Source organism: Oryctolagus cuniculus, chromosome 15, assembly GCF_051225735.1.
Source record: "Oryctolagus cuniculus isolate XC-2025 breed Fujian yellow rabbit chromosome 15, ASM5122573v1, whole genome shotgun sequence".
NCBI classification, from domain to species: domain Eukaryota; kingdom Metazoa; phylum Chordata; class Mammalia; order Lagomorpha; family Leporidae; genus Oryctolagus; species Oryctolagus cuniculus.
The window spans coordinates 32,389,997-32,530,646 of NC_142881.1; the positions used below are offsets into that span (position 1 = coordinate 32,389,997).

At 50.6% G+C, this 140,650-nt stretch overlaps 2 protein-coding genes and 1 pseudogene across 7 annotated transcripts in view; 2 read left to right on the top strand and 1 right to left on the bottom strand.

Annotated features, from left to right (window-relative positions):
* The first annotated feature begins 13,753 nt into the window (after positions 1 to 13,753).
* On the top strand, positions 13,754 to 86,292 carry ARHGAP19 (Rho GTPase activating protein 19). Of its 5 annotated transcripts, none has more exons than XM_008270293.5 (13): positions 13,781 to 13,884; positions 33,838 to 34,033; positions 43,363 to 43,628; positions 45,935 to 46,015; positions 48,806 to 49,015; positions 51,696 to 51,922; positions 53,950 to 54,036; positions 65,607 to 65,672; positions 66,057 to 66,248; positions 71,260 to 71,358; positions 74,940 to 75,050; positions 75,773 to 75,851; positions 82,809 to 86,292. In XM_008270293.5, exons 2-13 carry the CDS (start codon positions 34,005 to 34,007, stop codon positions 82,817 to 82,819), a joined length of 1,458 nt encoding a protein of 485 aa, XP_008268515.3. In that variant the 5' UTR covers positions 13,781 to 13,884; positions 33,838 to 34,004; the 3' UTR covers positions 82,820 to 86,292. The 5 variants fall into 5 exon arrangements, with proteins under 5 accessions (XP_008268514.3, XP_008268515.3, XP_089170753.1 ...); XM_089314626.1 differs by lacking the exon at positions 33,838 to 34,033 and adding an exon at positions 20,470 to 20,561 and having other exon boundaries at positions 13,810 to 13,884; XM_008270292.5 differs by lacking the exon at positions 33,838 to 34,033 and having other exon boundaries at positions 13,754 to 13,884.
* LOC138845478 (large ribosomal subunit protein uL15 pseudogene) lies at positions 62,252 to 65,205 on the bottom strand (annotated as a pseudogene).
* Positions 86,293 to 103,296: 17,004 nt separating the features above from the next.
* The window catches only part of SLIT1 (slit guidance ligand 1), a 168,341-nt gene continuing 130,987 nt past the window's right edge, over positions 103,297 to 140,650 (top strand). The window contains exons 1-4 of one of the 2 annotated variants that reach the window (XR_011382336.2): positions 103,297 to 103,895; positions 125,121 to 125,192; positions 127,130 to 127,201; positions 129,830 to 129,901. Coding sequence is in view for 1 of the 2 variants with exons in the window: in XM_051823458.3 (XP_051679418.2) it covers positions 103,711 to 103,895; positions 125,121 to 125,192; positions 127,130 to 127,201; positions 129,830 to 129,901 (401 nt within the window). In the remaining variant the exon portion in view is untranslated. The remainder of the gene's footprint in view (positions 103,896 to 125,120; positions 125,193 to 127,129; positions 127,202 to 129,829; positions 129,902 to 140,650) is intronic. The other variant, XM_051823458.3, reaches the window with a different exon arrangement.

The following is a 140,650-nucleotide window of genomic DNA, read 5'->3' on the forward strand; positions in this document are numbered from 1 at the left end:
TGAGATATTGAAGGCCTCTCAAAAGAGTAGCTGCCAGGAAACCAAGGAAGGCGGAAGTCAAGGGAGTCTTTGGGCTGCTGATCATGCAGGAGAGAAAAGCAGCCGCTGCCCAAGCAGAGTTCTGCAATGGTGGGATCCAGGAGCAGGCAGTTAGTGTGGCTTTGTGTCTTTGGGATTAATAGTGACGCTGTGGCATGCAAGACTTGCCGCTTGTGAAAGGAGAAAGGGCTCCAGGCTGGCGAGGTGGTTCAGAGGGACGCAGCCCAGAGGCAGGACCCTTGAGTAGCGCCCTGAGTTTCTGGATAGTGTTCCCTTGCCCCCAAATGCCTGCCAACCTGGAACCTGTCCACGTGACCTTTGGAAATAGAGCCTTTGCAGATATTTCAAGTTCAGATGAGGTCAGAGTGGATTAGGGAGGGCCCTGGTGCAGTGGGTACCCTTCCAGAAAGAGGAAGATTTGGACAGAAACAGAGGCAGTGACTAGACCTAAGCTGTCAAGGACAAGAGTGCAGGGACAAGGAAGCCTGGGAATGTTCTTCTGAGTGCAGCCCAGGCTGTAAGCTAAGTATTGACAGCCTCCGTGGTAGATGTTGGGTCATGCTGGGCCCAGTCAGATGTACAGTTAGAGCAGTAATTTGGAATGTAGAGATGGGACAAACGAGATCAATCAATCCCTCGTGGTTTGTTGAACATAGGTGAAAAGTGGCCACGGCGGCACCCTGTCTCAGGGACTATTAGGATGGTTCCACGTAAGCGGAATGAGTGGCTGTTCCCATTTCTGGGACTGCACTGCCCTTGCCAGATGGGGGGAGGTGGGAATGGCCAAGCAGGTGCTCAGACTTGCAGTGTACCTGGTCGCAGGTACCTAGGGGCAGGCAGATCTGCAGAGGTGAGTGTGTGCTTGGATCCTGCAACAGCTGTGGTGGCAGTGGAGCTGCAAACAAGTCAGTGAGCACATGGGCGGGGAGTGTAACTCATTTAAACATTTTTTATTTAAAAAAAGATTTTTATATTTAAAAAAATTTTTAGCTTCGTTTATTTTCAGTAGATAAAAATGAGCCACATAGTTTAACATTCAGAAGCTAAAGTACACTCTCATTTGTTGTGTGTGTGTTCTTTTCCTAAATTGTATTTATTTTCATTTGATTTGAAAGGCAGAGAGAGACAGAGAGACTGTCCATCTGTTGGTTCACTCCCTAATTGCCCCCGATAGCCAAGGGCTAGGCCAGGCCAAAGAAGTGGCCAGGAACTCAGTCTGGGTCTTCCACTTGGGCGGCAAGGGCACAAGCACTTGAATCCTCCCTGCTGCCTCGCAGGTGTGTCTTAGCAGGAGGCTGGGTTGGAGGCAGAGAAGCCAGGACTACTCAAGCCAGGCCCTGCGATATGAGATGCGGGCATTTTAACCACTTCACCCAATGCCCGCGCCTGTTGTGTGTTCTTTTCAGAGATCTTTAATAAAGTTGATTACTCTGCCTGTCAAAAAATTTAAAAATAAATAAAAAAATAACAAATAAAAAAAAAGTTGATTACTGATTAACTGTCTGACTCCCTTGTTAGTCACGAGGTAGGCGCAGCAGAGGCCCCAGGTTGCCCTCAATAACCATGCTTCCCTTTAAAAAGCCCCCCGTTGTCGCTGCACCAGAGCCACACAATTACATTTGTCAGCTTCTCTTGAAGTCAGATTAAGTTCTTCCCAATGAGATAGAAGTGGGAACTAGTTTGTGATTCTTTTGGAAAATCTCTCTAGGACCAAGGGGACAAGCCCATCTCTTATTTCAACTTGTTGCCTGGAATGTGGATGTGATAGTTAGAGCTCCAGCAGCCACATTGAATTATGAAGACCAGCGATGAAAGAGCAGTGAATGGAAAGGAATCTCAAAGACACAGTACAGTCCTGGGAGCCTGGCTGCAGGTCTGTTTTTTTTTTTTTTTTTTTTTTTTTTAATGTGAGAAAGAAGCTGCTTCTCCCTCTGTCACTCTGCCTTTCAAATAAATAAAATAAATCTTTAAAAAAAGGTAAAATGAGAATTCCATGGTTTTTAGATTACAGAGTGGTGCAGCCATTGCCATAACCTAATTTTAGAACACTGGCATCAGCCCCCAAAGGAAGCTTTGCATCCATTAGTTAAATGGAGTATTCTATTCCTGGCGCCCTGAACAGTGTTTTGTAGATATTGCTTCTTTTTAAAAAAATGTTTATTTTATTTATTTGAAAGACAGTTGCAGAGAGAGGTAGAGACAGAGAGAGAGGTCTTCCATCTGCTGGTTCATCCCCAAATGGCCGCAACGGCCAGAGCTGAGCCAATCCGAAGTCAGGAGCCAGGAGCTTCTTCTGGGTCTCCCATGTGGGTGCAGGGGCCCAAGGACTTGGGCCATGCTCCATTGCTTTCCCAGGTCATAGCAGATAGCTGGATTGGAAGAGGAGCAGCGGGACTAGAACCGGCACCCATGTGGGAAGCTGGCGCTTCAGGCCAGGGCATTAACCTGCTGCACCATAGTGCTGGCCCCAGATATTACTTCCTTTAATCTCCCAATAACCTATGAAGTTGGTATTACCATTCCCTTTTCATTAATAAGAAAGTGACGGTCCAGAGATAAGTAAAGTTGCCCAAGATCACAGAGACTCCCAGAGCCAGAGCCAGGATTCACACTCAGTTTCTTTCTTTCTTTCAATCTTTCTTTCTTTCTTTCTTTCTTTCTTTCTTTCTTTCTTTTTTTTTTTTACAGGCAGAGTTAGTGAGCGAGAGAGAGAGACAGAGAAAGGTCTTCCTTCCATTGGTTCACTCCCAATGGCCGCTAAGCTGGTGGGCTGTGCCGATCCGAAGCCAGGAGCCAGGTGCTTCCTCGTGGTCTCCCCTGCGGGTGCAGGGCCCAAGCACTTGGGCCATCCTCCACTGCCTTCCCAGGCCACAGCAGAGAGCTGGACTGGAAGAGGAGCAAGCAGGACTAGAACCCGGAGTGCCGGTGCAGCAGGTGGAGGATTAGCCAAGTAAGTCGCGGCGCCGGCCCCACACTCAGTTTCTACTGATGCCTAACCACTGCCCAGTGTGGTTACTCAGGCTCTGGGATGTGGTCTTTTAACTCTGCCCTGTTCTTAGTCCCCAAGGACTGTGGATCCTTCCCTTGGTCCCTCGGCCAGCAGCCAGACCCTGTTTCTGGTCCCATTGCCAATGTCCTTCACCCTTCCCCGGCCAGGTTTGCACAGTCAGTGTCTGGGCCTCAGCCTCTTCTCTATAATCCACTCAGCTTCCTAGTGGCCAACTCTGCTCAGGTTACTCTGCCCCATGGGTCCACGCTGCAGCTCGCAGACACAGGGCACAGCATGCAGAAGTCTCCAATGCCTGGCCGTGGTCCGCTTTTCCACCTTCTCGCCACCCAAGCTTTGCTGCAGTCACACTGCACCCTGGGCAGCCTCCAGGAGTGTCTTCCATGTTCCCGTCTCTGCGTGCTTGGCCCTGTTCTCTGTGCACAGAATGCCCTCCCCTAGTCTCCACCTATCTCACTCTCGCTCATTGCAGCCACAAACCTCCTCCAGGAAGCTGCTGCTCTCACCAACAGGCAGTGTTCCTCCCACTCTGTTTAGTTCCTCAACTTGGGCTCTTGCCACAAACTTCTTTTCTGTAGGGACTTGGGCTGCTCTAGACTAAAGGATCCTTGTGCCTCGAGGAAAGGCTCCTCTGGCCAGGCCAGAGTCGCTTGCCCACTCCTACAGCTAGAGTGGGGGTCCGCTGCACCCAATACTCATGGACTGAAGATGGGGAGCAGAGGACCCCTAAAGAGATGCTGGGTATGTCAAAACAAAACCCATGTCCAGTATAGGCAGGATAGAGTTTCTCCATCAGACCTGGGGAACCTCATTGTTTCATTTAATAATTCTTTGATTTGATTAATTTATTCCTTTCAGTCAACAAATTGTTGGGTAAGCAAAACAAAATATGGTCCTTAATGTGGAGCCACAGTCCAGTGGAAGGCGCCAGCACTAATCAGACCACTGTATAAATGAGAAATGTAGGGCCGGTGCTGTGGCGTAGTGGGTAAAGCCCCTGCCTGCGGTGCTGGCATCCCATATGGGCATCGGTTCGAGTTCTGGCTGCTCCACTTCTGATCCAGCTCTCTGCTATGGCCTGGGAAAGCAGTAGAAGATGGCCCAGGTCCTTGGGCCCCTGCACCTGCCCAGGAGGCCTGGAGGAAGCTCCTGGCTCTTGATTTGGATTGCTGCAGCTCTGGCCGTTGTGGCCTTTTGGGGAGTGAACCATTGGATGGAAGACCTCTCTCTCTCTGCCTCTCTGTAACTACCTTTCAAATAAGTAAATAAATCTTTAAAAGAGAGAGAGAGAGAGAGAGAGAGAGAGAGAGAGAGAGAGATGCGATAAATGCAAAATGGTAATCTGAGACATAGTTATTGTGTCTCCAATAGGTTTTCAGACTTCCTATTTCCTAACCCAAGAAATATTTATCTGGGTGAGCATTTGGCTCAGTGGTTGCAGCCCACTTGGGAAGCCCACGTGACATATCAGGGCTTGGCTACCCAGCTTCTGATCAGGCTTCCTGTGGTGTTGCCCTGGGAGACGGCAGGGACTCAAGTGCTTGGGTCTGTGCAAGAGACCTGGCTTTACTTCCGGGCTCCTGGCTTTGGCCTGACCCAGCCCTGGCAGTTGTAGGCATTTGGGGGGTGAGCCAGCAGAGGAAGATTCCTCTCTGTCTCTCCCTCTCTCTTTCAAATAAAATTCATTCATTCATTCATTCATTAAAAGGTTGTTAAATTCATCTATTCCACACATTTATGCTTGGATTTAATCCACCCTGAAGTGTAAAAGAATGAGCAAGGCAGCACTCGCTTCCTCTAACCTTGAAATATGAGTCCTGTGGATGGAGATGATTGTAGACCCTGTGGGTGGGGATGCATAGGCCAGGGGGCTAAGGGTCAACTTTCTTTTTTTCTTTCTAGATTTATTTATTTGAAAGGCAGAGTAACAGGGACAGAGGGAAAGACACACACACACACATACACACACACACACACACAGAGGGAGGGAGGGAGGGAGGGAGGGAGGGAGAGAGAGAGAGAGAGAGAGAGAGAGAGAGATGTCTTCCATCTGCTGGTTCACTTCCCAAATGCCTGCGATGGCCAGAGCTGTCCAGACCAAAGCCAGGAGCCAGGAACTCTACCTGAGTCTCCCATGTGAATGCAGGGGCCCAAGCACTTGGGCCATCCTCTGCTGCTTTTCCAGGTACATGAGCAGGGAGCTGGTTGGGAAGAGGAGCAGCCGGGACTCAAACCAGCACCCATATGGGATGCCAGTGTTGCAGGCAGCTGTTTTACCCATGACATCACAAATGCAGCCCCAGGATCAATTTCTTTGCTTTCTGATTTCGAAGGGGCAGTCCTGGAAGCTGGCTCTGAACCTTCCACGTAGAGCACAGAGGGGTGGGGCAAGCCAAGGGGCCATTGCTGACCTTTGTCCTGCTTCTTCGTAGCTATAGAGAGTTTACGTGCAGCATTCCTCTCTGCAGCCAAATCTGGGTTACAGTGGCAGAAAGAACAGATCCGTCATGCCTCTGCTCATGCGACTGTGGAGATAACACTCAACACGGTGGGGGCGGGCTCACCCTGTACAGGCTGCTCCTGCACGTACTACTCATGATACCGTGGGAAGCTCGCCACCGGCACCTGGGGCCTCCCCACTTGAGCCCTGGGATGCTTTTGATTACAGGAACCGCCAGTTCCCAGTTCAAGCTGATCGTTTTGTTTGCAGGTTTTCCCACCTGCTCTGCAAGATCGGGACCACCCCCGGCCTGGCTGCTGGGGGTACCTTCCAGCTTTCGGAGTTTGGTCCTCACCTGTGCTGTGGTTTGGACAGAATGGTGCCCTTGCCCTTGGGCCACAGCATGCCCTGGAGGCTAGGATCTGTGGCTCAGTCACCTCCACAGCCCAGTGCTGGGCTCGGTGCCTGGAGGAGCTTAGTGGTCCCCCTCCCCATCACAATACACCTGGACAGCCTGTTTCCCAGCTTAGTTCTCCTGCCTTTGGAAAATGACCCCAGAGTTGTTTTTTTTTTTTTTTTTTTTAAAGATTTATTTATTTGAAAGTCAGTTACACAGAGAGAGGAGAGGCAGGGTGAGAGAGAGAGGGAAAGAGAGAGAGAGAGATCTCTTCCATCCGATGGTTCACTCCCTAATTGGCTGCAACGGCAGGAGCTGCGCTGATCTGAAGCCAGGAGTCAGGAGCCTCTTCCAGGTCTCCCACGTGGGTGCAGGGGCCCAAGGACTTGGGCCATCCTCTACTGCTTTCCCAGGCCATAGCAGAGAGCTGGATCGGAAGAGGAGCAGCCAGGACTAGAACTGGCGCCCATATGGGATGCCGGTGCTTAACCCACTGTGCCACAGCGCTGGCCCCGACTCCCAGAGTTTAATCCTGGGGAGCCCTGAACTCGATCACTCTCAGCTGTACAGGATTGGTTCTCCTTCCCTTCCATTCATTCAGTTCCTTTTCCCACAGCCAATCTTTTTTGTTCCCCCATGAAAATTTATTTTGATTATTCGAAAGACAGTGAGAGAGTGAGGGAGAGGGAGAGATCTTCCAACTGCTGGTTCATTCCTCAAAAATGGCTGCAACAGCCAGGGATGGACCAGACTAAAGTCAGGTAGTCAAGAGCCCAGAACCCAGGCTGATTCTCCCATGTGGGTGCCAGGGGCCCAACTGCTTGAACCATCACCAGCTACTTCCCAGGCTGGGCATGAGCAGGAAGCTGGAGTCGGAGCTGGAACTCAGCTGGACTCAGGCACTTTGATGTGGGGTGTGGTTGTCCTGAACTGAGTCAAACGCCTACCCAGATTTTTGGATTTTAAATATAGCCATGCTCGGGGCTGGCGCCGGGGCTCACTTGGTTAATCCTCTGCCTTGCGGTGCCGGCATCCTATATGGGCGCCGTTCTAGTCCCGGCTGCTCCTCTTCCAGTCCGGCTCTCTGCTGTGGTCCGGGAAGGCAGTGGAGGATGGCCCAAGTGCTTGGGCCTTGCATGGGAAACCAGGAGGAAGAACCCGGCTCCTGGCTTTGGATCGGCGCAGTGCCGGCCGTAGCAGCCATTTGGGGAGTGAACCAACAGAAGGAAGACCTTTCTTTCTGTCTCTCTCTCACTGTCTATAACTCTACCTGTCAAAAAAAAATATATATATATAGCCATGCTCATGGTATTGCTACTAACCCCAAGTTTTTACAGATTTATTTACTTATTTCAAAGTCAGAGTTACAGAGAGAGAGAGAAAGAGAGAGAGAGAGCGCAAATGGGTCAGTGTGGGGAGCAACTCGGACTAGACTAAGTTACTGGAATTAAGACTTATTCTATGCATCTGCTCTCCCACAATATGGCGCTGAGAAGGGAAACAGCTTCTACACAGCTGCCTCCAGTTCAACCAATAAACTGTAGGACCTACTCCTGATTGGAGGAGAGCAGCGTACTCGGCGTGTGGGTAGCAGAGTTGGGATTGGTGGAAGAGGACTATAAAGGAGGAGAGAGACAACATGCACCAGGAACATCTAAGGGGAACATCTATCTGAAGGAACACCTGTGCAGCCCCCGAGAGAGCTGGCCGGCGGTGTGCCGCTCCCCCGCGGAAGTGGGGAAAGTGGCAGGGGGAACCGCCCTTCCACGGAGGTGGAAGGGACGGTAGCCAACCCGGGAAGAACCAGCAGCAAACCCGGGGAGGGCCGAGCAGACAAAAGAACAGCGCAGGGTCCTGTGTCGTTCCTCCACGAAGAGGGGGAGCGACAGGTCAGGCTGAAGCCAGGAGTCTAGAACTCCATTTGGGTCTCCCACCTGGTTAGCAGGGGCCCAAGTGTACTTGTGTCATCTTCTACTGCTTTCCCAGAGGCATCAGCAGGGAGCTGGATGGGAAGTGAAGCAGCCAGGACTCTAATGGATGCCTATATGGAATGCTGGCGTCGCAGGCTGTGCCAAGGTTCTCTGGCTCCCTTGCAAATCGAAGTTAACAAGAGACTGGAGTTTGTGCTGGAACACAAGGGAGACAGTGCAGCGGGAGGACATTCTGCTGATAGCTCCCTGACAGTTGGGAGGCCTGGCGGGGCTCCTCGGCACAGGACACTTCGGTTTGCACCCAGCTCCCGGTTCTTCTTTGCAGGCGCTGTGCGCTGCTTTGCCCACAGTACCTTCAACACGGTGGTGTGGTTCACTACCTCCACCCCAGGGAAGGTCACAGGTTGGCAGCGTTTGGCTGTTCTGCGCAGGTGCACAGTGCAGGTTGGGGAAGTCCCTAACAGGGCCACAGGGGGTCTTCTGCGTTCAGGGTCTGGAGGCTTCTTCCTCTGATTGGTTTGCAGTTGGAGCTGGTGGGTCAGGTCAGGAGGGGCTTGAGTCCTGCTCCTATCCCTTCTCATTATCCCTCAGCACACTCCACACTGACGCTCAGAAATGCTAATTGCGCACCTGAGGCCATTGACATGTTCTGCTTCAATTTAAACAGGAGGAAAAGCAAGAACAAAAAACGGGAAGCAGAAAGATGCCTGTGGGGCCTGCAAGTTCCTAGCCTCGTGGAGGATGTGGTTAGAGGCCGGTCCTGGCAGATCTTCCTCTTTCTCTCCCCTCTCCTGCCATGTTGCTTCCTTCTCAAGTCTTTTCCCCTGGAAGGCTGGCAGTAGAAAGGGATTAGAACACCACTTCGGCCCCCACCCCCAGGCTGTGGTCTAGTGGACGCAGGCAGAGTTGCAGTGACTTTTATGGCAAAGTCAAATCTGTGCCCTTGCTTTCAACAGGACAGCCCGCCTGCTTCCCTTCGCCACGCTTCGGAATTCCTAGGGCCCTGTTCTGTGCCTGCGATATGTAGCCTGTGTACCGCTCCACGTAACAGACTCCACAAGGTCTGCACCCGCTCGCTACGACCTTTAGTTCAGCTCGCTGCTGGAAACAAGATGACTTTCTGAACAGCTTTGAGTTCCTGCCCCACAGCTGTGCTTATCAGCCAGGCTGCCCGGGGCTGTGAGGACAGCCTCGGGCACCCGTGACACCCGGGAAAACATGGTGTGCAGGCTGAGCCGCTGAGTGCGCGTTTTCTCAGCACCCGGCCGTGACATTGGCTTCTAATCAGAAGTCACAGTGGAACAGGCGGTTTTGAGAAGAAACGCTCCCTTCTCCCGAGTGACTGATTAAACTGGAACTATGGTGTAACACGGTCCTTCTCCCTCAGGGGCGGGGCAGGGCAGGGGAGGTGGATGAGTGGCCTGGAGGCATCTAGCATTCCTAAGTCTGGGGCCCGACTTCCTGAACTGGCTCAGTATCCCTTGTGAGCGTGATTGTTATCCTGTCTGAAGAGGAGATGAAGTCGGAAAGCTCAGGAGCAGGTCCGTGGTCAGACAGCTACCCACCCAGGACCGAACTGGGCCTGGAATCTGGGCTCGGGACCCATGGTGCTGTATTTCCCCAAACAGGATACAAAACTGGCTTCTGCATCAAACCAGATGGAGGAGAAATGTAGACTCCTGGTGTTCTTCCTAACTGCAGGGTAATACTTCAAAGTTTTGAACATTTCTTCTGTTAAAAAAAAAAAAAGGCAACAAACCTCACTTTAATTTGATCAATCACTTGCTGGATGCCATGGGGCAAGAATAATACTTGTTCATATTTGGGGGAAGAGTGGAGTTGGAGCCTTGATTTTCCTGCTTTGTATAATATACAAATTGTTACTATAATGCAATTAATACAGCCTGGATTTTCCAGTGCTGTCTGGAGTTCCATGAACAATTTTATTGGATTTTATGCTGCTTTTCATGTATTTGCTCAATAGAGATGGTTTGTAAAACAAAAAACTAAATGTAATTTTATTTGGACACATTTATCAAACCTTTAATATGAATTGGTTAATTGAAAAAATCCATTAGCACATGTGGTTTAATTATTTATTTGGATAATACAGTCTGAGGACTTATTTAATATTAGTTCAAAAAATATTTGTGGAACTGCCACTACGAGCCAGACTCCACGGGGAACAAGCCAGATGTAGTCTGCCCGCTTGTGGTAGCAAGCCTAGCTGGGAACCCTCACATGAAACAGTCACACAAACAACTGTATAATTAAAAGCTGAGATCAGAACTATGAAGGAAGAGTAGCGTTCTCGGTGAAAATTTAGTTGGGCAGGCGCTGGCGCTGTGGTGCAGCGGGTTGATGCCCTGGCCTGAGGCACCAGCATCCCATGTGGGCGCCAGTTCTGGTCCAAGCTGCTCTTCTTCAGATCCAGCTCTCTGCTGTGGCCTGGGAGGGCAGTGGAGGATGGCCCGGGTCCTTGGGCCCCTGCACCTGCGTGGGAGACCCAGAGGAGGCTCCTGGCTTCTGGCTCCTGGCTCCTGGCTTCGGATTGGTGCAGCTCCAGCTGTTGCGGCCATCTGGGGGGTGAGCCAGCAGATGGAAGACCTCTCTCTCTCTCTCTCTCTCTCTCTCTCTCTCTCTCTCTGTCTCTCCTCTCTCTGTGTAACTCTTTCAAGTAAATAAATGAATCTTTTTTTTTTTTTTTAATTTAGTTGGGCAACTGATTTATTCAGTGGGGCTCCATGAGGCCTCTGAACCAGTGACTTTTTTTATTTTTAAGATTTATTTTACTAGGCCGGCGCCGCGGCTCACTAGGCTAATCCTCCGCCTAGCGGCGCCGGCACACCGGGTTCTAGTCCCGGTCGGGGCGCCGGATTCTGTCCCGGTTGCCCCTCTTCCAGGCCAGCTCTCTGCTGTGGCCAGGGAGTGCAGTGGAGGATGGTCCAGGTGCTTGGGCCCTGCACCCCATGGGAGACCAGGAAAAGCACCTGGCTCCTGGCTCCTGGCTCCTGCCACCGGATCAGCGCGGTGCGCCGGCCACAGCGCGCTGGCCGCGGCGGCCATTGGAGGGTGAACCAACGGCAAAGGAAGACCTTTCTCTCTGTCTCTCTCTCACTGTCCACTCTGCCTGTCAAAAAAAAAAAAAAAAAAAGATTTATTTTACTTATTTGAAAGACAAAGCTACAGAGAGTAAGAGTGAGAGAGGTCTTCCTTCTGCTGGTTCACTCCCCGAATGGCCGCAATCGCTGGGGCTGGACCAGGCTGGAGCCAGGAGCCAGGTCTTCCATGTGAGTGCAGGGGCACAAGCACTCCGGCTGTCCTCTGCACATTAGCAGGGAGCTGGATCAGAAGTGGAGCAGCTGGGATGCCAGCACCGCAGGTGGCAGCTTTACCCTGCTAAGTCACATGCCAGCCACTGAGCCAGTGACATTTAAACAGAGGCTTGAAAGACAATAAAGTGAAAAATGGGTTATCAGAAAAAGTAACACATGCAAAGGTCCTGAGGCAGGGAAGAGTTTGTCAAGAAAGTGATGGTAGAGCTTAGTGAGAGGGTGAGTGTTGGAAGGACTTCAGGATAGCAGAGTGAACAACTGAAAAAATAACCCTAGAAAACCCAGCATATAAACCAACAGGAGGGTGCTTTAAAAAGGTCAAGAAGCTGGGCAGTTGGCCTAGCAGCTATGACAGTGGAGTCCCTGTGACCCAGCTCCGGCCCCTGACCAGTTTCCTGTCCATGCAGACCCTGAGAGGCGGCAATGATCACTCAAGTGACTGAGTTCCTGCTATCCAGGTGGGGAACCTGGGTAGTGGCTCAGCTTCCGGCTCCAGCCTGGCCCAGCCCTGACCATCGCAGACATTTGGGGATTGAACCAGCAGAGGGGAGCTCTTTTTTCTTTGTTTCTCAAGTAAATAAAGTTCATGGGCAAAATATATATTGAGAAAACTATGTATGGATTTCAAAATATTTGTACACTAAAATGAAATTATAATTTAATCCCACTTTCCCACATATAACATAGCAAAAAGAGAATGCGGGGCCAGCGCTATGGCTCAGCAGGTTAACGCCCTGGCCTGAAGTGCTGGCATCCTACATGGGTGCTGGTTCGAGTCCCGGCTGCTGCTCTTCCAATCCAGCTCTCTGCTGTGGCCAGGGAAAGCAGTAGAAGATGGCCCATGTCCTTGGGCCCCTGCACCCGCATGGGAGACCCAGAGGAAGTTCCTGGCTCCTGGCTTCGGATCGGGGCAGCGCTGGCTGTAGCGGCCATTTGGGGGGTGAACCAACGGAAGGAAGACCTTTCTCTCTCTCTGTCTAACTCTGCCTGTCAAAAAAAAAAAAAATTCTGAATAACTGATTTCAAATTAGTTCTAACATACAAATGTATTTGAATAGCATCCATTACATTCCTGAAGCAAACGCATATACACGCAGAAACCTACAGGTTTTTACTTTTTTTTTTTTATTTTTTATTTTTTGACAGGCAGAGTGGACAGTGAGAGAGAGAGACAGAGAGAAAGGTCTTCCTTTTGCCGTTGGTTCACCCTCCAATGGCCGCCGCGGCCAGCGCGCTGTGGCTGGCGCACCGCGCTGATCCAATGGCAGGAGCCAGGTGCTTTTCCTGGTCTCCCATGGGGTGCAGGGCCCAAGCACCTGGACCATCCTCCACTGCACTCCCTGGCCACAGCAGAGAGCTGGCCTGGAAGAGGGGCCACCGGGACAGAATCCGGCGCCCCAACCGGGACTAGAACCCGGTGTGCCGGCGCCGCTAGGCGGAGGATTAGCCTAGTGAGCCGCGGCGCCAGCCAGGTTTTTACTTTATTAGTGTCCAGAGCAAGACTCAAAGTTAAGATTATAAAACTTTTTTTCCTTTTTTTTTTTTTTTTGACAGCAGAGTGGACAATGAGAGAGAGACAGATCTCCCTTTGCCGCTGGTTCACCCTCCGCGCTGTGGCCTGTGCACGGCGCTGACCCGAAGGCAGGAGCCAGGTACTTATCCTGGTCTCCCATGGGGTGCAGGGCCCAAGGATTTGGGCCATCCTCCACTGCACTTCCTGGCCACAGCAGAGAGCTGGCCTGGAAGAGGGGCAACCAGGACAGAATCTGGCGCCCCGCCCGGGACTAGAACCCGGTGTGCCGGCGCTGCTAGGTGGAGGATTAGCCTAGTGAGCCACGGCGCCGGCCAAGATTATAAAACTTTTATCATGTCGGCGCTGCGGCTCACTTGGCTAATCCTCCGCCTGCGGCGCCGGCACCCTGGGTTCTAGTCCCGGTCAGGGAGCCGGATTCTGTCCCGGTTGCCCCTCTTCCAGTCCAGCTCTCTGCTGTGGCCCAGGAGTGCAGTGGAGGATGGCCCAAGTGCTTGGGCCCTGCACCCGCATGGGAGACCAGGAGGAAGCACCTGGCTCCTGGCTTCGGATTGGCGAAGCGCGCCGGTTGTAGCAGCCATTTGGGGGTTGAACCAACGGAAGAAAGACCTTTCTCTCTGTCTCTCTCTCACTAACTCTGCCTGTCAAAAAAAAAAAAAAAAAAAAAAAAATCTGCTGCGTGTGTTAGCTCTCAGCCGAAGCCTGTGGGTTGGTTCCGGCTCTGGGCCAGCTCTTCCAGGCGTCTCCGTGTTCAGACCAAAAAGCAGTCTTGGATTTTACAGAGTGACTCAAAGTCACTTTCAAACCCGCCAGTTCTGTAATTCTGAGATTTACGTATCATGGAAAAAAATGTGAGCATAGCCTGGGGATTTCTGACTTGAGTCTCAAAGTCAATGGCACCCGAGGGGTTGGTCAAGTGAGAAACTCCAAGTCCCCCAGGCTCAGCCCACTCCTTTTTCCGCCGGGGCTGGGGGCGACCAATGACGGTTTCTTCTTTGAATAGACCAATAATATCATGAAACTGATCCGTGTGCGGAGGGGCGGTTGAGTTGTCCAATCGCATGAAAGACGGGGCAACATGCTAGCCAATCCAAAGGCGCGGGGCGGGACCTGAGGCGGGGACCGGGCCGAGAGGTTTGCTGACGAAGATGGCGGCCGAGGCGCAGAGTGAAGGGGAGGTGCCAGCCCGCGACTCCGGCCGGAGGTGAGCCAAGTTTTCGGTCCAGCTGCCTAGGAAACGAGGCCGTGGGCTGGTAGTGCATCCGCCCTTCCTTAGGTCACGGTGACCCGCGGCCGGGCCTTGTTCCTCCGCAGCCGCGGTGTGGCGCCTGGCCGCGCTTGTGCGGGGGCTGCGGCGCGGTGGTCCAGCCCGGCGCTGGCCCGCGGCTGCCCACTGGAGGTCCGCCCGCAGCCGTGCTGACACCCAGCAGTTGGAGATGGCAGCGCCGCCCGCCTTTGCGCCGAGCTCGTACCGACGGCGAGAAGCCGAAGCCCAGAGCTGTGTAGCTAGCCCCCGACGTCACACAGCGCTGTCAGTCTGCTCCGAGGCGGTTCGTGCGCTCGGGTCCCAGCGGCGACTAGAGATGGGTTTGCGTCTTTGGGCGGGTTTTGAAACCTCTGTCAGCTCCAGCTTCTGCAAGAGAACATGATGCCTGATTCAGGAAATGTCAGGGCTGAATTCCTTTCGGGATCCTCGTACTGAGCCTCGCGAATAACAAGCGCTCGATCTGCGACCGAGCAGAGCAGATGGGCTGGAACCTGCAGCCAGGGAGGCAGGGCCGTACGTGTACACCCACCCACCCACCCACCGCGGTGTTCAGATACCCCTCCCGGCCCCGCGTCCTGCCCCTGCCTTAAGGCGAGGTCGTCTCTACCGCTTACTGATGCTGTTCCTTCAGGGAACGTTGTCTCTGGATCAGTCAGTGCGACACTTTGGTTGGCTCCCCTTTAGGACCGTGTAGTCGGGGATTCCGAGAGTCTTGGGAAACGTGAGTTTATGAATGGGGTTCTTCCCAAGCTGAGCAGTTTTCCACTCTTAGAGTGGCTGGGGAATGCTTGGCCATTTTTGCCTGGGAACTGCAGAGAAGGGGTAAATTTGGTTAGATCATCCCTCATCCAGCCTCAGAATCCTGAGTTGTGATGAAAATTCGAAAACAAACAAAATACTATTGTACAGCCAGGGTAGTTTCAGTTCCTTTACAGCCTATTTCCAATTGAATTTGAATTTCGAATGAGTGTTGGTTACATGATCAACTGTTCACACAATCTTATCTGAGCCTGAAACCATTTCATCAAGTGTTTCATACTGTATAAGAAAAGGCTGAGATTTCTGTAAGGCCCCCCCTTTTTTTTTTTTAATTCATTTGTTTAAGAGGCAGAGAGACAGAGCTTCATCTCCTGATTCAGTCCCCAAATGCCCACAATGGCCCCACAGGAGCCAGTGTCAGGAGCAGGAAACTTAATCCAGATCTCTTATGTGGGAGGCAGGAACCGGCTTATGGGAGCCATCATCGCTGCCTCCCAGGGTCTGCATTGACAGGAAGCTGGAATCAGAAGCCCCCGTATTCCAGAACTCAAGAACTGCTAGCTCAAATGCACCCTGCCCCCCAAGGCTTTTTGAGGGCAGGACTCATGTAGGTATTGCCAGTGCTTAGGTTTGTGTTGGTGGTCAATAATGAGTAATAATCTTTGTCATTTTTTTTAATTCAAAGATTTATTTATTCATTTAAAAGGCAGAGTTAGAGAAGGAGAGACAGAGAGAGCTCTTCTGTCTGCTGGTTCATTCCCCAAATGGCCACAACTGCTAAGGTTGGACCAGGTGGAAGTCAGGAGCCAAGAGCTGCTCCCGGTCTCCCACGTGGGTGGCAGGGACTCAAGGAACCATGTGCTGGTTCACTTGCCAAATGGCCAAAACAGCCAGATCTGGGCCAGGCCAAGGCCAGGAGCCAGGAACTCCATCCAGGTCTCCCATATGGTGGCAGGGCCTAAGTACGTGGGCCATCTTCTATTGCCTTTCCAGGGATATTAACAGGAAGCTGGATCAGAAGTGGTATAGCCAGGACTCCAACTGGCACTCAGACGTGGTATGTCAGTGTTGCAGCAGCAGTGTAACCTGTTCAGGTTATTTCAGACTCTGCTTGGAAAATATGATGTAGTGGTACAGAATTGTCAGTTTTTCTTACATGACTGAATGTAAATTTCTAGATAATTCCTTCCTTAGTGCTAACATTGTTTTTCTTATTTAAAATATGACTTATTCAGGATCTGATTTCCCAGTTTCTTCCAATAAATGTATCATTTCTGGTTTGGAAACAGTACCACGAAAGAGTGAATACAACTTGGAATAAAAGTACTTTTTAAAACTTAATTTATTTGAAAAGCAGAGAGAGAGAGAGATCTTCCATTTAGTGTTCATTTTCCAGATGCCTGCAACAGCTGATGCTTGGCCAGGCTGACACCAGGAGCCAAGAACTCAATCCACATCTGTCAGGTAGATGGCAGAGACCCAGCTACTTGAGCCATCCTCTGAGGCTGCTTCCAGGAGGTGCATTAGCAGGCAACTGGAATTTTTTTTTAAATTAATTTATTTTATTTGAAAGGCAGAGTTACAAAGAGAAAGAGTGAGAGGGAGAGACCTTCCATATGCTGGTCACTCCCTGAATGGCTGTGATGACTGAAGCTGGGCCTATCCAAAGCCAGGAGCTTTTTCTTGGTCTCCCATGTGGGTGCAGGGGCCCAAGCACTTGGGCCATCCTCTGCTGCTTTCCCAGGTGCATTAGCAGGGACCTGGATAGGAAGTGGAGCAGCTGGGACTTGAACCAGAGCCCATATGGGTTGCAGGCACTGCAGGCTATGGCACCATGTCAGCCCCAGGGAACTGGAACTGTAAGTGGAGCTGGGACTTTTTGTACTCTGATATGGGATGCTGGCATCCCAAATGAGGCTTTAACTGCTGTGCCAAATGCCTGCTCCAGAAGCATTTTCTTACCTTGTCTGTACTACAGCCCCATGAAGGATTGTGATACTCACTTCTAGTAGGAAACAGGCTGGGAATGGTCATAAAGTGGTAGACTGAAGATTTAAGCCCCAAGTTATCAACCACAAAACCTGTGCTGTTTCCACTGAACTACTCTGCTTCCCCATCGGAACACTATTAGCTTTTTGTTACAGCTAAAATTCCTGAACGAAATTATGTACGAAGGAAGGTTTGTTTAGGCTCACAATTTGTTGGTTTACAGTCCGAGATTGAGTGGCCCCATTAGTGTGGTGTCTGATGAGGGTGGTGGTTAGGGAAATGTCAGGAGGGGGGATCACATGGCCAGTTAGGGGGCAGAGACAGGAAGCAAGTTATTCCATATGGGCTCTCCTTATAAAGCAGTCCTGATTTGACCACAGAACTCCACCCCAGCAGCACAGTCCAATTCATCATCTCACAAAGGCCCTACCTTCAGACACTATAACTGGATCAGGCCTCCACCCTGTCAGCAGCATCAGCCCATGGTTTGGGGACTTAAATGTCTGTATGGGTTGAGAGCCACATCCTGTTCAAACAAAGCAAGTACCTAGGTGTGTGAGAGTGAGGGAGAAGCTGCGCCACCTGTGCTGTTCTTCCAGCTGCCGAAGGAAGAAGGTAGCAGTAGATTTTGTTGAAGAGTAAGGCCTAGATAGGCCATGAATTATTGTGTAAGGGGTGGGGTGAATAGTTAATGTTTGCTGTCCTGTCTGCCCCAAACACCCTACCTTTCTTTACTGCTAATCTTTGGTTGCAGAGTTTACGAGGTTACAAATGTTAAAGATAATGGTTGCTTGTTGGTTAAGTAGAAGGTTTTCCAAGAATGGCAGTGTTTTTTCTGTTGTTATTCCAAATGCAGTATCTTATCTATTAGTTAAGTTTGGAGAGACTGACTCCAGGCTCACAAGAAGTCAAGCCAACTGATAAATGCAAATTTGGTAATTTGCATGAAGACTATACTAGATATAAATTAAGTATATGTTACTATCAAGTTGCTAATGCATTTTACCCATGGGAGAAGTACATTTGATTAGATTTTTGCATCCTTTCCTTTTTGAAATTTTATTTGTTTATTTTTAAGGGTTTATTTGAAAGGCAGAGTTACAGAGAGGCAGAGATAGAGAAAGAGAGGGAGAGAGGTCTTCCATCTGCTGGTTCACTCCCCAAATGGCCACAAGAGCTAGAGCTGTGCCAATCCGAAGCCAGGAGCCAAGAGCTTCTTCTGGGTTTCCCATGCAGGTGCAGGGGCCCAAGGACTTGAGCCATATTCTGCTTTCCCAGGCCATAGCAGATAGCTGGATCGGAAGTAGAGCAGCCAGGACTTGAACCAGCGCCCATATGGGATGCCAGCACTGCAGGCAGCAGCTTTACGTGCTATGCCACAGCGCTGGCCCCAAGAAATCTTATTTATTTATTTGAAAGTCATAGTGATAGAGAATGGATCTTTTATTCACTGGTTCATTCTCCAGATGCCTGCGGCTGGGGCTGGGCCAGGCTGAAGCCAGGAGACAGGAACTCCGTCTGGGTTTCCATGTGGGTGACAGAGACCCAGGTAGTTAAGCTGCCTGTTGCCTTTCAAGATGCTCTTTATTGGGAAGTTGGATTGGAAGTGGAGTGGGGCCTTAAACCCCTGCACTCTGATGGGGGGGGGGCATCCCAAGCCGCTTAGCCTCTGTGCTGCAACACTGTCTTTTATTAGTACTATCAATACTTCCTTCTGAGCATACCTACCCCTTGTCACTTTGAATGCACCCTCTCAGCCACAATTTTATTAACCATCTTTTAGGATGGGTTGTTTCTATAGATGCTGGAGCACATCTATTTTGTACTGATATTTTGCTAATTTTACCTGATATATCAGGATTCATCCAGGACATAGAAACCACATAGTAATTTAAACAGAAACATTAATATAAAGCTATTAACAATAACAAGGGATTAAAGAATAGCAAGGGATTGAACAGTAAGAAGTAAAGCAGTCTCTAAAGAATTCAAAAATGGGCCTGGATTGTGGTATGGCAGAAGTGTGAGTCATGGCTTCTCTTGTTTCTCATCTAGCTCTCTGCTAATGCACCTGAGAAGGCAGTGGAAGATGGTCCAAGAACCTGGGCCCCTGCCACCCATGTGGGAGACCCAGATGGAGTTCCATTCTCCTGGCTTTGGCCTGGCCCAGCCCCAGCTATTGCTGCCATGTAAACTAGTGGATGGAAGATTTCTTTCTCTCTTTGTCTCTCTCTCTCTCTCTCTGCTCTACCTTTCAAATAAATAAATCCTTAAAAAATTAAAAGACTATAGATAGAGCAGATATAAGAATCGACTAAGAGAATGTGCCAGACGTAGTGCATTAAGTTGCCACCTATAGTGCTAGCATCCCATACGAGTGCTGGGTCAAGTTCCGGCTGCTCCACTTCTGATCCAGCCCCCTACCAATGTACCTGGGAAAGCAGTGGAAGATAGCCCAAGTGCTTGGGCCCCTAGACCCATGTGGGAGACCTGAAAGACACTTACAGATCCTAGCCGGCGCCGCGGCTCAATAGGCTAATCCTCCGCCTTGCGGCACCGGCACACTGGGTTCTAGTCTCGGTCAGGGCGCCAGATTCTGTCCCGGTTGCCGCTCTTCCAGTCCAGCTCTCTGCTGTGGCCCGGGAGTGCAGTGGAGGATGGTCCAAGTGCTTGGGCCCTGCACCCCATGGGAGACCAGGAAAAGCACCTGGCTCCCGGCTTTGGATCAGCGCGGTGCACCGGCCTCAGCGTGCCGGCCGTGGCGGCCATTGGAGGGTGAACCAACGGCAAAGGAAGACCTTTCTCTCTGTCTCTCTCTCTCACTGTCCACTCTGCCTGTCAAAAAAAAAAAAAAAAAAAAAGACACTTACAGATTCTAGCTTTGTCCTGGCTCAGCCCTGACCATTGCAGCCATTTGGGAAGTGAACTTATGGAAGACCTCTCTCTCTCTCTCTCTGTCTGTCCTCTCTCTCTGTAACTATGCCTTTCCAATAAATAAAATATATCTCAAAATAAACAAAAAAACCCCCAGAATATGCTGGAAAGAAGTGCCCTACTGGCGCTGTGACGTAACGGGTAAAGCCGCTGACTTCAGTGCCAGCAGCCCAAATGGGCACCGGTTCGAGTCCTGGCTGCTCCACTTCCGATCCAGCTCTCTGCTGTGGCCTAGGAAAGCAGTAGAAGATGGGCCAAGTCCTTGGGCCCCTGCACTCGCATGGGAAACCTGGAAGAAGCACCTGGCTCCTGGCTTCGGATTGGCACAGCCACAGCCGTTGTGGCCAATTTGGGAGTGAACCAGTGGATGGAAGACCTCTCTTTCTCTCTGCCTCTCTTTCTCTGTGTAACTCTTTCAAGTAAATAAATAAATCTTTAAAAAAAAAAAAAAAGAAGAAGAAGAAGAAGAAGTGCCCTAGGGCAGAGATCAGGCCCTGGTTGGAGATGGTGTGGCCGTGGCTCACTGAATGGCAGAGGGGTTGCTGTGGCGAAACTTGACAGAAGTCACCCTTTAAAGTCCGAGTGGTGTCTCGGGAGAAGCCGCTGAGGTGGGGGTGCTGCTGATTGCTGTATACTGCAGGCACTTAGGAGAAGCTGCCCACGCTGCAGGAGGCTAGTGCCAGAGAGGCCCATCCATGCACTGTAGGAGCCGGCTGTTGGGGAAGCCACCTCTTCAGCAGCTGTGGGCGGAAGCAGCAGCAGCCACTGCAGGAGCTCGCCTGGAGGAGATGCTGGAACCAGAGGGAAAGGCCCTTCTTCCTGCAGTGTCTTTCTCCCCAGGGTCCTTTACTACGGTGCCTGACGTTGTGCCAGCTGCCGAGGAGGCGCCAGCTCCATTCGAGCAGAGCAGTGGTGATGGTGAGAGAGTACAGGTGACGAATCCTCTTATCTCAAGTGCCGCGCCTGCCTAACCCTGTTCTGTAGAACTGAGAGATCTTGTGTAAGAGATAATGTGCATGGATAAGGAGGGACAGGAACAGATCGGAAGGTCCAGGAAGTTGATTGGTAGGTACGTTTACACTGATGCACTTATTTGCTTCTAGCAAATAAGAATGACAGTTGCCTGGAATGGATAACCTGAAGCAAGACTGTTAAAATACATTTAACTTCATAGCTATTACTTATTTGTATTTTCTCTTTTTGAGACTGGCTGATGTTTAAAGTATATAGTGTTCTTGCAGTTTCCAATGTGCAAAGATCCCAGAGGGTAGGTTCTTTTATTTTTTATTTTTTTATTTTATTTTATTTTTTTGGACAGGCAGAGTGGACAGTGAGAGAGAGAGAGAGACAGAGAGAAAGGTCTTCCCTTTACCGTTGGTTCACCCTCCAATGGCTGCTGCGGCCGGTGCACCCCGCTGATCCGAAGCCAGGAGCCAGGTGCTTCTCCTGGTCTCCCATGCAGGTGCAGGGCCCAAGGACTTGGGCCATCCTCCGCTGCCTTCCTGGGCCACAGCAGAGAGCTGGACTGGAAGAGGAGCAACCGGGACACAATCTGGCGCCCCGACCGGGACTAGAACCTGGGGTGCTGGCGCCGCAAGGCGGAGGATTAGCCTATTGAGCCGCGGTGCCGGCAGGGTAGGTTCTGTATTGATGCTTTCCCTTTAACTAAGCCAGTATGTGTCTTTGAGCAAGCTACTTTAACATTTTGCATTTCCCTTGTTTTTAAAAAAGTTTTGATTTGATAAGCAGAGAGAGAGATTCTATTCTCCACCCCCACCCCCACCCCCTTTCAGAGACCAAGTGCCTGCCGTGTCCCAGGCTGCTGCACTGGATCAAACGAGGAGCTGGGAACTCAATGCAGATTACCCGCATGAGTGGCAGGAACCCAAATACTCACGCTGTCACTGCTGCCTCCAGGGTATGCATTGGTGGGAAGCTGAAATCAAGAGCTAGGGCCTGGTATCAAACCCGTGTACTTTGGTATAGGATGCCAACATTTTAACCATCTTAACCAGTAGGCTAAAAGCCTTCCGCTTCCTGTCTTTGTATATGAGGCTACTGATAGGTATTTCTGTGAGGTTTTATTATTTTATTTTTTAAAGATTTATTTATCTATTTGAAAGGCAGAGTTAGAGAGGGGGAGAGACAGAGAGAAAGGTGTTCCATCCTCTGTTTCACTCTCCAGATGGCCGCAATGGCTGGAGCTGCACCAATCTGAAGCTAGGAGCCAGGTGCTTCCTCCTGGTCTCCCACATGGGTTCAGGGGCCCAAGGATTTGGGCCATCCTCCACTGTTCTCCCAGGCCACAGCAGAGAGCTGGATCAGAAGAAGAGCAGCCGGGACCAGAACTGACACCCATATGAGATTGCCGGCACTTCAGGCCAGGGCCTTAACCCGCTGTACCACAGCGCTGGCCCCTCTGTGAGGTTTTAGAAATTGGTGTTTGTAATATCTTGAGATATTTGTAATTTTAGAGTTAACTGCAGGGGCTGGTGCTGTGCCGTAGCAGGTAAAGCTGCCGCCTGCTGTGCTGGCATCCCACATGGGCGCCGGTTCAAGTCCCAGCTGCTCCACTTCCGATCCAGCTCTCTGCTATGGCCTGGGAAGGCAGTAGAAGATGGCCCAAGTCGTTGGGCCCCTGCATCCGCGTGGGAAGACTTGGAGGAAGCTCTTGGCTCCTGGCTTCGGATTGGTACAGCTCCAGTTCTTGTGGCCAGTTGGGGAGTGAACCAGTGAATGGAAGACCTCTCTCTCTCTTTCTGCCTCTCCTCTCTCTGTGTAACTCTGATTTTCAAATAAATACATAAATAATTTTTTTAAAGTTAATTGCATATCTGCCAAGGTCTAATGTAATTTTTTGGGGAGGGTCTTATTCTAGGACTGGGTATTATACATAACTCTTTTGAGCAAGGATAGGTTTTAGTTATAAATATGAGTAATTTCCCTCCTGAATTTAATTTATGAGCAGCATCAGTTATTTGGCATAGCACAATATTAAGCTTGGAAGTTTTACTATTTATTTATTTTTAAAGAACCCTTGAATAATGAAAATAGCAGAAAAGAGCTAAACTGAAGAACCAAGGCTGCATGTATTTTTTGATTGGTAGATTTGACTGAACTGAAGTTCACATTTGTGAGGAAAACCAAGAAACCTTGGAAAGATAAAAAAAGAAAACAAATCCAGAGAAGAGGGTCTTTTTTGTTTTTTTAAAATGTGACTTTGGGACTGGCTTCCTTTTTTCCCCTTTTTTTTTTAAGATTTATTTGAAAGGTGTCAGAGAGGGAGAGGCAGGGATAGAAAGAGTTTTTTTTTTTTCCCCCTGGAGAGAAATCTTTCATCTTGTGGTTCACTCCCCAAATGGCTGCAAGAGCTGGGGCTGGGCCAGACTGAAGCCAGGAGCCAGGAGTTTTTTCTTGGTCTCACATGGAAGCAGGGGCCCGAGCACTTGGTTCATCTGCTGCTGCTTTCTGAGGCACATTAATTAACAGGGAGTTGGATCGGAAGTGGAGCAGCAGGACTTGAACTGGCGGCCATATGGCATCCGGCATCACAGGCAGTAGTTGCTGCACTGCAACACCAGCCCCTAGAGTCCAATTTCTTAGATTAAAAAATTCTAAACATCTCCACTCTCAGGTCTGCCTGAACTAATTTGAAGCTACTTACAGCAACTTGACCTAAATTAAATTGGTGAACTATTTAGAGATGAAAACTCTTTTTTTTTTTTTTTCCAACAGGCAGAGTGGACAGTGAGAGAGAGAGAAAGGTCTTCCTTTTTCCGTTGGTTCACCCCCCATTGGCCGCTGCGGCCGGCGCACTGCAGTGATCCGAAGCCAGGAGTCAGGTGCTTCTCCTGGTCTCCCATGCAAGTGCAGGGCCCAAGCACTTGGGCCATCCTCCACTGCACTCCCGGACCACAGCAGAGAGCTGGACTGGAAGAGGAGCAACCGGGACAGAATCTGACGCCCCGACCAGGACTAGAACCCGGTGTGTGGGCGCCGCAGGCAGAGGATTAGCCTAGTGAGCTGCGGTGCCGGCCAGAGATGAAAAAACTCTTAACTGCTTACTTTTTTAACCTAAATTTTTGGAAACATAACCTAAGATTTTACCCTGTGGAATGACAATGTATTGTTCTGTCAGAAAGGCTAATTATACAGTGGCACCTCCAGAAGTTCATGGGAAATGGAATTAAAAGACAACTTTATTTTGGTGCAAAAATTTTTGAAAGCCATGCATATGAGAAACATTTTTCTTATCATATGCATTTTCCATGACTTTTTTGAGGATTTCTTATACTTTCTCAGGTTATCAGTAATGGCGGTTTGCTGACTAATTTACTTACTTGGTAATTTTTATCATTTTGGATGTCACAAGAATTGATATTGGTACAGTGGGTTAAGTGCTGCCTGCTATACCTGCACTCCTTATTGGAGTGCTGGTTCAAATCCTAGCTGCTCTACTTTTTTTTTTTTTTTTTTTTGGTAAAGATTTATTTATTTGAAAGTCAGAGTTACAGAGAGGCAGAGGCAGAGACAGAGAGAAAGAGAGAGTCTTCCATCTGCTGGTTCACTCCCCAAATGGCCTCAATGGCCAGAGCTGCGCCGATCTGAAGCCAGGAGCTTCCTTCAGGTCTCCCACGTGGGTGCAGGGCTCAAGCACTTGGGCCATAGCAGAGAACTGGATTGGAAGTGGAGCAGCCAGGTCTTGAACCAGCGCCCATGTGGGATCTGGCACTGCAGGTGGCAGCTTTATCCGCTACGCCACAGCGCCGGCCCCGCTGCTCCATTTCTGATACAGCTCCCTGCTAATGCACACGGGAAGGCAGCAGAGGATAGCCCAAGTACTTGGATCCCTGCCACCCATATGGGAGATTAGATGGAGTTCTGGCTCCTTGCTTTGGTCTGGCCCAGCCTTAGCCATTGTGGCCATTTGGGGAATAAACCAGTGGATGGAAGATATCTCTCTATCTCTCTCCCCATCCCTCAATCTCTTAACTTCCTTTCAAATAAATACATCTTTTTAAAAATTGGCATTGATTCTGTTGTTGAACCTCCTTTAATTTTTCTCTCCAAAGCTGATAGAAAATGAGATGGAAGTTTCTTGTATTAGGAAAGTAACACTGAAATTCCCTATTTATTTGGAGAAAGTCATAGAGGATTCTTCACTGACAATATAATCTCCCTCTTACCGTTTATCTAAAAGCTATTTTCCCTCAAAAAAGTAAAGTCCAAGATTCATGAGCCTCTGTTTTCTTTTTTATTTATTTATTTATTTATTTATTTATTTTTGACAGGCAGAGTGGACAGTGAGAGAGAGAGACAGAGAGAAAGGTCTTCCTTTGCCGTTGGTTCACCCTCCAATGGCCGCCGCGGCCGGCGCGCTGCGGTCGGTGCACCGCGCTGATCCGATGGCAGGAGCCAGGAGCCAGGTGCTTTTCCTGGTCTTCCATGGGGTGCAGGGCCCAAGCACCTGGGCCATCCTCCACTGCACTCCCTGGCCACAGCAGAGAGCTGGCCTGGAAGAGGGGCAACCGGGACAGAATCCGGCGCCCTGACCGGGACTAGAACCCGGTGTGCCGGTGCCGCTAGGCGGAGGATTAGCCTAGTGAGCCGCAGCGCTGGCCGAGCCTCTGTTTTCTAACAGGCTTTAAACAACGTGAGTCTCAGGAAATTAAAACTAGAGCACTTCTATATATGATAAGATTGGGTTCTGAAAGATTACTTCTATACCCATTTGTTCCCATTTCCAAAGGAATGCATGTTATCCAAGAGACAGCTTCTGCTTCTGCTCTGGCGTGTGACTTACTCATCATATCTGCACAAGTTCACATATTGAACATTCTTAAGAGCTTCTATCCTTTTATCCAGAAGTACTCAGTATTCTGTGAACCTAACCATAAGTGTAGAGGTGTCTTAACTGCCATAACCAAGTGTCCACCCCACTACAAGATTTTAAACAGTAGCCAAAGACTACAACACAAAATATGATACAAGATCATTAACTGCTAAATGTATGGTACAGACAATAACGGCTCAAAGAATTTAAAAGTAGGGGCTGGTGTTTGTGACTTAGCAGGTTAAGCCACCACCTGCCACACTGACATCTCATATGTTTGGCAGTTCAGATCCCGGCTGCTCCACTTTCAATCCAGCTCTCTGCTAATGGCTTGGGAAAGCAGCAAAAGGTGGCCCAAATGATTGGGCTCCTGCCATCCATGTGGGAGATACCGATGAAGCTCCTGGCTCCTGGCTTTGGCATGGTTCAGCCTTGACTGTTGCAGCCATCTGGGAGTGAACCAACAGATGGAAGATCTGTCTATCGCAGTCTCTGTCTTTCTCTCCCTCTCTCTCTGTAACACTGCCTTAAAAATAAATAGCTTTTTAAAAAAATATTTATTTATTTATTTGAAAGGCAGTTACAGAGGCAGAGAGAGAGAGGTCTTCTATCCACTGGTTCACTCCTCCAGTGGCTGCAACAACTGGAGCTGCGCCAATCTGAAGCCAGTAGCCTGGAGCCTCTTCTAGGTCTCCTGCACAGGTGCAGAAGCCCAAGGACTTGGACCATCCTCGACTGCTTTCCCAGGCCATAGCAGAGAGCTAGATTGGAAGTGGAGCAGCCAGGACTTGAACCAGTGCCTATATGGGATATTGGCACCACAGGTGACAGCTTTACCTGCTATACGACAGCACTGGCCCCTAAATAAATTAAAAAAAAAAAAAAAAGAAATTAGAAACAGGAGAGAACCTTTCACCCTTATACAAGAGTTGAGATTTGAGCTAGATCCTAAAGATGAGAAGGATTTGAATGTACAGGAACAGAGCAGGAGCAACAATGCAAGAACCTGATGACTTATAATGAGGAACAGCATTGCCAACTTAAGGAACACTTCAAGATGAATTGCAAGGATCAGCTGGCTCTGGCAGCCAGACCAACCTTAAGGAGCACCAAGTGCAGATGTTTCAGATGTGGTTCAAGAGCCACAAGGTTATATACTCTCAGAAGCCCCAGCCGTCAGTTCCTTGATTAGTTGGGTGGCCAGTACTAGAAATGGTGCCCAGTTGGCCCGAAGGCCTGTTCCCAGTCCTGTGTCCTGGGAGCTCAGGTATCAGCAACCTCCCTTCACCCAGCTCCCTAGGGTTCTTCGCAGCAGTGGTGCCCACCTTGTTCAGCCCCAGCTGGATGTGCCTCATTCCCGACTGCACTGAGCTCCTCTCACTCCTGGATACCTGCAAGGGAAACTTGGTCTCCCATGACATTTGGGTAGAAGACAAGAATAAGAACAGATCAGAGGCAAGCACTGTAGCACAGTGGGTTAAGGCACAGGTTAAGGCCCACCTTGGGACACCTACATCTTATATCAGACTGCCTGGGATGAAGTCCCACCTCCACTTCAAATCTAGCTTTCTGCTTGCTAACATGCCTGGGAGGTAGCAGATGGCCCAAGTACTTGGGCCCCTGCCACCCACCTGGGAGATCAGGACAGAATTCCTGGCTCTTGGCTTTGGCCTGGCCCAGACCTAGCTGTTGGCAGCCATTTGGGGAGTGAACCAGTGAATGCATGATCTCTGTCCTCTCTCTGTCATTGTGCCTTTCAAATAAATAAATACATAAATCTGAAAAAAAAAAAAAAGGATATTGTTCCTTGAAACCTTGTGGTATTACTTACCAACTTTGAACTGTATTAAAAAAACCTGCCAATTTGGGCCCTTGGGGCCTGTTTCTGCCTTCTCTTTTATGTACAACTTGCATGATACCAATTTCAGTTTGGTATGTAGAAAGAGGGAAGAATTTACTAGTTTTTTGTTTGATGCTTATATGTATTACTCACCTAACAGCTTTCCAGTAAGTGATACATTTAAAGACAGGTTTCCAAAGCCTTCTAGTATGGGAGAAGCAGTAAGAGAGTATGTAGTTTGCTCACAGTGGCAAGGCAGGCTAAGACAACTTTAAATATAGCTCCTGTTTTGATAGATGTGGCCAAGGTTGTGGTTCTTAGAGAACAATCAAGTTCAGCAATTCTCTAGGGAGGAAACTTAGTTTTGTGGATATGCAGTTTTGTTAGGAGTCAGCCAAAAGCTACATCTGCAGGATGCAGACCTTTTTTCACTGCCTTAAATTGTGCAGAGTCATGGGTTCAGCGTGCCTCAAAAGTACTTGCATTCCATTTTTCTGTAATTGATTTTTCAGCTGTGGATTCTGTTTTCAGTCTTTATCAAGCATATCACCTTACATGTAGAGTTCATCTAGTGGTATGAGTAGTAATTGTGGCTCTAAGTAGATGATAAAAATGATTCTCTTTGAGAGGTCTTATCTCTGTCGTTCTTTGGGGGTACTTGTCTTGGGCCTGTGCTATCCCTGTGTGCCCACCTACTCATCTCCTGGTTCTGGCCATCTCTGCAAAAAAACTCTTATGATGAGAAAATTATCCTTTAAAATATTTTGATTTTCTGTGATATTATATCAAGTTGTGAGATTTTGACCAAAACTACCTCTGATGCCTTCATGCCTCCTCTTCATCACTACCCACAAAAGGTAAAAATCATCCAGAATTTTATGGTAAATACATCTTTACTTCTCTTATAGTTTTACCACTTCATCAAATATCTCCAAACACTAGTCCTATCTATTTTTAAAATTTGATGTAGATATTGTCACCTAGTATGTAGTTGTCTGAGTGTTTGTGTCTTATTTTTGCTCATTATTTGTGAACTTCAGTTATGATGTACATATAATTGGAGCCTTTCTACTTTATCACTGTATAACATTCCATTGTAAATACTGCGGTTTGAAAATCCATTCTGGGACTGGCCCTGTGGCATAGTGGGTTAGGCTGCTGCCTGTAGTGCCAGTATCCTGTATAGGTCCCGGTTCATTTCCCAGCTGCTCCATTTCTGATTCAGCTCCCTGCCAATGTGCCTAGGAAAGCAGCAGAGGATGGCCCAGGTTCTGCTGTCCACCTGGGAGACCCGAGTGAGCTCCCGGCTCCTGACTTCAGCCTTGTCTAACCCTGACCATTATGGTTATTTGGGGAGTGAACCAACAGATGGAGGATTTTTCTCTCTGTCTCTCCTCTCTCTCTCTCTCTCTCTGTGACTCTGCCTTGTCGCTCCCCCATTTGCGGAGGAACAACACTAGACCCTGCGCTGTTCTTTTGTCTGCTTGGCCCTTCCTGGGTTTGCTGCTGGTCCTTCCCGGGTTGGCTGCCGACCCCTCCACCTCCGTGGAGGGGCAGCTCCCCCTGCCACTTTCCCCACTTCCGCGGAGGAGCAGCACACCGCCGGCCGGCTCTCTCGGGGGCTGCTCAGATGTTATCCGGATGTTCCTGGTGCACGTTGTCTCTCTCCTCCTTTATAGTCCTCTTCCACCAATCCCAACTCTGCTACCGAGCACGCTGCTCTCCTCCAATCAGGAGCAAGATCAGCTCCTGCAGCTCATCAGTCAAATTGGCGAGAGGCAGCTGTGTAGAAGTTGTTTACTCCTCTCCCAGCGCCATATTGTGGGAAAGCAGATGCATAGAATAAGTCTTAATTCCAGTAACTTAGTCTAGTCCGAGTTGCTCCCCACACTGCCTTTCAAATAAATAAATCTTTTTTTAAAAAGAAAAAAAATCCATTTTGCTTTCAATTTCAGCTGCTTAGAAAATAACTTTGGAGTAAACATTTCTAAGTATATTTTTATTTTTAATTGACATAATAATTATATATATTTATGGGGTACAATGTGAGATTTCAATATATGTATGCAATGTGTAATGATCAGGTCAGGGTAGGGTAGTTGTCACATCTATCACCGTCAGCGTTTCTTATGCCTTCGTTAGGAAGATTCAAAATCCTATTAGCTATTTTGAAATCTTCAATTAATTATTGTCAACCACGGCTATAGAACACTGTAAGTTACTCCTGTAATCTAACTGTACCCCTGTACCTGTTAACCATCTTCTCTCCTCATTCCCCTCCCCCAGGCCCTTCCTGGGCTTGGTAGCCCCTATTTTCTTCTCTACTTCTATGAGATCAAATTTTAGCTTACACCAATGAGTGAGAACATGTGGTATTTGTTTTTCTGTGCCTGACATAATGTCCTCAAGTTCCATCCAAGTTGCTGCAAATGGCAGAATTTCTTTACTTTTAGCCATTCTGGTAAATAATAGTGTATCATGGTTGTTTTAATTTGCATTTTCTTGGTGTCTACTAATATTGAGCATTTTTTAATTGAGTACATTGGCCATTTAGCTATCTTTTTTTTTTTTTTCTTAAGATTTACTTATTTATTTGGAAGGCAGGGTTACAAAGAGGCAGAGTCAGAAGGGAGAGACAGAGGAGGTCTTCCATCTCGTGGTTCACTCCCCAAATGGCAACAATGGCTGGAGCTGGGCCAATCTGAAGCCAAGAGCCAGGAGCTTCCTCCAGGTCTCCCATGTGGGTGCAGGGGCCCAAGAAGTTGGACCATCTTCTGCTGCTGTCCCAGGCCAAAGCAGAGAGCTGGATTGGAAGTAGAGCAGCCAGGTCTTGAGCCAGCGCTCATATAGGATACTAGCATTGCAGGCGTGGCTTTACCCATTAAGCCACAATGCTGGCTCCAAGCTATCCTTTTTAAAATGATATTTTATTGATATTTCATGCCCATTTTTTTTTTTTTTTTTTTGACAGGTAGAGTGGACAATGAGAGAGAGAGACAGAGAGAAAGGTCTTCCTTTTCCATTGGTTCACCCTCCAATGGCCGTCGTGGCCGGCGCGCTGCAGCCGGCGCACCACGCTGATCCGAAGGCAGGAGCCAGGTGCTTCTCCTGGTCTCCCATGGGGTGCAGGGCCCAAGCACCTGGACCATCCTCCACTGCACTCCCTGGCCACAGCAGAGAGCTGGCCTGGAAGAGGGGCAACCGGGACAGAATCCGGCGCCCCAACCGGGACTAGAACCCGGTGTGCCGGCGCCGCAGGTGGAGGATTAGCCTAGTGAGCCGCGGCGCCGGCCCTCTTTTCATTTTTTTTAAAGATTTATTTTATTTACTTGACATTTAGAGTTACAGAGAGAGATAGAAACAGAGAGAGGTCTTCTATCCGCTGGTTCACTCCTCAGATGGCCGCAACAGCTGGAGCTGCGCCGATCTGAAGCCAGGAGCCAGGAGCTTCTTCCATGTCTCCCAATCATGCCCATTTTTCTTTGTTGATCCCCCCTCCTTTATTTGTGGAAATTCTTAATGATTCCGGATATGAGCTCTTTTTGGATTATGTATATTATAGATGTATTTTTCCATCTGTAGTTAATGATGTCTTGATGAACACAATTTCTTTTTTTTTTTTTTTTTTAAGATTTTATTTATTTGAAAGACAAAGTGACAGAGAGGGTGAGACAGAGAGAAATCCATCTATCCTTTGGTTCATCCCCCAAATGGCTGTAATGGCTGGGACTGGGTCTGGAGGAAGCCAGGAACCTGTAACTCTATCCAGGTCTCCCACATGGAGCCCAAGGACTTGAGTCACTTTTTGTTGCCTTACAGAGAGAGAGGGGAGAGACAGAGATTTTCCATCTGCTGGTTCACTCCCCAAATGGCCACAACAACCAGGGCTGGGCTAGGCCAAAGCCAGGAGCTTGGAGCTTCATCTGGGTCTTATTTAAAATTAATTTTTCCGAGCCAGCATTGCAGCATAGTGGGTAAAGCTGCTGGCATTCCATATGAGTTCTGATTTGAGTCCGGCTGCTTTATTTCTGATCTAGCTCCCTGCTGATGGCCTAGGAAACGTAGTGGAAGATGGCCCAAGTGTTTGGACCCCTTCTACCCATGTGGGAGACCTAGAAGAAGCTCCTGGTGCCTGACTTTGGCCTGGCTCCTGGCTTTGGCCTGGCTTAATGCTGGCTGTTGCAGCTAATGAATCAGTGGATGGGAGATCGATCGATCTCTCACTCTCTCAAATAAATAAATAAATCTTTGAGAAAAATTATTTTCCCAGCCTGAGTTCAAGAATCTATTCTTCTATGTTATCTTCTAGAGATTTCCTATTTTGATATTCATCTTAAGATCTACAGTTTACCTGGAATTGATCCTTGTTTATGGTGTGAGATGTGTCAATTTTTGTTTTTTTCTCCTGTCATATCTAAGTGTCCCAGCACTATTTATTAAGAAGGTCATCCATATTCCACTAATTTGCACTGAACTTGGTAAAAGAAAGTGGAGGGGGGGGCCAGCGCTGTGGTAGAGTGGGTTAAGCTACTGTCTGCAACATTGGCATCTCATATGGCTGCTTTTTTGGGTCCTGGCTGCTCCACTTCTGATTCAGTTCCTTGCTAATCTGCCTGGGAAAACAGTGGAAGATGACCCAAATGCTTTGGCCCCTGCATCCATATGGGAGACCCAGATGAAGCTCCAGGTTCCTGGCTTCGGCCTCAGCTGTTGTGGCCATTTGGGGAAAGAACCAGCAAATGGAAGAGCTCTCTCTCTTTTTGTAATTTGCCTTTCAAATAAAGAAATCTTTAAAAAAGTGGAAGGAAGGAAATAATAAAGAGAAGAAATTAGTGAAATAAACAATAAGCACATAAAAGAGGGTCAACAAAGCTGAAAGTTGGAATCTTGACAAAGCTAATAAAATTGCTAACCCCCTAATAATAGTCATGCTTTTAAAAAAGAGAGAAAACAAATTACCTGCATTAGAAACGAAGAGGAGGCCATCACCCTGGAACCTGGAGACATAAAAAAATAAGAGGATATTACAAACAAGTTTGTACTAATAATGTTTAAAAATGTTTGTGAAATAGCAAAAAATATAGAAGCACACAACTTATCAAAGTTAACAGAAAAAAAAAAAAACAAAACCAGAAGATGTGAGCATTTGGCTCAGCGATTAAGAAGCTGCGTGGGATGCTTGCATCACATATCTGATTGCCTGGTTCGGGGCCAGCCACTGTGCTTCTAATCTAGCCTCTAGCTAATGTGCACCCTGGGAGGCAGCAGGTGTTACCTCGAGTACCTGGTCTTTGCCACCCATATGGGAGATCTGGATTGAATTCTGCATCCTTGACTCCAGCCTGGTGAAGCCCTGGCTGTTGCAGGCATTTGGGGAGTAAACCAACAGTTGGAAGATTTCTGTCTCTGTCTCTTTGCCTTTCAAATAAACATCAATAAATGAAGTTGACAATTAAAAAAATTTGCTTTATCCTGATAACCTGTGAAATTGAGATTCTTTTCATTATTTAAGTCTGTTCTGTGAATTACTGATTATATTCTTAGACTAATTTTCTGGTGAATATCTTTTTCTTTTTAAGATTTATTTATTTGAAAGTAAGTCAGGGAGAGACGGAGAGAAAGATATTCCATCCTGTGCTTCACTCCTCAGATGGCCACAACAGCCTGCAATTGTCCAGGCCGAAAGCCAGGAAGCTTCCTCCAGATCTTCATCCAGATCTTACAAGTGGGTGGCAGGGACCCACAAACACTTGGACCATCTTCTTCTGTTTTTTTCCCAGGCCGTTAGCAGGGAGCTGGATCAGAAGTGGAGCAGGTGGGACACAAACTGGTGCCTGTATGGGATGTCTGCATTGTAGACAGTAGCTTTACCCACTATGTCACAATTCTGGCTTTTCTTAATAATTTTAGGCTTACTGATAAATTCTGAATACTAATCCTTTGTTAGTTATATTCACGACAAATGTCTTTTTCTGGTCTATGACTTTATTATTACTTTTAAAGCCGTAAAATAATTTATCAGTTTATGTTTACATGAATAAAAGCTAAAGAAAATACAAAAGAGCACAGTGAATGTTTTTCTCCCACTCCTGTTCCTCTTTCATCCAGTTCCTCTTCAGACCCATTGTGACTTCGTTTTTTAAAAACTTCATTTATAATGTCATTTGTTACACATAAGTTTTACATTTTAAAGCAGTTAAATTTATTAGTCTTTGTTGATTGTGCTTTTTATGTTTTATGAAGCCTCTGCCATATTAATTATTCTGCGCTACTCTTTTCTAAAGTTTTCAAAGTTTGGCTTTCATATTTAGACCTTTATTTTGTCTAATTGGAATTTATTTTCTGTGTATGATGTGAGGTAGGGATCATTCCTCCTCATACTGTAAAACTAACTGTCCGGGTGCTTTCATTCTGGGATTCTTTTATCCAATGGAACTTTCAGTGGTGATGGGAGTCTGCTCTTGAGCTTTCTCTATGGGTTGGCCGATACAGTTAACTAGTCCAGCTTTTTATTCTGTTTTGTTCCTGCTTGCAGATGAGCGCTCAGAGTCCTCACAAGTACGGCCTTTCAGGCCCCATAATGTGCCCTGTGTCCTCTAACTCGTCTGGAATTTGTGTAGGCTGTGCCGGGGCAGGGAAAGGAGAGTTCCTTTGTCACAACAAGTAAGAAGGAAGCTTTTTTCCTGTCTCTTCGGTTTCCCAATGCCTCATCAGAAGCTTTCAGCATTTATGTAAGAAACTTACTTATTTTTCTTGAATTTGAGCAAACTTAGAATTTGTTTTCAAAATGAAATAGACTAGGGAGTTGTTTTTCTTAAATATTTTTGTTCCTTTAGTCCTAGAAATCTCTTTAGTTCTTAAAAATGTTTCTTGATACTCTTAGCTTCGTACTCTTATGGGGGTATTGTGTATTCTTTGGAAAGGGGTTAGTGGACTTTGTGATACAGGATAACTTGGGGGGAAAAATGATGTGCTCTTTTTCATCTCTTATCTTCCACTTTCCTTCCTTTTTTTTTTTTTTTTTTTTTTTTTTCCTTTAAGCCATTTCTGTTTCAGAGATTCCCCAATCACAAAAGTTGAGGAAGGGCCGGCGGAGGGGAAAGAAGGTGGCATATCATGGACATGGGGAGGGAGGGAAGAGAAGCAGGGGAGGTAGCAGACAGTTTTCATGTTACTTGTGTGTGAGGACTTCCACAGTATCTTTCTTCTTGTATTTCTTGTAACTAGCTAGGGACAGCCTTAAACTTTATTCCTTTCCATTCACAAGATTTTAGGAGAGAGCAGTTTCTGGAGGGATGGCCAGATGGCCAGATGGGAGGGATTCTGTGGGGAAGCTGCTAGGGGCCTTGCGCTTCCAGCTCCATTCTCACTTGTGTGTTTGACTACATTTAATACTAGAAGGGTCAACCATGATAGAAGTATTTTTTGTTTGTTTGTTTTTGTTTTTGACAGGCAGAGTTAGAGAGAGAGTCAGAGAGAAAGGTCGTCCTTTTCCATTGGTTCACCCCCCAAATGGCTGCTATGGCCAGCGCGCTATGCCGATCCAAAGCCAGGGGCCAGGTGCCTCCTCCTGGTCTCCCATGCGGGTGCAGGGCCCAAGCACCTGGGCCATCCTCCACTGCACTCCCTGGCCACAGCAGAGAGCTGGACTGGAAGAGGAGCAACCGGGACAGAATCAGACGCCCCAACCGGGACTAGAACCCGGTGTGCTGGCGCTGCAGGTGGAGGATTAGCCAAGTGAGCTGCGGCGCCGGCCTCAAAATTTAAAAGGATGTGAGTTCTGTACAATTATTAGACTCAATAAATTAGATGATTGTTTTTGGTGCTAGCACATTTCATGATTTTCTAACCCTCTCAGTAAAGTAGTGATTTCTCACTGGCAGTGATTTTAAGCAGTAGTTTAATATTGACTCTTGTTTCTTGACTAAAATAAGTTAGCATTTTTTAAAATTATTTATTTTATTTTATTTTATTTTTTTGGTTTTTGACAGGCAGAGTGGACAGTGAGAGAGAGAGGCAAAGAGAAAGGTCTTCCTTTTTGCCGTTGGTTCACCCTCCAGTGGCCACCGTGGCCGGCGTGCTGCAGCCAGCGCACCACGCTGATCCGAAGGCAGGAGCCAGGTGCTTCTCCTGGTCTCCCATGGGGTGCAGGGCCCAAGCACTTGGGCCATCCTCCACTGCACTCCCTGGCCACAGCAGAGAGCTGGCCTGGAAGAGGGGCAACCAGGACAGAATCCGGCGCCCCGACCGGGACTAGAACCCGGTGTGCTGGCGCCGCTAGGTGGAGGTTTAGCCTAGTGAGCCGCGGCGCCGGCCGTCAGTAGTCTTAAGATGAAGCTGTTTCTGATTTTAATCTGCTTATATCATAATCATTGGTATCTTTATGTTCACCAAGGAAAAAATACCTTATCCTAATATGTAAAAAGGTTAAGGAGACAAATTTTTTTTTAAGAGATTTTATTTATTTATTTGAGAGGTAGAGTTACAGACAGTGAGACAGAGAAAAGGGTCTTCCATCCGCTGGTTCACTCCCCAGTTGGCCACAATGGCTGGAGCTGAGGTGGTCCGAAGCCAGGAGCCAGGAGCTTCCTCCAGGTCTTCCATGTGGGTACAGAGTTGGACCACCTTCTACTGCTTTCCCAGGCCATAACAGAGAGTTGCACTGTAAGAGGAGCAGCCGAGACTTGAACAGGTGCCCATATGGGATGTGGGCGCCATAGGCAGAGGATTAACCTACTGCGTCACAGCGCTGACTCCAGTTATATATGTTTTAAATAACACAATAAGTATTTCCAAATAATGCTTAAAGTTTCAGGATAGGATACTAACATAATACATTGTAAAAAATAACTACCAACTGTCTTATCACTGACCAAAATTCTAAAGTGTAGGATAATTTCTCTAAAACAGCAAAAGATATACACTAGGCCGGCGCTGGGCTCACTTGGCTAATGCTCCGCCTGTGGCGCCGGCACCCCAGGTTCTAGTCCCGGTTGGGGCGTTGGATTCTGTCCTGGTTGCTCCTCTTCCAGTCCAGCTCTCTGCTGTGGCCCAGGAGTGCAGTGGAGGATGGCCCAAGTGCTTGGGCCCTGCACCTGCATGGGAGACCAGGAGGAAGCACCTGGCTTCGGATCGGCGCAGCGCACCGGCCGCAGTGCGCCGGCAGTAGTGGCCATTTGGGGGGTGAACCAATGGAAAAGGAAGACCTTTCTTTCTGTCTTTCTCTCTCACTGTCTAACTCTGCCTGTCAAAAAAAAAATATATACACTAAAAACTTTGTATTTTGGAGACAATATTGAAATGTTTATGAATGAAATAATGATACCTGAGAATTGCTCTGAAACATCCAGGGGTGGATTGGAAGAGCGCGTGGGAGAAACATGAAACTCGACGCACCATGAATTAGTCATCGTGAAATGAATATAGGGAAGAATTGTTTCCTCTATTGTTGTTAATATTTGAATTTTTATATCAAAAAGCTAAGAGATGAACAGTTTCCATATTGGCAGTGTTGTCATAAAATTGTTATGTTTTATGTAAAATAGAGATCTTAGTCATCGTAGCTCTAAAGTTAATGAAAAATTTTAGTAACCACAAACTCCTTCGGTCCTTAGCTTACCTGCTGGGCATTACTCATACACTGAGACAGCACCAATCTCATTTTACCAAACCAAATAATTGCCCAAACAGCATCTAAATTCAATCAGGAAGACTTAATACAGAGAGATTCTTTAAGAGCCACAATAGGACAGGTTAGTTGATCCATCAGTAATTATGAGAGTTTTAAAAATTTTATTTATGTATGTATTTGAAAGGCAGAATGAGAGAAAGAGAGAGAGAGATCAACCTGTCTTCCATTTTTTGGTTCACTCCCCAAATGGCCGCAATGGCTGGGCTGGCCAGGCCAAAGCCAGGAGCCTAAAGCTTCTTCCAGATCTCCTACATAGGTGCACAGGCCCAAGCACTTGGGCCATACTCCTCTGCTTTCCCAGGCACATTTACAGGGAACTGGATCAGAAGTGGCATAGCTGGGACTCGATCCAGTGCCCAAATGAGATGCTGGTATCGCAGGCAGCAGCTTTACTATGACACAGTGCCGGCCCCTGTATGTTTCTTTATAAGTACTTTCTTCACTGCATTCAAATTGCTCAAAACCTTGGAAGGTTACAACCTACTGCCAAAACCAACTCCAGAGTCACAGTCAGCATTACTGAGAGCCTTCAAGGTCACCTCGTGCAGCACCTGAAAGTCAGCAACTCCTGAAGTGAAGTGAGTCCCTTCATCAGTGTTCCTCTTCCACTAGCCAGTACTTTACTGTTTCCTTGTTGCACTGCACAGTAGAGGTGGTTTTAAATAATTCTTTCTAAGATTTATTTATTTATTTTTAAAAGAGAAAAGCAGAGAGAGAGAGAAAGAGAGAGAGAGAAAGATCTTCCACCCTCTGGTTCACTCCCCAGATGGCCACAACAGCTGGCCTGGGCCTGGATGAAGCCAGGCTCTCCACATGGGGTAGGAGCCCAAGCACTTGGGCCATCATCCACTGCTTTTCCCAGGCCATTCACAGGGAGCTGGCTGGAAGTGAAGCAGCTAGAACTCTAACGGTGCCCATATGGGATGCCAGGCAGCAGCTTTACTCACTATGCCACAAGGCCAGCCCCAGTTGCTGGTTTCAGGTATCTCATATTTTCAAAAGCAGACCGTAAGACTGAAGTGGTCTTAAATTTTTTCCTATCTGCTCCTATTATAAAATGCTTTTAAGCACCTAAAATGTCAGACATAAGAGTAAGTAATGGAGAAAAAGTCCCCAAAATAGTAAGTATCAAAATAATTAAATAACTCAGGACTATAAAGGTAATTAATAAAGGCTGTGACCTGTGACGTCAGCATCCCATTTGGGTGCTGGTTCACGTCCCAGATGTTCCACTTTGATCCAGCTCCCTGCTAATATGCCTGGGAAAGCAGCAGAAAACGGCCCAGGTGCTTGGGTCCTTGCTACCTACCTGGGTGTGGGAGACCTAGATGGAATTCCAGTCCCACCCACTGCAGCCATTTGGGGAGTGAACCAGCGGATGGAGGCTCTCTCGCTCTCTCTCTCTCTCTCTCTCTCTAACTCTGCCTTTCAACTAAATAAATAAATCTTTAAAAAAGAGATAATTTTGGGGAGCAGGCATTTGGCACAATGGTTAAGAACGCTGTTGAGGACACCCTCAACTCATCTAAATGCCTGGGTCTAAATTCTGGCTCTTTTTCCAATTCCAGTGTCTTGCCATATGCACACTTTGAGGCAGCAGGTGATGGTTTAAGTAGTGGGGTCTCTGCCATCATGTGGGAGACCAGGATTGAGTTCTAGGCTGTTGTCTGTGGCCTGGCCCATTCATGGCTGTTTCAGGCATTTGGGGAGTAGACCAGCACAGGGAAAATCTCTGTCTTTTAGACAAAAATAAATAAAATTTTAAAAAGATTGGGCCGGCGCCGCGGCTCACTAGGCTAATCCTCCGCCTAGCGGCGCCGGCACACCGGGTTCTAGTCCCGGTCGGGGCGCCGGATTCTGTCCCGGTTGCCCCTCTTCCAGGCCAGCCCTCTGCTGTGGCCAGGGAGTGCAGTGGAGGATGGCCCAGGTGCTTGGGCCCTGCACCCCATGGGAGACCAGGAAAAGCACCTGGCTCCTGGCTCCTGCCATCGGATCAGCGCGGTGCGCCGGCCGCAGCGCGCCGGCCGCGGCGGCCATTGGAGGGTGAACCAACGGCAAAGGAAGACCTTTCTCTCTGTCTCTCTCTCTCACTGTCCACTCTGCCTGTCAAAAAAAAAAAAAAAAAAAAAAAAAGATAATTACTTCCTCATTATAAAATACTGAATTAATAATTTTCTATACTTATTTTCCAATTGGAGACAAACATTTTAAGTTCTCTTTCTTTAGTTACTTTTTGGCTTGAGGCCATACAGTCATAGTTTCAATTCTTCATGTCATTTCTTATAATGTTAGATTAAAACAAAAGGAGGCTAGGAGTCCAACCAAAGATTTGGGCTCTTGGTTAAAATGATGTAAAACTTTTCAGGGAAGTAAGCTTGTGCCTTGTTTTTGTTATACTGTTACTAAAATTATCCATGTAGTGTTGGCAAAGTGTGTTGCTGATTAATTATACGTAGTATTTAGAGATGTCATTTTTTTTTTTTTTCTGGAGTAGATTTTTTTTTTTTTTTTTTTTGACAGGCAGAGTGGACAGTGAGGGAGAGAGAGAGAGACATAGAGAAAGGTCTTCCTTTGCTGTTGGTTCACCCTCCAACGGCCACCGTGGGCGGCACGCTGCGGCCGGCTGATCCAAAGGCAGGAGCCAGGTGCTTCTCCTGGTCTCCCATAGGGTGCAGGGCCCAAGCACTTGGGCCATCCTCCACTGCACTCCTGGGCCATAGCAGAGAGCTGGCCTGGAAGAGGACAAACCGGGACAGAATCCGGCGCCCCGATCAGGACTAGAACCCGGTATGCTGGCGCCGCTAGGTGGAGGATTAGCCTAGTGAGCCGCGGCGCTGGCCCGGGAATAGAGCTTTGATACCTAGGGAGTAGTGGCAACTTTTTTTTTTTTTTTTGAAGATTTAATTTATTTTGAGAGGTAAAGTGACAGACAGGGAGAGGGAAAGACAGAGAGAAAGGTCTTCCATCTGCCGGTTCACTCCCCAAATGGCTGTAACAGCTGGAGCTGAGCTGATCTGAAGCCAGGAGCCAGTAACTTCTTCTGGGTGTCTCATGTGGGTGCAGGGGCCTAAGAACTTGGGCCATCTTCTACTGCTTTCCCAGGCTATAGCAGAGAGCTGGATTGGAAGAGGAACAGTTGGGACTAGAACCACATGGGATGCCGGCACCATAGGCAGAGGCTTAACCTGCGCCACAGTGCTGGCCCAGTGGCAACTTTTAAGTTGTGATTGTTTTTATTGTGGGAGTGTTTATATGAGTTAGGTGTAATTCAACTTTGGCTGAGATGTGATAGCTTGTTCTTTCTGGCTTGTTATAGCTACTCATCCTTTATGTAATAGATGACTATATAATAAAGCATAGAATAAGCCATTAGAGTTAATTGATGATGGACACAAACAATGATGTATCTACTTTAGAGATGGAATAATACAGTTTTTTTTTTCTTTTTTTAAATGACACATCACTCCTTTATTACTCTGATCTGGAAAAAGGATTCCGTACAGTTATGCTCAGAATGAGCACTGGGCACACGTGGCAGGGCCGAGCAACTGGAAAACATGATTCAGAATCAGACAGCGAAAGTCACACTTGGACATGATCAAGAGGCATCTCACTGCCACAAAACAGGCAGGGGAGGGATCCTAAGACGCAGCAGGAGGCACTCCCACCCCTTAGAGGCCAGGCTCATCCCATACTGTGTGAGGAATGGCTGATTCTCTGGTGACCACACTGGGGACTATCTGAACCGCCACTAGGAACCCAGAAGGGCTTTTGTCTAGTATCCGTTTCTCTCTCTCTCTCTCTCTCTCTCTCTCTCACACACACACACACACACACACACACAGTTTTGTAAAAGTAAATGCATCACAAACTTACTTCGGGCTTGATCCCAACCTCTGGAGCCAGCTCCTCTGGGGTGAGGGGGGCAGCGGCGGTGGTGTTTTTAAATCCCCATGCAGGGTCGGCGCCGCGGCTCACTAGGCTAATCCTCCGCCTAGCGGCGCCGGCACACCGGGTTCTAGTCCCGGTCGGGGCGCCGGATTCTGTCCCGGTTGCCCCTCTTCCAGGCCAGCCCTCTGCTGTGGCTAGGGAGTGCAGTGGAGGATGGCCCAGGTGCTTGGGCCCTGCACCCCATGGGAGACCAGGAAAAGCACCTGGCTCCTGGCTCCTGCCATCGGATCAGCGTGGTGCGCCGGCCGCAGCGCGCCGGCCGCGGCGGCCATTGGAGGGTGAACCAACGGCAAAGGAAGACCTTTCTCTCTGTCTCTCTCTCTCACTGTCCACTCTGCCTGTCAAAAAAAAAAAAAAAAAAAAAAAATCCCCATGCAGTTACATTCACCTCCACTGAATGACTAGAGCCCCTGGGGCAGTGAGCTGACTGTGGAAGCCACAGGACTGGCTCCTGGGAACACGGGAGACTCTCCTGCCTCTCCTCATTTTTTTTCTTTTTTTTATATTTATTTATATATTTGTCAATCTTCTGTCCACTGATTCACTCCCCAAATAGCCACAACAGCTGGAGCTGGGCTGGGCTAATCCAAAGCCAGTAGCCAGGAACTCCATCCTGGTCACAGGGGTGGCAGGGGCCCAAGCACTTGGCCATCTTCCGCTGCCTTCCCATGTGCATTAGCAGGGAGGTGGATTGGCAGTAGGGCTGCTGGGACTCCAACTAGCACTCACATGGGATTCTAGAGTTGCAGGTGGTGGGTTAACATATGGGCCACAATGCTGCCCCCATCCCTCACCCCCGCTCTCCTCATTGGTCAGGCCTTTGCATGGCTCCTCTTTCTCCCTACTCCAGTAGGCCCTTAGTAAATAGAGCACTTATCACGTATGGGCATTTGGACCTCTCAACTCTCTTGGAGAGAGGACCCTTCCCTCTGCTTGGACTGACAGCCCGTACCCCAGGGGTGTTGTCCTAACTAGATTGTGTGAAGAGAGTGGTGCAAGAGACAAAATAGCTGAAAGAAAAGCAGGAGCCACCAGTCCCCCCCCCCGCAGCTACAACCTAAGGTGCCTACGAGGTGGTCAGTGTGACATGTGCAGGGGACAGGTGCAGAGGGATGGGCAGGCAGGGAGGGTGGTCCTGGGGGTTGTGGTCCGCCTGCTTGCCTTCACTTCTTGGCCTTGCCCTGGGCAGCCACAGCTTCCATGGCTTTGTGCACGGTCTCTTCATCCCCCAGGAACTGCATGGGCTTGATGGGCTTCAAGTTCTTGTCCAGTTCATAGACAGTGGGGATACCAGTCGGCAGGTTCAGCTCCATGATGGCCTCTTCAGAGAGACTGCAGATGCTTGACAGTGTCCGGCAGGGTGCTGCCTGGGTTGTGATCTGTACCCATCTTCCCTCCTTGACGTGGGCATGATGTCTTCATTCCAGAAGGGTAGAGCTCTGGCTAGCGTGTCCTTCGGACTCCAAGGAGGACAGCTGATCCGCAGTGAGGTCTGCACAGCTCTGCCCTTAGTGATGCTGCTCTGGAGGAGATGGTCAGATTCCTCGGGAGGCAGAGGGATATCACAGGAGTGCCTCCCGATCTTTACCGCGCTTGGCGACAGGTTGTTTTATTGAGGCCAGCCAGATCCTCATAGAGCCATTCGTTGGGACAGCAAGCCCTGACTGGCAGCCACATCTGGTCCTTGGCATTCAGTATGGTCCAGAGAGTCTGTATCACTCTTTTCTGCGCTGTGATGAAGCAGAAGTGAAAATAATGGCTTGCATGTTCGAGCACTTGCCCACTACCCTTTGCTTCCTCATGGCCTGTGGGGCTCAGGTCAGTTTTGTAGCAGCATTGAAGTGATTCTTTAGATTCCAGGTGCTCTTGCTGTGTAGGGTCAGCACCAGCTTGTAGGTGCCCAAGGCTCTGTGCTGGGGATGCGGTGCCATCCAGAAAATCACTCACTCCCCAAATGCCCACAACAGACAGCATTGGGCCAGGCTGAAGTCAGGAACCTAGAACTCAGTCTGGGTCTCCCTGTGGGTGTCAGGGACCCAAGCACTTGATCCATCATCTTCTGCCTTCCAAGGTGCACATTAGCTGGCAGGTCTTGAACACAGGCATTCCAATTTGGGGTGCTGGTGCCCAGCTGGCATCTTAATCACCGTGCCAGATGCCTTTTAAAGTAAAACCTATTTGTGGACCTGGGCAAAGTGGAATTAATATCTATTTTATGCACTTGTCTGTGCCTTCCATTCTGTGAAGGCTTTTTTTGGGTGTAAGGATGAGAGTCCAAGGGCAATGGGCTCCATTAAAAAGGGAGTTGACTGTAAGAAAATGTCTGCCTGTGTGTAGACTCAGGAGCCAGACATGTGGACATGAGAAACACGAACAAAAGGGATTCCCCAAAGAATCTTGCGTTTCATTATTTTTCAGTGACGCCATCTGCAGTTTTGTTATCTGCAATGATTCTTCCCTTCGAGGCCAGCCGATTATCTTCAATCCTGACTTTTTTGTGGAGAAACTCCGACATGAGAAACCAGAGGTGTTCACCGAGCTGGTGGTCAGCAATATCACAAGGCTTATCGATTTACCTGGAACTGAGTTGGCTCAGCTGATGGGGGAAGTGGACCTTAAGTTGCCTGGTGGGGCTGGCCCAGCTTCAGGATTCTTCCGGTCTCTAATGTCTCTCAAGCGAAAGGGTAGGAGATGGGTCTGTGAATGGTGGGCGGGTCTCAGCTGTTCACTGGGCTTCACTCTTTTTTTAATTTTATTTATTTATTTTTTTTTTATTTGAAAGGCAGAGGTAGAGAGAGAGAGAGAGAGAGAGAGACAGACAGAGAGGTGTCTTCTATCCGATAGTTCACTCCCCAGATGGCTGCAACAGCCAGAACTGCACCAACCCAAAACTAGAAGCCAGGAGGTTCTTCTGGGTCTTCCATGTGGGTGCAGGGGTCTAAGGACTTGGGCCATCTTCCACGGCTTTCGCAGGCCACAGCAGAGAGCTGGATCGGAAGTGGAGCAGCTGGGCTTTGAACTGGCGCCCATGTGGGATGCCGGCATTGCAGGCAGCGGCTTTTCCTGCTACGCCACAGTGCTGGCCCCCAGCGCTTCACTTTTAACATCTGCACATTCACTGTGGAGTTAGTATTACCCTAAAGCATTTTTTGATAATTTTTCTCATTTTCATACACAGTAAAAGCTGAAGCATTAGTGATAAAAAGTAATAAAACTATCTAAAGAAGTAATTAAATTAAAGCAAATATATTTAGTTCCTGAGAAGTAATATTAGTGTAGGTAGTTATTGGGGGCATGTATTGATTTTTATACCTTATTTTTTTTTTAAGTTTTCATTTATTTATTTGAGAGGTAGAGTTACAGACAGAGAGAGGGGGAGAGACAGAGAGAAATGTTGCCCATCCACTGGTTCACTCCCCAAATGGCTGCAATGGCTGGAGCTGGGCTGATCTGAAGCCAGGAGCCAGGAGCATCTTCCGGGTCTCCCATACAGGTGCAGGGGCCCAAGCATTTGGGCCATCTTCTAGTGCTTTCCTTGGCCATAAGCAGAGAGCTGGATTGGAAGAGGAGCAGCCAGGACTTGAACTGGCGCCCAATTGGGATGCCAGTGCTGCAGGTGGCGGCTTAGCGCACTATGCCACAGCGCTATCCCCTTTCATACCTTTTTTTTTTTTTTTTTTTTTTTTTTTACAGGCAGAGTGGACAGTGAGAGAGAGAGACAGAGAGAAAGGTCTTCCTTTTGCCATTGGTTCACCCTCCAATGGCCGCCACGGCCGGCGCGCTGCGGCCGGTGCACCGCGCTGATCCGATGCCAGGAGCCAGGAGCCAGGTGCTTTTCCTGGTCTCCCATGGGGTGCAGGGCCCAAGCACCTGGACCATCCTCCACTGCACTCCCTGGCCACAGCAGAGAGCTGGCCTGGAAGAGGAGCAACCGGGACAGAATCCGGTGCCCAAACTGGGACTAGAATCCGGTGTACCGGTGCCCCTAGGCGGAGGATTAGCCTAGTGAGCCGCAGCGCCCGCCCATACCTTATTAATAGTATACTAGAGGGGGCCGGCGCTGTGGCGTAGTGAGTAAAGCTGCTGCCTGCAGTGCTGGCATCCCATATGGGCACCGGTTTGAGTCCCGGCTGCTCCACTTCTGATCCAGCTCTACTGTGGCCTGGGAAAGCAGGAAAAGATGGCCCAAATACTTGGGCCCCTGCACCCACATGGGAGACCCAGAAGAAGCTCCTGGCTCCTGGCTTCAGATCAGCACAGCTCCGGCCGTTGCTGCCAATTGGGGAGTGAACCAGCAGATGAAAGACTTTCTCTCTCTCTGCCTCTCCTCTCTCTGTGTAACTCTGTCTTTCAAATAAAATAAAATAAATCTTTAAAACAAACAAACATGAAGAAACAGAGCCATGACTGCCAAAACCAGGACAGATTATCCACTGAAGTTGCTACAGGACCTTATCTGTTAAAGTTTAACCATTTTTTTCTACCTCAATGACTTCCTATACTCAACAAAACAAAATAGTTCTTTAATATCTTATCAAAAACAGTGCTATAATGTCTTTACTTTCTGGGAAGGCTTCTTTTTGGTGATGCATAGGTATCTGAGAACTACTACAATAAAAAATAGTCGAACTTTCTTAATGTACTCTCCAACATGTGCTCCAGGCCAGGGCTTTAACCAGCTGTGCCACAGCGCTGGCCCCAGTTTCTTCGTTTTTAAACTAAATCTCAACATACTAGATATTATTTTTTAAATAAGAAGATGGTTTTCACCTTCAGTGAGCATACAGTGTAATACTGAAGTCAGAGAGAAATTGACTGAGAGTTGTTTTAATTACATTTCCTGGTATGCTTCTAGTTTTAAGGTTTTTATTTACTCACCCTGTGAAAACATTTGCTGAACTGTAAAACAGGACGCTTGAGTGGTTTTAACTGTGATGATTTTGTACTCTGTATGTAAAACATAGCCCTGTCTTGTCATATGGTTTTTCAGAAAAAGGAGTGGTATTTGGATCCCCACTGACAGAGGAAGGCATCGCCCAGATATACCAACTAATTGAGTATCTGCATAAAAGTAAGATCGCACAAGGTTTTATTGTTCTTTGTTTAATGAAGCATTGTCCATTTTGTCTTGAGGGCTATCAGCCTTGAATTAGTAGGACACATTTACTCATCAGTAGTCGAACTAAACAGTGATAATTTCAGGCAGCATATTTTAAAATATATTTCTTTTTATACTTTGTGTATTGATTTGCTTTATACTCTCAATGATGTATGTAAATCAGATAGTGTCCGTGAAATCACATTTACCTCTTAACTCAGAGGGAAATTTCTTGTGGAAAAATACTTTGTCCTTAAATAATTGTGATGTTTATTCAAAGGAGCATGATACTTTACTTCTTTAGAATTCTATGATTAACATACACTTTTAATTCCCATTTCGGCTTTCATAGTCTTGCTGGCCATGTCATTGCTTAAGTGCTTGACATAGCTGAGCAGATGTAAAATGTGTGACCTCAGTGATGCCTTGATAAAAATTCAAAATATTTCCTTGATGAATTCAACCCAAGCAGTTAGTTATGACTTACTCTGTGTGGGGCATTGTGCTAGGAGCTAGAGCAGAGGTTGCAAACTGGCAGCTCAGAGCTTGAGTCATCTGCATTTGTGTTTAGTTTGGTTGGCAAAGGATTGCATTAAAAGCAACTGTAGTTGTCAGTGTTTTAAGATGGGTAGAGTCCAGGCTTCCCACATCTTCGGATGATAGGAAGGTAAGGCCTCCTCCGGCCCAGCTGCCCCGTGGACAGTCAGCTGGAGCTCAGGTTTGTGTTCCCCAGTTTGTTGCAGAGCTCATCCATTCCTTCACTGTCGCCTGGCGCCCTGCAGGCATTTGAAGCTGGACTCCTGCATAAGGGGGTTCTACAAAGATGAACGTGTACTTCAATTGAAAACATGAACTCTCACTTCTTCCAGATCAAAGCAAAACTCTGTCTCATCTTTTTATTTTTTTGTCCATAATTGAGATTTTATTGGTGTTGAGAATCAGCACACACATTTTACTTTGTATATAATTCTTAACATATATACCAAAAGTCTAAAAAGCCATGGATTGTCATTCTTTTTTTAAAAAGCTATTCTAGTGACCTTGCAGCTTCAAATTTGGAGGAAGCTCTTCCTTACGAGGCTATCAAGTACCAGTACCTTCAGATGTTGCTGTTACATAAATCCCACCCATTCACAATTTAATATCATATACACTGCATACCCAAATTTTCAATCTTTCACAGCACATGAACAAAATCATTAGGAAAACTGGACTGCCACAACCAAAGGTATCACAGAGCACACATGATTCCAATGCAGCGACAAGGAGTGGTTTTCTGTTGGGAACAGTTCTACCAAACAGCAAGGGAGAAGTAACTGAAAATATTCAAGACAGGATTGAGACTCCAAATTGCCATTTAGTATGCATTGTATTGTAGGATATAAAAACCACCCCCACCTATGGAATGTTAAGCTGACACCAGAATTCAATATGCCACTCTTTTCTGGTTGTACCAAAAAATAAACAAGCAACAAATTATTTCACCTCTTAAAAAAAATCATTTACACTTAAAACATGGGATGAGGTAGGCTTCCTTCCTTCTTAAAAATGTTTCTAGAGCTACTATAAAACTTGCATTTACAAAATAGTTGATAAAAATATCCCTTTGGGTTGTACAAGAAGGGAGACAGCCACCTGGTGTCTGATACTAATCAGACTTGGCTTCTTTCTCTTTGGCTTCCTCGAGCCCGTTTTCTCCGTTTTCTGCAGGCTCACCTTCCTTAGCTTCCTGTTTGGCCACCTCGGCCTGTTTTCCCTTTTCTCCTCTCTTCCCTTTGCTTGTACTTTCGCGGCGGGGGTAGGGGGTGGTGGTGGGGGGGCGGGCGGCTTCCCAGACATTGCTGACCTCACGGGCTCCTGTTCACGCCCTTTCAGCAGAGCTGACCTTCCTCTGGAGCACTTTGGGGACGGACAGGGAGGGCTAGTGCCTGTGCCTGCGGGCTGCGGCCGCCTGAGAGCCTTCCCGAGGCTGGGCTGCCTGGCCGCTGCTGCACCTCCCAACGCCCGAGCTCTCACCTTCCATGTGTCTTCCACATGGTGGCAGAGACCTAATTAGGGTTAGGTCCATCGTCACGGCCTCCCAAGGTGCATAGTAGCAGGAAGCTGGAAGTGGATGCAGTGCCAGCACTCAAATCCAGCTACTCTGATATGGGAGGCAGGCATCCCAAGTGCCCTCTTAACCACTGTGCCAAGTGCTCACCCCTCCTACCTTTTTAAAAATTATAGCTACAGGAGTTTAGAACTTGTTGGAAGGGAGGAGGAGTTTCTTTGGAGTGACTCTTGGCTTTTGAGAACCTTATGGGCTGAAAGGTACCTGATGCATTAGAGTTCTAATTTCCTAGGGCAACGTAGACTCTAGATTTATTCTGGTCTGGGAAAACTGTCTGCAGGAGCAGCAAGCCTCCATACAGCAGGTCAGCCCCTCCATACCAAGTCTGGGGCGAGCAAGGGAAAGGGGCTCAGGGCAACTGGCTTTTCTTCCATTTATTTTCCCTGCTTATTCTGACCATTGATTAGGGTGACTTCGTGGTCTTTCAGGGGCATCTCTGGAGGCTGCGGGACTCCTGGGAAGCCCAGCTTTTCATCTGGGCTCAGCTATGTCTCCTCAGGGTGCCCGTAGGTTCTAAACAGTCCTGGGGGAAAAAAGCAAACATGTCCTTTAACACCTTTTTGAAGATTATTTTAAGTGAAAAGTAGTGTTTTGACTGTATTTTATTTATGATTTCTCTTTTTGCCTGTCCTGTTTTATTCCATGCAAAGCAGACTTGCGAGTAGAGGGCTTGTTTAGAGTACCAGGCAACAGTGTCCGACAGCAGATTTTAAGGGATGCTCTCAATAATGGAGCTGATATTGACCTGGAATCAGGGGAATTTCACTCAAATGATGTTGCCACTTTACTGAAGATGTTTCTAGGAGAGTTACCAGAGCCCTTGCTGACACATAAACATTTCCATGCACACCTCAAAATTGCTGGTGAGTATACAGCGTGGGAGTTTATGTAAATATATTTCTTTGAATTAATATAGTCCTTCGGAATTTTCTTTTTAAAATTATTTTAAAGATTTTATATATTTGAAAGAGAGAGGGAGGGAGAGAGAGAGATAGATCGATCTTCATCCACTGGTTCACTCCCCAAATGGCTGCAATGGCCAGAGTTGAGCAGATCTGAAGCCAGGAGCCAGGAGCTTCTGAGTCTCCCATGTGGGTGCCGGGGCCCAAAGACTTGGGCCATCCTCCATGGCTTTCCCAGGCACATTTTAACAGGGAGCTGGATCGGAAGTAGAGCAGCTGGGACTTGAACCACAGCACTGATCCCTAAATTTTGTTTAGTTGAAAGACACAGAGAGACAGACATATAGGGAGGCATCTTCCATCTGCTGGTTCACTCTCCAAAAGCCTAGAACAGCCAGGGCTGGGTCAGGCCAAAGCCAAGAGCTAGGAATTCCATCCTGGTCTCCCACATGGATGGCAAAGGCCCAAGCACTTGGGTCATCTAATACTGTTTTCTCAAACACATTAGCAAGAAACTAGATTCAAAGCAGAGTAGCTGGGACTCGAACCGACACTCCAATTTACAATGCCAGTGTTGCAAGCTGCAGCTAAACCCAGTGTGCCACATCATTTTTGTATCCCAGAAAAATCCTAGCATAGTGCTTTGAATATTTTAGTTATTTAATTAATGTGTTCTTTGCATTGCTTTGTATTGATTGGAGTCATTAAGTTCACATACTTCAAATGGTTATGGGTTTGGTATGTTAGCTTTGGTTTGGGGCTTTTGCTAAGAATTTATGTCTCAATTGAGGTGACCTCTACACTTGGAAATTCATTTTTTAAATAATTTTTTTCTGAATAGACAGTACATTCACATTATTCAAAATTCAAAAGGTTCAGTGACTATCCCTAAAATGCTTCTCTCCCACCCCTGTTCTCCAGCAGAAGAGAACAGTGCTGTGGATTTCTGATGAACCATTTCAGGGATATTTTGTATTCTAAGAAATACATATTTTCCTTTTCTCCTCTTTTTATGTGATGGTAGGGTACATTCCTAGACGCATAGTTCTGTGGTTTGCTTCTTCATGTAATGTATTTTGGAGAGTGTTCCATTTTCAGCTCATAGTAGTTTTCTCACTCTTTATGCCTTGTTAGGGAATTCTTAAATTGCACAGCTGTTACGCTGCTATAGGCACCAAGTGCACACAGCATTAATCCATACAGTGTTTACTTAGTTTTCTGCACTTGAGCATTTTTTCCCTTTCTTTTGATTTGAGGAAAATAAATATAAGATTTTTTTATTTGGATAATTTTTAGTACTTAAAAGCAAGCTAGTCTTGAACTTTAAAAAATGTGATTAGATTAAAAAAAACTTTCAGTAGCAGTCCAAATGATATAAATGAATAAATATTACTTAATAAAATGCTGTATACTTTTATAATTATTTTGGGGAGAAATAAAAGTTGTTAGATCTTTGAAAAAGACTTAAATATTGAAAAATTCTTTTAATGTGTTTACATGAAGAATGCTTATTTAATGTGCTTTCTAGTTGAGTTCATTCATTTAGTGAGTGTTTGAACTCCTCCCCTTCGCCGTCTTCTGATTCGTTCTTCTTTGTGAATATACTGATACTGAGGTGCAGCACAGTTGTGGCATTTGAAATGCCTTGCTGATAGCTGGAAGAAGTTTTGTTTTCAATTTCATATATATATATATTTTTTGTGACAGGCAGAGTTAGACAGTGAGAGAGAGAGAGACAGAGAGAAAGGTCTTCCTTTTCCATTGGTTCACCCCTCAAGTGGCCGCTATGGCTGGCACATTGCGGCTGACGCACTGCACCGATCTGAAGCCAGGAGCCAGGTGCTTCCTCCTGGTCTCCCATGGGGTGCAGGGCCCATGGACTTGGGCCATCCTCCACTGCCCTCCTGGGCCACAGCAGAGAGCTGGACTGGAAGAGGAGCGACTGAGACAGAATCCGGCGCTCCGACTGGGACTAGAACCCCGGGGTGCCGGTGCCGCTGGTGGAGGATTAGCCTAGTGAGCCATGGTGCTGGCCTCAATTTCATATTTTTTTTTCAATTTCATATTAATAGAGAACATTTTCTGGTAATATTACCTATGTTTCCCAAACTTGGAATTGTTATTGAAGTTAAACAGCTTAAATAACACACTGTAATCATTTTCTGATCTGTATGAATTATACCTAAGTGGTTGTTAGTTTCTTTGAAATTCTAATTAGCCAAGGGACTTTATGATAACCTGGGCAGCCTGTTAGGGGAGAAGCAGTGATTTTATGATGCTGTGAAGAGAGCTGCCTGGAACCATCCTGTTACCATTTTTCTTTTAACCATAAATGTCTGAGTGGGTGAAAGGTGAAGGGGATGACATTACGAAAGGCATGTGTGGACATGTTTTCATTTCTCTTGGATACATGCCTAGGAATGGAGTTGCTGGATCATATGGTAACTCCAGTTTTTTGAGGAACTGCCAAATGTTTTCCCAAATGGTTTACTGTTTTACATCCTCACCAGCAATGTCAGAAGTTTTAATTCTCTCTGCATTTGTTATTGTCAATCTCTTCCCTCCCTTCTATGATGGGAGTTGAGGGGAGAATAATAGTAATAGTGTTTTTCTTGCTGAGATAATCTCTTCTCTTCTCAAGATCTGATGCAGTTTGATGACAAAGGAAACAAGACCGATGTCCCAGATAAGGAGCGGCAGATCGAGGCTCTCCAGCTGCTCTTCCTTATCCTCCCTCCACCCAATCGTAATTTGCTGAAGTTACTGCTCGATCTCCTGTACCAGACAGCAAAGAAACAAGACAAGAATAAAATGTCTGCCTACAACCTCGCCCTTATGTTTGCACCCCATGTCTTGTGGCCAAAAAATGTGAGTGGACAGAAAAAATAAAGATTGCTTGTTTTTTTGGGCTGGGCCTCATCCTCTGTCTGTACCTTGGTGAGATTATCAAGGGTCCAAAGTCTACTCTTCAGCTTTATGAGGTTCATTCAAGAGTCATCAGACTCGAGGGGCCAGTTCCTGTTAACCTCACTTATAAATTCCTCTCTGATAAACCTGTGTGGCAACTTAGTAGAACTGTTTGTAGAACACTAAACTAGTATACTCATTTTGACTGGTCAGTGTGAATACCTTCTTAACACAAAAGCCTTCTTGGGAAATCAAATTAGTTTCTGAAGAGTGAGTGGTATAAATTTAGAGCAGAGCTGGATGATCCTACAAGATTATGTTACCAAGCTTTTAGATGAGATGACATGGAATAACCCTGTATTGCCCTAACTTTTCTGTTTCCTATAGACATAGTCTCCTTGGATAAAGCCAAGTGTGATTCTTATTACCGAGACCATGGCCTTCTCAGTGACTTACATGAAAAAGAAATTATCTGAAGTCTTTTAATTAAGTTTCACCTGGAGGGACATAGCTGATATTCCTGCCCATTCATAGTATGGATTTTATTGTGTGATTGGATTGAGTACCAGAGTATCTGGGTTGGAATCTTCAAAACCACTGTATTTTCCTTTGTCTTTCTTCCCTTCTATGCTAGGCTCCTTCTTTCTCTCTCTTTCTCTCTGTCTCTCTCTCTCTCTTTTTTTTTTTTTTTTTTAAATTCATTTATTTGACAGATAGAGTTAGACAGTGAGAGAGAGAGACAGAGAGAAAGGTCTTCCTTCCGTTGGTTCATCCCCCCCAAATGGCCACTACGGCCACCAATCCGAAGCCAGAAACTAGGAGCCAGGAGCCTCCTCCTGGTCTCCCAAGTGGGTGCTGGGGCCCAAGCACTTGGGCCATCCTCCACTGCCTTCCCAGGCCACAGCAGAGAGCTGGACTGGAAGAGGAGCAGCCTGGACTAGAACCCAGTGCCCATATGGGATATCGGCACCTCAGGCGGAGGATTAACCAAGTGAGCTAAGGCACCGCCCCCCCCTCCCCTTTTAAGATTTTATTTATTTATTTGAGAGATAGAGTTACAGACAGTGAGAGGGAGAGACAGAGAGAAAGGTCTTCCATCCACTGGCCGCAATGGCTAGAGCTGGGCTGATCCAAAGCCAGGAGCCAGGAGCTTCTTCTGGGTTTCCCACGGGGGTGCAGGATAGGCTCCTTCGCATTAAACAGGGTGTAGTGCTAGCTTCATGACTTATGCACAAGGTTGTAGGGACGATAATAGAAAAAGTGATAGGAAATTCTGGGCCACAGAGGTCCTGTGAGATGGGTTGGGGAGGAGAGGTCACACCACACTCGTCCGTACTAGGGCAATAAGGCCTAATGAAGGGTTTTAGAACCAGCTAACCAAGACTGGAAACGGAGCAAGTAAACCGTGGTTGTCAAAAGAAATGTTTAAGAGATCCTTAGAAAAGCAAACATGTAAAGTAACAAAGATAAACGTTGAGGATGCGGGCTTTTGGATAGCAGAGATCTGAAGTCCTTTAAAAAGAGAAGACACAGGAGAAGGGACTCAGTGCTGGCTTGCGTTCGTAACACACGGGCATCACCTTTTGTATCAGCAGTGTCAGTTCTCCTTCCCCTCTGGAGAAATTCCAGTTTTTCTGAAGCATTTTTGTCCTTGACTGCTGGTGCAGATTGTGTTCTTCCTGCCTACTTTAAGTCCTGGACTAGATTTTCCATAGCCACTTTGCTTACATGTCTAATTCTTACGCAGAATTAGGGTTTGAAGATTGCCTCACCAGGATTTCCTGGTCATTTCGGGGAGCATGGCTGTTTTTAGATTATGTCAAATCCAGTGAGAAGCTGCTGAAGCAAAAAGCCTTTCTGGAATTAAACATTGTATTAAAGACACCTTTGCTAGGATACTGTCATATATTTGAAAGGATAATGCTTGTTTGTCAGTATTACTTCCCAGCTTTTAATATCCTTTGTTTGGTTTCTTTTCCTCTGAATAGGTCACTGCAAATGACCTTCAGGAGAATATCACAAAGCTAAACAATGGGATGGCCTTTATGATTAAACATTCCCAGAAGCTGTTTAAGGTAGGTAAGGGATGACATTTGGTTGCTAACAGGACAAGTAAGATGGAATGAGGTGAGATTCTGGGCAGGGCTATAAAGATGACAAAGTAAGAAAAATCCTGACTGGCATTGTAAATCAGAAGAGACAGCGGCAAAACCAAGGGGGAACAACCCAGTGAGGAGGAGAGAGGATAGGAGGTGGAGCAGGACTTAGCACTTGGTGCTCTGGGTGGTTGGCTCTCCACTGCCCCTGAAAGGCAGCTCCTAGCCTGCCTGCTGACTCCCATCTGCCCCGGATTGTGAGACTGTCACATCTCCATTTCTTTTTGTACTTTATCCCTTTCTGTATCAAACGAGTGGTGTTTCTGCCAGCCTAGTTTTCAGGAACTTTGTGGGTCTTAGTGAAGATGAATCCTTCTCCACTTTGGTCTCTTGCTGAGAAGGCTGAGGGACAACACCTTTAAACTTCCTAAAGGCACTTTGGTTTGATGGAGGAGGTCTTTTGCCACAGCCCAGCTCTCTTGAAAAACTCTTTATGTGACCAGATTCTCTGATGTTTCTAAGATTTTAGCAAAAAGTTGTACTGTCATATCCTGGCCTTTTTTTTTTTAAAGTATACTTTCTTGATAGTTAATTTCTATTTTTTTAAAAAAGATTTATTTATTTGCAAAGCAAAGTTACAAAGTGAGAGAGAGAAAGGCAGAGGGGTCTTCCATCTGCTGGTTCACTCTCCAAATGGGTGCAATGGCCAGGGCTGGGCCAGGCTCAAGCCAAGAACCAGGACCGGAAGCTTCATCTGGATCTCTCACATAGGTGGCAGGGGACCAGGAACCTAGACCATCTTTTGCTGCTTTCCCAGGAGCATTAGCAAGGATCTGGATCAGAAGTGGAGCAGCTAGGACTTGAACCAGCAGGCAAGAGCTTAACCTGCTGCTGATACATTTGATGAAAAATTTAAAAAAACTTTATGACTTCAGTTTTTTGTTTTGTTGCCCGTGCTTTTGATGTCGTATCCAAGAATCACTGCCAATCCAGTGTCATGGAATTTTTTTAAATATTCTTTTTGATTGACTTATAATTTTACATATAGATGGGTTACGTTGTGATGTTTTGATGCCTGTATACTTAGTGTAACAATCAAATTAGAGTAATTAGCATTATCTATCACCTCAGACATTTATAATTTGTGATGAGAACATTAGAAGTCCTTTTTGGGGCAAGTATTTGGTTTAGTGGTTAAACCATATTGTAGGGCGGGCCGGCGCCGTGGCTCAATAGGCTAATCCTCCGCCTTGCAGTGCCAGCACACTGGGTTATAGTCTCGGTCAGAGCGCTGGATTCTGTCCCGGTTGCCCCACTTCCAGGCCAGCTCTCTGCTGTGGCCCAGGAGTGCAGTGGAGGATGGCCCATGTTCTTGGGCCCTGCACCCGCATGGGAGACCAGGAGAAGCACCTGGCTCCTGGCTTCGGATCAGTGAGGTGCGCTGGCTGCAGGGCGTCGGCTGCGGTGGCCATTGGAGGGTGAACCAACGGCAAAGGAAGACCTTTCTCTCTGTCTGTCTCTCTCTTTCTGTCCACTCTGCCTGTCACAAACAAAACAAAAACAAAACAAAACAAAACAACCCATATTGTAGGGCCTGGGTTGAATACCCAATTCTAGCTCCTGACTCCAGCTTCCTACTAAAGCAGACCCTGGGAGGCAGTGATGATGGCTCACATAATTATAATTAGGTCTCTGCCATCCAAGTGGGAGACTTGGATTGAGTTCTTGGCTCCCTCAGCATTTGCCCAGTACTAGCCATTGAGAGTACTGGAAGAGTGAACCAGTGGTTAAGAGCTCCCTCCCTCTGTTTCTCACTCTGTCTGGCTCTGTCTCTCTGCCTCTAACAAAAAATTCTCTCTCTGGCCATTCTGAAATATGCAACACATTATGGTTAACTGTGGTCACTCTACATCATATACAACAGAACTTGTTCCTCCTATCTGACTGTCCTCTCCCTGTTTCTCCTGCTTCCCTTCTCTCCTCAGTCTCTGGTTACCAGTATTCTACTCTGAGCTTCTATGAGATGAGCTCTTTTAGATTCATTTGTTTTTCTGTGTCTGGCTTACCTCACCTAACATAATGTCCTCCATCTTCATCCATGTTGTTGAAGATAATGGAATTTCATCCTTTCATGTATGGCTGAACAGTGTTCATTATTTATATATGCTGTATTTTCTTTATCCCTTCACCTACTGATAGTCTTTTAGGTTGATTTGCATACTTTTCTGTTGTGAATAATGCTGCAATAAGTATGAGAGTGCATACTGATGTCATTCCTATGGATATATACACCCAGTAGTGGGATTGCTGGCTTTCTTCTGCTGTATTTTTAAAAATCTTTAAAGGATATTAAATAATTTTATGTCAGTAATTTTGGCAACTTACGTGAAATGCATATTTCTTCAAGAACACAAGTTTAAAAAACTGACATGGTAAGAAAAAAATTTTCGAATAGCCTTGTATGACTTAAATAAATAAATTATATTTATTTTTAGAATGTTCCCCCCAGAGGTAACTAAATTCGTAAATGATTTCACTGGTGAATTCTAGTAAACACTTAAAGAAGAAATAATAACATATTCTTTCAGAAAATAGAGAAAGGTCAAATGTTTTTGTTTTGTTTTGTTTTTTGTTTTTAAATATTTATTTGAAAGAGTTACACAGAAAGAGAAGGAGAGGCAGAGAGAGGTCTTCCATCCACTGGTTCACTCCCCAGCTGGCTGCAATGACTGGAGCTGTGTCAATCCGAAACCAGAAGCCAGGAGGCTCCTCTGGGTCTCCCACGCCGATGCAGGGGCCCAAGGACTTGAGCTATCTTCCACTGCTTTCCCAGGTCACAGCAGAGAGCTGGATCAGAAGCGGATCAACCAGATCTTGAACCGGTGCCCGTATAGGATGGCGGTACTGCAGATGGTGGCTTAACTTGCTATGCCACAGCACTGGCCCTGGGTCAAATGTTTTCTAACTTGGTTTAAGAGACCAACATAGCCATAAATCAAAATGTAATGAGTGGGGTCTGCGCTGTGGCATAGTAGGTTAAGCCTCCGCCTGTGGCCCCGGCATCCCATATGGGTGCGGCGTTTGAATCCTGACTGACTGCTCTACTTGCAATCCAGCTCCCTGCTAAAGGCCTAGGAAGGCAATAGAAGATGACCCAAGTTCTTGGGCCCCTGAACTGTTAGGTTTGGAATAGCTCAGGGTTTTGGCCTTTTGTACCCCCAGAAAAGAGAGACAGAAAAAGGAGACAGAGCCGACTTCAGCAGAGATAGGCTGCTTTACTGAAGCAAGTGGGGCAGCAGTTTGTTCTTGTGAAGAGACTGCGAGCATAGGGCTGGGCTTTATCTGGTCTGGTTGCCAAGGGAACTTGACACCAGGGGCTCTCCAGAAGCTTTGCAAGCCTTTCACTTGTGTAGTTTTGCAAGCCATTTTGCAGGTGGCTAGAGAGAGAGAGAGACCATGAGCCGGTCTCCCACGGTTGGGGAGTGGGGGATGGTGACATTCTTAAGAGCCATATTGTCCTGTACGCACCCTTGTGAGCAGCCTGGAAAAAACTTCTGGCTCTGGATCAGCCCAGTTCTGGCTGTTTTGGCCATCTGAGGAGTGAGCTAGAGGATGGAAGGTCTGTCTCTCCGTAACTCTGCCTCTCAAATAAATAAATCTTTAAACAACAACAACAACAACAACAACAAAACCTAATGAGTAAGGAAAAATATTGCAGAACTGTAGCCCTTATTTATTTATTTTTTATAGAAAGCTTTTATTTAATAAATATAAATTTCACAAGTACAACTTTTGGATTATAGCAGTTCTTCCCCCCATACCCACCCTCCCAGCCCCAAACCATCCCACCTCCTACTCTCTTTCCCATCCCATTCTTCATTAAGATTTGTTTTTAATTATTTTTATATACAGAAGATCAACTCTATACTAAGTAAAGATTTCAACAATTTGCACCCACACAGACACACAAAGTATAAAGTACTGTTTGAAGACTTGTTTTACCATTAATTTTCATAGTACAACACATTAAGGACAGAGGTCCTGCATGGAGAGCAAGTGCACAGTGACTCCTCTTGTTGATTTAACAGTTGACACTCTTATTTATGATGTTAGTGATCACTCGAGACTCTTGTTAGCTGCCAAGGCTATGGAAGCCTCTTGAGTCCACAAAGGCCATAATCAAAGTGGAAGTTCTCTTCTCCCTTCGGAGAAAGGTACCTCCTCCTTTGATGGCCCCTTTTTCCACCGGGATCTCACTCACAGAGATCTGTCATTTAGGTCATTTTTTGCCACAGTGTCTTGGCTTTCCATGCCTGAAATCTCATGGGCTTTTTAGCCAGATCCGAATGCCTTAAGGGTATAGCCCTTATTAATATAGGTGAAAGGGCTGGCGATGTGGCTCAGTAGGTTAATCCTTCACCTGCAGTACCAGTTCGAGTCCCGGCTGCTCCACTTCTGATCCAGCTCTCTGCTATGGCCTGGGAAAGCAGTAAAAGATGGCCCAAGTGCTTGGGCCCCTGCACTCGTGTGGGAGAAAAAGCTCCTGGCTCCTGGCTTTGGAACAGCGCAGCTCCAGCCAATGTCGCCATTTGGGGAGTGAACCAGCAGATGGAAGACCTTTCTCTATGTCTCTCCTGTTCTCTGTCTATAACCGTATCTCTCAAATAAATAAATAAAATCTTAAAAAAAATAGGTGAGGCCGGCGCCGCGGCTCACTAGGCTAATCCTCCACCTAGCGGCGCCGGCACACCGGGTTCTAGTCCCGGTCGGGGCACCGGATTCTGTCCCGGTTGCCCCTCTTCCAGGCCAGCTCTCTGGTGTGGCCAGGGAGTGCAGTGGAGGATGGCCCAAGTGCTTGGGCCCTGCACCCCATGGGAGACCAGGAAAAGCACCTGGCTCCTGGCTCCTGCCATCAGATCAGCGCGGTGCGCTGGCCGCAGCATGCCGGCTGCGGCGGCCATTGGAGGGTGAACCAACGGCAAAGGAAGACCTTTCTCTCTGTCTCTCTCTCTCACTGTCCACTCTGCCTGTCAAAAAAAATAAATAAATAAAAAATAAATAAATAAATAAATAAAAAGATTTATTTATAAAAAAATAGGTGAAAAAACTTTAAATATATAACACATAAAATCCAGAAAATATAAGAATGAATTATGAATTATTAGATTTTTCTTTTCTTTTTCTTTTTTTTTTTTTTTTGATAGGCAGAGTGGACAGTGAGAGAGAGAGAGACAGGTCTTCCCTTGCCGTTGGTTCACCCTCCAATGGCCGCCGCTGCAGCCGGCGCAGCGCGCTGATCCGATGGCAGGAGCCAGGAGCCAGGTGCTTTTTCCTGGTCTCCCATGGGGTGCAGGGCCCAAGCACCTGGGCCATCCTCCACTGCACTCCCTGGCCATAGCAGAGAGCTGGCCTGGAAGAGGGGCAACCGGGACAGAATCCGGCGCCCTGACCGGGACTAGAACCCGGTGTGCCGGCGCCGCAAGGCGGAGGATTAGCCTATTGAGCCACGGCGCCGGCTCGAATTATTAGATTTTTCATTTTCTCATTTGTGTGTCTGTTGTCCTGTTGAGATTTATACTTTTGCATGTTTCCATAATGGTGGTTGTCATCCTTTCATGTCTACTGTGTACAGTACTCCCTCTCCCTTAAACATTTCATGTAGGGCTGATCTGCGGGTGATGGATTCCTTCAGCTGTGTCTGCCATGGGAAGTCTTAATTTTTCCTTCATTTCTGAAGGATAGCTTTTCTGGGCATAGTATTCTTGGTCGGCAGTTTTTTCTTTTAAGACTTTTTTTTATTTTTATTTTTTTTGGAAAGGAGAGTTACAAAGAGGCAGAGAGAGAGAGAGACAGACAGACAGAGGTCTTCCTTCCACTAGTTTACTCCCCAAATGACAACAACGACCGGATTTGGGAAGATCTGAAGCCAGGAGCCAGGAACTTTTTCTGGGTGTCCCACGCAGGTGCAGGGGCCCAAGCACTTGGGCCATCTTCTACTGCTTCCCCAAGCCATAGAAGAGAGCCGGATTGGAAGTACAGCAGCTGGGACTCGAACCAGCACCATATGGGATGCCGGCACTGCAGGTGGCAGTTTTACCCTCTACACCACAGCGCCGACCCCCTTTTTTAGGACTTCTAATGTTTCATTGCATTCTCTCTGGGCCTGTAGGGTTCTTTGAGAAGTTTGCCATTAATTTAATGGAGATTTCCTTAAAAGTGACACTTTTTTTTAAGGTTTATTAATTTGAAAGGCAGAGTTACACAGAGAGGCAGAGGCAGAGAGAGAGAGAGAGGTCTTCCATCTGCTGGTTCACTCCCCAAATGGCTGCAATGGCCGGAACTGTGCTGATCCGAAGCCAGGAGCCAGGAGCCAGGAGCTTCCTCTGGGTCTCCCTTGTGGGTGTAGGGGCCCAAGGACTTGGGCCATCTTCTACTGCTTCCCATGCCTTAGCAGAGGGCTGAATCAGAAGTGGAACAGCCAGGATGTGAACCAGTGCCCATATGAGATGGCAGCACTGCAGGTGGCAGCTTTACCCACTATGCCACAGCACTGGCCCCTTGTTTTTAGAATTCTCACTTTGTCTTGTACTTTTTTTTTTTTTTTTCCAAAGACTTATTTATTTATTTGAAAGGCAGAGTTCTGGGTAGGGGGTTGGTTTCAGAGTGAGAGAGAAAGAGAGGTCTTCTATCCACTGGTTCATTCCCCAAATGTCCGCAAAGCTGGGGCTGGGCCTAGGTGGAGCCAGGAGATTCATCCGGGTCTCCCACATGGTGCAGGGACCCAAGGACTTGAACCATCTCCTGCTGCTTTCCCAGGCACATTAGCAGGGAGACAGATGAGAAGTGGGGCAGCCAGGACTTAAACCAGCACCCATATAGGTTTTGGCATTGCAGGTGGTAGCTTAACCCATTGTGTCACAATGCTGGCCCCTTGTCTTATATTTTTGACATTCTGACTTTAATATACATTGGAGAGGATTGTTTTTTGTTTTGTTTTGGTCAAATCTATTAGAGTTTTTTTGGGCTTCCCAGATCTGTATGTCTATATCTTTCCAAAGATTTGAAAGGTTTTTAGCAATTATTTCATTGACTAGGTTTTCTGTGTCTTCTCTTTCTGGAACACCCATAATGCAAATGAATGCTTGCTCACTTAATGGTGTCCCTTAAGTTTCAAATACTATATTTGTGATTTTTTTTTAAATTTTTGTTCTTTTTCATCATCTGACTTCTTTTTTTTTTTTAACGATTTTTTTATTTATTTGAAAGTCAGAGTTACACAGAGAGAGAAAGAAAGGCAGAGAGAGAGAGAGAGAGAGAGAGAGAGAGAGAGAGAATCCAATGGTTCACTCCCTAATTGGCTGCAAAAGGCCAGAGCTATGCCGACCTGTAGCCAGGAGCTTCCTTCGGCTCTCCCATGTGGGTGCAGAGGCCCGAGGACCTGGGCTATCTTCTATTGCTTTCCCAGGCCATAGCAGAGAGCTGGATTGGAAGAGGAGCAGCTGGGTCTTGAACCGATGTCCATGTGGGATGCCAGTGCTTCAGGCCAGGCGTTAACCCGCTCTGCCACAGTGCTGGCCCCCGACTTGTCTTCAAGCTCAGAAATTCTTTCTTCTGCCTGCTTAGTTCTGCTATTGAGGCTCTCAGTTATGTTTCTAATTTCATTTATTGGTGTTTTTAGCTTGAAGATTTCCGATTCTTCTTTATAATCTGTCTCTGCTGAATTTCTCATTCATATTATGCATTGTGTTTTTTCTAATTTTGTTGAATTGTCTGTCTGTATTCTCATATTTCAGTAAGTTTCCTTAAAATCATTATTTGGAACTCTTTTTTAAAAAATTATTGATTTATTTGAAAGGCAGAGTTAGAGAGAGAGAGAGAGAGAGAGAGAGAGAGGGGCAGGAGAGGGGGGGAGATATCTTTCACCTGCTGGTTCACTCGCCAGCTGCTACAACAGCTAGGACTAGGCAAGGCCAAAGCCGGGAGTCAGAAATGCTATCTGAATATCTGCATGGGTGACAGGGACCCAAGTACCCGGGCCTCCTTCTGCTCCCTTCCCAGGAACATTCGCAGAGAGCTGGGTCAGGAGCAGAGCAGCCGAGACTGGAGCTGGCTCTCGGATACGGGGTGCCAGCATCGCAGGCAGCAGCTCAGCCCCTGTGCCACAGTGCTGACTTCTGCAGCTGTTGGCGGGATTCCATTCCTTTCTGCCGAAAACGTCCCCAGCTTACTTTGCATTTGCTCTGCCTCGGAGTTGGAATCAGCCCTTTTCTCCAAGATGTTTTTTAAAGCATTTGCTAGCATTTAATGAAACTGTGGCTTCAAGCCAGCAGGACAAGGCTCCCCCACACCCTTAATCTCTCCTCGGCTCTTCTTCTGAGGAATTTGCCCTTCACGATGACAGGCTTAGGGAGCTTTCCTTCCCAGAGCTTTGTAGCAGCCCGACCGCACCACATCAGTGACGGCAGCAGCTCCAGCCGTGTTCTGGTCTGCTCACTGACCAGCGTCCACAACTTACCAAGGTTGGCAGTTGGGCAGAAGCTCTGGTTCCTCTTTAAGTGGTAGTATCTCATACCAACTTCTCCAGGTAACCTGGGTGATATTTATCAACGTTGATCCTGTGGTGCTGCATGCCACCAGCATTATTACCTCGGCCTCCTGGGTGCTTCCGATGCTTGCCGATGCGGCCGCGCAGTTTCCGGGTCTTCCTTAGTCTGGATGGCGTGTTGGCTGCCGAGATCAAAGAGTCCAAAGAGATCTGATGGTTTTGAATGATGCTAGGTTTTCATTGTCGGGGGTGTCATTGCTTCTGGGCTTTCTGAGGGCAAGGGAGCAGATGAAAAAATTTTTTAAAAGAGATTTATTTTATTTATTTAAAAGAGTTACAGAGAGAGGTAGAGACACACAGAGAGGTCTTCCATCCACTGGTTCACTCCCCAAATGACTGCAACAACTGGAGCTGAACTGATCTGAAGCCAGGAGTCAGGAACTTCTCTGTCTCCCATGTGGGTAAGGGGCCCAAGGTCTTGGGCTGTCTTCCACTGCTTTCCCAAGTGCATTAGCAGAGAGCTGGATTGGAAGTGGAGCAGCCAGGACTTGATCTGGCACCCATATAGGATGCTGGTGCTGCAGGCCAGGGCTTTAACCTGCTGCACCACAGCACGTACCCATAAATATTTTTTTTTTAAAGATTTATTCATTTATTTTGTAAGCGTTATGGGGTGGGGGGAGGGAAAGAGAATCTTCCTTCTGCTGATTACTCCTTAGATGGTTGCAATGGCCAGCATTGGTCCAGGTTGAAGCCAGGATCCAGGAGCCTCATCTAGGTCTTCCATGTGGGTGGCAGGAGCCCAAGCACTTGGGCTATCCTTTCCTGCATTTCCAGGCTATCAGTAGGGAGCTGGATTGGAAGTGGAGCAGCCGGGACACAAACTGGTACCCATATGGGATGCCAGCATCACAGGTAGCAGCTTAACCTATTATGCCACAATACCAGCCCCTGTATGAAATATTTTGTGTAAAGAAATTGTCTTAATGCTGCCAACTCAAATTTTACATTACAGAGCTTTTTTTGACTTTCACCTTATATTTTCATGTCTTTTTTCTTATACTGCAAATTCTAGATTTTAATAACATGTTTTATTTGCTTTACCCTACAATAAGCATAAATTAGTTTCAAAGTAATATAGCTGTTAATATTAATAGTAGGGGCTGGTGCTGTGGCGCAGCAGGTTAACGCCCTGGCCTGAAGTGCCAGCATCCCATGTGGGCGCCGGTTCTAGTCCCAGCTGCTCCTCTTCAGATTCCAGCTCTCTGCTATGAGCTGGGAAAGCAGTAGAGGATGGCCCAAGTCCTTGGGCCCCTGCACCCATGTGGGAAACCCGGAAGAAGCTCCTGGCTCCTGGCTTTGGATTGGCTCAGCTCCAGCCGTTGCGGCCAACTGGGGAGTGAACCAGCAGATGGAAGACTTCTCTCTGTCTCTACCTCTCTCTGTAAATCTGTCTTTCAAATAAATAAAATAAATCTAAAAAAAAAAAAAAAAAAAAAACTAATGGTAACGTAAGTATATCTGCTGATTGAAGTTTGTTTTCCCTTGAATACATCCCAGTAAGGATGTGTAATCAGAATATAGTTTTCAAAAGTTACATGAAATAATTCCTTTCTCTGTGCTTATGAATTTTACACACAGATATGTTCCCCCTCATTTGTGTTAGCTTTGGGGCTTTGCCATTTTTTGCTTTTGAATTTAATTCTAATTTTTGGAACAGTATTATGTTTAAATGGTTCAAAAGTCAAAACTGCATAAAAAGAGCTGTATTTTGGAAAAGTTAGTCCTTTCCTTAACCATTCTCACTATTTTCTGGTTTATCCTTTGAGTGCTTTTGTTAAAATAATTAATACATGTGTATGTCTATATATTTATGTTTCCCTTTCTTACACAGGCACCTTACTTATGTTCATCACCTTACTTCCCTCGCTCAACAGTAGATCCTGGAAGTCACTTCCTATCAGCTCAGCAAGTGCCTCCATTCCTCTTTTTTTTCTTTCCTTATGACTATTATCCCACATTATCTAGATTATGAAAGTTCATTCAACCAGTATTGAACATTTATGTATCCAATAATTTGATTAATATCATGCAAATGGAGTTAGAATTTCAGGATAGATTCCCAGAAGTGGAATTCTGGGTTAGAGGGTAAATGTAAGTATAATTTTATTAGATACGGTCATTCTCCACCGTAGCGTTTGTATTAATTTACACTTCTACGTGGGTTGTATCAGAGTGCTTGTCATAAGATTGTACCACATAGTAGTTCTGAATAATTCTGAATAGTATTTTTTTTTTAAATTTATCTATTTATTTGTTTGAAGGCAGAGAGAGCAAGAGTGAGAGAGAGAGAGAGAGATCGCTTTTCCATCTGCTGGTTCACTTTCCAAATGCTCATAACAGCTAGGGCTGTTCCAGGAGCCAGGAACTCCATCCAGGTCTCCTATGTGGGAGACAGACCCAAGAGCTTGGGCCAGCATCTGTTGCTTCCTAAAGTGTGCAATAGCAGGAACTTAATTGGGAAGTGAAGGTAGGACTTGATCCCCAGGTACCCTCACGAGAGTTGCTGGTGCCCCAAGTAGCAGCTTTACTTACTGTGCCATGACACCTGCCCCCATAAATAGTATGTTCTTTAAAACTGTTTTAGACTGTCATCTGGAGACCACTTGCCATTTGTAAAGATTTGGGGGATGGCTTTTGTCAAGTGTAAACATTACTACAAGTGTCTCTATTTTCCTTTCTGGTTTATTTGTGTCTATACGTGACATATTTGATTTTCAAACAGCAGTAACTACATTGGTGTCTTCTCACAGTTTTCCCATCAGATTTGTTGAGATACTTAAAGGTAAGAGAAAGGGAACTGGAATAGGACATATAGAGGACCTTGGACTTCTCCCAAGTAATCTGCCAGTCAGATAATTTTGAGAATGACTGTCTTGTGGCTTTACAGAAATTTAGATCCAAGTAACCACTGGGTCTTGGTTTTCTTGTATGTCTTACCCAGGCTCCTGCTTATATTCGGGAATGTGCCAGATTGCACTATTTGGGCTCCAGAACGCACACATCAAAGGTAAGAAAAGGAAACTATTCTTAACCCAAATTAGGAGTTAATATTAGTGAAAAAACTTTTTAGTTTTTATTTCTTTATTTGAGGAAGTTATAGACAGAGAGAGGGAGAGACAGGGAGAAAGGTCTTCCATCCTCTGGTTCACTCCCTAGATGGCCCCAATAGCTGGGTCTGGGCCAGGCCAAAGCCTGGAACCAGGGGCTTCTTCCAGGTCTCCCACATGGGTAGCAGGAGCCCAAGTACTTGGGCCATCCTCTGCTGCTCTTCTGGGCATTAGTGGGGAATTGGATCAGAAGTGGAGCAGCCAGGTTGAGTCCCAGATTTTTGTGGGAACCAAAACAAAGCCAACAGAGATGTTAATTCACTTTTCCTTTACATCTTCTTTAGGATGACCTGGATCTGACAGCTTCATGTGGGACTCAGTCCTTCCAGCTGGTGAAGTCTCAGAAACGGAACCGAGTAGATTCTTGCTCCCAGCACGAGGAGACCCAGCAGCATACAGAGGAGGCGCTGAGAGAGCTGTTCCAGCACGTCCACAACATGCCAGAGTCAGCAAAGAAGAAGCAACTTATCAGACAGGTGCTGAAGCCAGGCACAGAGGACGGAGCCCGAGGAATGTGACCGCGATTGTGGAGTCCTTGGGGGATGCCATTACAGTCTCAGTAACTTTTGGCTTTTATTGGGCCAGGAGAGTGAGCTTGTCTGTGAGATCTCAGTGAAGATTCCTGTACTCACAAGAGAAAGGAGGGGAGGCTTTTGGGTGTCTGCAGCTAGGCCTGTCCGCTTGTGCTTGGAGGGTGTGCAGTGCGGGTCTTGTGCCAGTTTTGCTGAGATGGAATCAGCAGCTGCAGCATATTGTTTCAAAGTTTATACTCTCCAGATTTTCTTAGCAAATGACTTCCTGAATTTCAGTTTTCTAGTTTGTAACATGGTACTAGTCACATACAAATTTCGTGGTTGCAAAGATTAGGGATAATCTATGTAGAGTGGCTGGCATAGCAGGATGTAAGTGGTGCTCTTGTTGCTGGAGTTCTGTTAGAAAACACTGAGAATTCCGGGTTCGGTCTGATGCTAGAAAGTAGGCACTCTAAGGGACTAGGTGTGTGTGGGAGCAGAATGAGGGCTTTGGTTTGCCATTTTGAGACCCAGTGTAGTTTGAGTAAATCCTGATGACTTGAGCAGTTCTTTCTCAGGGAATTTGTTTTGTTTCAGTCTCTCTTGAATGTTAGCTGAACAGACAAGGTCTTGACCTCTTCTTCATCTGGGACTTTCTTAAGGGGAAGAGTCTTGCTTTTATTTATTTTATACCTAATCTCAGACATAGAGTCATGCGGAAGTAAGTACGCAGAAAATGTGGAACCGAGCTGTAGGTGCAACTGAGAGAGGCCTTGAGCGGATGCTTTCTGTTACTCTCTGAAGTTCACTTTGAGATCTAGGAAACTGCTGTGACCAGGATTTTATGGGGTGGTTTGAGTCTGGTTGCAGATTTCAAGCAGCCTAGTGATTTTATTCTTGATAGAAACTAAGACAGCATTTTCATGTAGGACTTCTCTCAACAAGAATACTGAAGGTAAAAGGAAACTACCAAAAGAAGAAAAAAGCATAATTTTTGCTCTGTGTAGAAAACCAGGAGATTACAGAGAAGGATAAGAAGAAAATAAATCACTCGTGTCACGTGTGTTTACATTTTGGGCATGTCTTTCAGTCTTAATCCTATGGATATGTGTTTCTTAGTTATGATCATACCACTTCCTTTTATTTTTAGTGCTTATTTATTTATTTGAAAGGCAGAGTTACAGAGAGGAGGGAGGGAGAAAGGGAGGGAGGAAAGGAGAGAGAGAGAGTGAAAAAAGAAAGAGAATGAATCTTCCATCTGTTAGTTTACTCCCCAAATAGCAGAGAGAGCCAGGGCTAGCTCAAGCCAAAGCCAGGAGCCTGGAACCCCAGACCCACATGGGTGGTAGGGGCTTAAGTACTTGGGCCATTTTCTGCTGTTTTCCTAGGTACATTAGCAGGGAGCTGGATCAGAAGGGGAACAGCCGGGATTTGAACCAGTGCTCCTGTGGGATGCCGGCCTTGCAGGGTGTGGATAACCCACCATGTGTCCACAACGCTGGCCCCTATACCACTAATTTTTTAAACATTCCCTGTTTTCCCTAAACGTTGTAGCATAAACATTTTTTCATGTATGCTTGCAAATTCCTTGCATACCTTTTAGATACTGCCACATCTTTTTATAGAAACTATAATTTTACTATTTCCTAATTTTTTCTCTATGATTATAAAAATAGTACAGGCTCACTATGAAATCATTGAAATTTCCAGAAGAGTATAAAGGAGAAAATAGAAATCACCTGTGATTGTTCAAAGATAGCCTTGGTTAACACTTTGAGGTATATTTCAAATTTCTCATATTATTTAAGATTATAAGGTCATAATAGATAAATTCAAGTTTATATCCTACTTCATTTAAGCTTGTATTATAAATATTTTCTATGTCACAATACTGTGAACACTTTTAATGGTTTGCATATTCCATTCTATATAACCTGATTTATATACACTTTGCCTACTGTGAACATATTGGGGTTGCTTTTTGGGTTATAAGTATTTGTTGTTAAGTATTTTCATTTTAGAATATTCCCTAAAAGTGGCATGACCAAAGGGTAAGCATTTTTTTGTTTTGGTTGATTCAGCTATTAGATCCCTTTGAATATACAGATCCTTTCTTCTCACCCCTCCTTTTGTTTTCCCTAAAATATTGCCAGTTTGTTTGTTTTTTAAATTTGAAATAATTCTAGAGGAAAGTTGTAAAGATAGTGCAGTTTCCCACATAATGTTAACATTATCAAAACTGAGAAATTAGCATTGATACATTGCTGTTAACATTATAGACATTATTCATGGTTTACCAGCTTTTCCTCATTCTATTCCAGGATCCAAGGATGCCACATTGTACTTGGACACTTTTTCTTGTTATCTCTCTTTCCCCTCCTTCTCCTCACATCCCCTTTTCTTTATTTTTATTATGGAAGAAACCAGGTTGTTTCTGCTGGTATCCTGTGTTGTTATTTAGCTTGTTCTCCGATCTTCAGCGTCTGCTGTAAGCTGCCAGGAGATCTGTTCGTAGGGGCTTGAGCTGCTGTCAGCTTCTTGTTGGAGGGCTCGCAGTTTACAAGGCTTTGATTAGCTGTTTCTGAATTGCTCTGAGAACATTTTACCAGTTAGCACCCCCACCCCAGCTGCGTATGAGGGAACCCACTTATTGCATCCTTGTCAACATTACCAGGAATGATGGATTCCACTTGTCTGTATATGTTCAGGAGTGATAGTTGCTAGCGAAACTCTTTAAAGGTAGCTGAGATAATTAACTTTAAGAACCTCTTGATACCTATATATAAAGTCATAGAAATATACGTAGTTAGAAAAGGCCGAAGAGTAAATTCTTCAAGTAGGTACTATATTATTGTTTTTTAAGTGGGGAGATGAATGTCTAATCAAAGAACTAACTAAGATCAGACAATTGAATAAGATTATACAATTCCTCGGATCTTCCCTTTTTCTACTTCCGATACCTCCAAACAGAGAGCTGATGTTGATAGCATTGACAAGTCTGCATTCTAATGTATTTCCTTTTGACAGTAATGCTGGCAGGCAGTCCTGATAGACATCCATTTAGAGAGCTTTAATAACTTCTTAAAAATTCTGTGTGCCATTTATGTTAAATTAAGAACTTTTAGGGTATGCCAGTAACTCTCTGCATCCAAGATACTTGATGCAAAAAAAATTGTGATTATCAGCAGGAGAATTTGAGCAAATTCTGTAAGCTCTCTACGTCTCAGTTTCTATGTCTGTCAGATAACAGTTCTACCTTAAGATATGTGAAATCCAGGCCCCTCAGAGTAATTTAAAACATTTTGACTTCTGGGGCTGGCATGGTGGTGTAGTGGGTAAAGCCGATGCCTGTGGCACTGGCATCCCACATGAGCATCGGTTCGAGACCCAGCTGCTCTATTTCCGATCCAACTCCCTGCTAATGGCCAGGGAAAAGCAGTGGAGGATGATGACCCAAGTACCTGGGCCCCTGCCACCCAAATGGGAGACCCAGATGGAGTTCTTGGCTCCTGATTTTGACATGGCCCAGCACTGGCTGTTGCAGTCACCTGAGGAGTGAACCAACAGATGGACCCTCTCTCTCTGTCTTTCCCCCTCTCTCTGTAACAGTCTTTCAAATAAATAAATCAAGAAAATGAAGAAATAAATTTGACTTCTTTTGGGTAGCTTGATTTCTGCCTTTGTGATTTGCTTGCTGAGTTACTAATCAATACATAGGTGCATAGGCTCACTTCTTCCTGGACTTTTTTTGGTATTACAGTTAGCTATTTTTTTTTTTTTTTTAATATTTATTTTTGGCCGGCGCCATGGCTCAGTAGGCTAATCCTCCGCCTTGCGGCGCCGGCACACCAGGTTCTAGTCCTGGTCGGGGCGCCGGATTCTGTCCCGGTTGCCCCTGTTCCAGGCCAGCTCTCTGCTGTGGCCCGGGAGTGCAGTGGAGGATAGCCCAAGTACTTGGGCCCTGCACCCCATGGGAGACCAGGATAAGTACCTGGCTCCTGGCTTCGGATCAGTGTGATGCGCTGGCCGTGGCGGCCATTGGAGGGTGAACCAACGGCAAAAGGAAGACCTTTCTGTCTGTCTCTCTCTCTCACTGTCCACTCTGCCTGTCAAAAAAAAAATTTATTTTTATTTATTTGAAAGTCAGAGCTACACAGAGAGAGAAGGAGAGGCAGAGAGAGAGGTCTTCCATCCGCTGGTTTACTCCCCAGTTGGCTGCAACGGCCAGAGCTGTGCCGATCCGAAGCCAGGAGCCAGGAGCCAGGAGCTTCCTCCGGGTCTCCCATGCGGGTGCAGGGGCCCAAGGACTTGGGCCATCATCTGCTGATTTCCCAGCCCATAGCAGAGAGCTGGATCGGAAGTGGAGCAGCTGGGTCTAGAACTGGAGTCTATATGGGATGCTGGCACTTCAGGCCAGGGCTTTAACCCACTGCATCACAGTGCCGGTCCCAGCTATTGGTTTTTACACAATGCTATCTCTCTTGTTTTAAAAGACTTTTTATGTATTTGACAGGAAGAGAGAGAGGAGAGAGAAAGAGGGGGAGGGAGAGAGGGAGAGGGGGAGAAAGAAAAGAAAGGGAGAAGGACAGGGAGAGGAGGAGAAGGAGAAAGAGAGAGAAAGAGAAAGGGAAGGGGAGAGGGAGAGGCAGATACTCCTTTTGCTAGTTTGTTCCTCAAATGCCTGCAACAACCTAGACTGGGTTAGGCCAGACCAGCAACCAGGAATTACATCTGGGTCTCGAACAGGGTAGCGGGGTGGATGTACCTGAGCCATCCTCTACTGCTTTCCCATATGCACTAGCAGGAAGCTGGATTAGAAGTGGAGGCAGGACTCTATCCTGGACACTCTGATATAGGATGCCAGTGTCCCAAGGAAGCAGGTTAACCCTCTGTGCGCAACACCCACCCCAGGATGCTATCTCTTAATGGCAGAATATTAACATTTTCTCTGTGTTGTTTTTTTGTTTTGTTTTAGTTTAATAAGCAGTCTTTGGTCCAAACACCAGGGCGAGAACCTTCTAGTTCTCGAGTACAGAAGAGGGCTCGTTCGCGCTCCTTCAGCGGGCTCATTAAGGTGGGTGTGCTGTGCTGTCCTTTGAGCATGGATTGTGAAGAAATGTAATAGTCTGACTTTTCTTATGCAGAACATTTCTGTTTTTTGGGGTCCTATACAGAGTTAATTTGTGAAGGAATAAAGATAGAATTTGTACAAGCTTTATTTTTCCAAGGATTTCCTGCATTTCAAATCAGACAAGAGGAATTATGGAGTAAAAGAAATAAAGGTTTTTCTGTCTCTTCCAGGGATGAGGATAGAGTCCTCAGTCCTGAGCAGCGTGAGGAGGCTGTTTGCTTCCTGACCTGCTTTGTGCTGCATACTTCTTTTATTCACTTCATTTGTTTTTTTAAAAAGAGGTATTTATTTATGTGAAAGGCAATTATAGAGAGAAAGGAGAGAGAAAGAAAAAGATGTCTTCATCAGCCGTTTCACTCCCCAAATGGTTGCAATATTGGGGCTGGGCCAAGCACAAGCCAGGAGCCAGGAGCTCCATCAGATGTCCGATGTGGAGGGAGGGACCCAAACACTTTGGCCATTTTCTCTTGCTTTCCCAGGCACATTAATCAGGATCTGGCTCAGAAGTGGAGCAGCTGGGTCTTGAACCAGCATTCATATGGATGGCAGCATCGTAGGTGGTGGCTTTACCTGCCATGCCACCATGCCAGCCCCTAAAAAATCTTGTTTTTAAAACAAATGCAAAATAGACTTCTGTGCTGTTGCTGCCATCACTGTGTACAGATTGAATGTACCAGTTTTCAGATGATCTGAAATTGTAGTGAAAGAATATGGCCATCAGATGGCAGTAGACAACTTGGTTTTGGGGTTCAAATTTCCATGCATAAACTAAGGCAAGGTTCTGGTTACCTTGGAGAGAAATTAGCATTATTCTGTGTTCTATTGTTTTTAAACTTGTTTTAACATTGCTATTATATATAAATCCAGCAACATTAAGGAGCCCTTTGATTTAAATTTAAACCTTTGGCCTAAAAGATAAATACTTTGTATTTTTTTTTCCTTTAAGGTACAGCTGTTAGTAGTTGCAAATTCATCTAATGTTGGTCTTAGGTATAATGTATAGCAATAGAGAATTCACTTCTCTTTCCTGATCCACTGTGTCAGTGGCTTCTGGGACAGGAGGCTTGTTTGACATAAAAATTTCCTTTCTGTCAACAGAGTGGAAAGATAATTCATGGAATGGGAGAAAATATTTGCAAATTGTATATCTGGTTAGTAGTTAATGTACAGAATATATAAATAATTCCTGTAACTCAGCAACAGCAGAAACAACCTCATTAAAAAATGGGCAAAGGACTCCAGTAGGTATTTTTCCAAAGAAATATGTAGTGGCCAAGAAACACATGAAAAGATGTTCAACATTGCAAATTATTAGGGAAATACAAATCAAAACCATAACGAGATACCACTTCCTGCCCACTGGGATTGCTAATATGAAAAAAAAAAAAAAAACACAGAAAAAAGCAAGTGTTGACAAGGCTGTGGAGAAACTGGAACCCTTGTGCACCACTGACGGGAATGTACAATGGTACCTCTGGAAACCAGTAGGAGAGTTTCTCAAAGGGTTAAACCCAGCAATGCCACTCTGTGTATCTACTCTGAAGAATTTAAAGGAGAGTACCGAGGAGCTGCCAAAACATGAAGCAGCCCAGTTGTCTGTTCTGTTGACAGAGGAATGTAATGAAGTGTGATATATAGACAGGGGAATATTGTTCATCCACAAAAAGGAAAGAAATTCTGAGTTATGCTATAGCATAGGACAGCCCAAAGATGTTATATTATGTGAACCAGCCAGGCACAGAAAGACAAATACTGTATGAATCTGTGTATGTGTGCTACCTAGAATAGCCCACTTCACAGAGGCAGAAAGTAGACTGGTGGTTGTCAGAGGCTGAGGATTGGGGCCTGGGGGTGATTACCATTTAGTAGATAAGGAGTCTGTTTGGGAGGAGTTGGATGGCTCTGGAGGTGGCTGGTGGTGATGCGCGCACAACGCTGCAGATGCACTTAATGCCGGCCACTCAGTTAGAAAAGTTCATTCCTCTGACTGCCCCGTCATAGAGATGATCGAAGGAAGTTTTACAGTAAAGAATCTTTCCTTAATCCAAGTTAGGTGGCTGTAGGTTTCTCAGTGAGCTTCTGCAGTTGGCTCTAGGTAAGTTGTGTTGCTAATTGTTAGCTTAAGCAGTTGGAATCTGTCCACTTCTTTACTAAGAGGGAACTTATAACTTTAGAATTTATAAAAGAACTTACAATTCTTTGGGATAACACTATTTATTTTTAAAGCTTTATTTATTTATTTGAAAGACAGAGTTACAGAGAGATTGATTTATCGATCGATCCATCTTCCCCAAACAGCTACAACAGTTGGGGCTGGGCCAGGCTGAAAGCTGGAGTCTGGAAGTCCATCCAGGGCTCCCAAGAGGGTGGCAGAGAACCAAGCACTTGGATAGAAGTGGAGCAGCCAGGACTTAAGCTGGCACTCCTGTGGGATGCTGTTGTTGTAAGCAGCAGCCTAACCCACTGTGCCATGATGCTGGCCCCCTGTTTTGATCCTTTTTAGTTAGACTTTTTTTTCTTCTAAATCTTTTCTCAGGTAAATAATTTATTGTATCAGAGTATTCTGAATACTGCTACTGATATGTATAACATTGAGTTTATTGTTCTAGTTTTGACTTCTTTTTGGGATTAAAATTTATTCTCTAAGGGAGAAAAAGGGAAGATTTCTCCAAAGATGGTAGAGTTGTCACTGACAGCTTTCACAGTAAGTTACATCCATCTTCTAAGCTGCGCCAAGATTAAAAGGCTTTTAGTCTTGCTCTGAATGTCAGTGTAGTCATGTGACCCCCTTTAGAAGGCCTGTACCCCCCTTGTGGCTCTATTAGGAACTCAGAGAATTTGTTCAAATGTTTCATTCCTGTGTGAGGAATGACAGGGAAGCAGAGTCAGGGAGCAGATCCAGCCCAACTGTCTCATTGTGGAGAATGGAGGGAGATTCTTTGAACAGCTGCTGCAGGCAGCACACCCGTGGGTAAGAGGAACATTGGTACTTACCTGGTGTCTCTTTCATGGCCCCACAGCCACACTGGAATTGGCCTATTTAAGTTTGTTTAAATCAACTATCAGCTTGCTTCTAACATTGCAGTCCTTTTTTTTTTTTTTTTTAAAGATTTATTTTATTTTCTTGAAAGTCAGAATTACACAGAGAGGGAGAGACAGAGAGAGAGAGAGAGAGAGAGAGAGAGATCTTCCATCTGCTGGTTCACTCCCTAGATGGCTGCAATGGCCGGGACTGGATCAGGCTGAAGTCAGGAGCTAGAAGCCTGGTCTCCCACATGGGTGCAGGGGCCCAAGGACTTGAGCCATCTTCCGCCATTGCAGTCCCTTTAAGTGTGGAGGAAAAGTGATCACTTACAGAAGAACAACTTTTTTGGGTAACATGCTTTGTCTTGTATAAGATGGCAGAACTGATCATATTATGGAGTTTTTTAAACCCAAGGAAATTATAATTTTGAAGGTCAGTGTAGCTATAATATATATACAGTAGATGTTTGTAACTTAAATATTTTCTGTTCTTAAATCAGCGGAAGGTCCTTGGAAATCAGACGATGTCGGAAAAGAAAGACAAGTATCCTACTCCAGAGTCTGTGGCCATGAATGAGTTGAAGAGAGCCAGCAGAGAAAATATGAACTCAGTAAGATACTGTTCTTTGGACTTTGTGTGTGTGTGTACACTTGTAAAAGGCAGGCATCGACATACTATCATTTGTTTACTGTGTCTCTTGGCCATTCAGCAATGCCTTCTTCTCAGTCCTTTCATTTATGCTCTCTCTCTCTTTTTTTAAGATTTATTTATTTATTTGAAAGTCAACAGTACAGGGAGAGACAGAGAGGAGAGAGATCTTCATTTGCTGGTTCACTCCCTAAATGGCCACAACAGCTGGAGCTGGGCCAGTCTGAAGCCAGGAGCCAGAGTCTCCCACGTGGGTACAGGGGCCCAAGACTTGGGCTGTCCTCTGCTGCTTTCCCAGGAGCATTAGTAGAGAGCTGGATCGGAAGTGGAGCAGCCAGGACTCGAACTGGCACCCATATGGGACGCCAGCTGTGCAGACATTGGCAACCTGCTGTGCCACAGTGCTGGCCCCGAGTGGTTGATTCTTACTGGGAGACTCCACAGGACAAGTAAGAGTTGAGCCAGACCTCCCTGGCCCCACGTTACCTGTGGGATGGTCCTGCAAATATCACAGTCCTGGCTACTTACTAAGCCAACACTCAATGTAAAATTGATGAGCTATAAATGCATCAGTCCTGGTAACCTCTTCACATGAAAATGGAGCAAGTAAAGAATCCCTTTGTTAGGAAAGTCTGTAGGAATGACTCGAGAACATTTAAACACTGCAAAATTTTCTCCTTACAGTTGTTTTCTGGCTCTCCAGCTGTCACGGTGACACCAACAAGACTGAAATGGTCTGAGGGGAAGAAAGAGGGGAAGAAAGGTACTAGTGGTACTTACTCTCTGTTCTCACTGATGTTGCTCCTTCTGCTTCTGGTGTTTTGAATTCCTAGAAGTGATGTAGGAATTGCGTCCTTGTGTCCCGACGGTTATTCTACTCAGTGCTGCCCCAGCTGCGGAGGGGTGGAGTGTGAGCAGACCCACACTGTGCTCCTGAATTTTTTTTAAAGATTTGTTGATTTATTTGAAAGGCGGGGTCACAGAGAGAGGGGTAAAGACAGAGATCGATAGATCTGGTTTAGTTCCCAAATGGCCGCAATGGCCAGGGCTGGGCTAGACCAGAGCCAGGAGCCAGGAGCTTCTTCTGGGTCTGGTGGCTTTACGCACTGTACCACAATGCTGGCCCAGCTCCTGAATTCTTAGATAGTGCATAGTATAAGATGCCTTTTTAGAATCAATTGATGAATGAATGAATTTCTGAGGCAGTGGCAGGGCACCCCTTTCCACTGGCTCACTACAACTTCCTGCAGTGACAGCTCTCCCACGTAGCTGGCAGACACCCGGTTACCTGAACCTTCACTGATGCCTCCCAGGGTCTGTATTAGCAGGAAGCTGGCGTCGAGAGCTGACGCCTAGCATCAAACCGAGGTACTGTCATGTGGGCCGTGGGTGTCTTAATCAGCACCCTACCTGCCAGGCCAGACTTCTGCCCCTAACCTATCCTAAGAACATGCGGTAAGGTGGTTGAGAACAAGCGTCAACCAGCCTGTGGCACTGAGTGCAGCCGGGCTGAGACTGTGCTCCTGGCGTAGTTACGTGTGGGTTAGCCGTAGTCAGTGGCACTTTCCCCCGTGCTGAAGGCCTGGGAATCCTGTCACACAGCTTGCTTTTGAGGCTGTCACTGGCCTCAGAACTCGTCCACAGGAGCTTGGTGAAAGCTGACGCTGCCGACTGGCCCGGGCTTCTCTGATAAAAGCCTGCTGTGGCTGAGGTGGCTCAGTGGGCAGACCAGGAGATCGCGTGAGCCCTGAGTTACCGTTCCTCTGGCCAGAGAAGCCACTCATCCTCCTGAACTCAGCTTTCTTCCTCTGAAATGAGGATAACACAGGTTGAAAATCCTTAGTCTAGAAGTCCAAAATCTGAAACTTTTTGAGCACTGACATGATGCTCAAAAGTTTAGAATTTTGGAGCATTTCAAATTTGTGGATTAGGGATGCTCAGCTGGTAGAGTCTATGCAGATATCCTAAAATCTACAGCACTGCAAATGGAAACACTGCTGCTTCTAAGCATTTTGGAAAAGAAATACTCAGCCTGTTACATGTATTTCACAGATTTATTATGAGGCTTAACTGAAATAATATTTTGGAAGCACACTGTAATTGCTAAAGCATTAACAATTTGTAATAGTTGCTAAGAAAACCAGACAAGACATGGTCTTGTCCAACACTCATGTGGCAGTTGAATTGAGCTCTGATTTGACATGCCTATTTCACCACTGGGACGTGAGCATAATGACTGAGATGTCAGCCGTACGTAGAAGGAATAAATGCTCAATTTGGATCAATCTTTATTTTCTTCTAGAATATTACATTTCACTATAGTCTTCTTACTTAGCCTTGAATGAATTATCTGAATTCTTTTTTTCCTCCTTACTTCTGAGTTCTAGGCTGGGTGTCTGAACATAATTTTTTGTGTTATTTGTGTCTAAATAATTCCATCTATATGTCTGTGAGTCAAGACCAAGCATAAGTTATTTTTTTGAAGAATATTTTGTGTCAATATGTCTTTTGTTGCTTTTATTTTTAAGATAATTAGTAAATAACAAGTTTCTTTATATTGGCAATGTTACTTTGTAAAGATATAAATGAATTAAAAAATAATCCAGTGTATTATTTCACTAAGTTCTTTTTTTTTTTTAGAAGATTTATTTATTTTATTTGAAAGAGTAACACACACAGAGAGTGAAGAGAGGTCTTCCATCTGATGGTTCACTCCCCAAATGGCCGCAACGGCCAGAGCTGCGCGGATCTGAAGCCAGGAGTCTCTTCCGGGTCTCCCACGTGGGTGCAGGGGCCAAAGGACTTGGGCCATCCTCCACTGCTCTCCCAGGCCACAGCAGAGAGCCGGACAGGAAGTGGAGCAGCTGGGTCCCGAACCAGCGCCCACATGGGATGCCAGCGCCTCAGGCCAGGGCGTCAACCCACTGCGCCCCTATTTCACTAAGTTCTAAGGCAGGGATCCTTGGACTGTTATCTGTGGACTTCCAAAGAAGTCTTTAATAAAGTTCCTGGTATTGCTGATGCAATTTTTATATAGATACATATGTGCATTTTTCTGAGGGAGTTTTATTAAATTCTCAAGAATATTAGTGGTTCAGAGCAGTAGAGGGCCACAGATAATGAATGACATTCAGTGGTGTTTTTACTGTATTCTCTCTCCGTGGTCACTTCCTCTATCCTTGGTGTTGTGATGCTATACTATTCTTGTTTCCTCCTCCTTTTTTTGTTATTGATTTTCATTTTTTAAATTTTAATAAGGGTGCTGATGCTGTGGCTCAGCGGGTTAATGCCCTGGCCCGAAGCGCCAGCATCCCATATGGGCACCGGTTCGAGACCCAGCTGCTCCACTTCCGATCCAGCTCTCTGCTATAGCCTGGGAAAGGAGTAGAAGATGGCCCAAGACCTTGGGCCCCTGCACCTGTGTGGGAGACCTGGAAGAAACTCTTGGCTCCTGGCTTCGCATCGGCGCAGCTCTGGCTATTGCTGCCAATTAGGGATTGAACCAGCGGATGAAAGACACCTCTCTCTCTCTCTCTCTCTCTCTCTCCCCGCCTTTCCTCTCTCTGTGTAACTATGACTTTCAAATAAATAAATATATATTTTAAAAACTTTTAATAAAAAAGATTTATCTATATATTTGAAAGGCAAAGAGATAGAGAAGGATGGAGTAGTAGAGCGAGAGAAAGAGGTATCTTTTACCTACCAATTTACTCCTCAAATGACAACAGCCAGGACTAGGCTAAGCCAAAGCCAGGAGCCCAGATCTCCATCCTGATCTCATGTGGGTGGCAGGAACCCAAGCACTTAGGGCATCATCCACTGCCTTCCCAGGAGCCTTAGTAGGAGGCTGGATTGGAAGTGGAGCAGCGGGATTCTAGCTGGCACTTTGATATGGGATGCAGTTGTCGCAAGCTTCACCTGCTGGGCCACAGTGCCTGCCCCTCCTCCTCCTTTAGTTCTTTTCCTTATCTGCAGTGGCTGACCCTTGTCTGCCTATCTACTTCTTTGTGTTTTTGTTTTCCCCAATGTTCTATCATAAGCTCTTTGCTCGTTCTTTCCTCCCTTAACAGCTGGGTTGGCTTCCACAGCTCAGATCTGCTCTCTGTGATGACTACTTGCAGACCACAGCTCCAGTGTGAACTCACTTCTAGTCTCCAAGTCCATCCATCCAGGAACCTGCCTTGTAGTTCTTTTACACAACAATGAATACAACCTTAAATTGTTTCATTACTCATGTTTATAAAAGTAATAAATACTCTTTGGAAGGCCGGCGCCGCGGCTCAACAGGCTAATCCTCCGCCTAGCGGCGCCGGCACACCGGGTTCTACAAGGCAGAACTACAAGGCAGGTTCCTTCTTCCAGGCCAGCTCTCTGCTGTGACCAGGGAGTGCAGTGGAGGATGGCCCAAGTGCTTGGGCCCTGCATCCCATGGGAGACCAGGGGAAGCACCTGGCTCCTGCCATTGGATCAGCGCGGTGCGCCGGCCGCGGCGGCCACTGGAGGGTGAACCAACGGCAAAGGAAGACCTTTCTCTCTCTCTCTCTCTCTCACTGTCCACTCTGCCTGTCGGAAAAAAAAAATATTCTTTGGAGAAGAAAATGCAGTTTTATTATCATCATCAGTAGCATAATCCAATAAGGTTTGTTTAGCACAGGGTCTCTCAAGCATGACATGAATGGTATTTTGGGCCAAATAATTCTCTGTTGTGGGAGCTGCCCTGTGCCTTGTATGGTGGTTGGCAGCATCTCTGCCTTCTACCTAGCACATGCTGGTAGTGCCGGTCCCCTAGCTGTGACAGCCAAAAACGCATCCAGACATGTCTGCTGCGGGGGAGGAGACAAAATCACCCCAAAATCACAACTGATGCAGCACATATGCAGCACTTTCTTATTAGTGGGGCGTTATTTTCAAAAATTAAACTTTTAAAATTAATTTAGTTTTTATTTATTTATTTATTTATTTTTAAAGATGTATTTATTTATTTGAAAGAGAGTTACAGAGAGGCAGAGGCAGAGAGAGAGAGAAAGAGGTCGTCCATCTGCTGGGCCATTCCCCAGATGGCTGAAATGGCCAGAGCTGGGCTGATCCAGAGCCAAGAGCTTCTTCCAGGGCTCCCACGTGGGTGCAGGGGCCCAAGGACTTGGGCCCTCTTCTACGGCTTTCCCAGGCCACAGCAGAGAGCTGGATCAGAAGAACAGCCTGGACTAGAACCGGCGCCCATATGGGATGCCGGCACTGCAGGAGGTGGCCTCACTTGCTATGCCACAGTGCTGGCCTCACTTTTTTTTTTTTTTTTTTTTTTTTTAATTTATTTTAAAAGAGTTACAGAGAGAGAAGGAGGGAGATCTTTCATCTGCTGGTTTACTTCTAGATGGCTGCAATGGCTTAGGCTGGGGCAGGCTGAAGCCAGGAGCCAGGAGCTTCTCCCAGGTCTCATGTGGGTGGCAGGGGCCTAAATTCTTGGGCTATCTTTCGCTGCTTTCCCAGGCCATAAGTAAGGATCTAGATTGGAAGTAGAGCAGCTGGAACTTGAACCGCTGCCCTTGTGGGATGCCAACATTCCAGGTGGTGGTTTTACTGGCTACACCAGGATGCTGGTCCCTTTAGTAGTTAGAATTTCAGCCATTCTTTTTTTTTTTTTAAGATTTTATTTGTTTACTTGAAAGTCAGAGTTACAGAGAGGCAGAGGCAGAAAGAGATCTTCTATCTGCTGGTTCACTCCCCAGATGGCTGCAATGGCCGGAGCTGCACTGAACTGAAGCCAGGAGCCAGGAGCTTCCTCCAGGTCTCCCACGTAGGTGCAGAGGCCCAAGGACTTGGGCCATCTTCTGCTGCTTTCCCAGGCCATAGCAGAGGGCTGGATTGGAAGTGGAGAAGCTGGGACTCAAACCAGCGCCCATCTGGGATGCCGGCACTGCAGGTGGTGGCTTTACCTGCTACACCACAGCGTCAGCCCCTAGCCGTTCTTTAAAGCCCGGCCTAAACCCCACCTCCTTTGAAACCTTCTCTGACTAACCCTGCGACATATAATTACTACGTATAATAGCTACTCTTATTGATTCTAGTAAAATGTAGTCATTGAATATGATTCATTTGTTTTACATGTATTGTTTTACCTTGGGCTGATTTCTCTCCTGGAAGACGGGTGAGACTTGAGAAGATATTTGTGGCCTCTGGTCCCCTGTTCTCCTCTCAGTGCTGACAGTCCCTTGCTTCCAGTAGACATTTACTGAACATTTACTCATGAGAGCCTAGTGGTGGTAAGGGCACGGCTCTGCGTTCAGTGAGGCTCCGTCCAGTTCCCAGTTTTCTGCTAATAGCTACTTATCCTAGGGCAGGTTAACTTACAAAGGCTGCAGCTTCTTTGTCCTAAGGTGGCAGGAGTGTTACCTCTGGCACAGGACGTTGTGAGGAGAAATGAGATAATGTGTATAAAGAATTACAGCAGCCCTTGGCACAAAATATGCCCTCAGGTGGTAGCTGTTATTGCCATTACAATGGTTCAATGAAGCAAGATTAGATCAAGCAAACTTGGTAATGTTTACTTGGTAGAGTTATAAGTTCTCAAACTCTTGAACCTTCAGTTTGGAAAAAATATTAAGAGTAGGTTCTGGCCGGCGCCGCGGCTCACTAGGCTAATCCTCCGCCTTGCGGCGCCAGCATACCGGGTTCTAGTCCCGGTCGGGGCGCCGGATTCTGTCCCGGTTGCCCCTCTTCCAGGCCAGCTCTCTGCTGTGGCCCGGGAGTGCAGTGGAGGATGGCCCAAGTACTTGGGCCCTGCACCCCATGGGAGACCAGGAGAAGCACCTGGCTCCTGCCTTCGGATCAGCGCAGTGCGCCAGCCGCAGCGCTCTGGCCGTGGCAGCCACTGGAGGGTGAACCAACGGCAAAAGGAAGACCTTTCTCTGTCTGTCTCTCTCTCTCACTGTCCACTCTGCCTGTCAAAAAATAAAATAAAAAATGAAAAGAAAATGAGTAGGTTCTGTAGTGTTTGGGTGGGATTTTTTCAGAGAACATTTATAAAGGGGCCTACATTGTGGCACTGTGGGTTAAGCTGCTGCTTGTGATGCCGACATCCTTTATCAGAGTGCCAGTTCAGTCCCAGCTACTCAGCTGCTGCTCCGGCTCCTTGCTAATGTATCTTGGAAGGCAGAGGAAGATGGCCCAGATACTTGTGTCCCTGCTACCCACGTGGGAGACCAGGATGGAACCCCTGGCTCCTGGCTCTGGCCTGGCTCCAGCCCTGGCTGTGTTGGGCATTTGGGGAATGAACCAATGGATGGGAGATCCCTTTCTGTGTTTTTTCTTCTCTGTGGGTCAGTTTGCTTTTCAAATAAATCTTTTAAAGGTTTATTTATTTATGTATTTATTTTATTTTATTTGAAAGACAGAGTGACAAGGATAGGAAGAGAGGGAGAGAGAAAGCGAGAGATCTTCCATTTGCTGATTCACTCCACAAATGACTGCAATGGTCAGGGCAGGGCCAGGCCAAAGCTAGGATCCTGGTACTCCATCAGGGTCTCCCACATGGGTGCAGGTGCATTAGCATGGAATTAGATTGGAAGCAGAGCACCCAGGACTGGAATAGGCACCCATATGGGATGCTCGTGTCACAGGCAGTGTCTTAACCTCCTGTACCACATTGATAGCCCCCAAATAAATCAATCTTTTTAAAAATATTTATAACCGTGTCTAATACTTTGTTTCTTCTTCAACCTAGGATTCCTCTGAAGGATCCGGAGTTCTGTCGGCCATGCAGATTTTTTTCCAGGGGGCCATGTGTTACTACCACTCATAGTGAAGCTTGGACTTGCAGCTTACTTGCTGCATTTTGACTTGTAAAAGTCAACTAATACCGTGACTGATGCCTCTAACCCCACTCACTGGCTGATGTGTGCAGGCTGTGCCTCGGAGAGAGTGGTAGGCTCATGCGCTCTCTCTCAGTGTCACGGAGAAGCCTCTGATCTCCAGCCTGTCCAGTGCAGCAGACGAGCAGTCCTGGGTGGGCTCCAGTGCTTGCTCCGTGTGTAGGCAGATTCTAATTTTTGAAAACATGAAATCTGTGCTCAACTGCCAGCAATTTTTAAAAAGTAATGTCAATTGTAGTGAACTGATGTTATTTTTAACTGGTATTTTGGCTTTTTCTCTGTTTTGATAGTGTTGGGGGTTATGTTTTTCGTTTGTTTGTTTAAAAGCCATGTTGTTGCTAATCTGAGTAGACTCTGAGCTAGAGGCCTTTCAGCTTTTCTCACTTTGAGCTGGGGAAAGCGCTTTCTTCCCTGACACTGTATTCCTTCAGACCTTATTTATGTCCAAAGAACTTAGAGCGTTCTTGGAAATGTATTCTTTCCTGGGTCTGGTATTGCAGTGTATTTGACCCATGGTATTGAAAAAGGAGAATTCAGAACAGTACAATATTGACAAATTTCAGTTACGAAGCTGTCTTCCCTGCCCGCCTCCCCACCTCTCCTTTCCTGAGTGATGCAGACGTCACTGTGTGGTTGATGAGCCACCACTCGCTTTCCTCTCACAGCAACATCTCTGGTGCCAGTGGGGGGCTTCTGTGCCCCATCACTGGGACCCAGAGCCTAACGGAGGTCTGCTGAAACACTGGCATGTGGGGGGGGGCTCTGGAGTGTCCCGGGCTGACCTGGTGGGTGGGCTTTGTTGCACCTTTCCAAGCATCCCGCATGCCGGCTGGACACTCTCCTGAGAGCGGGGCGGGGGAGGGGTGGGGGCAAGAGGGAAGGAAGTGAACAGCGGTGTCTGCTGGGCTGATGGCCTCTAAAGGAGAGGCGTTCTAGTGCTGAGGGCGTCTGAGCCTCTCCTCTCCTCGTCACCATGTCCAGCTGGTAATTGGAGATGGGGCCAGAGCTTTTGGGCTTTTGGCTTTTGGCTTGGGTATGTTCAGGTATGTTTGAGGTGAGCAGTGGCTTTGATCTACTTTGAAATACCCCTGCCCAGAGAGCAGCGCATGGCAGGTGAGAATGTTCGGGTTAATGTTGGGCTCTGTTAGGCTATGGAAGCGCTGTCACCCTGAGTCAAGCTGTTATGGGGAAGCAGTTGCCCAGTAAATATGGCTTGCTGACCTAGTTTTAAACAGTTGAAATTGCTGCATTGTTGCAAACGACAGATGCCTCTGGGGGAGCAGAGCTGGGCTTTGTGTCTGCTGTCTGCCCCTTCTCCTGTATTCTAGTTCTGCTGCTGGGACAGCACTAGTCAAGAACAGTGTAGAATTTGGCCTCCAGCTTGACAGACTGGGGGAGTAGATGGTTAGGAACAGAGTTGCTTGAAAATTCTTCTCTAGGGCAGTTTCAGATCATTCTTGAAAATGTTCACTCACAGATTCATTTGTGTAGGTCTCTATCTGACTTTTCTCCTTAATAAGAAAAAAAATCCTTGCACCAGAAACCAGTGACTTCAGACAGAACCCAGGCAGTGTTCTCCTTTCCGTGGTACGTCCTCTGTTTCACGAGTGCAGCCGGAGGTGTGTCCTGGCTGAAGGGGACGGAGCAGAGCAGTGAGCGGTGCCTCCTGTTCCCCGCTTGGTCTTGCGGGCTGCCTGCGGGAGGAGGCTGGGGTTTAGGAGACGCTTCCTGGGGGTGGAATGGGTCCTGGGGGCAGTGTGCTGGGCGCAGCTGGCAGGAGAGCTGTTCGCTACCTACACATGCTTTTAGATAGCTGGGCCTGTTGGGCAGTTTATGTATGTGCTTGGATTTGTGTTTTGTTTATTTATTGAATATGCTTTTCCTTGCTTTAAGGGTATTATAGGTCATTTTTCCTATAAAAACTGTGATCCATTTGGAATTCAAATTTCAGGCGTAAACAGCATAACTTTCTACCTTTTAATATGTAACTGGTCTAATCCTGTGGAATCTTTGGGAAAATCCAAACAAATACCCTTTATTGTTGCCGCAGAAGATTGCTATCTCCCTTCTGATGGGCAGATATTATTTTTGAGCCAGTATTTAACTAATTTTTTAAATCTAAAGATATTTTTTAAACCTGTTTTGTTTATTTTTCATGTTGGAACAATCTCTTTGGAAATGCCTCTTCCTGTTGCTTTTAAAATGTTGTTTTCTGGGATCATTTTGATGAGTTCTGATGTAGTGTCAGAGGGGCACAAGTATAGAACACAGGCCCGTGGTTGTCTTTGGAATCCACCCTACAGTGACAGAAGGCTCGGGAGATACTGCACCTCAGTGACATAGGAGGGGTAGGTGATGAGTCGTAGCTGAAGCCACATGAGCCTAAGTGTCCAGGGTGGGTCAGGAGTGACGGGGACATGGAGTGACACAGGGCTGTAGACCATGGTGGTTGCTGGCTGCTTCGGAGTGGCCGTTTGTTGGCCTGCAGGGAGGCTGTCCATCCAGGGGTGTCAGAGCAGGGCCATTCTCTCCTCCAGAGTGGGAATGAGTGAGCCTCCTCCCAGGAGCCTGCGGCAGTACACGGTTTAAGGTATGCCTTCCTGCAGAGCCTGTGGCCGTCAGGACCACGCCTGCACTGAGTGGCCGTGTGACCACGCGTAACCGGGAAGCCATCTTTGGACACGGACATCTTTGGACTGTGCCCCTTACTCGGTGCAGGGCCTCACACAGATGCCGGGAGCTGGTGGCTCCCCTTCCTCCGGGAGAGCGCCTCGTTTTCAGTCTGCTCTACCCTGACGCCTTCCTACTGAAGACGGGACTCAGATCTATGCCTGGATAAACCTGGCTGGGTTGCCCTAGAATCTGGGGAGGATTGGGGTTCCTGAGATCTGCACGCTGTTTAAACTGCTGGTGAATAGCATAACCAGAACTCCCCGTGGATGGCCGCCTTGCTGAGATCTTTCCACCAGGGTAGTTGGTGGAACCAGGCTGGGGGAGGCGGAGTACACGGCAGCCGTGGGTTACCATGGAAACCGGAGTGTGTGTGGCCACAGCCTGAACTAAAGAGCCATGGAGCACTCCCCAGCCATGTTGGGGACAAGCTGTTCCCTCTCCCCGGGTCCGGCCTTCGTAGCACAGGTGCCTTTGCCCTGTCCCTGACTTCACTCGAGATAAACGAGGCTTCTTCAGAGAGAAAGGTTTTACCGTTTTTTGTGTTTCATTTTTACTTGACTATATATATATATATGTAACTGTAAAGAAACAATCATATTATGTTGTCTTTCTTTTATATTCTTGGAATATTCTGAAATTAAATGTCCTTGTTTGATACCCATAGGTGCTGGTCTCTTAGTTCACATTTGGAAGAGGGGGTGGCCCAGGAGATGCTCCTCTTGGGCTTGCTGCCCCGCTGGGTGGGGGGCTCAGGACACAGGGGCTTTTGGCCGGGAGAAGTACAGGTGGAGCAGCCGGGATTCTGAGCTTCCGGAGTGCCTGCAGCCCGGCCCGAGTGCCTTGCCGCCTCCAGGTTCTCACGTCCTCTGCCTCTCGCTTACGGTTACACAGCAGTGGAAATGGGGTGGTGGTTTCGTCTGGGCTGGAGGGTCGAGGGTTTAGACCAGTCTGGTTCCATGTTATTTCTGCCACTGCCTCAGTCTTTCCGACTGCTCTAACAAAGTACCAGAGACTGGGGGCTTACACACACTGCAGTGTGTTCCTCACAGTTCCGGAAGCTCCCAAAATCAGGGTGCTGGCAGAACTGGTATCTCGAGAGCCCACTCCTTGGTTCATAGACTACTGTCTTCTCCCTGTCACCTTACATGGCAGAAGGGACAGGGGATCTCCTGGGTCCTCTTTTATAAACTTTAATCCTATTCCTGAGGGCTCTGCCTCATGACCTAATCACCCCCAGAGCCCCTCCTGACACCCTCACTGGGGGTTATGGTTCAGCATGAATTTGGGTGAACACAGTTCAGTCGACAGCAGATACTTATTACATATGTGACTGTGGGACATCCCTGGATCTCTGCTCCTTCATTTATCAGGGATAATGGTATCTGTCTCAGCCTTGCCATGTTCTCAGTGGTTAACAGATGGAAGGGCCTACACAGAGGGTTTTTAAAGAATGCTAGAGAAGGACACAACACACACGTACACACACACTTACGCACAGAGCCTCCATCTGCTGGTTCATTCCCCAGATGGCTGCAATAGCCAGGGCTGGGCCAGGCTGAAGCCAGGAGCTGGGAGCTCCACGCTGTGTGGAGCAGGAGCTCAGGCACTTGAATCATCATCTGCTGCCTCCCAGGTGCATTAGCGGGAAGCTGGATCAGGAGCAGAGCAGCCAGGACTTGGACTGGCAGATGGATGCTGGCGTCACAGGCAGTAGTTTAACTTGCTGCACCAGTCCTTAATGTTGATTTTTAAATTTTCAGCTACTTGAGAGGCAGGGCAACAGAGGCAGAGAGATCTTCCATCTGCTGGTTCACTCCCCAAATACCCACAAGAGTCGGGGCTGGGTCAGCTGAAGCCAAGAACCCAGAACTCCATCTGGGTCCCCCGTGTGGGTGGCAGGGTCCAAGGGGTTGAGCTGTCTCCCAGGCGCAGTTGGATCAGTGGAGTACCCAGGACTGGGACCAGGCACTCCGATTTGGGATGCAGGTGTGCTGCAAGGAGTGGGTTTACCCACAACTCTCGTCCCTTAGAACAGTCTTTCCCCTGTAATTCTGTGTAAAACGTGTGCATTTCATTTTCTAGGAGGATTTCATAGCTTGCACAAGTCTCAGTGGAGTCCTTGACCACTGGAATACTGAGAACCGCTAGCCTTGCACAGGGCTGGCAGATGGCAAGTATTCATTAAATGGTAATTCTCTCTCTCTGCCAAGGACAAATTTTATAATCAGCAGGTTATTGATGCTGACACGGTTATTTTGGTAACAAAGGAGTTACTTCAGTCCTGAATAGAGTCAAAGCTCTGTAGTTGTCCCCCACATGCTGCTGTGGCTGTGCTGCTCCTTGGGTGCTGCTCAGACCTTCTGTCCCTTAGTCCCTCAGGACCAATTCATGTGATTTACTGTGAAGCCAGCAGCCAGGTCTGTTCCTGGAAAGTGAAGCGTGGAGAGACTCTTAAAGTTTATCCAAAGAAGAGAAAAAGGGTGGAAGGGCAGGAGAGGCTTTGGAAAGTAGGAGAGGGATCACAGGGGCTGGGTTAGCTCCATTACCTTTGCCCCCTGTGGTGGCCTGGCCCAAGTTTTGTCCCCGCCTACATTCCTGAATTACAGGGGTGCCGGGCCAGGGAAGAGGTTAGGGTGGGCTTGTACAGATCCTCAAGGCCCAGCCTCTCGGTCTCCCCATGAAAAACTAAAGAACAGCGATGGCTATGTCTCAGCTGAGTTGATCTTTCGTGTCTTACCCACCGATGGGCTCCAGGGCCCAGATGAGAGTCTCCTATCTTGGGGTCAGAAGCCAGGGGAACAGGAGGGGCTGCTGGGGCCCCTGCCAGCTTCCCCCTTAGTTCCAAAAGAGCAGTCGCTGTTTTGAGGGCCTGGGCAGTGAGTTGGAGCAGAGTGTGCAAAACTTGTGAGCCCCAGGGGCAAAGAAACCCAAAAGGGAGGCCTGTGGGCTGGAGGGAGCTGAGTTCCGACCCCCACACGTGTCGTGCACGGCCTCGTTCCTGTCCCAGCCTCGGGGGAGTGCCAGTTTCCACGGGGGCACAGCTGGCTTCTCATGACTCACGGCCACAGCAGCTGCAAATGTGAGGCGAGGCTGATTGCTGCATTTATCCTCACAGTTTTACCATCCACGTCCACCGGCAGCGGCTCAGTGGGCAAAACGATAGCCCTCGAGGGAAAATGATAGTGTTAGTGTTCTATTGAATTAGAAAGAATGAACCACAGAGTCAAACATTTTAAACTTGGGCATAAAAAGATAACTGACCCTCAAACAGGAAGTTGCAGAGTGAGAACCAAGAAAAGCAAGTGAGCCCATTGCAGGCCAGAGGAGCGCAGAAGCAGCTCCTCAGAGGGGGCGTCGGAGTTCATGCCTAGGAAGGTTCAGAAAGGCCCCGTGAGCAGATTGTGTTCGTGGGCCTGTTAGCCTGCTGCGAGGAAACACGGGGCTGGCTGTGTTTGACAACAGCTGCATAAGCAAGGTTCAACCTAGGAGCCAACAGCACTTTCACAAGGAGGTTTTGTTTGCCCTCAGCTCAAAAGCTAAGAATTCTTCCCCGCTCATTCTCTACACGGTCACATTTCTTGGCCTCTGATTAGAAGCCTCTAGAAATAAGAGGTGGTGGGCCCATGGTTTCACTTGAAGAGCTGAGGTAGTAGTTCAGTCCCGGAGGAGGCGTCTGGTGCAATGATTTGCTCACATCCCTTAGCACGGGGCCTGGGTTCAAGTCCCTGCTCTGCTTCTGATTCCAGCATTCCTGCTGATGGGCACCCTGGGAGGCAGCAGGTGATGGCTCAAGTACTTGGGTCCCTGCCACCCACATGGGAGACCTGGATGGAGCTCCTGGCTTCAGGCTTCAGCCTGGCCCAGCTCTGGTTCTTGTGGGCCTTTGTGGAGTGAACCAGTAGGAAGGAGATCCCTCTGCCTTCCAAATAAATAAATAATTAATTAAAATAATTCAGTCCTATACAACATTCCCAGTGATGGTGAAAATGGCTCTGACGGCTCGTGCCAGGAGAAGGAAACCATCCCAGCAACCAGAAGCTGGGGCTTGATTGCAGACTCAGTGATGTCATCAGCGTGCCTCTGGCTGGGCGAGAACCACGGCTTGTTGGGTCTCAGTGCACCTGTCTGCAAAGCACAGATAATGATGACGTCCCTACTTCTCCTTACTGTCATGGAGTCCAGACGAGTCAAGTGCTGAGAAGAGCTTCAGAAAAGTGTAAATGCCTGTGGAACATGTAGGGGGGCAGAAGCCCGAGAAATCTCAAAACCCAACATAAGGGGCTGGCGCAGAAGCTGTGGTGTAGTGGGTAAAGCCGCTGCCTGCAGTGCTGGCATCCCATATGGGCACCAGTTTGTGTCCTGGCTGCTCCTCTTCCGATCCAGCTCTCTGCTATGGTCTGGGTAAGCAGTGGAAGATGGCCTAAGTCCTTGGGCCCCTGCACCTGCGTGGGAGACCCGGAAGAAGCTCCTGGCTCCTGGCTTCAGATTGGTGCAGCTCCAGCTGTTGCAACCATCTGGAGAGTGAACCAGCAGATGGAAGACCTCTCTCTCTCTGCCTCTACCTTTCTATAACTCTTTCAAATAAATAAATCTTTTTTTAAAAAAAAAGAATATTCCAACATAACTTTTTACCTTGATTTAGTCTACTTTGTGTCCAGCCTGAATGAAAAGAAATGTGCAGTGTAAAATATGTAATGGGAAAAGTCTGAATTTATAGATTCTTAGGAAAGAGGGTATAGTTGAAATAATGTCAAAAACATTGAGTAGGAAACAGAAGGTGGCGTGCCCGTGTGACCAAAGTGTGGAAGGCCCACCAGTGCCAGGAGTGGGGATCGCCAGAGGCAGAGGTGAGGGAGTGTGGTAGGGCTTCGGCAGGCACGAGGGCTCCCCACAGTCGCACAGGGGCCCCCTGGCCAGACTCCTGGGGGGGGGAGTATAGGACCCTGACCGTGGAGTGTGGTTCTCGAACCTAGCATGCATTGGCATCACCTGCAGGACTGCTCAGACACAGCTGGGCCTGGGTCCAGGAGTTTCTGATTCAGTCGGTCCGAATCAGTTAGGGCTTGGCCAGACTGAAGCCAGGAGCCTGGAACTCCATTTGGGTCTCCCACATGGGTGGCACCCAAGCAACCTGAGCTGTCTGCTGCCTCTCAGGGCGCACATTGGCAGGAAGCTGGATAGGAAGTGGAGCCAGGACTCGAACCCAGGAACTCCATGGGATGCGAGTGTCCCAAGTGACTTCTTATCCCGTGTTGCAAATACCAGTCCCAGTTGATTCATATTACGGATGAGGGAACTAAGGCCCTGGGAAGTGAAGGAATGCACTTGTTACCCCACATGGGTGCAGGATGCGCTTGCTCAGCACTGGGGCTGACATCTAATTACATCTGCTCTCCCCACTCCCAATATGTATTAACATGTATTCAATATAAAGTCAGTATAAACCATTGTTAAGTAGCTGTTTTACATTTTGATTTTTTTCATACTAAGTCTTGAATCACATTTCCAGGGCTCAATAGCCATCCCGCAGCACCACTTCCAACCACACATGCCTGTGATCACCCTTTCCGCCACTAGATGGCGCAGGTGACCGTCCCTCCAGTGAGTGCCTCAGACGTTAGACTTCTCTTAAATCTCCCGTGATTTTTGTTTAAATTTTGGCCAGAAGGGAGCTTGAAAGACTTCAGACAATTACAGACTTACTCCAGAAATAAACACACAGCGCAGTCCATGTGTTGGGCCAGCTGTGTCACTGGGAGTTCTCCAATTTAATATCTGCTTAGAATAACGATGTTTATTGGAAGATAATAAAAAGTACTGACTTAAAGCTTACAATATACGTATATATTGTTGAGATTCATTTATTAGGCAGGGTGATAGAAGGAGAGAGCGAGCACCTGTGTGCTTCCATCCAAATGGCTGCAACAGCCAGGGCTGGGCCAGGTGGAAGCCAGGAGCCTGGAACTCCATCCAGGTCTCCCACTGGGCGGCAGGGACCCACCAGCTTGTGCCATCCCCTGCTGCCTCCCTGGGTGTGCATCAGCGGGAAGCTGGAGGCGGAGCCGAGACTTGAACCCGGCTACTCTGAGATGTAGGCATCATCTCAAGTGACATTGTGATCACCCGGCCAAAGCCTACCCCACACGGACCCTGTTCAGAACCGCGGGTGTGTGATAACGACATAAAGGAGACCAACTGCTAGCTGATTATTTTAAAAGTTCTCCAAATGGCTCCCTCGTCGCCGACTCAAGGGGATGGGGTCGCACCAGCCCCTTGGCCCGCCGCGGTCCCCGCTCTCCTGGAGAGAGCAAGGGGACATTGGCGCGGTGGTAGACCTGGAAGTGGAAGTCAAGCTTCCTGGACTGCGCGTCCCGCTCTTTCCACTGCGTCCATTCTGTCTGAGGCGAGGCGATGGTGACAGCCATCTCTCATCTCTTTGACTTTGTAGACGATCCCCGATCCCCGAGGCTGAGCCCGGGCCCTGCGGTGAGAGTTACAGGCTGAGCTTACGAGGCCTCCGAAAGGATTGTGTGAGTGAGAAAGGCCGCTCTCGTGCCTGCTGGACCCCTCCACTGGGTCGGGACGGGACCTGCCACCTGTTCGCCACACACTCTCGGCCGGGGACGTCTGCGTGTACCGTGTCTCCGCGGTGCCCCGCTCGCCGTCACGGCGTTCCGTGTAGTGTGGCTCCTGACCAGGGAGCTCACTTCAGAGCCACGCACGGGCGGCGGCAGGTGTGTGCCCGTGGCACTTCGCGGGGCTCCCCACTCGCCCTATACCCCGGAAGCGGACGGCCTGATGGCGCCGTGGAGGCCGACCGAAGGCTGGGTGGCGGCTCCAGTCGGCCTGGGAAGCTGGGGTTCCTTCGTGCGGGCTGCAGCGTCTGCCTGGGGGTGGGCTGTTTCTGCCGCGGGGGGCAAGGGGCGGAGTGCGAGGGGCTTGCCTGCTTTACGTCTTCCCCTCACCTGCACACCTCTTCTCCTGCCTGCGCAACCTCAAGCGGGGCTGGCCTGGGGCCTTAGTTCCCAGCGAAGGTGCTGTTAGATGGACAGTGCCCTTGCCCAGCCCCGTGCGGGGCGCCTTCCCCGTCCGAGCCCAGGGGCCTTCGGGCTGCCGGCTCAGCGCTGAGAGGGCCGCTGGCGGGGCGAGACCCCTGGGTGCAGAGCTGCCTGCGGTGAAGGGACCCCGGCCAGCGGAGGGTGCCGGGAACATGGGACAAGGAGAGGGAGGGAGAGACTAGGAGCGGCTGGCGGCAGTCACAGACCCAGGCTGTCTCCTCGCTTTCGGCTGTGTGTGTGTTGGCTGATTTCTCATTTCCTCTTCTCTAACTTCAGAGAAAGAGAGAGAGCGAGCGAGCTTCCTTCCATCGGCTGTTCACTCCCCAGATGACCTCCATGTTTGGGTCTGGGCGGGGCCAAAGCCGGTAGCTGGGAAGCCAATCCGGCTGGCCCAGGTGGGTAACCGAGTTTAGTTACCTGCTGCCTCCCAAGGTGTGCATTAGCAGGAAGCTGCAGGGGGTGCAGGCATCCTAACTGGTGTCTTAACTACTGCACCAAAGGCCTGCCCTTTGTTTTTTCTTATTATTTTATATGTGGCTTATTTTAATAAGCTAACTTTACACTTATATTCAAGTGTGACTCACTGAATTTCAGGCGTAATGACAGCGTTGCAGAGATGGATGCTGGGAGGGGGCCAGCGCTGTGGCTCACTTGGTTAATCCTCCACCTGCGGCACCGGCATCCCATATGGGCACCAGTTCTAGTCCCGGTTGCTCCTCTTCCAGTCCAGCTCTCTGCTGTGGCCCGGGAAGGCAGTGGAGGATGGCCCAAGTGCTTGGGCGCCTGCACCAGCGTGGGAGACCAGGAGGAAGCACCTGGCTCCTGGCTTCGGATTGGCGCAGCGCAGGCCGTAGCGGCCATTGAGGGGGGGGTGAGAAGGAAGACCTTTCTCTCTGTCTCTCTCTCTCACTAACTCTGCCTGTCAAAAAAAAAAAAAAAAAAAAAGATGGATGCTGGGACGAAGACTCTTGAGACCTGGTGTCTCTCCCCTTTTGGGGAGAACAGCACCAGCAACCTTGTACAGTGAAAAGATGTAGCTTGTGTTGTATTGAGTTGAATGAAGTTCAGAGATGTATATGGGGACTGGCATCGCGGTGGAGCAGGGGAAATGGACAGCTACAGTGCCAGAACCCCATATGGGCACTGGTTCAAGTCCTGGCTGCTCCTCTTCCCATCCAGCTCTCCCCTAATGGTCTGGGAAAGCAGTGGAAGATGGCCCAAGCCTTGGGCCCCTGCACCCTAGCGGGAGACCCGGAAGAAGCTCCTCGCTCCTGGCTTCGTTTTGGCCTAGCTCTGGCCATTGCAGCCATTTGGGGAGTGAACCAGCAGGTGCAAGATTCTCTCTCTCTCTCTGCCTCTGTAACTCTTTCAAGTAAATTAATACACCTTAAAAAAGAAAAAAAAAGACTCAACTAGTTCAGCCGGGTTGGGATCCCACAACCTGGGAAGGAAACACTTGCATGACCCTCCCTACGGGCAACAGAGGCCCAGAGTTGTACCCAGCCATCGCCTGGGCCCGGGCAGTCTGCACGTGAGAAGGCCGTCCCTGAGCCCCTGTGTGTGAGCATCCAGGCCGCCCTGACCCCGGGGCAGCACATTATGGTGGCACGAGGATTTTAGCAGAATTCACATCAGAGGACTCAGACAATGAAGCCTGGCGGCTGACGGCCGAGGCGCGTGAGTCTCGTTTTCTGCAGTGTGTGGCTGAGACCACAGGGTGTCCCTGGAGGTGGAGGTGGGCTGGGCGCCGGGGGCCTGGGGTTCCACAGTACAGCCCAGAGCTGGCAAGGGAGCGTTGCAAGGTGGCCCACCCCAAGGCTGCCCCACTCCTAAACCCAGGGCTCGGCGCTGCAGATGGAAGTTTAAACCACTTTGCCACAGCGCCAGCCCCTTCATGTGTCTTTTAAGTCTCTTTTAATCCAAAGATCCTCCCTGCAGCCCTCTTTTCTCTACTTGTAATATATGTTGGGCAGGGGCTGGTGCTGTGGCGTAGTGGGTTAAGCTGCTGCCTGCAATGCCAGAATCCCATATGGGTGCCGGTTTGAGTCCCGCCTGCTCCACTTCTGATCCAGCCCCCTGCTAATGCGCCTGGGAAAGCAGTAGAGGATGGCCCAAGTCTTTGGGCCCCTGTACCCATGTGGGAGACCTGGAAGAAGCTCCTGGCCTGGCCCAGCCCTGGCTGTTGCAGCCATTTGGGAGTTAAATCCACGGATGGATGATCTGTCTCTCCTACTCTCTCTGTAACTCTGCCTTTCAAATAAATAAAATGAATCTTGGGCATTTGACCAGTGGAATTTCCCTCAGCCTGAATTTTCCCGACAGCGCCTTCAGCGCATCACAGCTCTGTATTTCCAGTAAGTTAGAGCTGGATCCAGAGGCTTGAGCACATTCAGGTTTTGATTGCTTGTGGTGTGTTCGTTTATAAAAAATCCACATGATGTGTTGTCTGTGTGTGTGCGTGTGTGTGTGTGAGTGTGTGTGTGTGTGTGTGTGTGTGAGAGTGTGTGTGTGTGTGTAGGGGCTGGTGGTAACAGTTGCCAATCCCCAGTGCCTAGATCCAGTTGATAGGCACAAAGCTGATCATTCCCTTTTCGTTAATTGGCTGCAGCAACTTTCTTAACCATCAGCCAAAGGGGAGAAGCCACAGCACAGGAGCGCAACACAGCTTTGGCTGTTTTCAGACATTTGTTTGAAGAAGGTCTGTTGCTCATAAAAATGTACCAAAGAGCAGGGAATTTATGGGTAACGATAGTTGACTGAGCCCGTCTGCTCTCTCTCTCACAGTCCTGGTAAACTTTTAGAAAAGGGATTTCCACCCCGTCCCCGCCCCTCCACCCCCGAAAGGCAAACGCAAGGATGGAGAGAACGGAAGAGGGCCGAGAGCAGCAGGGGTTGGGCGAGGGGGTGAAGGACAGGGCGCAGGAGGGTCCGCAGCCTCTGACCTTTGCTGTCCACAAGTGTCGTTACCCTGCCATCACACTGGTGGGGAGTTGGGCTTGGTACAGGATTCGCAGTGGGAGACGGCCTTCATGAAGAACGGTGACGGGCTTGCTCAGTGCCCTGTGCCCCCAGTGTTGCTGCTGAGAAGCCTAAAACCGTTCTGATTCCCAGCTCTTTGTTGATGACATTGTTACTGTTACTTTGAAAGAGTTATGTATTATTTATTAGCAAGGCAGAGTGGCAGAGAGAGAGAGAGACAGAGCTTGCATCCGCTGGCTCAGTCCCTCGGTGGCTGCGACAGCCCGGGCCGGCCAAGAACGCCCTCCTGATCTCCCACCTGGGCAGGACCCAGGTACTTCCGTCATGATCTGCCGCCTGCCAGCTACATGAGCGGTAAGCTGGATGGGAAGTGCAGAGTAGCTGGGGACTTAAACCAGGCACTCCAATTTAGGGTGCAGGCGTCCTAAGCAGGGGCTTAACCCCCAAACCACAACGCGGCCCTGGTGACTTATCATTTCTACCTTTTCCAGAGGCTTGTAAGGTCTTCTTGTAGCCCTCAGAACCCTGGAGTGAGCTTCCTTGGTGCGGCTGTGTTCTCATGTGCCCGAAGTAAATATCAAAACAATTTGCCTCCAGGGAGAGGCCATGGCGGTGGTGGTGGCGGTGGGGGGGAGGAGGGGTTTTGCCATTTTCATGACAAATCTGATAGACCAATCCGGCCATTTGTGTGTGTGTACCACTTTGATGCAAAAGTGCAAACCAGAAGGGAAGGAAAAGGCACGAAGGGGCATGGGTTTTGGAGCAGGGCAGTGACGGGGAGCGGAGAGGACGGTGTGAGGAGTGAGGAGTGACGCGGCAAGCAGCCATCCCATTCCGGAGCAGGCAAGAGCCTGGATCTGGCGGGGTGCGGGCTGTCTCCGGGCACCACGGGGCCTTGGGCAAACCAAGAGGGCGCCACTTCCTGCAGTGCACGTCGGCTTCCTCCTCCCTCTCCGCTCCCCACTAGTGGAGAAAAACCAGTGCCAGGACATGGGACACCATTATTTTGATTCGGTTCTGCTTGTGTTTTACTTTGTATAAATTGTATGAAATAACGCACGCTCTTGCTTCTGGCTTCTTTCACTCAGCATAGTGCCGGCGCGGTTCGCTTGTGCGTGCAGTGGTTCGTTCTCGCTCATTTCTGCACTGTATGGCTGCACCATCATTTGTTTATCCCTGTGCCTGTTGATGAACATCTGAGCTATTTCCAAGTCTCAGCTGTCACGAATAGGCTGCTCTACACAGTCATGTGCCCGTCCTTTGGTGATTTAACCATTCATGTCTGCTGGAGATGTGTTACGTTTCTGGGAGAAACTGCTGGGTCACGGGTGGGCGAGTGAATTCTACTCGGCACGCACGGAGGTGCATCAGCCTGGAGAGTCCGTTACCTGTCAGGGTGCTGGGCTGCAGCTCCCCAACCAGGACTCCGACTCTGACTCTGAGATGAGAAGTCGACTTAGAGCAAGACCTAAAGAAAGGCAAACACCTAGTACCGCCAGGCGGCTCATTCTCTAACTGTTCGCTGTTTTCTGTTACTCGACTGACCTTCGGCTCCACGCAGGCTTGACTAAATCCTTCATCGCTCTCGGGCTGCTTCTTGACTGCTCAGGGTTTTGTCTTGGCTTCTTTCGCAGGAGGTCAGATCTTCTTTAACTTTGTTTAGAGCGGACCTTGTCTAGCAGGTGGGAGAAGGCCTGGGACAGACACCTCCTTGGCCCACTGATCTGTGCGTGGGACCCGTTTCTTCCAGCTAGAAGGGGATCATTTCTGCAAAAATGACCTCTTTCAACTTGGGTTCTTTGCTTTTCAAAATAATGGCTGCCAGTGGTGCAGTCTATGTTAAATACTTGTGTTTGCTCACTAAGTATTTCTGGCTGTAGAAGAGCCCTGACTTATGAACTTGCTTTTGACTTCAACAAGGATCATACTTCTCGCAGCAACACAGGCCCTGTTCTTGGTGGGTGCACCATCAACAGGGATTGAATGAACTCAGTGAAATCACTCAAGGAAGTGGGCATCTAGCCTGGCGGTTAAGACACCTTTTAAGATGCCCACATCCCGCATAGGAGTCCCCGAGTCCGACCCTGGCTCTGGCTCCTGAGTCCAGCTTCCTGTTAGTGTGGACACTGGAAGGCAATGACAATGGCTCAAGTAGCTGGGTCCTTGACACCCACATGGGAGACCTGGCTTTGCCCCTGGCCACTGCAGGCATTTGGGAAGTGAACTAGTGGATGGAGCACTCTACCTCTCTGCATCTCAAGTAAATATATTTAGAAAACTTTAAAAATCACTCAAGAAAACATTACATGGGCTATAACTGGAGGCTATGGGAGTTCCTTCCAGCTGCAGGGCTTGAAGGCAAAGCCCTCAGAGGACTACCTGGTCCTCAGCTTTGGGGGCAGGAGCAGGCCGGTGGAGGAGGGAGGGAGCCGCTCTGATTTTCCCTGTAGCAGCCGGAGGTCCTGGGGTTGGGCTGGTTCACGAGCAGCCAGCTGTCCAGGCTCTGAACAACCGTGGGCATTCCTGGGTGTCTAAATTTGTCTTTCCTCAAATACTGAGGACCTGCTCTCTGCTTGCACCCCAGCTCATTTCAGTTCCCCGTGTATTGAGCTGCTCCGTGGTGTTAGGTGCTAGACTGCTCAAGTGAGCGGCACAGAGCTAACAGGCAGGGGGGCCCAGGAAGGTGCCATGTCAGTACACAGTGTGGCGCTGAGCAGGGGAGGGGGTGTCCACTCTGCCGCAATCTGTGACCTTGGGTCAGTCACCTCTCTAGGGGCTCTGCTTCCTTGTCGCGAAGATGGGGGTTGCTGGGGTTCTCTCTGAAGACGCAGCCAGCTGTGAGGTGTCAGGCATCATGGGTCTGTATCTACTGAGGGGCGCTGAAGGTATGGCTGGATATCGGGGTGACTGAGCTGGCCCAGGGAAGAGAAGTACTTCCTTGGATGCTGGGCTGCCCTGAGCCCTCACCCATGGTGCCTGTACTTCCCAGGGGGCCACTGTGCCACCCCACCCCTTCTGCCCACAGCCTGTGTTCTGCCTGATCCAACAGAGGTGCACAGTTTCCCTTTGCTCTGAGCCCCTCAGTAAATGCCACCACCCCCACCAGGAATGGTCCAGATGGCCCCAGCTGCCCCGGCATGTCTCCCTGCCCCCACTCTATCCCTCTCCTAGGAACCTGAGGCAGTCCTCTGTGTGTGTGTGGCAGCCCCTGGGAGCAAGTGTCCAGGGCCGCATGGCGAGTGTTTGTTGGCCAGGACCAACACTGCTTTGCTGAACACCAAAGCAGCCAAACAATGTAAAAATTCTGCTTTTTGTCATCCCTGAAAAACCATTGGAAGCTTTCCCCACCTCCCCTGCTTCTCTGACCAAGGCAAATATTGCATGGGTTGTTTAAAGAGTGTTTTTAGAAATGTGTATATTTTAAAAGGGGGGGTTGGAGAGAGCGAGAAAGAGAGAGAGAGGGAGGGAGAGAGAGAGGAAACTGATTCAGCTGCTGGGTCACTTCTCAAATGCCTGCAATGGTTAGGACTGGGCTGGGCTGAAGCCCAGAACTGGGAAGTCCACCCAGGTCTCCCCTGTGAGTGGCAGGAACCAATCAGCCACCACCTGCTGCCTCCCAGGGTCTGCATGAGCAGGGAGCTGGGGTCAGGAGTGGTGACAGCACCTCCCTTGCAGGGTTACCGAAAGCTTATTCCTGCCATATGTGGCTTCTACAGCAGGCAGCTTTGTCACTGTGGGGGGTGATGACATTGGGAGCCGCACTGCCCCGGCTAAGCCCTGGTCCTTGTGCCTATCCCTGAGTGCAGAGGCACAGGTCAGTGGCCCAGCTGGTGGCAGCTGCTTCGTGCTGATGAGCTCTGGTATCTGCATCATTACTGGGCCCCTCCTGGCACAGGTGCCTCCTCCTCACAGGTGGGTTTTGGGTATAGGATCTGCTTCCTTCCCCACACGCCCCAGCCGAGACTCCCAGGTGGCTTCCTGTTCCCCTTGGGATTCAGCCCAGCTCCCTAAGACACTTGCTCAACCCCTCAGCATCTGCCCTCCTGACGACCACTCCGGTCTCCCCTCCCTCCTGAAAATCTACTCTGGTCTGCTCCGTGCCAACTCTGTCCTCTGAGCCTTCTACTCCATTCCATCTACCTGAAGCACTCTTCCTCCCTCGCTCCCATCTGGCCCCTCGGTTCCTGGTCACTCTGCAGGCCTTGGCTTCTGCTCGCTGTAAGCTCCCCAGTGCCTCAGGTGGGCTGCCCCTCCTGTGAGCCTGGCCCCGTGCTCGGGGCTGCCTTTGACACGCTGTGCGTGTGTGTGCGCTGGCGGGTGCCTGCGTGGAGGAGTGAAGGACTGCCTAGGCACAGCCCCTCCCCGCCGTCAGCCCTCATTGGGCCCTGCCCTTAGTGGGAGAAACTGCCTCTCCCTCCAGGGGCAGTGCCCCTCCAACGGCTGCCCAGGCCGGGGGACCCAGGCCAGACACTTGCCACACCTGGGGCAGCTGCAAGAGGTCAGCTCATCTTCAGGGTTTCCATCAGGCTGGTCAAGGCTCCCACGGAGAAAGTATCACAACCGACGTTGCCCTCTGCCTTCCAGAGCCTTCCGGCAGTCTCTCTCTAGTAGCTGATCTGCAAGCTCTTCTCCAGGCCACGTGTGTACTGTTGGGAGCCATCTGGTGGCCGTTACTACTCTCAGGACAATGTCCAGCTGCCTCAGCCCGCCTTCGGGTCCCTCGGCCCCTGGCTCCTCATCCCTTCCCTGGTGTGCTAACAGTGAGGATCCTGATTGGGAGGGTCTGGGGAACCAGCATGCACAATAAGCACCCCAGGGGATTTAAAAAAATGCACTGGTGGTGTGGAGGTGGTGGGGCAAAAAGTGCAAACAGCAGAAAGGAAGCGCCTGGCGCATTTGTCACCCTGGCTCCCATGCCCGAGTGTGGCCAATCACGCACACACGCAGGCAGGTGTTAGAGCATGGGGGCAGGCCAGGTGATGCTGCTTTGTGACCTCCTGGTTTCCCCCACCCCCTGCCCCACCAAGCCCTGCTCTAGCCTGGCTTGACCTGCCATAGCTCAGCCATGGAGCAGGTGGCACCGGTCCGTGTATGTTACCTCTCACACTTCTATTTGCCGGAAACGCCTTTCTTCCTATTCTGTGCCCAGTCAATGTCATTTATCCTTCAAGACTCAGCTCAGGTGACTCCTCCTCCAGGGAGCCTTCCAGCCCTGCTGTGGACTCTCACTCTGGGTTCTCTGCAATTCCACACTCCCTGTCGCCAGACTGACCCTGTTCTCCTGTTGCCTGGCGGACTGTGCTTGCTGAGACGTGCCAAGTCCACACCACAGTGCTCTCCCCCTCACCTGTCTCTCCACCTTCTTAGTGCCTCAGAAAGGCAGGTGGAGCAGACAACAGGACCCGGTGCAAAAGCTGGTGGGCCCTAGGCAGGAGGTGGCCCCCAACTCCTGCGTGTACATGACCAGAGGGCATTCGGTGGAGGCACTGGGGAGAGCCAACCCCTGGTTTCCCCCCTTCCCCAGGGGCTGCCCTGCTGGTCGGCCAGTGGCAGAGCCGGGCTTGGTGGGGCATTCCTGGCAGAAGCAAGGCGCCAGGCCTGTTCCTCCCACCCGCATAGAGGGAGCAGGTGGCCTGGGGCTGCAGGGAGGGGGCAGGGAGACCCCTAGAGGGAGGGGCACAGGAGAGGAAATCAAAAAAGCAAAGGGGGTGGGGGGGTGTGGTGGCCAGGCACTTGTTTAACGAGTAAATGTGCCGGGCACACTAATGAGCTGTGCTCATTCATGGCGTGCTGCCTTCCGAATTGGGGAGCCGGCCAGGTTCTGGGGTGGAGGAACTGGGGATGGGAGCCAAGTTGGGGAGCTGCCTGGCTGCTGGGGCAGGGCCTCCCGTGACGGCTGGCGGGGGTGTCTTTGTCCTGGGTCCCTGGGGGCCTCCTTGCTTCCCTCCCTTCAAAGGAAGGGCCAGCCTTTGCCAGCCAGTGACAACTTGGCTCAGGGCCTACTTGCGATTCGCTGTCCTGGCTAGTCTGGAAGCTTCTGGGGCAGGGGCTGGCTCTGGGAACCCCGAGGCAGGGCTGGTTTTGTCCTCCCTGCCCACTGCCACCGCTCCTCACACCCCTCCCCCTGCTGCTGTAGGGACCCCAGGGCCCAGGGAGGATCAACCCTCCTCCCCCTGGCCGCAGTCCTGGCTTTCTGGGGAGGCACCGCTTGAGCAAGGGACAGGAGCTGGGGTGAGCGAGGATGCGAGGACACCAGGGCTGGGGCTGGGGTGGGGGGACTCTGCCGCAGACCACGTCTGAGAGCGAGCCAGCAGCAGGAGTGCACAGAGCTCTGGCTAAGGGCGAGGAACCAGCAGTGAGGATTCCTCTCTGCCCAAGGATCTGGGAGTGCAGGTGTGAGGAAGGGGCAGGTGGCCTTTTAGACTCTGACCTGATCTCTGGGAAGGTTCCCGGACGTCACACCACATGGGGCCCTTGAGACTGCCCCCTCCCCCTGAGTAATCCAGCGGCAGCCCCAAGAGCCTGCGGCTCAGACGGCCGCCCCAGGCAGGTCAGGAGAACCGTCAAGGGCCCATGACGTCAGCCACACTGCTGGACGTCCTGGCCACAGTTCTGCCTGGGTCATGCCAGTAAGAGCCACTGCAAAACCTTCATCAAGCTGGAAATAAAACGCAGAAAACCTGCGGCCACGGTCCTGGCGGGTGCCAGGGCTCTGGTCTCGGGGAGCCTGACCCCCGCTGGCCTGTGCTGGCCCCCAGCTCTCACAGAGGCCCCAGGCAGCCAGCTCCTGGGCTGCTCAGCGGGAGGCAGCAGCTGTCCTGGGGTCCAGGGAGGGCCTCCCCCGACCGTACCTCCCTGGAAATCTGCATCCACATCCACCCTGACTCAGAATAAGAACAGTCCCTGCCGAGCGCTGCTGGGCCTGGGGTCTGACGTGGGTGGCCTGTACTGCCCTCTCCCAAACAGGGTGCCCAGTCCTCTCTGCCTTCCTTCTACCATGCGCACCTCTTCCACCTGTCTGCAGAGGAAGTTTGCTGGCGTGGGCAACCCTGCCGTGCGGGGCCCATCTCCTGGGAACAGCTGGATCCCGTGGTTCCCTCCAGGAGAGAGGTGCTGCCATCTTGGCGCAGGACACACGCTGGGAGGGGAGGTGGACGGGGTTGTGTTTGGCCCAGAGCTTCTGTGGGTCCTGGCCTCCCAGGGGCCAGCAGTTTCAAGGTCCCAGGCTAGGGAAGGTGGGTGGCTGGGATGGGGTGGGGGGGCTCCCTTTCATCAAAAATTGACAAGGCGAGACTGGCAGGGCCAGGGCCCTTTTCTGCCGTCGGGGAAGCGGTAATGCGTGGCCCCGCGGAGGATGTCCTTGTGGGAACGATCTCACCCTCTTCCCCTGAGGGCCAGCAGCGGGGAGCGCGCGGGCCGGGGTGCGTGTGTGCGGGCGCACGCGTGTGTGCCTGTACGTGTGTACGCGCGCGCGCGCAGAGCCGGACGGGCAGGGCGAGCCCGGCCCCCTCCCTCCCTCCCCCGCAGCCCCCTGCCCGCCGGCGGCGCTCTGGAGGTTCCACCTTTGAAACTGTACGCGGCTCACAGCCGCCGCCGCGCGGTGGTCGGGAGGCGGGGGCGGTGGTCGGGGTGGGGAGGCGGGGAGGAGTCTGGCCCTGGGTGTGCGCTCTGCCGGGTGGGAGCGGCGTGCGGGCGTGAGTGCTAGTGTGTGTGTGTGAGTGTGCGCCGGGTGCGTGCGCGCGCGGAGCCTGCCCATTTTCCTCCTCGCAGCAGTCAGTTGGGAGCTGCAGGGAGGGAGAGGGAGACGCAGGCGGCGAGGAACCCGAGCGGAGCCGAGCGCCCTCCGCCCAAGGCGCCCTCCCCCGGTCCGCGCACAAGCGCCGTCGCTGGAAGCCGCAAGGTGCCCCCCAGCCCGCAAGGGCGCAGCGCAGGGCTCGCGGGCTGTGGCGTGGCTTTGCCCAGGACTGCACCTGGAGGCGGCCCCGCACGGGGATGGTCAGCGGCTGCCGCCGTCTGGCACGCGAGCGGACGCGGTGAGGGCACGATGGCGCTGACGGCACAGCGTGGGTCCCGGCCGGAGCTCTGGCTGCTGCTGCTGTGGGCAGCCGCGTGCCTCCCGGGTGCCTCGGCGTGCCCCGCCCTCTGCACCTGCAGCGGCACCACGGTGGACTGCCACGGCACGGGGCTGCAGGCCGTCCCCAAGAACATCCCGCGGAGCACCGAGCGCCTGTGAGTACAGCCCCCGGCCCGCCGCTGCGAGCCCCAGGGTTGGCCTCCCCCTACCCAAGACGCGAGTCAGGGCTGAGGGTCGGGGCAGGACGGTTGGGACCCCGGCCGCGGGCCAACAGACGGGTCAATGCCTGCCAGCCGGGGTCTTCCCGAGGCAGGAGCCCGGAGCGCTGCTGCTCCGCTGTGTTCGTATTCGAAGGGCGCTGGGCGGGTTGTCAGCGCCCGGCGCACACCTGCCCTCTGCGTTCCGCACCCGCAGGCTCTGCCCCCTGCGCCGGCGCCGGGTTACTCCAGGGTGCGGGCGAATTCGCGGAGGCGGAAAGCCTGCCTGGCCCCCAGGAGGGCCGCTTCCCACGCTCGCGGGGCACAGCGGCTCCGTTTGGGCACACGGGGCTGGGACCGTGTTCCGAGCCAGTTGTGGGGGTTTGGGCTGCCAGGCTTGCTGCCTGCAGAGGGGGAGCGTGGTGGGAGGAAGCCGAAGTTTCTGGTCTCCCCCTTCCTCCCTATTGTCTGCCCCAGAGCCTGGCGAATTCTCTCCCTGCAGGTGCCTGGCACTGGTTCCCCTCTCCCCCCTCCCCATACACCCAACCATCCCGACCCCGCAGACAATGGGGCCGGAGGGCTTGGAAGGCCTTAAGTTGGGGCCCCAGAGAGGAGTAGGTGAGTCCTGGCTCATAGTAACACCCAGAGGTCAGGGGCTTGGGGCGGGGCCCAAGCTCAAAGGACCAAAGCAAGCCACAAAAAACTCATTTCTCTTCTGCTGTTATCTCCCACTTCTGGATCCTTGGGGGGGCGGGGGGGACGGGACACGACCCTTTGAGACCTGCTAAGGGAGGATGTGTGTGTGTGTGTGTGTGTCCTGTATAATTTGTTTGCTGGGACTGCCTCCAGAATGTGCGACCGTGGGAAGTCCTGGCGTCCAAGAGGCCACCTCTGCAGTGGAGGCCCGCGTGTGCAGAGGGGTCACAGGCAGGGCTTCTGGGCTGCTCGCAGCACTGTTTGAAGGCGGTTTGGGGAAAGGCTGCGGGCTCATCTGAAGCCTGCAGAGGCTCTCGGGAAAGGCGGGCGTATTTCGATGACTTTGGAGCACATTTCCATGGCTCCCAGCTGGTCAGAGGCAGAAATCTGACTCCAGGGAGAGCTGTCTCCCGGATCAAACGCTGTCCCAAGGCCAGCAATTAGCGAGTACATATTGGCCTCCGTGTCTTCCTGGCCGTCGGGAAAATTCCCGTGGAGGTTTGAGAGAATTTGCCATCTCGATGGGAATCGGTGTGCGTGCGTGAGCGTGCACGTTGGAGGGCAGGGGAGCGGTAGGAGCACCCGATTTCCTTGGGGGCAGCCTGTGCTGGCCCCGGAGAGGCATGGAGGGTCAGAAGTGTGCCCCGGGGACCCCTGAGGCGGCCTGGGCGGCCGCTGTGCCTGTTCCCTCTGGGTCTGCGCCCCGTTTCACCGGCCTTGTGCCCTGGGGCGCATCAGCCCCTCTTCCTTTGCCTTGGATCTTGAATCTTGAGGGCGCTTCCTGCACCCTGGCTCTCTTACTGCCTTTAGTGTTAAAGGACACTGTCTGTTTTGACTCCCATGAACTCTCTAGTCTTTTGCAACCAGAGCAAGATGGAAGTGAAAAATCCTAGTGCAGAAGAAGGAGTTTGGGCTCTGGGAGTTCCCGCTTTGCCATTTATTAGCCGCGTGGCCTTGGACAAGTTAGTTCCCTTCTCTGAGCCTTAGCTGCTTTGCATCAGGAAAATGGGGCTGGGGACACATGGGGCTCTCGGGTTCTTGTGAGTGTGGGGGATGGTGGATGAGGAGTGCCAGGTGTGTTCTGATGCGTGCTCTGAGAGCATGGTTAGGATGGGACAGGGGAGATGTTTCATTATTTAATTCAGTAAATGTTTACGGAGCCAGGAACCACCTGCGCATGGAGGCTGCAGCAGGGCATGAGCCTGTCCCTGTCCTCACGAGTCGTGTGGCCTGGAGGTTTGGGAGAGGGCCGGGCGGGCACCGTGACAGGGCTGTGAGAACATGGGCTTCTCAGAAGATGGGCCATCCTGCCAGTTAGGCTTGGATCCTGCCGGGCTCAGGGGATAGGCAATGCAGGCAGAGGGCAGAGTGTGCTGGGCCTGACATGGGCAGACAGGGGCACCTGGGGCTGGAGAGGCTGCTGGCGGGAACCCAGGGGTGAGTTATTCCGGGGGCTGGGATGGGCCTGATCTTTGCTGTCCGTGTGCAGCTTCCGGGGCAGGGACCAGATGTGGAAAGCAGATGCCTTTTCCAGGGCAGGCCATGCGAGAGCCATTTGAAGAGGGAAAGAACGTTCTTTTAGAGCCGTGGTGCGTGCCCAGGCAGACTCCAAATAACTGTGGCAAATGCTCTCTCTAATCAATATGGGTGTCGTGCGGTATCCCAGCCTGCAGGCGCGGCTGCTTCTGCGGCCGTGAAATTTTTATAGACTGCAGCTGCGCATCTGCCTTTGTCCTTGGGGCAGTTTGTGCGGCGGCCTGGGAGCCCCTGCGACTTTATGAGCACAGATTCCATAAGTCCAGGTCCAGGCCTGCCCCCCCATCTGGCCCCCTCCACCGCGTGGGAGGAAATTGTCGTTGGTTTGCTGCGGGCGCTTCTGGGAAGAGGTTGTGTCGCCCGGAGCTGCCAAGGAAATTGCTTCAGCCAGAGGGGCTGCGGGCGGCTGGCCGGTGGGGAGGAGGTGGCGAAGGCTTCCCTGCCCTGGAAACAATGAGGATGCAGATGCAGGGAGGCCTGGGTGGCTTCCTGTTCCCAGGGCCGGGGCTCAGAGCCATCGAACCACGCCACTGGAGTGTCAGTGTCAACTTTCTTTGTCTTCCACTCACAGCCTTTGGCTTTCAGTGGAATTAAGCAAAATTCGGGGCAGGTGTTTGGGACAGCTGCATCCCACATCAGAGTACCTGGGTTGGAATCCTGGCTCCTTCACTTCTGATTCCAGCGTCCTGCTAATGCAAACCCCGGGAGGCAGCAGGTGATGGCTCAAGTACTTGGGTCCCTGCCACCCACGTGGGAGACCTGATTTGAGTTCTGGGGTCCTGGCTTCAGCCTGGCCCAGCCTTGGCTGTCAGGGGCACTCGGGGGAGTGAACCAGCAGTTGGAAGGTCTCTGACTCTCCGCCTTTCAAATAAAATGAAAACAAATTTAAAATCTTTTGGATTAGGCTGTTCAGGACAATGTGACCAGAGTACAGTGTGTGTGGACATCGCTTCTGCCCTCCACCCTGGGAGTGTGTATTTCAGCTGGCCACGGAATCTTTCTTGGGATGCAGAGAGGGAAGAGGTGTCTGCCTGGCCCTCTGAGAGATCTCCCAGGGTGGAGAGAGGCAGGCGGGGTCCCTGGGAAGGTAGGCCTGCTGGTTGCTGTTTAGCCCCCGGCCAGCACATTCTGCTGGTTGTCAGGTTGTGGGGCCACTCTTTCTGTCCCTTGCCTCCTGGCCAATTTGTCTACCTGCCCTAGCTCCATCCATGCTGCGGAGGCCTGGGGAGGCCATGATTTCTGTGGTCCCATTCAACAGGGTTGGGGGGCGGGGAGGGTTACTGCCAAGCGAGACTGCCCCGGAGCGTGATTGGAATTCCAGGTCCTGATGGGATGATGGCGGTGGTGAGGGAGGTCGGGGGCCGTGTAAGCCGTGGCTGCCACCAGGACCTGGCTGGCCTGGGCTCTCTGAATATACCTCCATGTGGAGACTGCTGTGCGGGGGTGAGCGACTCCTGCTCTCTTAGGTTTTGCTACGGTAGCCGGAGCCCTGGGCTTGTGGCTGAATACTGGCATTAGGCTCCATGCAGTCCCTCCACCTGCTTTGAGACCCCATTTCTGTGTGTAAAAGGGGCTCAGGGCGGCTCTTCAGGTTGATAGGGACCAGGACGTGAGAGAATACACGTGGAAGGTGTGGCCCAAGGCGTGGCACATGGCTGGGGTTCCACCTTCAGGCCAGGTTTGTGAAATCCTTTGTGATCCAGACCTTGGGTGATGTTATCATTATTATGTAAAAGACTTATGAAAACAAAGACTTATTTATTTGAAAGAGTAACAGAGAGAGGGGAGAGAGAGAGAGAACCAGTTATCTTCCATCCAATGGATGGCCCCAACTGGCTGAAGCCAGGAGCCAGGAGTTACATCTGGGTCTCACATGTGGGTGCAGGGGCCCAAGCACCTGGGCCGTGCTCTGCTGCTTTCCCAGGCGCATTAGCAGGGAGCTGGATGGGAAGCAGAGTGTCTGTGACCTGAATCGACGCTCCTATGGGCTGCTGATGTCACAGGTGGTGGCTTAGCTTGTGGTGTCACCACGCTGGCCCCAGTTGTTATTTGAGGAGCTTAAACTGAAGGTTGAGGGTTCAGGTTGGGCAGAAGAGAGCTTGGGAGATGAGGACTTGGGCACCGGCCAGGCCCTCTTGGACCCTGCTCAGAGCATCTTCTCCCTAGTCCCCTCCCTGGGATTTGGGGACAGGGAGTGGGGACTATGGAGGGTGGCTGGTGGTGATGGTGTGGCTCTGGGGCCAGATGCCTGGGGTTTTAACTCAACTTTGGCCCTCAACAGTTGGGGTTTCCTCATGTGAATATCTGTGCTGTGCCGAGTGAATGGTGTGAACAGAGTGCCGAGTGAATGGTGTGAACAGACTACACTGTCTTTCTCACTCGGAGTTGTAGTGCAGCTGGGGACCTGGAGATGAATGACATAATATGAGAAGGGACGAGTGCAAACTGGGCCAAGTGCTCCGGATGAGAACGGGACTTCTGGAGCCCCATGTCTGTACCCACAAAGTGGGGCTGACGCTAGCACCTGCTTCAAAGGACGGCGGTGAGGATTAAGTGTGACGATTCTCCTCTCGGAGGAGCGCTTTGCAGCGGGCCCTGCCGACAGCAAGTGCCCAATCCGTGCTACTGTTATTATGGTTATTGAGGTGACAGATGATTGCAGGGACACAGAGGGAACTCGGGAGCCCTCCTCGCCCTTCCCCCACCAGGCGGCCAAGGGCCGCCCTGAGCATGTGGGGATGGCTGCCCTTCCCCGGCACGGCCACCCGAGGCTGCCAGCAGGGGCGGCCATGGGCTTCTGGGGCTGGGCGAGGGGCGGCAGGGCCAGGCAGCCGCTGCGTTACTGGGAGCAGACGGGCGCTTGGCCTGGTTGCCGCCTGCAGCTCTGTGCCGGCATTAGCAGCTCGGCAGGGCTCTCCCTTAATGGGATTTTCTTCCCCAATGCTGTCATTATCGCCACACAAATACTTATTACCCAGAGCAGATGACGGCCGGGCCTTGGGCAGTAGCCAGGGAGCTGGGCGGGGGGCGGGGAATTGGCTCCTTGTTTTTTGACGGAGCCTGCAGCCCCCTCCTCTCCTTTCTGGAACCCAGCCTGTGGCAGGCTCACAGCTGTTGGGCACCTGCCGTGTGCGCAGCTTCGAGAGGGGCTGGAGTGTGGGCCTGAGCCTCTGGGAGCCTGCAGCTGGCTGGGGGAGAAAGAAAAGCACGTAAGGACGACTTGGGGCCACCGAGCACGGTGGCTGGCAGCACAGGCTTTGGCGCTCGGGTGGCCCCGTTTAAGTTCTGGCTCCATCTGCTGCTGCCGGAGAGATCTTGGGCAGCTCACCGATGACTTGATTTCCTCACCTGTAAAATGGGGACCGTGGCAGCACCTCCCTCTAAGTTCCTGTGGGCTGATTCACGTGAATGATGCCTGGCACCTGTGGAGATGAGGGGAGCCTCTAGGTGGGAGTGAGAGGTCGGGATGGGGGGTGGGGGGTGGCCGTGTTGGTGGCCATGGTGACAGGAGGTATCATTTGGCCTGGGCCTTGAAGGCAGGGGATGACTTAGGTAAGTGGCGGTGAAGTGAGGGTACGGGAATTTGGGGGACGTGCACGCATGTGCGTGTGTGTTTATGTTGTGTGTTTTCTGTGTGTAAAACTTTTTATTAAGTTTTTAAAATAATTCAGTGATTTTTAATAATTTTCAGAGTTGTGCAGACATCACCACAATCCAATTTTATTACTTATTTTTGATTTTTATGTATTTTACTTACTTGAAAGTCAGAGACGGGGACAGAAAGTGAGAGAGATCTTCCATCTGCTGGCTCCCCCAGATGATCATGGGAACGAGGGCTGGATCAGCTGGGAGCCAGGAGCCTGGAATCCCATCTGGATCTTCCCACATGGGGCAGGGACCCAGACTCTCTCTCTCTCTCTCTTTTTTATTTGACAGGCAGAGTTAGACAGTGAGAGAGAGAGACAGAGAGAAAGGTCTTCCTTCCGTTGGTTCACCCCCCAAATTGCGCCGATCCGAAGCCAGAAGCCAGAAGCCAGGTACTTCCTCCTTGTCTCCCATGCGGGTGCAGGGCCCAAGCACTTGGGCCATCCTCCACTGCCCTCCTGGGCCACAGCAGAGAGCTGGACTGGAAGAGGAGCAACCGGGACTAGAACCGGCACCCATATGGGATGCTGGTGCTGCAGGCGGAGGATTAGCCAAGTGAGCCATGGCACTGGTCCCGGGACCCAGACTCTTGAGCCTGCTACCTCCCAAGGTGTGCATCAGCAGGAAGCGGGAATCAGAAGCAGAGCTGGGACCCAATCCCAGGCACTCCAGTATGGGAGGTGGGTGTCCTAAGTGGCATCCTAACCACTGTGCCAAACTCCCATCCCCGATTTTAAAGTATTTTCATCACCCAAAAAGGTCTCTTATGTTCATTGTAATCTTTTTAAAGATTTATTTATTTAGTTTGGAAGTCAGAGTTACACGGAGAGAGGAGAGGCAGAGAGAGTAGTCTTCCATCCGCTGGTTTACTCCCCAGTTGGCCACAACGGCCAGAGCTGAGCCAGTCCAAAACCAGGAGCCAGGAGCTTCTTCCGGGTCTCCCTCGCAGGTGCAGGAGTCCAAGGACTGGGGCCATCTTCGGCTCTCCCAGACCATAGTAGGGAGCTAGATCAGAAGTGGAGCAGCTGGGACTTGAACCAGCACTCATATGGAATGCTGGCACTGCAGGTGGCAGCTTTACCTGCTATGCCACAGTGCTGGCCCCACATCGTAATTTTTTATTTTATTTGAAACAGAAGAGCTGCGATGAAGTGTCAGGAGTCCCTGTCTATCCTCTCTTCAGGTTCAGTTTACAGTTTATTCTGCTTGCTGTGTCATGTCACACCCGCACTCACCCGTTCATGTAATTCCTGCCCCCCCCCATAGGTTGGAGACATTGTTAACGTTTTTCCTTTCAATACGTGATGTGTATTTTTTAAGAACAATAAGGCTGTCAGAATTTTTTTAAATTTATTTTATTTATTTGTTCGGGAGGTACCTGCGTACACACACACACACACACACACACAGGGTATCTCCCATTTGCTGGTCTGTGCCCCAGTGGCCCAGAACAGTAGGGGCTGGCCAGATTGAAACCTGGAGCCAGGGTCTTCAGCCGTCTCTTGTTGCCTCCCGAGGACGTCAGCAGGCACTGGAAGTCAGAGCCGCTAAACCTAGGCACCACAGGCATCCCAAGCAGCGCCCTCACTGCTCTGCGGGTGCCTGCCCCAATCAGAAAACTTCACATTGACGCCCTTCTGTTGCCAATCCGGAGTTCACGTTCAGATCTCATTCAGATCCTACCCCCATCCGGGAATGCTTTCTGTGGCTGTTCCCCGACGTCCAGCAGGTGGTGAGAAAGCTCTGGCCTGGATGGAAGCGTGCGCCCCTCAGCCTGCTTCCCTGTGCTCTCACCCCCTGGTTACACTCAGGTCTCGCATTTTTTTAAATTTTAATTTATTTGACAGGTAGAGTTATAGACAGTGAGAGAGAGAGAGAGACAGAGAGAAAGGTCTTCCTTCTGTTGGTTCACTCCCCAAATGGCCGCTACGGGCGGTGTTGCACCGATCTGAAGCTAGGAACCAGGTGCTTCTTCCTGGTCTCCCATGCAGGTGCAGGGACCCAAGCACTTGGGCCATCTTCTACTGATTTCCAGGCCATAGCAGAGAGCTGGACTGGAAGAGGAGCAACCGGGACTAGAACTAGTGCCCATATGGGATGCCGGCGCTGCAGGCAGAGGATTAACCAAGTGAGCCACGGCGCTGGCCCCAGGTCTTGCATTTTTGCCAGTGGGACCAGAGAAAGGACCCTGGCCCCTGGCATGTCAGAGGTTCATGATGCCAGGTTGTCCCAGCTTCTCCCTGGAAAAGTCACTGTTCTCTTGTTGTTAACAAGCTGCTCTGGGAGAGACTTGGGAGCCACGTGCGCCTGCTGTCACCCTGCTCTCGTCCCTGCTCTGTGATCACTTTCGGCTTCCATCCTTTCTTCTCCCTTAGCCAGGCTCTGCTGAACAGAGCACTTTCCCTTCCCTCCATCTGTTGGTGTGTTTACCACAGGATGGGTTTGTGGGTTATCCTCTCATTCTCTGGGTTTTAATTTGTTACTCTCCTCATTGATCTTGATGTTCAGACTATCTCAGCTTTGGCGGAGGGGAGCCCCTTCAAGCCACTCCGTGTTGGTGCTCTGAGCACCTGACCCGCCGAGGGTTTTGAGTGGCCAGTGACACGTGCAGGTGGCGTGGTAGGAAATTCTGTTGCCTGGCTTTGGTGTGGAGAGTAAATGGGTACGGGGTGCCAACTGGCGCTGGGGGAATGAGCTGATTATGGCGACTGGTCTCTGGCTCTTTTGGGACAGGGGTTTTGCTGTCATTGCTGTATTGTATTCTATTTGATTTTTTCACTTTTATTTTAAGATAAGTTTAGACATACAGAAAAGTTGCAAAAAGAGTCCAGAGAGTTCTCATGGATCCCTCAACTAGTCTCCTCTAACATTTGATGTCTCTCCTAACCGTGCATGGATATTCAAACGGCAGATTGGGGCCGGCATTTGGCGCAGCAGTTCAGAGGCTGTGTGGGATGGGATGCCCACATTCCACACCAGAGTGCCTGGTGCAGGTCCACGCTCTGCTTCTGATTCAGCTCTGCTGATGCACGCTGTGGGGAGGCAGCAGATCATGGCTCAAATACCTGGACATCGTCAGCGGCGTGGGAGACCCAGATTGAGTTCCAAGCTCCTGGCTTCGGCCTGGTTCCGTCCTGACTCTTGGGGGAGCCAGCAGATGGAAGCTCTCTGTGTGTGTCCCCTGGCTTTCAAATAAGATGAAAACTAGGTGTGTGAAAGTTTTCAGAGAAAGACAAACTCAGGAATGAGCAGCACTGTTGCAGTACTGTCAGCTGAGCGGGAGGCTTGCTTCTCCCACAAACGTCCTCTTTCTGCTCCCAGACACAATCCAGGGGCCTCGTTGCATTCGGTGGCCGTGTCTCCTTAGTTTCAAAACTTCAATCTGCACTGTTTCTCAGTCTCTTCTTAATTGTTATCATATTTTGAAAAGCACTGGTGAGGGGCAACCGATTAGCCTGCTGTCTGGGATGCTGGTATCCCCCGTAAGCACTGGTTCGAGTCCTGGCTACTCCACTTGCCATGCAGCTCCCTGCTGATGTCTCTGGGAAAGTAACAGAAAATGGCCCAAGTGCTTGGGCCCCTGAACCCACGTGAGAGACCCAGAAGAAGCCCCTGGCTCCTGGCTCCGGCCTGGCCCAGCCCTGGCTGCTATGGCCATTTTGGAAGTGAACCAGCAGATGGGAGACCTTTCTCTGTCTCTCCCTCACTCTCTGTAATCCTGACTTCCAAATAAATAACTAAGTCTTAAAAAAAAAATAGCACTGGTGAGTTACGTTGTAGAATGCTCTTCAGTTTGGATTCCTCTGGCATATTTTCTTTTTTTTTTTTATTTTTTTAAAAATTTTTTGACAGGCAGAGTGGACAGTGAGAGAGAGACAGAGAGAAAGGTCTTCCTTTGCCGTTGGTTCACTCTCCAATGGCCGCCGCGGCCGGCGCGCTGCAGCCGGCGCACCGTGCTGATCTGATGGCAGGAGCCAGGTACTTATCCTGGTCTCCCATGGGGTGCAGGGCCCAAGCACTTGGGCCATCCTCCACTGCACTCCCTGGCCACAGCAGAGAGCTGGCCTGGAAGAGGGGCAACCGGGATGGAATCTGGCGCCCTGACCAGGACTAGAACCTGGTGTGCCGGCGCCGCAAGGCAGAGGATTAGCCTAGTGAGCCGCAGCGCTGGCCTCTCTGGCGTATTTTCATGTTAGATTGGGGCTAGCATTTTCTGTAGGCGTGCCCGTGGTGACCAGCCCTCCCAGTGCTCCTGCTGGGTGTGTGACACAGATGTGTGTTCTTGCTGGTGATGTTAACCTTGATCTCTTGGTGACGAGGGGTCTGCCAGTCTTCTCCACAGCAAAGCCCCTCATTTCTATTTCCTAAATGTTTGGGGTGAGATACTTTGGGACTATGAGATACCCTGTTTGTCCTCAAATTCTCATCTACTAATTTTAATACCCATTAACCGGTCTTGCCTGCAATAATTATTATCCAACTGTGAATTTCTATTCCCCTCATTCCTTCTTCATTTATTAATTGGAATTATTCTCTGAGGAAGAGAATTTTCTTCCCTTTTAATAAGGTGACTTGTTTGATGGAGCCTGTAGCTTTTGACTTCTTGAGGGGAGAGCCCGTCTCGTGTGTTGTCGTGTCTCTGTTGCCCGGTGCATGGTTGGTGTTATTATTCAGCTTTCTGTCACCGTGAGAGGTGAGGGGAGCCACTTGTGAGGTGTGAAGGTTTGTTTTGGCTCATGGTGCTGCAGGTTCTGAGCTCGAGGTTGGGTGGCTCTGTCGGGCTAGGTCTGGTGAGGGCGGCAGCTGGTGATGGAGCACCAGGGGGCAGAGTCACGGGCTCTCCTTCCCCGCCAGGGAGGTTCTGTTTATAAAGCAATCATCATCTGATCCTGGGGCTCCACCCCATCAACCTAGTCCAGTCTGGTCACTCTCCCAGTCCCCACCTTCAGACGCCACGGCTGGATCCAGCCCTGTCCTTAATCCACTAACACAGACTCGGGATCAAGGGCTAAACACGTGGATCTTCGAGGGTCACCCAAACTGCAATGCAGCCGTAACAGGCCATGCTCAAAATGCGTTCAGTGAGGTTTTTTTTAAAATCATCCTTTTGTTTTAAAAGATTAATTTAATTTATTTAAAAGGAAGAGTTAGAGAGAGAGAGAGAGAGAAGGCCAGCGCCGTGGCTCACTTGGTTAATCCTCCACCTGCGGCACTGGCATCCCATATGGGTGCCGGGTTCTAGTCCTGGTTGTTTCTCTTCCAGTCCAGCTCTCTGCTGTGGCCCAGAAGGGCAGTGGAGGATGGCCCAAGTGCTTGGGTCCCTGCACCCACATGGGAGACCAGGAGGAAGCGCTTGGCTCCTGGCTTCGGATCGGCGCAGCATGCCGGCCGTGGTGGCCATTTGCGGGGTGAACCAACGGAAGGAAGACCTTTCTCTCTGTCTCTCTCTCACTGTTTAACTCTGCCTGTTAAAAAAAAAAGAGAAAGAGAGAGAGAGAGACAGAGAGAGACAGAGAGAGAGAGGTCTTTTCATCTGCTGGTTCACTCCCCAAATGGCTGCACAGCTGGGGCTGTGCCAGGTCGAAGCCAGGAGCCAGGAGCTTCATCTGGGTTTCCCACCTGGGAATAGGGACCCAAGTTCCTGGGCCACCCTCTGCTGCTTTCCCAGGAGCATTAGCAGGGAACTGGATTGGAAGTGGAGCAGCCAGGACAGGAATTGGCGACCACATGGGATGCTGGGTGCTGCAGGCCGTAGCTTTACCTGCTGTGCCACAGCACCAGCCCCAAGTTCTTATTCAGTCTTTGTCCACATTTTAGGGATTCTGACCTTTGCTTTAGAATCGTGGCTGTGGGCCCACTAGTGGTTGAGACTGTGTCACCCTCTGTGGCCGGGGACTTGGCAGTCGGGGCCAAGTGAAGGAGCTGAGATGAGGAGATGGTCCTGGATTATCTGGGTGGGCCCAGTGTCATCACAGGACCCCTGTGAGGGGGAGGGTAGGTCAGAGCCGCGGTGGGACAGGTGACGAGATGGAGGTGAGGAAGAGGCCACGGGCCTAGGAATCAGCCCGTGGACACCAAGAAAGGCAAGGGAGTGCCTCGCTGGTGACAGTGTCTGGGAGGGAACACGGCTCTGCTGGCCCCTGCACATGAGCCCCGAGAGGCGGATGCTGGACTTGTGGCCTGCAGCAGATCCGTAAGCTGAGTCCGGGCAGTCATCGGCAGCCCCGGCCGGCCGTGGGGTGTGTGCTCATTTGCTGCAGCAGCCGCAGGCTCTACTGCAGCCGTCACAGAAGCCGAGGCTCACGAGGGAGTGGGCCGTGCGGGGCAGCAGTGCCCGAGAGCAAGCGGGGGCCCTGGAGGGGGCCCGGAGGTGGGGCCGGGAGAATGGGCTTGTGGCAGAGTGAAGCTGAGCTGAGCCCTGGAGGCAGACGTGCCAGGGCCTCTCCCAGAGCTGCTCTTCTGTGGCTGCTTGGCAAGGGCGATTCTGGGGGGTGCCCAGAACGCAGCGTGGGAAGCCGTGTGATGCTGGGGTGTCCTGGTGAAGGAAGGACGTCCTCTGAGGAGCCCCAAGGACCGCCCTTCGCCTCCACCTGCATCATGGGGGCAGGAGGAAGGGGCGTGGCAATGGAGGGGCTTGTGCCCTGCTCTTTGCACATGGGGCTCAGGCTGAATAACCTTTGTGGATTCCAACGTGGGCCAAGCAGTTGTTGTAAAAACACAGAGGGAGCTGGGAGAAGGAGAGCAGGGCCAGTGCTGTGGGGAGTGCCCTCTCTGAGGATGAGGTTAGGCGACAGGGTCACTGTCAAGACTGGGACAAGCGGAAGGTGGGAGGTGCGGGGGTGGGGCATGGAGGAGGTCGTGAGGAAGTTTGCCAAGAAGACAGGTGCAGAGAGCGCCCCCTGCAGGGTGGGGCGCGGTTGGACATGGGTCCCCAGTGAGCAGGGGCAGCAGCCGGTGGAGGGCATGGGGGCAGACTGTGGGAGGGAGGGAGCCAGTGCCAGTGGGGCATGGGGGAAAGGGAGCGTTGGCCATGGCCAGGGACAGAGGAGGCAGGGAGAGGTGAGTGGGGCTTGGGATGATGTCTGTGGTCACCACTGCCTTGCATTGGGAGTGACGTGTTTTGCCTGTGTCCCCTCTCTTAACTTGATGTCAGCCCTGGGAGAGGGTATGGCGTACCCTTATTTTCTAGAGGAGCAAGTTCAGCAAGGTGGGGCCATCCACCTGGGGCAGACGGCTCAGGGCTGCTGCCCAGTGGGGAGCTGAGTCTCTGGTCTCGAGGGCCAGGTTTCAGTGTGACTGCCACCTGTGCATCTTAATAAGGCCTGGCTTCATTCGTCAGACCCTCCTGGAGCACCTGCTTGGGAGTGCACAGCGTTGGGGCCATACAGGCACAGAGGCCATGAAGCCCTTCCTGCTTGCACGTGCTGAAGGGCGGGCTCCTGTTGCAGGCTGGCGTGCGGAGTGGGGTGTACGGTGGGGGTGAAGGGCAGTGAGCAGAATTGGGGGGCTGCAGGGAGATGGTGTTGCAGACGGAAGTCAGCTGCAGGGCGTTGTGAGTGGTGGCTTCGCGGGGCTGGGGGTGAGAGGGAGGAGCAGACAGGCAGTAGGCAAGGAGTTCTGGAGTTCTGCTGCTGTCAAGGACTCTGGCCTCAGGGCTGTGGCTTTGGGGCAGACCCCAGATCTGGGAAGGGGCTGAGCAGGAGCAAGGCAGGCCTCAGGACAGAATGTGCCATGGAGTTGGGGTTAAGAGCTGGGCCCTCACGCCCATGAGGATGGCTGCTATTAAAAAACCCAAACCTGAATATAGCAAGTGTTGGGGGGGTGTTGTGGAGAGTTGAGAGCCGTGTGCACTGCCGTGTGAGTGTGAAATGGTCCATCTGCTGTGGAGGACAGTATGGGGGCTTCAGAAATGAAGCGTGGACTGCCTGTGGTCCCGTGGTTGCATCTCTGGGCATGGACATCTGCACAGCCGCACTCTTGGCAGTGTTGTTCACCACAGCCAGCGTCTGATGAGGAAGGGATGAGTAAGCAAAATGTGCGCATGCCTACAGTGGCGCGAGCATCTGAGTCCCTGCCACCCATGTGGAAGACCCGGTGGAGCTGGTGTTGGCCTGGCTCAGCCCTGGCTGGTGCAGGCACTTGGAGGGCGGTTGGTGGGGGGGGGGGTGAACCAGCAGGTGAGAAATCTCCGTGTGCTTGTCTCTTTCTCTCTCTTGTCTTTGTATTTCAAATAATTTTTTTTTTTTTTTGGATAGGCAGAGTTAGTGAAAGAGAGAGACAGAGAGAAAGGTCTCCCTTTTCCGTTGGTTCATTCCCCAAATTGCTGCTGCGTCGATCCGATGGCAGGAGCCAGGTGCTTCTCCTGGTCTCCCATGGGGTGCAGGGCCCAAGCACTTGGGCCATCCTCCACTGCACTCCTGGGCCACAGCAGAGAGCTGGCCTGGAAGAGGAGCAACCAGGACAGAACCGGCACCCTGACCGGGACTAGAACTCGGGGCGCCGGTGCCGCAGACAGAGGATTAGCCTAGTGAGCCGCGGCGCCGGCCCTCAAATAAATTTTTCAAAAAGAGGGAATGAGGGAGCTGGGGAAAAGCTAGGCTCCCACCCCATGGGCCAGGGCCCCACAGGTCCCTGTGCTCTGGGGGCCATTCTTGGCCTTCCCTGGGGGCAGCCTCCAGCTCACCCTGCTGGGCTCAGATCTCTGGGGCCTCACAGTGCCCCTGGCCCCTGGCTGTGGCCTGCAGCTCTGCTCAGGGTCCCTGTCTGTGGCCCAGTCCTCCCAGGCCAGCCACAGAGTGCCAGGCTGTGTACCTCCCACCTGAGCCACTGCTTGAGTCAGGTCGTGGTCTCTGCTCTCACCGGCCACCTGCTGGACAGCTTTGCTCTGCGGATGGGAGTGACACTGGAGAGATGACGTGTCCCCCAAGGCCTCAGGATGTCTGGGTATTGCTGGGCTGGGACTGCAAGGTCTGAGCTGTGCTGCTGGATGTGGAGCCCCCGGCCCGGCTCCCCAGCTCTGCCTCTGCCTCTGCAGGCTCATCCACAGGATGATGCAGCGACTCCCACCAGGGTGTTGGTGAGAATTACGAGGAGCTAGTGTCAGTGTGGTGAGGGCAGTGAAGCCCCCGGAAGGCTTCCCCCTGTGCACCTGCTGCTTGGAGTCTCCTGAGGCCCAGGGAGGCTGGAGCAGGAGGGAGACCACCCGCCCTCCTCATTTCCTCCTGAGGGTGTCTGGAAGGGCCCAGCTCTCCTGCTTGGCAGCTGAACCCTGAGGGCACCATTGCCTGGCTCCTGTAGGACTCACAGATAAGGGCAGAAGAATCTGGAAGGGAGGAAGTGGATGTAACAGGGTAGCAGCCTGGTGTGGGGCTTTTTCTAGGATGATGTCCTTTTGAGAAGAGCATTTATCAGTCTCCTTTTTGGAGTGGGGGAGCAGGAAACATGAAAATGCAGGCAACCCAGTTGAACGAAATATGGCAATTAAAAATATTTGAAGGGCATCGAGAGAGAGAGAGAGAGAGAGAGAGAGAGATAGACAGACAGACAGAGAGAGAAGTGGAGAGGAAGAGATATTTCCAATCTGCTGCTTCAGAAATGCTGACAATATCGGGGGCTGGGCCAGGCTGAAGCTAGGAGCTAGGGACTCAATCCAGCCTCCCTTGTGGGTGGCAGGGACCCAGGTACTGAGCTGTCACCTGCTGCCTCCCTGGGTGCACATCAACAGGAAGCTGAAACTGGGTGCAGAGCCAAGGCTATGGATGCAGGTGCCCCAAGTGGTGTCTTAACCGCCGTGCCAAACACCTGTCCCTGACATACGCCAATCTTCATGCAAATTCATTCACGCAGTCAAGAAACATGGAAACACTGGTCACGTGCCATGTACTGTGTCAGGGCCTGGAGTGCAATACTGAGAAAAAGCCAACGCGGTCTGTTTTCTCAAGGAGCTTCTAATCCCATCTGGGGACTGAGACATCAAAGAGCCCCCAAGTTCACATGAAATTGCCCCCGCTTTGTGCCACAGAGGAGAGGGTCGGAGCGCTCTGCAGGGCTGGATCAGGAAGGCTTATCCATGAAAGAAGAGGCCGGGGTGAGCTAGGCAGACAGGAAGGAGGGAGGGCCTGGCAAGTTCAAGGGCCCTGCCACAGGAGGGAGTGGGGCAGAGGAGCGGCGGATCGGTGGGGACAGGGCAGAACACGCCGGAACTTGCGGTTCACACTAAGGAGATTTTTGTCTTGATTCCAAGAGCCATGGGGACTCATTGAAGGGTTTAAGTGGGGAGTGACATGATCAGATTTGCATCTTGAAAAGACCACTCTGGCTGAGGCCTGGAGAGCAGATTGGAGGGGAGCCAGAGTGACTGTGGTGAGCCCTTTCGGGGACTCTGCAGGGCTCCAGGTCAGAGTGGGGCCCCTCTGCAGGTGGGGGGAGGGGCCGGCCTATGTGGACTCCTTTCTCACGTCTGGGCAGTGGCTGCAGAGGGAAATTCTTTCTTCCTCCAGCTCTCTGGTCTGTCTCTGCAGACATTCAGCAGTGTGGGTTTGGCCAGGCCAAGATTTCAAAGGAAAGCACAGGGTGGCACAGCTCCCAAGCCTGGGAGACCTGGCTCCTTCACCGGGAGTGTGTGTGTGCATGGTCAGTTTTGGGGGACCTCACAGGACAGGGCTTGGTTTTTGGAGGGCAGCTGAGCTCTCCTTCCCTACCCCATTGCCACTGCTGGGTTGGGCTGCTATGGGGATGTCCTTAGCCCCCAGGAAACAGGAGCCCCCACACACCCCTCACGAGGAATCCTCATGAGCTCTGCTTTCCCCTTGGTGACATTGCTTGGTTAACGCTCTCCAAAATCTGCCACCAGGGCCTGCCCAGGAGTGCATGGAAGTCAGGGCCATCCACGCAGGGGGTGTCTGTCCTCTTGGGGAGAGGGATGGCTGTGTACACGTCGCTGGTGGAGGAAGAGCCACCTCAGGGGTCTCTCGTAGTCTTTACCGTCCTGGGGCGGCTCCTCCATGCCCAGTCTGGCCCTGCTCTGGGTGCCCCCTCCTGGTGGAATGGGCAGTACTGAGGTTAGCGTACTCTGGTGGTATGCTGGTCACGGCTCTTGGTGTTGAGAAATGTTAAGTCAGGGTCCAGCGTAGTGACGCCAGCACCCCATTTCGGAGTGCCACTTCGTGTCCTGGCTTCTCCACTTCTGATCCGGCTCCCTGCTAATGTGCCTGGGAAAGCAGCTGAAGATGGCTCAAGTACTTGGGCCCCTGCCACCTACGCAGGAGACCTTGTAGAGTTCCTGGCTCCAGGCTTTGGCCTGGACTAGCTTGGCCATTTGGGAAGTGATAAGGTAGATGGAAGATCTCTCTCTCTCTCTGTCATTCTGCCTTTCAAATAAATACAATAAATAAATCTTAAAAAGAAAGGGAGATGAAGTCGTGGAAGCTTCATTGAAACTCACTGCATCTCTGCAAGGTGGGTGTCATGGTCCTCATTTTAGAAACAGGGAAACCAAGGCCCGGGAATATTTGCTGAGTCATCTCCCCCACATAGGAATTTTAGCCAAAGGATACAGACTGGAGAGAGAACATTCTAGAATAGGAAGGAGGCTTTTTTTCTGAGTGATGGGATTCTCTTGTGATTTTCATTTCTTCTTTGGGAAATTGAAAAAAGTCAGGAGTGTGCATATTTCACTCCACTTTTTTTTTTTTTTTTTTTTTTTTTTTTACAGGCAGAGTGGATAGAGAGAGAGAGAGAGAAAGGTCTTCCTTTGCCGTTGGTTCACCCTCCAATGGCCGCCATGGCCGGCACCACGCCTATTCGAAGGCAGGAGCCAGGAGCCAGGTACTTCTCCTGGTCTCCCATGGGGTGCAGGGCCCAAGCACTTGGGCCATCCTCCACTACCTTCCCCAGGCCACAGCAGAGAGCTGGCCTGGAAGAGGGGCAACCGGGACAGAATCCGGTGCCCCAACTGGGGCTAGAACCTCGTGTGCCGGCGCCGCTAGGTGGAGGATTAGCCTAGTGAGCCACGGCGCCGGCCAATATATCACTCTACTTTTAAATGTGACAACTTGAATCTTATGTTGGCTTATAAAAATATAGATGCCTTTAAAAGCATTCAAGTAATGCAGAGAAGTCAAAAAAGAAAAAAAAGAAACTGCAGTCATCTTGAGTCTCAGCGTTTTGCAGCTGTGGCTGTTAATACGCGCACACAGTTCGTTGAGTGCACACACCTGTGTGAGTGCGTGTGCACGTGTATTTGCATGTGTGTGCACGTGGGTTTGCCTGGGAGCTCACAGAATGCAGTGCTGTCTCGTGACCCTTCTTCCACCCTCTGGGTCATGGGCAGCTCTCCTTGTGGAATGAACAGATCTAGACCGTGTTAAATGGCTGCACGGCGTTCCGTCTCCTGAACTCAATGAGCAGTGCCCTGCTGATGTCCATTTAAGTCGCTTCCATGTGCTCTCTTAAAACCAAGCTGACCTACGTTTCTAACAAGGAGAAATGAAACATCGGAGGGCAGGCGTAGGCCTCGCGGTTAGACGCTGGGTAGGATGCGCTTGTCCCACGTTGGAGCACCTTGGCTTCATCGTTGGCTCCAGCTCTTGAACCCCGGCTTTCCACAAAAGCAGACCCCAGAGGCGTGGTGGTGGCTCAAGTAACTGGGTCCCTGCACTCACACAGGAGATGGGGATGCAGCTCCTGGCTGCCGGCTGTGGCCTGGCCCAGCCCCAGCTGCTGCAGGCATTTGGGGAGTGAACCAGCGGACGGGAGCACTCTCTTTGCTATCTCTCCGTCGGTTTCTGTCTCTCAGTTCATTCATTAATTAGTTGAAAGCACAACCACCCAAAGTGCCTTGCAGTTTTGGGGTTGGGGAAGGGAGCTTCCCAGGATGGCCTCAGGGCGTGGTGACAGCAGCTGTGCCGTGGAGGAACCGTTCCCTTGTCGGGGAGCCCAGGTGAGGCTGTTTCCGGGAGGGACGGTCATGCTGAGAAGAGCCTGACTCTTCCAGGAATCCCAGAATCGGCTCAGCCTGGCTTCTGGACCCAGCCCCTGAGAGCCCCTTAGACAAGAGGTGGGGCAGGGACCCAGCCTTTCTAGCCACTTCCACGCACCAGGAGACCGGCCCAGGGCACACGCAAGGTGAACAAGGTGGGGAATGGCTGCTGGGCTCATCAGTGTGGAGACCCGGCCTGGCCTGGTAGGAAAAGCTGGGGCCCCAGGGGCAGACGGCGTGGGTTCTGACATATATGGGGTGGGGGTGGGGGCACTTGTTCTCACGGCGCCGCTCTGCCCTCACCTGTAAGACAGGCGCAAGAGAGGCTTGTGCTGTGGCGTAGCGGGTAAAGCCACTGTCTGCAGTACCGGCATCCAGCATGGGCGCCGGTTCAAGTCCTGGCTGATCCACTTCTGGTCCAGCTCTGTGCTATGGCCTGGGAAAGCAGTGAAGGGTGGCCCAGATCCTTGGGCCCCTGCACCCACATGGGAGACCTGGAAGAAGCTCCTGGCTCCTGGCTTCAGATCGGCCCAGCTCCGGCCATTGCAGCCATTTGGTCAGCAGATAGGGGAGTCTCTCTGTGCCTCTACCTCTGCCTCTCTATAACTCAGCCTTTCAAATAAATAGATAAATCTTAAAAAAAAAAAGGGCGGAAGAAGTACTTCCCAGCCCCTGTGAGAATGCCCAATCCTGCAGTGTGTGGGCACTAACAACATACACTGGTCTTTTAAAAATATTTTTAAAAATTAATTAGTTAATTTGGGGTGGGGAGAGATCTCATTTGCTGGTTCACTACCCCAGTGCCTGCAACATCTGGGGCTGGGTGGAAGCCAGGAGCTCAATCCAAGTCTCTCCCATAGGTGGCAGGGACCCAAGTACCTGAGCCATCACTGCTGCCTCCCAGGGCCTGGGGCTGGGAGCAGGAGCTGAGCGATTGAACCCAGGCAGGCACTGCAACAGGGGCTGTGGCGCCTTGACTGTACCTTGACCGCTAGGGCGAGCCGCCTGCCCCAGGCTGTTGGCCTCAGTGAAGCACCTGCCGAATGCCACCTGAGCCAGACACACTTCCTGCACACTGCGGGACGGGGCTTGTTTCCAGAGTGGTTTGGACTTGAGACGGGCTTGTGGTTGTGCCTGGATCTTTGAACCAAAGTTGGTGAAGTGAGAAGCCAGGGCTGCGGGTGACCAGGGCATGTGTATGTGCCTGTGTGTGTGTGTGCCTGTGTGTGTATGTGTATGTGTGTGTGTGTATGAGGGGGAGGATTTAGGTTGTTACAGAGCACATAAGTGACTATGAGTGATGAGAAAGCTTGGGAGGTGGCATGGTTGTGGGTGGGAGGTGTCCCCTTGATTAGAGGTCGGAGGGGACAGCTAGGGACAGAACCACGCCTGGGAGAGGTTCGGCTGTGTGTGATTCCGTGGAAGGACTTTCTGGAATGTGGAGCTGTCTTGCCCCGTGAGTGGCCTGTGTGCCTTTCCCAGGCTGAGGAAGCTTCTTGGGAGGGGGTGAGGTCCCTGGGAGGCAGGGGCGCTGGGGGCAGTGGCCTCTGAGGCAGGGCCCTTGCCCAAGGGGCCCAGGAGGCTGTCGGGAGTGCCCATGGTGGAGAGCAGGTGTAGCCTGGAAGGGAGGATGGGCCCAGATAGTAGAGAGGAGGAGCCGCTGCGGACCTGGCCCTGGGGTGGGCCGGAGGGTGGGCGCTGCTGGCCGGGTGGAGTCCTCACTGGCTCCCTGCTTGCTTCCCAGGCCCTCTGAGATCCACACCCCTTCCCCCCATCCTGCTTCCTCTGCACCCGCCTCTTAGCCTGTCTACTGTCCCACCCCAGCTCCAGGCTGACTCTGGGTGGTCTCCCTTGGGGCACTGCCGGGCAGCTCTTCGTGGTCCTTTGGGCCTCAGCTTGTCTCATCTCCTCAGTCCCCTTAAACAGCTTGGGCCCCCCTGCTCTCTCGCACTCAGAATAGAGACACCTCGCAGAGGCAGTGCTGCTGGACGGTGGCATCTAGTGTCCCCAGTGGGGCCCTTTGCCGGGCAGTTGTACTTTTTTATGAGCAAATGGGGAGCCTATGAGGCGGAGACAGTGGCTGGCCCCATTTTATAGGTGAGAAAACTGAGGCACAGAAGGAATTCCACCTGGATGGGCTCTCTCGTTGGCCAGTACCCACTTTCCTTCCTTGCCGGCTTTGACATAGATCTGGCTGTCAGGGGCTCAGCTGGAAGCCCTAGCTCCACCCTGGGAGGGGGATGGGCAGGCTGGAGCCAGGTAGAGCGGGCTCTGGAGCTCAGCCTGGCCGGCTGTCCCTCCACCTCCATTTTTCTCCTTCTCCCCAGGGAACTCAATGGCAACAACATCACCCGGATCCACAAGAACGACTTCGCGGGCCTCAAGCAGCTGCGGGTGCTGTGAGTAGGGGGCGCTGCCCGGCCGTGACCTCCCTCCTGCCTCTGCCCCTGGTGGTGGCCATGGGTGCCTCAGCAGGGCCCTGGCTGCAGGTTGCAGGGCTGCGGGCCTTCTGGCTGTGATCGGTCTTGGGGACACCCTGCAGGGGTGGAGTTGAGTCCTGACCTAGAGGGAGAAGTGGGCATGGCCGTGGGGCCCAGGCTGTCCTGCCCACTGTCAGCTGGGGGCCTGGGACCATCAGGAGGCCGTGAAGAGCGTTTGGGTCTCTAGCTCTGGCTGCTGGAACTGAGTCCGCAGAGGGGTTCTAAGCAGCAGACATGTTTTGCACACAGTTCTGGAGGCTGGGAGTCCCAGAGCAGGGGCCCGGGAGGCCAGCGAGCCGTGATTGACAGCAGGGCTGGTGTCCAGTGAGGGCTCCTTCCTGTCTTGCAGACGGCTGGCCTCTCCTTTCCGGGGAGATTGGTGGTCTCTGTTCCCCTTCCTGCTGGGTTGGGGCCTCACCCTCTGACCTCAGTGAACTTGACCTCCCTAGAGGCCCTGTCTCCAAATGCAGTCACCTTGGGAGCTGGGGCTGCAATGGGTTGCCGGGGACCTGAGTGGACACAGAGCAGTCCCACTGTTACCAGAACCTGTGCCCGGGAAGGCTCCCAGCAAGGGCACTCCCTGATTTGCGTGGGGGATGCTGAGTGCAGAGCTGGTGCCTCTCTGGTGCCCGGTTGTGGCCGGGGTGACGGGCACAGCCCTGTTTGGCTCAGTTGCTTGCTGCCAATGGAACCCCATGTGGCAGCAGCCTTGTCAGGGTGGGCAGGGGGGAGGAACCAGGGACCCCATCCCTGTTTGCTCTCGGGGTACACAGGCAGTCAGGGCTCAGCCCACGCGCTCGGGAGTGCTGTGTTTCTTTGCATTCTCCGCGTCTCTGAGCCCCGAGCTGCCTGGCTGGGAGGAAATCCAACATCAGAGAATCGCAGGATCCTTCACCCCTGCCCCCAGATTCTTTCAGAAGAGTGATACTGGCTCTGTGGTTTCGAGAGTCCTTGGAGGAGCTGGGACCTCGTGGCCAATTTCTCTGCGGTCAGAAAGGACGAGTTAGGCGCAGGCTGTGCTGCTCCAGAATCTGCTGACCTCTGACCCCTTCCAGGCTCCTGAGTCTCTTCTGATCTTCCGAGTCAGGGGGAGCTCCCTCGCTTGCTCTGTGTCTCCCTCCCGCCCCTCCCCTCTCTCCCTGGGCCTCCAGCAGAGAAATGTCTGGTGGCAGCTCTGTCCCCTGCCCCACACCCGCAGGGCCACCTAAGCCACCGGCTGGAGAGTGGCAGGGAGAAGACACAGGGAGAAAACCCTTCTTTGACATCTCAAGGATGACCACGTGACAGTCACCCCCTGGTGGAAAGTGCTTCCCGCCCCCAGCCCCAGCTGGAGCTCGTGGGCAGGAGTGGCAAGGAGTCCCACAGAGCTGGGTGGTTGAGCTGCTGTGGGCACCCACTCTTTCCTACAGCAGATGGGGCCGTGCGGGGTGGGGGAGTGGGCAGAGCGTGCTCAGGCACGTGTGGGCCCTGCCCAGTCACAGGCTCCCCTCCCCTGATAGTGGCCACAGACAGGCCCCTGCACCAGCAGCCCAAGCCCTCCCTAGCCTGCCTTGGGAGCAGCGACCCCGTGGCAGGTGGCTGCAGAGGGGTCAGCGTGGGTGGGGCCCGAGGCCTGTCTTGCTGCCAGGGTGGGGGTGCTGAGGGACCTTTGGCAGAGAATGGGGAAGTTGCAGGATCATGAGCTAGGGGGTCCGCTCAGGCCAGGGTGTGGGTCTGTGTGAGCCCTGGGCATGGCTCTGTCTCTCTCCCTCGCCAGCGTTGCCTGGCAGTTTGCCCCGCCTCCTCCCTTGAGCCGGCTGCTTCCAGGAGCCCTTGCCCAGTGCCCTGAAGCTGTCCTTGTCTCTCTGCTTCCCCAGGCAGCTGATGGAGAACCAGATCGGGGCCGTGGAGCGGGGGGCTTTTGATGACATGAAGGAGCTGGAGCGGCTGTGAGTACCCCTGGGGCCCAGGCTCAGCAGGCCGCTGGGACTGGCGCTGAGAGGGTGCTGGGAATGAGGCGGTGCTCAAGGGGCGTCCCCCTGCCCTGCCCAGCCCGGCCAGCTGCTGAGGGAGTTGCAGGCGTGGGGAGGTGACAGCAGAGAGGAACTGGGAGTATTCTCACTCGTGTCGATGCTGCTCTGTGTGCAGGGACCCAAGGCCTTGAGCCATCTCTGCTGCCTCCCAGGGTACACATCAGCAGGAAGCTGGAGCCAGGAGCCAGAGCTGGGTGTCAAATCCAGGAACTCCACTATGGGCCATGGGCGTCTTAACTGCGAGGCCAGACACCCACCTTGAGCCACTGAGTGGGGTGCTGTGTATTTATTTTTAAAGATTTATTTATTTTATTTGAAAGGCAGAATTACAGGGGCAGAGAGAGAGAAAGAGAGAGAGAGACAGAGAGACAGAGACAGAGACAGAGAGAGAGGTCTTCCATCTGCTGGTTTATTTGCCAAATGGCTGTAATGGCTGGAGTTGAGCCAGTCTGAAGCCAGGAGCCAGGAGCTTCCTCTCGGTCTCTCACATGGGTGCAGGGGCCCAAGGACTTGGGCCATCTTCCTCTGCTTTCCCAGGCCACAGCAGAGAGCTGGATCAGAAGTGGAGCAGCCACTTGAACTGGTGCCCATATGGGATGCCGGCACTGCAGGTGACAACTTTACCCGCTGCGCCACAGCGCCAGCCCCTGTGTTGTTTTCTTTGTCTAAGCTCCACATGTATCTTTGGTTTATGACTTTTGGTTTTGGTTTTTTGGAAGTGGAGTGAGCTTTCTTGGAAGCAAGGGAGTGGAGAGTCCTGAATTCTTTACGCCAGTTCTCTCTGCCCTTAGTCTTCAGAGAGTGGCTTTCCTTTCAGTGGGTGAGTCTTTTCAAAGCATCCCACTTCGTCTTCACAGCAATGACTCTTCCTGCTAGTAGTCCATTCATTATGGGCTCCTTTAAAAATGATCATGTAATTGTAATGACAAATACCTCTGCCACCAAACAGGTTTGGAAATGGACAGACTTGGTTCTTATGAGCAGTTAAAAACTCGAGTGCAGAAAGAGAAGTGTGTGGCCCTGCAGGTGCCAGGGCAGCTGCTGGCCTGTGGCTGGGTGGGAGTAGCCTGGCTCCACCGTCCGTGAAGTCCCCAACCTAAGTGGAGGTCAGCATGGCCCTGTGGAGCCACTGGGGAGGGGTGAGGGAAAGACTGCCCCTCGGTGATGACCTGGGCGAGGCACTCAGCTCATCCCAGAGAGGGGCAGCCCAGCCCAGACAACAGACGTACCACGGGCACCTGTCAGGAGCCGAGCCGAGTGGCGGGCTGGTTGTGGTGAAACCTTCCCAGGGAGCTATGCGCATGGGTGCAAGGTGGTGGCATGGGCGAGAGAAGGAAGCCCGCCTTTTCCCTCTGCTGGAGGGATGAGGCCAGGAACTGTTTATCCCAGTGCCTGGCAGGGAGTCAGGGCCAGTAATGACTCCACTACTTTCATTAATATTTGGGTTCCCTGCATGTCCCTTTCCATGCTGGGTCCCTTTGGGGGCATTTGATTTTCCACTTTAAACTTGGCATCGAATTCCTCTTCCTCCTAAATGTCTTTCAGAAATTGAAGCCAGAAAAATAGGAAAGACTTTGGGGGAAGTGGAACAAAACCCAGTGGCTGCCTGGCAGAGTAAACACAGGGTAACTTGTGGGATTGAGGCTGAGGATCTTGGAGTCAGCTGATGTCCGCTCCTGTTGCTTTAAGGACTGTATTGGTGGCCTCTTTCCCCCAGGGTAGCTGTGAGCTTCCCTTTAGGGACAGGTCTTCCAGCTGGTCTGCTAGAGGTGCAGATCCAGGGTCTGTGCTAGGCTGGAGTGTGGTGGACCTCACCTTCTCACATGGCAGATGATGGGGGAGACCTTCGAGGAGGTAAGTACAGACCAGCTACTGCCAGCCACATAGAATTAGATTTCTTGCCTACTCCTTCCAAAGGAAAGCTTTTGCTGAGTTGGTGTATCATAGTGGGCTGAAGGACAGTTAAGGTAATCCTCCGTGTGTGGACTTGGGTGCAGGGGCTGCCTGACGTCCCAGTGCTCCTCAACCTTGACGTGCCCGCCAGTCGCTAGGGGCTCTGGTTGAACTGCGGTCTCTGAGTCAGTAGCCCGGGGCCGTGCCTGAGATGCTGCGCCTGTACCCACTCCCAGGCGGCAGCCCTGCTGGCGGTCCATGAACCCAGCTTCTGTACTTCCTGGGCATGACGTCCCTCCGTGGCTGAGCTGCTATGTAGTGGCGGCTCAAAAGCTATCATTGGGGTGGCCATTTAGCCTAGCAGTCAACATGCTTGTGTCCCACATCTGAATTCCTAGGCTCAATTCCTGGCTCTGGCTCCTGATTCCAAAGTCCTGCTAACATAGACCCTGGGAGGCAGCAGGTGATGAGTCAAGTAGTTGGGTTCTTGCCATCCTTATGGGAGATCTGGAGGGAATTCCTGGCCCAGCCTCAGCTGTTGGGGAGTGAATGAGAGCTCTGTCTCTCAGATAATATAATAACAATAATGAGGAAGTCCTTTTAATTTCCTGGATGTCTAAGTGATTTCCAACTCTGTCTTCTCCTCTTTAGTCGGCTGAACCGGAACCAGCTGCACACGCTCCCAGAACTGCTGTTCCAGAATAACCAGGCTCTGTCGCGACTGTGAGTGCCGCTCTGGGGGTGATGTCCCCTCCCTGGTCTCACCCCTCACCCTGGGGGATGGGCAGTGTTTGTTCCATGGGGCTTGGCTTCCCCATGACCTTACCCACAGTGCTCCTTACCTGGCAGGAGTGATTCGGGGCCTCAAGGCCAGGCCTCCCTGTTGGAAGGTGCTGGGTCGGGCATTTCTCCATGGCCAGCACTTGGAAGAACCCACGGCTCCTCCAGTCGCAGGTGCAGCTGCTGACAGCAGCAGAGGTGTCTGGGCCTGGGCATGCTGCTGACGGGGAGGCCGGCCTCACCAGGCACTCTTCTTGCACGTTTCCCGCTGCCTGGGGTTGAATGTTGGTTCATTCAGCCAGGCCCTCCTTGAAGCTGTTTCTGTTTTCAGCTCGTTCCACCTGCAAGCGTAACGTGGTCTGTAAATTTATTAGCTGTGGTGCAGTGTCTTATTTTGATGTGCTGTCAGTGTCCATCTTTCTAGTTTGAAGGATCGGTGGGACCACTGCTCCACTGTGACAAGCCAGATGTGTCTGTCATTCCGCCATATGTTTCATTTTGGGGGATCTCGGGCTGGACAGGATCTTTGAGATCAGCTAAGGAATCTCTTCTGCGGCCCCTTAGTGAATGGTCCTGCAGTCTTTTGTTGACGCCTCTAGGGACGGAGAGTTCACTACCTCACACAGTCAGTTTCATTCTTCGATCTGCATATTAGAGAATTTTGAGTTGGGAGATTTTTGAGTCCCGGCAGCTCTAATCTCCTCGCCCCATCCTTCCTCTCGGTTGGCTTTTGCTAGGATTATCACAGCACTTTCTACAAAAATTCAGTGCACCTTTTCCCTTGGGCTCATTTTGCACTGTTTGTGTCCTTCTCCCGAGTCCCCGAGCCTTTCTGACCTTTGCAGGATTTTCCTGCTTGGAGTCTGTCCCCTTGCAGCCATTGCTGATCCACTGGCCTCCACCCTCCAGGGTCCCGAGCAGGTGCATGTCGCACGGTTGCCACCGAGCTTGGACCCCTTGGTGCCTCCCAGCCCTTTGCCGGGGGTCTCTGCAGCCATGGGCACCTCTCGGGAGGATGTCTTCTTGCTGTGGGCTTCCAGGGGTTGGGTGGTTAACTTTCCTTACCTGTTCACCGTGGGGGCTGTCAGATTGTGCCCGTAGCACCTCCAAGCCTGTGGGAGGCCTGGCATGGGTGTTGATTGTGTCCCTGGTAGCTCCGGGTGAGCACCTGGTCCCCTGAAGGGACATGGTGCTCTGGGTTCAGCCTCTTGTCCATCACCGCACGGCCCTGTGAGGCAGGCCGGGTCAGGCACTTCATTGCCTTCGAGGGTCCAGCCTGGAAAGGCAACCTGACTTCCTCGCGATGGATGCGAGGGCCCGTTTGGGTGCTGGCTCGTGTCCTTCCCGGTTTCCTGTTTCCGCAGAAGCCCTACGGAAAAGGAGTTCTGGGCTCTAACGGATATTAAAGCAGCAGATTCTGGAGCAAAGGGCTGGCACGGGGAAGCCCAGGCAAGGGCTGAGATGCCGTGGCAGAAGGCGGGGGTCTGTGGGCCACCTGCTCTTGGTGCCCTCTGGAAACCTTGGGGAATCTCCGGCTGCTCTGGGGAGAGGCCGGCTGACAGGGGGACGTGTAGGGGAAGGGTCCGCCCAGGGGAAGGCGTGGTGGACCTTGGAGAATATGTGCAGGCCCCGCAGCCAGAGCCAATTTCTACACATCCAGTGCTTGCTTTCCGGGCACTGGCTCCCTTCCTTCTGGCAGGAGACATTTCTTCTGCAGGTTGTGGCTTCCTGGGGGAAGGGACACTGTTTCCTTTAGCTCTCCGCTTGACATTTTCTTGATCTCCTCTGTAAGCAAGGTGTGCACACCGGAGGCCTCTGGGGAGGACTCCCGTGCAGGATGCCCGGCCTGTCTCAGCCCAGGGTTGGCTTCGCAGATGAGGTCAGTGCATCCTGGACCTCCCCCCCCACCCCGCCCCAGGGCAGGCTGTCTCAGAGAGGGCGCTCGTGGGAGACTTGGTTAAACAAACTGCTTATTACTCTGGTTCTCTCTGGCATCAGGGCTCACGGAGTTGTCCACTGGGAAGGTTCTGGGGAAGGGAATGAGGGCACGTGTGTGAAGATTCATTGGCTGAAGCTCCTGGCCCCCTCCCCGGCCCTGTGCTAGTGACCCAGCACTTGCCGTCGCCTGGGTGGGCTGACTCAGGTGTGCTTGGGTAAGCTTGCTTCCAGAAACAGAACCTGTGTAGGCTGGTGGGGTGGGGTGTCTCGAGGGCACAGCCAACAGCTTGTGTGGTCTCTGGGACAGGCTCTGAGGAACAGCGAGCCCTCACATGGGAGAGATGTTTCTAGTTCTTTCAGGATGTCCAACTGTCCCGCACCTTCCTGCAAACCAGGGTCCTGGGCTTACTGACAATGTCTTGGTGATGAATGATTTGTGTCAGCCATGGTGCTGGCTCCTTTTCTGCTTCCCGCGTCTTTGGAGCTCAGACCCTCGGCGTGTGCTGGGTCCAAATTCCAGATTTCTGGGAGAAAGAATCTGCTGGGTCAGGCAGTCACCCCTGGGCTGGGAGCTGGCCGGGGCTGTGGGGTCAGCTGGTGCAGAGACACTGTAGAGCCAGTCCCCTGGAAGGCGGGGTAACACGAGGAGGCAAGAACTAGCCTTGTTGGTCTCCCACCTGTTGACTGACACCCCTCCCCCCCTTTGCCTCAGAGGGCTCTGTTACTAATCTTTTCCATCTGGAGCAAATTCTAGACATTCATGAGGGGCCGTTATGCCAAATCAGCATGAAGATGGGTTTGAAGGAGGCGAAATGCGCCGGGTCAGCTGTGGTCACAGGCACGTAGGTGGTGCATTTGGTGTGTGTGTCTTCCGGAAGGTGAAGTCCTGCTACTGGTATTCCTCACGCAGACAGGTGCAGCTGTCTCTCACGTCAGGTGTGACATTCAGGAAATATCAGGTGAGTCCTCCCGACTCCTGGAGGCGGCACCACAGTCCCAGACTGACCCCACACGGGGGCAGTTGTGCAGCGTTGGTCTCGGCTCCCCATCCCTGCCACCACTCGGCCTCACCACCCGCCCGAGGGGGTCCCTGTGCCTGACAGGACCTCCCACCAACAGGTGACTTTCTTTTGCCAGCAGTCAGGGGAGAGCAACCAGTGGGGCAGGTGGGTGGTAGTGTCCCTGGTTTCAGGGGCGTCCTCTCCTTCCTCGGGCTGCCCCCCATTGAGGTGGCCTGGAGTTCCTGCCAAGTACACCCCACTTTGTGTCTGGAGTTGGTGGGAGCCCACGTGTCCCCTTGCCGCCTCCACCTCCCAGAGCCATGCTGTGGTCCTTGCGGCCGTCGGGCTGAACACGAAGAGATTCTGTGCCAGGCTCCTGCCCGACGGCTGGCATACAGCAGCTGAGCGCCTGTGAGGTCAGCAGTCCCCCCTTAACAGATGAAGAAGTGCAAGCCCGGGGCTGTGGCGACAGGCCCTGACCATCCACCCTCCCCTTCACCCACCAACACCATCTGCCCGCTCATCTGCCCACCCACCTCCCTCCTGCCACCCATTTCTGTTCTACATATCTGCCTCCCAGCTCCTGCCCTCCAAACCCTGGGGCAGTCTCCTCAGCCACTGCTTGCCCATCCCTCTGCCCCTCCACCCTCATACCTGCCCACCCCTCCTCCTTACCCACCTGCCAAACCACCTCTAAACCCCCAGACACACTTCCACCCCTCAACTCCTCACACTGGCCAACCCCTCCCCTCCACTCCTCTCCTCCCAGTCACTCCCCCTCCCCTTCCGTCCATACCACACCCACCCACGAATCCAGCAGATCCTGGGCCTCCTGTGAGGGCCAGGCTGGTGGACAGGTGTGGTCGTGTCCCTCAGGGAGGTGACAGTCTTGCGGGCAGCCCGCCCCTCCTCCCAGCAGATGTACTCTGATGGCAGGTGGGGGTGACGGTACTGTGATGGCAGGTCACCTGACTGTCCACCACAGAGGAGGCGGAGGTGTTGAGTACGGGGCTGGAGGCAGGGGTAACGTTCTGGGTTAGAGGGGCGTGCGTGGACCCTGACTGCTGTTTTCAGAGCACAAGCCCCTGTCTGCACTCATGCTCAGGCAGGGAGCAGGTGGGCGAGCCCCCTCCCTGCCCGCCAGCTCTGTCCTCCCAGGCTGGAGGAGGGGCCGCGAAGCTCTCACACTGTCCTCTTCCTCATCCAGAAATGCTCTGGACACCCAGGTCCTCTGGGCCTCCTTTTAGCCTTGGCACCATTGTGTGTCCTGACAAGCCGGCCCTCTGCGGCTCTGCTGGGCCGGAAAGGCGGGGCGGGGCTGGAGACCACGAGCGCTCGCTGTGGGATTCTGCAGGAGCCGTGGGGAAGAGTGCCTGACCCTGCCAACCCTGGCTGGGCTGGCGGTAATTAAACTGTCAGCACAGCCGGGGGAACAAAGCTGCCCTTCTCGGCAGCCCAGCCCCCAGCCCGAGGCCAGAGGCATCGTCTGCTGGACCGAGAGCAGTTAAAAATGGGCTTCCTGGCCTCCCAGAGAAATTCCACGAAGCAGGAAGGTGACCTCGCCGTGGCGACACCGTCCAGCTGGGCAGCAGAGCCACGGAGCTGAGCCGGTCGGGCTCCAAATATGCTGGCACATGAGCGATGGGGCGCCTGCCGCCCTCCCCTGCCCAGGGCCTTCTTTCTGCCAGGAACGCGGGGGGCTGCTGTCCAACTTCCCCTTTTCCAGGAAGGAGCATCAGGAGCTTTGTCTGTGAGCTGTCCTGGCATTGATGATAACGTGGCTGGGGCAGCGCTGGGTGGAGCAGAGTCCACTGGAGGGAACTTCGTCTGCACTCCTGCGCGTTCTCAGGGCCCTGGCGAGACGTAGGGTGTTGCAGCTGCCAGGCTTATTCGACTGTGAACCTCCTGGGAAATGTTCTTCAAGGTGATCGTCTGGCCTAGAAGTTGACACCTGTGCCCCGTAGCAGGGTGCCTGGGTTTGGCACCCACTCCAGCGCCCGATTCCAACTTCCTGCTAATGGGCACCCTGGGAGGCAGCAGGCAATGGCTCAAGTACTTGGGTCTTGGGTCCCTGCCATCCGTGTGGGACACCTGGTTGGAGTTCCTGGCTCCCAGCTTCTGCCTGGCCTATTCCCAGTTGTTGAAGGCATTTAGGGAATGAATCAGTGGCTGGCAGTGTGTTCTTTGTCTCAAGTAAATAGGTACATTTAATTATTTTTATTTATGTATTTATTTTAGATTTTATTTATTTGAGAGGTAGAGTTAGAGGGGGAGAAAGAGAGAGAGAGAGAGAGAGAGAGTCTTCCATCTGCTGGTTCACTCCCCAAGTGGCTGAAATGATTGGATCTGAGCCGATCCGAAGCCAGGATCCAGGAGCTTCTTCCAGGTCTCTCACACGGCTGTAGGGGCCCAAGCACTTGGGCCATCTTCTACTGCTTTCCCAGGCCACAACAGAGAGCTGGATCAGAAGAGGAGCAGCCAGGACATGAACCAGCACCCATATGGGATTCTGGGGCCTCAGGCGGAGGCTTAGCCCACTACGACACAGCACTAGCCCTGTAAACAGGTATATTTAAAAAAACTACAATGCTTCGAGGAAAAGTATATATATATATATATATTTTTTTTTTTTTGTTTTGTTTTTTGTTTTTTGTTTTTTTGTTTTTTTGACAGGCAGAGTGGACAGTGAGAGAGAGACAGAGAGAGAAAGGTCTTCCTTTGCCGTTGGTTCACCCTCCAATGGCCGCCGCTGCAGCCGGCGCACCGCGCTGATCCGATGGCAGGAGCCAGGAGCCAGGTGCTTTTCCTGGTCTCCCATGGGGTGCAGGGCCCAAGCACCTGGGCCATCCTCCACTGCACTCCCTGGCCATAGCAGAGAGCTGGCCTGGAAGAGGGGCAACCGGGACAGAATCCGGCGCCCCGACCGGGACTAGAACCCGGTGTGCCGGCGCCGCAAGGTGGAGGATTAGCCTATTGAGCCACGGTGCCGGCCGGAAAAGTATATTTTTAAAAACTCATTTTTCAGGAACACCTTGTCACGCCACATGGCCTGGTGTTGTGACTTGAAGAGCACCTTGACAAGAAGGATCAGAGCTTTGATTCTTTGAGGAGCTTTGCTCCCCAGCCTGCAGGGTGAGGCTAGATGGGGAGCCCCTGTGGGCGACTGCCTGGCCTGGTTCCTGGGGGGGAGCCCCGCTGAAGTCAGTAAGGCCCCCGAGCACCCACTTCACCTCCCGCAGCCACACAGGGATGATTTGGGGATTCTGCGTGGGTGGCTGTGGACACTGTGGACTCCCAAAGTGCCTGCCAGTCCTTAGGTCTGCACCTGCCGCCCAGGCTCCAGCGACAGCTGTGAGCATCCTGATGGGCAGAGGGCAGCTGGCCTGGGGTGACGTCTCGCTCGCCCAGGTGTGCTGATGTGCTTGGGGGAGGAAGGTCCCCCCACCCCACCCTGGCAGCTGTCTGTGGGCTTTGAGCCTGGCTCCCCACTGGCTGGCTCAGGTCTACTCCGGCTTTCCCAGCTGTGCACAGCCAAGGAGCCAAGGGGATGAAGGAGGGCTGGGGGTGGGGGCGAGCAGTCAGGGGTCGCCTGTGGTAGTGCCCTGCGAATGCAGCTGCCGGCAGGGCTGTCCAGGGCTCAGAGGCCGGCAGAGCTGCTGCCCTCTGCTGCAGTGCTGCCAAAGCCGGCGTGAGGCCCACGGATGCCTTAGCACAGAGAAAATCCTGGACAGAGAATGTGCAGGCAGCAGGGCGCTGTCAGGGGATAACTTCTAGGGAAGTGAGGGTTTAAATTCTTTTTCAAAAATTATGCAAATAATTTTGCTAGGATATTGGATATTTGGAAAATAGAGAAAAATAAAGATAAAAGGGAAGATGTTCATTTTCTTTCCTTTTTTTTAAAAAAAAGATTTATTTATTTTTATTTGAAAGAGTTACATAGAGAGAGAAGGAGAGGCAGAGAGAGAGAGGTCTTCCGTCCACTGGTTCACTCCCCAGTTGGCTGCAATGGCCGCGGCTGCGCCGATCTGAAGCCAGGAACCAGGAGCTTCCTCCAGGTCTTCCCACGTGGGTGCAGGAGCCCAAGGACTTGGGCCATCTTCTACTGCTTTCCCAGGCCACAGCAGAGAGCTGGACTGGAAGTGGAGCAGCCGGGACTCGAACTGGCGCCCATATGGTATGCCGGCACTGCAGGCAGCAGCTTAACCTGGTGTGCCTCAGTGCTGGTCCCAAATGTTCATTTTCTCAGTTAACCAAGATACTTAAACTGCTTGAGATAACATCCCAAATCTTTTTTTAAAATAAAGCTTATTTTTATTTATCAGAGAGAGGGAGAGGGAGGGGGGAGAGGGAGAGGGAGAGGGAGAGGGAGAGGGAGAGGGAGAGGGAGAGGGAGAGAGAGATTCCATCTATTGGTTCACTTCCCAAATATCTTCAACAGCCAGGGCTGAGCCAGGCTGAAGCCAGGAGCTTGGAGCTCAATCCAGATCTCTCACGTGGGTGGCAGTGACCTAACCAACTACCTAAGCCATCATCTGCTGCCATCCTGCGTTAGCAGGAAGCTGTATTGAAAGCAGAGGGGGGACTTGAACCCACATACTCTGATATGGGATGTGGGTGTGCCAAACAGTGACACTGTTTATCTATTGCACCAAAAGCCCAACCCTGAAAGCTTTGCACCACAGCAGTATGTAGTTGTTATAATAGTAATGCCCATTTATAAACGCACTTATGTGCCTAATACTTTCTGTGCATGTCCTCATTTTCATTGTCATAGTCCATGCAGTGGGAGCTACTCTGTTCCCCATTGCACAGTTGGCAGAACTGAAGCACAGGTGGTTAAGTAAATTAATCTCGTTGCTGGTTGTTGGTATATCTAGGCTAAGAACCCAGGGAGTGAAGCTGGTGTTCTACAATGCCGGCCTCTCATATCTGAGTGCGGGTTCTATACCTGGCTACTCTGCTTCTGATCCAGCCCCCACCAATGTGCCTGGGAAAGCAGTAGAAGATGGCCCAAGTGCTCGAGACTGTGCCACCCATATGGGAGACCCAGATGGAATTCCTGGCTCCTGATTTCAGCCTGGTCCAGCCCTGACCGTTGCAGCCATCTGGGGAGTGAACAGCAGATGGAAGATCTCTCTTTCTTTCTGTCTCTCCTTTTCTCTCTGTTGCTCTGCCTTTCAGATATATAAATAAATCTTAAAAAAAAAAATCCATGGAGAGTGTGACCTGAGGGTGTTCACCATTGTGCTGAACGACTCCTTCCTTATGGGAAAAGTGAGAAAACAGGACCAGGAAGAGGCCGCTGCTGTGGCTTTGCAGTGTGGCAGTGCTGGGGTGTGGGGGCAGGAATGCAAGGCTTCAGGGGACGGAGTGGCTATGTGGACACGAGGGGGAGTGCTGCTGCCCCATGGACAGGCACCCCTCAGTTCTAGAGAACTGTTAGGGCTTGACATGGAAGGAGGCATAGCCAGGCTCTGGGTCTAGAGTGTTCTAGAACGAGGAGTCTGGACTGGGTGATAGGTGGAGCCACAGAGTGTTCTGCAAGAGCAGAGTGACTGAGCAGAGAGTGAGTCTCACCCACTCGGACACAGGCCTCCCGCCTCCTGCCAGCTGTCTGCACCTGAGACAGGAGCCAGGGGGCTGATGGCTCCCCCTGCCTCTGCCCTGGCCTGCCTGGGGCACCGGCTCCCTGCACAGTTCCTCAGTCAGAGCCACTGCTGCCTCTTCAGTGCCGTTTTTCTTTACGACATTTTAAGTGTGATACAGTGTGCATAGTGTTTGTCATTGTCACCATTTGTGAGGGTGCAATTCAGTGGCAGTAAAAAAGTCCCTATTCTGTGTAAGCATTGCTGCCGTCTGCACCCGAGACCTGTTCGTCATCCCCAACAGGACCTGAATCGAAAGTAAGAACTCACTTCGCCTCCCCCACCCCTTGGTCAACTCCAGTCTCCTTTCTTTCCTTTAAAAACTTACTTTATTTTATTTGAAAGGAAGAAAAATCGGTGACAGACAGAGACACACACAGAGAGATCTCTCATCTGCTGGTTCACTCCCCAAATGCCTCCAACAGCCAGGGCTGGGCCAGGCTGAAGCCAGGAGCCAGAAACTCAGTCTCGGTCTCCTACCTGGGTGGCAGGCACCCAACTTGAGCCATTACCTGCTGCCTCCCAGGGTGCACATTAGCAGGAAGCTGGATCAGGAGAGGAGCTGGGACTCAAACCCGAGCCCTCCAGACATGCGATGCCACGTCCCAAATGACGTTTTAACCACTGCACCAACTCCCAGCCCCTCTCGTCCTGTCTGTCTCTGTGACCTTGCTTGGCTTAAGTGCATCATCCAAATGGACTCATGTACTGAGGACCCCGCACCTGCGTATTTCCCCTAGCACAGGGTTTTTGAGGTCCACTGCTCTCAGTGGCTGGGGCCTGTCCGCTCTGTGGATGGTTTGATGTGTTCTCTTGGTGCAGCTGTTGATGCCCCGGATGGCCTCCACCTGTCCATGCTCCCATGCCCCAATCTGCCAGGCAGGTGTTGCTCACCCTAGGGTGAAAAGGCTGGTGGGCCATGGTGTCTCTGAAGGCTGCAGGAGGAGAGAACAGACTCCCCACCTCCTGCCTCCCTGACTTCTGGGTTTGGGACTTTCCAGGTCTGACCTGTGCCTGGCCTCATGGATTTAGTGGACTTGGCACTTTCCAGCTGAGACCCTGTTCCGCTTGACCTGTGCTTGGCGGAAATGTGGAGCCAGTTGTTCAGGACTTAGAGCTGGTTTTGGGGGTAAATAAGGCTGATGGGGGTGAGTTGAATGGAGAGATGGCCAGGGGCACTCTCTGGGAGGGTGGGCACAGGGGGCCCTGAACACGGCCCCTGCCCGGGTGGCTGGAGGAGCTGAAGCTGGGGGTGAGGGAAGAAGGGGTCAAGGAGGGATCGGGGCCTTTCCACTGATGGAGGTGGGCGTGAGTTGGCCTGACCTCGGCTCAGGGGCCGGGGTGGTGACTTGTACATGGCAGGTTAGGGTCAGACTGGCTCACCGCTTGGTTAGGAGGGGCCCGCAGCACCTGCTACTCGGACCTTCCCGTAAGCTGGGCATTGTGGCTCACGTGGTGCCGTCACCCACTAGGGATTCTGCAGAGTTCAGAGAGGGAGCCGTGGGGCTCCTCAAGCCTTCTGCAGTGTGTGCCGTAGGCAGCGTCAGCTGATTCCAGTGTGCTGCCTTTGGTTTGTGGCTGGGACCTTGTAGTTTGGCATTAGCTTGGTGGCACAATCATAGTTGCCTAATGCTAGTGAGAGCCCTGCCTGGCACTTGGATAGTTGAAATGTGGGAGGGGAAGTCATCAATAAAGATATTTTAAAAGCCCAGACTTTGGTTTCTTTAAAATTCCATGAGAGGCATGAGTACACACACGCAGAGGCATGAGTATACACACTGTGTGTGTACTCACAGTGTGTGTACTCACAGTGTGTATACTCACAGTGTGTGTACTCATAGTGTGTGTACTCACAGTGTATATACTCACAGTGTGTGTACTCACAGTGTGTATACTCACAGTGTGCGTACTCACAGTGTGCGTACTCACAGTGTATACTCACAGTGTGTGTACTCACAGTGTGTGTACTCACAGTGTGTATACTCACAGTGTGTGTATACTCACAGTGTGTGTGTACTCACAGTGTGTGTACTCACAGTGTGCGTACTCACAGTGTGTGTACTCACAGTGTGCGTACTCACAGTGTGTGTACTCACAGTGTATACTCA

Bases quoted from the DNA above. Each gene is read 5' to 3' on its own strand.
- ARHGAP19 (XM_008270292.5), top strand. From the start codon at position 13,829: ATGGCGGCCGAGGCGCAGAGTGAAGGGGAGGTGCCAGCCCGCGACTCC. The intron at 51,923-53,949 runs GTGAGTGGACAG...TCCTCTGAATAG, and splicing joins ATGTCTTGTGGCCAAAAAAT to GTCACTGCAAATGACCTTCA. The intron at 66,249-71,259 runs GTGCTGAAGCCA...GTTTTGTTTTAG, and splicing joins AGAAGCAACTTATCAGACAG to TTTAATAAGCAGTCTTTGGT.